This window comes from Miniopterus schreibersii (assembly GCF_964146895.1).
Source record: "Miniopterus schreibersii genome assembly, chromosome: 19".
NCBI lineage: Eukaryota > Metazoa > Chordata > Mammalia > Chiroptera > Miniopteridae > Miniopterus > Miniopterus schreibersii.
In genome coordinates, this window is record NC_138119.1 from 36,859,426 (window position 1) to 36,968,068 (window position 108,643).

The 108,643-nt window shown below is 53.3% G+C and overlaps 2 protein-coding genes across 4 annotated transcripts; both read left to right on the forward strand.

Moving 5' to 3' along the window:
* Nucleotides 1–18,785: 18,785 nt before the first annotated feature.
* Nucleotides 18,786–28,389, forward strand: CREG1 (cellular repressor of E1A stimulated genes 1; the record flags this gene model as incomplete). Of its 3 annotated transcripts, XM_081120930.1 has the most annotated exons (5): nt 18,799–19,166; nt 23,391–23,510; nt 24,906–25,090; nt 25,319–25,411; nt 27,907–28,389. In XM_081120930.1, the coding sequence occupies exons 1-4, from the start codon at nt 18,816–18,818 to the stop codon at nt 25,404–25,406; spliced, it is 744 nt and encodes a 247-aa protein (XP_080977056.1). In that variant the 5' UTR covers nt 18,799–18,815. The 3 variants fall into 3 exon arrangements, with proteins under 3 accessions (XP_080977057.1, XP_080977056.1, XP_080977058.1); XM_081120931.1 differs by lacking the exon at nt 25,319–25,411 and having other exon boundaries at nt 18,786–19,166; XM_081120932.1 differs by lacking the exons at nt 25,319–25,411; nt 27,907–28,389 and having other exon boundaries at nt 24,906–25,094.
* Nucleotides 28,390–31,524: 3,135 nt separating this feature from the next.
* On the forward strand, nt 31,525–97,892 carry CD247 (CD247 molecule). The gene is made up of 8 exons (XM_081121018.1): nt 31,525–31,687; nt 89,459–89,562; nt 90,473–90,529; nt 90,881–90,961; nt 94,373–94,405; nt 95,108–95,164; nt 95,891–95,932; nt 96,878–97,892. The coding sequence occupies exons 1-8, from the start codon at nt 31,630–31,632 to the stop codon at nt 96,941–96,943; spliced, it is 498 nt and encodes a 165-aa protein (XP_080977144.1). The 5' UTR covers nt 31,525–31,629; the 3' UTR covers nt 96,944–97,892.
* Nucleotides 97,893–108,643: the final 10,751 nt, after the last annotated feature.

The window sequence follows — 108,643 nt, forward strand, 5'->3', positions numbered from 1 at the left end:
CCTACAGCAGTAAATCTTGACTGATGCAGTCGATTTTGAGGGCATTTCAGCTCCCACAAGCTGCTGGCTAAAGGGCCTCTTCTCTGGTCCTGTTACACAGGGGAAAGGGTAGCCAAGAGGCTGGGGAGCAAGACTGCAGGCGAGGGAGGGACTCCAGGCCTGGAATCTGGAACAGCTTCTTCCTCTGCTACCAGTTCCTAGACCGTCCACCTGCCCTCAGGCAGAGAGGAGCTGGGAACTGCCTCTGAGACCTGTGTGGAAGCGGGTGGCTGGCAGGGAAGTCTCCGTGTGGTCCCGCGTAACTTGGTGACCTCCCCCATCCCTAAGTCCTGCCCCCCCCCCCCAAAAGGGAGATCCATCCCAGAGGGTTGGTCCCGCTGCCGAGAACTGCTGGACTTTCTCCTCATGCCAACGTTCAGGCACTGACTGCTGCTCTGAGTACCAGTCTCAGACACATGGCCTCCCTCCTGTCACACAGCCTTCCAAGACCTGAATTTCTAAAACACTGGCAGCACTAATGCCAAAGTGCTTCCCAAGTTCGCTGGACTCAGCTGAACATGGGGCAAGACCCTGGGTTTCAGAAACAGATTGAGAGTTGAATTCTAGCTCTGTTACTTTTAGCTATGTTTCCTTAGACAAGTCGCTTAACCTCTCTGATCTCCATTTTCCTCACCTGTACAGTTTAGTAGGCACCCTGGAAAAAAATCACTTTTTATGTTTAGCCCCATGCACAAGCTCAAATGAAGAGCGGCCCAGTATTTCTTTCATTTAGAGCCGGGCATTCTGGGGCCCTCACCCCCAGGAACTAATGGCGAGTCCCCTCTCATTCCAGCCCCACGGCTCTGGGAGTGAGGACAACAGGGCAGAGTTGGCAGCAGGAAGGGAATGTTCCTGGGCCCTGCAGTGTGCGCTGGTGCTTGTGATCGCGTTTCCTCTCTTCTTCATAGAGGCGTAGGACTGGCCTCTCACCCGTCGCCCAGCCGGGACTCCTGGGGCCCTTCCCTCTCTGCCCCTGTGCTCAGGTCGGGGCTGCCCCTGCACAGGCTTCTGGCTTCATCAACAGGAGGGCGGAAGTGCCTACCCAGGGGAAACCGTTAGGCCCAGATAACATCACTGTCACCCAAGGTGACTGCAGCTGCGCTCCACTCCCTGCTCGGGCCCGCCTGTGGCCAGCGAGAACCCACGACCCACAGTGCCAGCGAGCTCGGTCTCTGCCATGCTCCTGTCTGCTCTGGAGCTGTTTGGGCCCTGGGCAGATGCCTTCTTGGGAGGAAGAAGAGGAAATGGGGAGAGAGGGCTGGGGCTCACAGCTGTTTCAGCAGCCACGAGTAGGTGTGGGAGCCATGCTCCCCTTTTGTCCCCTCCACGAGATCCCAAAAGCCAGAATGGAGATAACACAGCTGATAAACACCCCATTTTTGCTGGGTCACCTGGGATTGTGCCTCCCAGCTCTGTGGGCAGGGGGAGCTGACAACCCCAGTGGAAGGGAAAGTGCCTCTAGGGAGTGATTCCCCTCCTCCTTGGGGGGGCTGGTTGGCTCACCAGGACCCATTTCCTTCACTACCCCCTTCACACACCCTGGTAGTCAGAACCAGCCAAGCAGCAAATGGAGACCAGTGCAGAGCGCCAGGAAGGGAATACCTCCCGAGCAGGAGAGACCATGTGCCCCAGACAGCCCCAGACACACGGGAGCCTTCAACAAATGTTTGGTGAATGGATGAGTGCGTGAATGAATGAATAAACGAATGAAGCAAATTGGTAGGATTCGTGCTTTTAAGTCAAAGGCAGAGGCTTTCCACAGATGGTCTCCAATGGGAGAAAAGGCACCCCCCCCCATCAGTTAGGCAGTAACTTGATTAGTTTTTGAGCAGAATTGCCAAGAGCCCCAATCAGCCCTTAGTAAGTGTTCACACTGTGCTGACTGTCCATTATTAAAATTAAGAACAAATACTCTTTCATGACTTCAGATACTAACTTTAAAATATATGTAGTATTGCAGTCCTAAACCCTGGGAATGCGGCAGAAACAAAACAAAACAAGGCCTTCTGCCAAAAGTGACGGTCGTTGAGGCCTGAGTTGAAGACACGGAAAGGGAGCACCCAGGCTGAGGGTTGTTTTGTGTGTGTGTAAGAAAAGGGAGTGAACCCTAGCCGGTTGCTCAGTGGTTAGAGAATCACCCCACGACTGAAGGGTCCAGGGTTCGATTCCAGCCAAGGGCATGTACCTCGGTTGCAGGCTCCCCACCATGCGGTTCGGTCCGGGCGCATGCAAGACGCAACCACTCGGTGTGCCTCTCTCACGTGGATGTTTCCCTCTCTCTCTCTTTCTCTCTCTCTCTCCCCCCTTCCACTCTCTCTGAAAAAAGCAATGGAAAAAAAGATCCTCAGATGAGAATTAAAAACAAAAAAAGAACTGGGAGTGAAAGATGCTTCTGTGATATCCTGGCCAAAAGTGCGCAACCTGAACCTGATCATGAGGAAACACGGAGCAAGCCACGTAGGAAGCCATTCCTCAGAGTGACTGGTCTGTAATCTCCAAAAGCGACGATGTCAGAAAGGTTAAGACAGGCTGGGGAAGGGTTGTAGGTTAGCGGCCAGAGCCACGTGATGACTGGGTTCCATGCGTGGTCTGGGCTGGTTCTTCAACTCTAAGTTATACCAAAGGAATTATTATATAGGCATCTATCAAACCCTCACAGTGTGCATTGTATCTTACAAGTTTGTCAGCTACACCTCAATAAACCTGGAAAAAAGAGAAATCGTTGCCGTAATTGGCAAAACTAAGGAATCCTGGGTGAAGGGCACGTGGGACTTCCTCGTACAAATCTTACAACTTTTCTCAAAGTTTAAAATTATTCCAAACTAAAAAGTTTAAAAAAAATAAAAAAGGTGCTGGAGTAAGAATTAAGCTCTCCATTTCTTTGATTCCAAACTGACCCTCCCCCACCCAGCCCCTTTATCACCTGTTCCTCTCACCCCCACCCCACCCCTAGGGACCCACAGGATGGACCAGGGCCTGATGACGCTGGTGACCAATAGAGACAGCAGGCAGAGAGAGCCCAGTCTTCTGGGACCATGGAGAATGGAGACAGGAAGGAAAGATTATTCAAATCTTTCTTTGTACAAATACCTTTGTGTTGTTTCAGTGGTTGGAAAATTATGAATATATTTTCATAATTTCAGAGAAGAGTTTTAATAAGAAAGAAAAAGAAAGAAGAAAGAAAGAAAGAAAGAAAGAAAGAAAGAAAGAAAGAAAGAAAGAAAGAAAGAAAGAGAAAGAAAGAAAGGGGAGACTGTACTCAGCTAGGTACCGTGCGGAAGGGGCTGGTGTCTTCAGCTGAGAGATGGGCCAGCCAGGGGTTTCCTAAGATGGGCTGGAGGTGGGGAGGGCCTGAAGAAGAATACTGGTCAGTCGCCAGAATAAGGAATAGTGTTGATGAAAACACCAAAGGGGATGGCCCAGAGACATCCTTCTGCTTCTGAGGCATATCCCAGGTTCAGGAGTGAAATTAGGCATAGCTACAAGAAAATTCAAACCTTTTCCAGCCCAAAAAGTGTATTGCGCAGAGCACCTGAGCATGTCTCAATTCTGCTGTGAATTAGAATGACCCAGGGATCGATGCCTGGGTCCCACCCCCAATGGGGAGTGACAACCAGACCCTGGTGTCAGGGTTTTCTTTAGCCTCAGTAAAGAGGCAAATCCAGACTAGTCTAAGCCGATTGTAGAGATACCATTCCCCTTCCCAAAAACTGGTTTAGGGAAGGATAAGTGAGGAAATTCTGGCCCACGGGTCCAGAGAGGAAATCTTTCTCCCCTCTGACAAGGAAACACACAGGAAGACGTGCTCTGTGGATGTGGAGTGTTGTCCTGCCTGAGGCCACCCGGGAGAGACTCACATCCCACATGCACCTCGTGCCTGTGCTGTCCCTGTCATTGTGAACATTACGTTATAACTGCCCCTTTACTTTCTTAAGCCTCCCACAAAACATTAAACTTAATGAGACCACATTCCATTCTGTCTTGGTCAATGTTCTATGCTCCATGCCTGGTTCAAGTTCAGTAAATATGTGGACGAATGGATGGACCCTGGCTCCCTCCAAAACACATAGGTAATCCCCATTGCGATCCAGTTCTCAAATGTCCACCGCAATGCAGCAAAAACGCAGACTAGTAAGGCAGAGGATAGCAGAGGCTTAATGATCAGCGCTGAAACCAACTCCCTGGGTCCAGCTGTGACCTTGGTCAGCGTACTTGACCAATTTGCTCCTCAGTGTCTCCATCTGTAAGAGGGGGATAAGAATTTGCCCCGTAGCGTTGTAAGGATTAAATGAGTTAAAACATAGGAAATGCTTAGAATCATGCTAAGGACTAGTCAGTGCGATAACTGCCAGGTCACTGTCTCAGCAGCGCACTTTGTCACAAAGATGTGATTGTAACAAGGGCAGGTCGAGGTGGCTGACGTGGCTTTCTGCACGACACCGGTCCATGTTCACCCCTCACTTCCGAGCCGCCTGCTGTGAATCCCACCCACTTTTTCCGCATCTCTGCTTGGCTGCAGCCTCGCCTTGGAGCACAGGCTCATCTCTCTTATTTGTCTCATCTGTACGTTATCCGGCAGTTCTTGGATACTCGGAGTTCAGGTTTGGTTCTGCAATTTTTTCTTACACACGCCAAAAAGAAAAGGGGGTGCTTTTCATATCTCAATTCTGAATAAATTTCACTTTCTTGAAGTTGTTTTTTTTTTTATCTTGGAAACCAGATTTCAGTTGCTCTGATTTAAATAATGCATCGATTTAATGTATAGACACTATGGGGTTTTCCTGGCATTGTCAAGGGTTTGACCTCCTTTCCTAAATGTCACCACTTACCAGCAGTTTCCTAGCCCTTGCCCCACTGGATAACCTCCCCGCTCCTGCTGCCCAAGTCTATTCCACGGTTGTGCAGTTTTGGAGTCATTATTAATTTCCACACATATATCTTTAGTCCCCTTTTCTGCTTTCTGACCTATGATTGTATTTGAGACTTTTTTAGATGTTCCTCTTCTTGGAGACCCTTCCTGGACCCACAAAGAAAGGGGTCTCTATCTCATAGTGTTGTTTATCTGAGAAGGCAATAGATCAATTATTGAAAGTTTGAATCATAATGTGAACTAAATGCTCCATGTCCTGAGCGTGTAAGACTGGGTGCTGCAGGATCCTGACCCTACTGGAGGGTTCAAGGCCGGACTGGGGACAAGGGGAGAGGAAGCTGGCCCTGGCGTGCTTGGTGGAGATGGGCTGGTGGGGCTCTGGCTGGAAGAACCACGCGAGCAAAGGGCTCTGGAAGCCTGAGGAGAGGGACACAAGGGTTTGTCAGAGGCCAGCTCTGACTGTCCTCAGGGTGGCAGTGCCCCTCCAACAGGAAACACGTTAGTCTGTGGACTGGGCATTGAGTTTGGAATCCATCCTGGCCTCCTTACTCCTTGAGTATTGTTCTGGGAATGTTTTATGCTTGGAATTCACCTCTGTAAAAATAGATGATATTTGCATTTTGCAGGTTGTTGAACTGGAACAGAGTGGCTATGGTTTGTATTTTCTGTTTCTGTTTCCTTCATCACAGATGGTGGGGCTTTTAAGCAGCAATGAAGAGAAAGAAGCGGTGGGAATGAACAGGGAAGAGACAGGACAACCACTCACCTGCGGAGACCCTGCAGGCAAAGGGGCCCCTGAAGCCTGGGGACTCCAGGATCCACATGGGTGCTCTCTAAAGGGCAAAGCCACTCCTGCATTCTGTTTCCGCCTTTGGTGCTAACTCTCTTCAGTCACTCAGGGATGTGGTAAGGAAGTCCTAATCAAAATGAACATAAATCTAGAACCATCGTGAAATGGGTTAAGCCCTAAATCTGACCTTGCACAGCCCAGTTGGCAATGAAGCAAAGGACGCCACCGCCACCACGGGCGAGATGGAGGTCAGACAGGGAGATGACTGCATCTCTGCTGGGGACGGGAGCCTCGTGGGTGGCAGTGGTGGGGGCGGGCCGGGGCGGGTGGGGAAGGGATTTGCATCTCATGGCTGAGCCAGATTTGAAAGCTAACATCCTGTTTTTCTGTAGGTTGGGCACATCAGTAACAGAAAGCTGACCATGGCCAGCCTCGGGAAGTGTCAACAGCCTTGCAAATGGGAACCCAGCTCCTGAGTGGCTGAGCCTGCAAAGGCAGCCAGCCCCACCCCCCAGGCGCCCTGCCCTCCCTCTACCCCAGTTCTAGAACTCCAGCCCCCCCCCCCACCCGAGACTTATCAACAGGAAGTTGTAGCTGAACACTCTGTCCCCTCCACACTCTTGTTTTAATTCTGCAGCTGTGCTTCCGGCTCCGTGAATGATCTCTCCGGCTCTGTGTCTTGGGTCTGTCTGTCTGCCTGGCGCTTTCTCTCACACCCAGCACCAGGTCGTGGTCACCACGAGGCCAGTGGACGGGAAGGAGATCCCGGTTGGTAAGAAGCACGTGGGTGGTAAGAAAGCACTCTAGGGCTGTCAGACCAGCTCTTGTTGAGCTAAGGGGGTGCAGTTTGTCACTGAGGAGAAGGCTGTGGACAATTCCTGAATCATGGCCCCTGTGCATTCTCTCTGCCATCCCTCCTTGCCCTTCCCGGTGCCTATCTCCACCTCATATCACAGCGACATGTGGGCTGATGTGCCCCGGCATTGCATGGTGCCCGCTTCGCAGGTGCCCCATTCTCACGTCTTCTCGCTCTGGAAGCAGGAGGTGAATGAATGAATGAAGCTCCTCTCCTTCCTTTCATCCCAAGTCAGCTTATCACTTAAAAAGCTAGTTCTGGCTCCCAAAGGCAGCTTGGCCCCACTCAAGGAGCCCGTCTTGGTCTCTGCAGCTGCAATTTGCAGCTGCTTACTTGCTGCAGGTCTGGTTCTCGTTGACAGCACATTGTTCTGTCTTAGTTGCTTTTCCTTCCACTGCCTCTCATTCAAGTCTGGAAGGAAAAGACCTCCAAATTTAGAGACCCCCAAGGCTCGCGAGCCACCAAGTGGCTAGAAGGAAAGTGGCGGTCATTCTCTCTCCAGGTTCTCCTACCTCAACAGAAGCGTGCCCTTCTTTTGCGATAGCAGCTGGTCCATGGCAATCACACATGTGAGTTGCCAGGGTGGATTTTAAAGGACCAGCTTGGGCAAGTGACTGATAGTCACACAGGTTGGATGTGCTTTTCAATCGCCTTCAAAGCTAGCATAGCTCTCCAGACAGGCGCGGTCCCCTATGTCTCCACGAAGCCACATCTAGACAATCTGCATGTTAATCATCCTGGGCTATTATTCCAAATGCCTGCTAGTGTCTGCCCAAATTTTATATTTCACAATTAGTCCAAGAATCCTATATTTTAAAAGGTAAGCTACATAAAGCCCACGGTGGGCAGCATACTCAACAAGGAAAACCTTAAAGTTCTAAAGTTCATATGAAATCTCATGGGATCCAAAATTGCAAAAAAAAAAAAAAAAAAAAAATCTTGAAAAAGAAGAACAAAGTTGGAGACCTCACACTTCCTGGATTCAAAACACATTACAACACTACAGTGGTCAAAACAGTGAGGCTCTGGCATAAAGACAGGCACATGGACAGACCAATGGGACAGAACAGAGAGCCCAGAGATAAACCTTTATGTACATGGCCAAATGGTCTTCAGCAGTGTCCCAAGACCGCACAGTGGGGAAAGGACATTCTCTTCACCAGTGATTAGAAACTGGATCGTACGTACAAAAGATTGAAGTTTGACCTTAACCTTACACCCTATACAAAAACTTACCCAAAATGGATTAAAGACCTAAGCACAGGACTTAAAACTATAAAACTCCCAGAATAAAGCAACCCCAATGTCCATGGACAAATGAACGATGAAGCAATATGGTGCATGCCGACAGCATGTCTATTGTGGAATATTACTGTGCCTTAAACAAGAGGAAACCCTGACACATGCTACACGAATGAACCCTGAGGGCATTGTGCGGGGCCGACGCACAAACATCCGCATTCTCGGGGTGAACCGCTTGACTTTCAAGGTCGGGTCCAACGTGCAGGTTCTCAGATAATAAACCGCAAAATGGGGCTGAGTGGTGGCAATAGGAGAGGCAGAGGCCCTTTATCTCACTCTCTGTGATTAGGTCACGAGATTAGCCGGGGAAGCCGAGACTAAAGCCCTGTTTGAGTGGGTAAGGGGTGTGATTGGCTTTTACAAGGTGTCTCTGGTGGGGGTGGGTCAAGGGTGGGGGTTCTAAGTACTCAGGGTAGAGGGAGGGGCGGGAACAGAGCTGGAAGCACAAGAGCCCTGGGGAAGCCAAGAGGAAAGCGAATTGTCACTCTCAGCATCTTTCAAAGTGGGCAGCGAGGCATCTTCACCTCTGGATAGGACGCAATGAGGAGCACTCAGGGCCTCCTAGGCTGTGATCTCTGCAACAGTCAAAAAGTAGGTGCATTGAAGCAGAGTCTAATCAAAGCTCCAGTTCCAACTCCCAGGTTACAGGAAACGACACACGGCCCCTGTATGACCCATGAGGATTTAATCAGCACAGCCTGGAATGTGGAAAATTTCTATAGATCAAACGAGCTGGTTTCTTCAACAAAAATGACATTAAAAAATAAAGAGAAAGAAGGAAGCAGTATAAATTTAAAGAGACTTAAGAGACCTATTAACTGAAATCAACGTGCAGACCTCCCTTGGGTCCTCGTGCAAACACCGATGTTTTTGAGACAACTGGGAAAATGAATGCAGAGGATACTAAGAGACCCACGTTCCTTTTCTGACGTGGGGGAGTGATGCTGTGGTTATGTTAAACATGAAAGTTCTTATCTGTCAGAGATACATCCTGAAGCATTCATGGTTAAAATTATGTGTCGTCTGGGATTTGCTTAAATATATTCCAAGAAGAAAAATTGGCTGGAGGGATAGATGAGGCAAGAAACTGAGTGTGGGCCGGTGGGAAGTCACAGCACTGGTCTCCCTGGGTCTGAATTCTTACAAATCTCCTTAATAATGGAGAAACAGGGAAAAGACTCAGGGTGATTGGGCACCCAGGACAGGGGTGCCAAGAACTTTGAATCAATAAATATATCTTTATCTCCTTCGCAGGTTTGCTTAACGGCTGCCCCCTTCACGGGGTGGTTGGGAGACCTACTTCATTAATTTCTTTAGAACTCAGCTCGGGCCCAGCCACCCCGCGCCGACATACGCTCCCTAGAGGAATGAATGGATATAACCACTCAAAGGACGTGTACATGGATGTTCACCTCAGCTTTATTCCTAAGAGTACAGAGCTAGAAAAGACCCAAATACCAAAGAACAGACTATTAAAGTGTGGCTTATTCATACAAAAAGATGTCACTCAGCAATAAATAGAAACAAACCAACAACACTCCCAACGGCATAGATGGATTTCAAAGCCAGAATGCTGAGCGGAAGCCAGACCCATGCTCTGACATTCGAGAGCAGGCACAACTAACTGAGGGTGACAGTTGTCCTCGGCTGTGGTTGGTGGGGAAGGGGCAAGGGGGCTGGAGCTCGGCCTCTGGGAGTCCAGCAGGGCCCAGAGGAGCAGAGGCCATGTGTGGTTGGGCCTCACTGCCCGAAGAGGAGTTGCATGGGGACGGTGGGGGTCAAGAATTTGGCTGGAGGTTGGGTTGAGGTGTTTGCATCCCAGGGGCACAACATCCCTCCCCAGGGGCTGTAAGCTGATACCCAAGAATGTCTGTTGTGGGGTTTGGACCTGGACTGTTATCTCCGTGCCGGACAATGTCTAATTGTTCCTGATTTGCTAAGAAGGCTTCTCCTGATACTTGGTCATGGTTCAGATCAATGTCAGCCCCTGGGCTGTCCAACAGAAAGCTTTCCCCAGGGTTCTTGGTAGAGACTGGAGCCCCGCGGTGGGGGTGCCCTGAACTCAAACCACCCAACCATTCTTGCCCAGGCACCACTGGCCACAAAGATCATGCTGAGAGCCCAGAGGCTCTGGTCGTGATTTCAGCACTTCAGCCCCGTACTGGCCCCACAGTTGTGTTTCCCAAATGCCACAAGGCCCTGCTCCCTGCAGGTTTCATGGGGACACCCTGTTTGTAAAAAGACCCCTGAACTATGACAGCTTTACTCTGGGCCCTCTCTCTGCTCTTGTCAAATTTCAGGACCCTTGCAACGGGCAGATGGATTCTAATTTCCTTTGGAGGGCAGGTGAGACAGACAGTAGGGATGGGCAGACACCGTCCAATGTTCAAGCGTCACAAGGCTGTTCTGGGAGGGGCTTGGCAGGAGGCAGTACTGAAAATCTGTTACGTGCCAAGTGTTGTGCTAAGCCAAGCCTCACATTGATCCTGGAGGCTGGTCCCATCCTCTTTGTTTTTATAGAAGAGAAAATTTAGACTCAGAGAGATTAAGGAACTTACGTAAGGCAGAAAAAGCAGAGCTAGATTTAGACCCCAGGCCTTCTGACCTCAATTCTGGTGCTTTTCAAGTGGTGCTTCTTGAAATCCTTTTGAGGGTTGGGGGGACCACTGTCTCAATTCCATTGCAAATTGGGGCACCTCTGTGTGCCGAAGGGTGAGGTCTCACCTAGTGAATTTAGCTCAGGTGGCCTGTGTCAGACAAAACCCACTGGTAACATGTCTAAGAATGGTCTGCTTTAACATCCATCTGTTCTTTTTTATCTTTTTTTTTTTTTTTTTTGTCATAGCTATTATCAGATACATATACTCACATTAGTTAGAGTAAATGTTAGGCTGCTGTAACAAAGAGACCCAAAATACAATAGCTTAAACTCAAGTTTATTTCTCTCTCACATAAAATTCCAAGTGAGTAGTTCAGAGGTGGTACACCTCAAAATGGCTCCCTGAGCTCCTGCCATCATATTCTGCATCCCTGGTGTCACGGAGGAGAATATACGCCTTTGTTTTAACTGACCTGGAAAAATGCACATGTCAATTCTTATATCTCATGTTGGCCCAGACATAATTGCATGAACAACTAGAGCTGTAAGGCAAGTTGGGAAACAATTTTTAGCTGAGTTGCCACATGTGCAGTAAAAACTTCTATTGCTATAGAAAAAGAGAATCGCTATTAAAGAGAACAGATAGCCCTAGCCGGTTTGGCTTAGTGGTTAGAGAGTTGGCCTGTGGACTGAAGGGTCTCGGGTTCCGTGTGAGGCTCGGTTGCACTGCAGCTCGATCCCTGGCCCTGGTCAGGGCATGTCTCTGTGCCCCCCCTTCTATTCTCTTTCTAAAAAAAAGTCAATGGGAAAAAATATCCTCTGTGAGGGTTAACAAAAACAAACAAACAGAAAAGAACAGATAGCCACTACCAAAATAATTTTGGGAAGCTCTGAATGAATTGAAAGGCCACATATGTTTTTTTCAAGAAGTCTGGATTTAGAGTCAGATTACCTGGCTTCAAGTCACAGCGGTGCCCCTCAGGTGTGATTTTAGCAAGTTGTGTAACTTCTCTGAATCTCCATTTTCCCCCCTGTGCAATTAAATAATGATACTTAGTCTGCCTGTGTCGCTGGGATGTTGGGGGGCCCAAACTTTGTCTGTGAAAGCCTAGGGGAGGCAAGCTCAGTAGGAGTGGGTTTTGTGTTTTGAATTTTTAAAATTGTGAGCGCTTGGTTCTGGCTCCCTAGCTTGGATTAGGGTGAAAACCACATTCCTGAGATTCCTCTGTATTGTATTTCCACTCCCAGGGGAGTCCTTTGGGTGAGTCCCACCTCTTCCCCTGGTCAGCCTGCCTGCTGTGACCAAACACCTGTCCCCAGGCTCCTTGAGGGTGTGGGGGAGGTCACTGGCAACCTGCCCACTGGATCCTTCTGAGTTCTAATCGCTGTGGCCGATGAAGGCCCTGAAACCTACTTGTCAAAAACTTGTCAAAAAGGGGGTTGGGTGGAGCCCAGGAAGGACCGGCAGGAAGGAGACTGGCCAGCAGCCCCCGGTGATGCCAAAGAGTTCCGCCCCACTTGTGTGCAACAAACTACAGAGGGTGACCTTGGCACACCTTCCACCCCTGGTTGAGTGTAGGGCGGTCTTCAGCAAGTGTTAGTTATTGAAGAGTCTGCTCTTATCTGCCAGCCTCCAAGCTCCTTAAGAGAGAAAGGAAGGAAGGAAGGAAGGAAATCTCTTCTCAGCATCTATTAAGTCACATAAACAACCCGCCAGCACTATCCCTCACCCCGACTGGCCGGCAGGTGTTATTGCTTCCTTATTGATAGATGAGGAGTGGGAAGTGCCACAGCCAGCGGGGGGGAGGGGAGATCGGAACCCCAGACCTCTGACGCCGCGCTGGCTCTCCACGGTACCACGGGTACCTTCCCTATCGTTGAGCGTGGAAGGGTAGAAACCACATGCTCAGTCACTGGATCCTCCTCTGAGCATGGCATAACTTCATGCCCACAGTAGGGACTCAGAAGCATGAAAGTGAATGGCATTTTTTTTATCATTTTATCTCTGGCAGAACACAGCACAGTCCCTGATGTGTCATTACCATATTTACTGAATCTATTTAGGTTGTTGGATAGATATTTTTAAAAGGCTCATATTTTAAAAAACTCATACGAGTTGGAGTTGGAGCACCTTGCAAAGCCTTCTTGGAATAGGGTCTCCATGGACATAACAGCCAGTAGAATCAAAGAAGGAAGTTTCCTGTTTGTGCCAGGCTCCCTGGCAGAACCTGAGCAGGAGCTAACCGATGACCTGTGGTTGGTGTCTGAGCCACGGTCACAGCTTGAATCTGTGGCAAATGCAGGTGGCACCTTCGGCAGACATCCCCCAGGGGAGAGAGTTTCCCAGGAGGTACATTCCTGGCAGCCTCCCATCCTGGCGTGGCCCAGCTTCATGCCTTTTGTCCGAAAGTCCTCAGAAAGGCACGTGTCCTGGTTAGGTAATGAGTTCCAGCAGGCACGTGGGCAGTGCCTTTTATTGCTTCCTGCTGGTGTTCAGCAGAGGGGGGCGGGGGGGTGGCCCAGGACAGCCTGTGCTGCCCAGGGAAAGGGAGGGTCTTCGGGCTCAGGAGCTCAGGTCAGGAAGCCGGGGAGCTGCTGACACAGTGGGCCAACCGGGTGGAGCAGGGCTGCGTCCTGGGAATCGGTCCCGGAAAAGACAACCCAAGTGGGGACAGGAAAGAGAGGGGGCAGAGGCAGAAACTGAGCTTTGCTCTCGTTGCACAAAAGAAGGAGGTGACCCAAGGCTCCTTGTGACACCGGAAGAGGCATATTTGGGGAAGTGAGACCTCTCCCTGCAGATCAGTTCAGCTTCGAGGCCAACCACGGTGGCCCCAGAGCAAGCCAAGAGGATCTTTTGTGGTTCTGGCTCTTTCCACACCTGGGTGGGGTCACTGATGAGTAAGGGTGCCCCTCACAAGCACTGTCAAACCAGGCCAAGAGCCTATTTGGTTCTAGGGTCCGTCCCCTAAGGTCCCCCCCTTTCAGCTCCAGCTCCTCAGGTGGGTTCTGAAGGGCCCAGCTTTGCACCAGCACGCCTGAGATCTGGGGCTCGCCCTGACTCACGGGTCTGAAATCTTGGCCACAGCTCTTTTCCCTCTGACCCTGGCTTCCTCACCAGTCAAATGAAGAGCAGAAAAGGCAGACAGACCTATAGAGCGCTAGCTACAGACAGACGGATACTCTGTCCCCAAGTTACTCAGGTAGCCGGCTCCACACAAAAATCTTAGTTCTCAGTCCAGCATAGCCTTGTCTATCCCACACACCCTCTCACCCCTCACTCCTCACTCACGGGTACTGGGCACCACTACAGGTCAGCACTGCTAAGTCACAAATAGTGCTAGTGCCTATTGGTTGAGTCTCTACTATGTGTCACATGTTGCTAGATTTTAGATGGAGCCTCCCCTTTACTCCTCCCGGCAGTCCTGTGAGACGATACTTGTATTTTAGACCACGTTTAAGAACTTGCTCCCGGTCATGGCTCTGATTTGAGGTCAGACTCCAAAGCTGGTGTTTCCATCTGCTGATTCTGTCCTGATCTCAAAGGGGTTCCAACCAGCACCCTTATCACTGTTCCTTCGGTACATTAGAACGTGTCCCCTCCGTTCCAGAAAACCTGGGGACACAGGATAAACCCTCTCGTGCTCCCAGCCATGAGTTCCACAGACCTGGTTTCCACAGCATTTTTGAGCCGTGAGCACCACGAACTGCAGGCACAGTGCCCCCTTGTGTCTGAGTACAACACACATCTGAACCCGGGGAAAGGCACGTTTTAAACAAACTCCGACTGCAAAACATTTTAGTTTTTTGCTTCCTGTGTCTCTGAAACATGCCGGGGGGCCTCCTCTCTCCCAGCCCCACCTTAGTCACATGGCCTGTGGCTCAGACTCTGGCCGGCCATCGGCATAGCCCATTCCCTCCTTGCGACAGGGCACCGACCTGAGCTGGTGTCAGGAGGACTCCAAGACCCCTGAGAACTACCTGAAGGGAGGCTCTTGGTCTGCACCGGACGTTGTGAGGTTCTGGCGGTTTGTCCCCACCTGGACCTGAGAATGAAGCTGCACAGGGAAGCCAGCAGAGCAAAGGGAGGGAGGGCGCCCAGCCCAGGGACCTCGCTGGAGCCAGGCGCAGCCGGGCAGGCAGGCAGGGCCTCCCCGGGACCCTCAGTAACAGCCACGCTCACAGCCCCCTTACTGGGCCGCGTCCTCAGCGTGTGAGTTTGCTCACCCTGGGTCCAATGCTCTCACCGGCCACCATCTCAAAGAATGTGACACAAAGAGGGCCCCGGTGTCACAGAAGAGGGCAGAAGCCCCCAGCCAGGAGTGGGGGGTCTGCCACAGTGGCCCCACAGATGCATCAGAAGGGTCAGCAGAGGGCAGCGGAATCTGGGGGACATCCCTGCAGAGAGGCTCCAGCGGGAGAAGGGGGAGGGGAAGACGGTGATCAGTGGGTGCAGGAGTTACACCAGGTCGAGTGGATGCGCCTGCCCCCACCTGCCCTGCTCCCCTTCTCTCTCTCACCCCCTGCCTCTAGCAGTGGCTAAAGGAAAACTTTCTTCTACTCACAACACTTCCGACACCAAATGTGTGGGGTTTTTCCCACATCCCCCAATCTCTAGCACCAACGGGGTGTCCACAGTTCAATTCTGACTCCAACAACTGGAGTTAGCCCAGACTCTCCAGGTTAAGGGCTCAGTCCCACAAGACAGCCCCCATTTCAGGAGCCAATCAAAAGAATGGGTCCCTGGGTTACCCACCCTCTGTCCAATTTGGCTACAAATCAGGGTTCCCATGACCCCAACTCAAGTTTGATGATTTGCTACAGAACTCAGGGAAACACTTCTGTTGACCTGTTTGTTATAAAGGCTGTAATCAAAGAGAGAGACGAACAGGGAAGAGGTACATACGGCGAGGGCCAGGAGGCAGAAGGTTCTGTCCCCATGGGGTTTGGGACGTGTCACTGAGCCTGTCGGGTTTGCTTCACGGCCCTTCGTTTTTACTCCCAGTGTGAAAGCCCGGCTTTTAGCGCACATTCAAATTAAATCATGTCTTCTGACCCACAGATAGCTCCCCTTTCCTGTTTAATATTCCCGAGTCTTTGAAATATTAGGAAAACTGCTCTTGTAAAGCTTCACGGATATGTTTCTGTTGACAAGTATTTAATCCAAAAGATATTTGTCAAAATTTCCTTTTATGTACCGAGGACTATCCAGAAATGTGGACAATGTGTCCCCTGGATTACGAGGGGTCAAGGTTGCTCCCCAAACATCTGGACAGTAGTTATTAGTCAAATGTCAGTGGAGGAAAATACGAAACCCAAGGTCATCAATGAAAGGGCAGGTTTCCATGACTACTTTTTAGAGTCCAGGAGCATTTGATTGCTTGAGGGTTGATGATAAATTCGGGGAAGGGCATTTGCTGACTGAAAAATACACACACAGGCATTTCTCTCCTGAGCAGGGTGGGCTGTGACCTCTTCCTCGGTAACTGCTTGGGGAATCCCATTTTGTAATTTTTTTCAGGAGGTTTTTTGTTTTGGCTTTGTTTTTACAGAGGTCACAGTGGAAAGCATTAAATCTCAAAAATTCTCCCGCGAGGAGGGCTTGCTAATTAAGAGCCGAAGCACCCCCACTGTTATGCTGGAGTGTCTCCATTCCGTCGTTAGTGCCTACTGTTGATTTTATAAGAATTTCAGATATCTGTGAAGTCAGGCAGCCATTCAATAAATATTTATTGAGTGCCTACTCTGTGCCTTGGGGATATAGAACGGAGGTGGACAGGACAGACAACATTCCTGCTCTCCTGGAGCTTACATCCTAGCCTGGGACACAATTAACAGGTCACTAAGTAAATACATACGGTGATTACTCTGTGTGACAGAAACAGGCAGGGTTGTGCACGAGAGGAAGGCCTCTTAGAAAGTGGGGATGGAAAGGGGCCACATGCTAAACCTGACAAGCTCAGGGAAGGCCTGCATGGTGGCCTTGCAAACTCAGAGGCCTACACTAACCACAAGGGATGGTCTGAAATTAAAACTTTTTAAACATAATCAGTTTACAGTTGGTAGCTATGTCCTAAGGTAGTATGATTCACAAAGATTAATCGTCACCTTAGCTAAGCCTGTCGGTTGTCCTTTGCCTCTGAGATAACACACCTGATTAACAGCCTTTGCAAAACAAAGTACTTTCCTCTTTTTCTGGGCCCTCAGTGCACCAGGGCAGAGACCAGGAATCTTCTCATTGTTACTGTTACCTTGTTGTAACTGTTGACTGTTAACTGTCCTGTACCCACCTATATAAAAGTAGTATACGTCTATCATTTTACTTTTTATCCATCCCAGAGGTCCCCCCCTTTTGCTTTCTCCCACCTCCCTAATCTATCACCTATGGATTTCAGGTAACTCACTTAAGTCTCCCCTTTTGACTGTAATGTATAAAATAAGGTGCGAAACTGCCATTCTCCAGAGTAATTTGAGGTTTTGGCTTCCCGACGGTTTGGCTCAAATAAACTCACAAAAATTCTTCACAGGTTTGAATGATTTCTTATGTTAACAAAAGAGTGGCCAAGGAGGCAACTCCAAAGAGTGACATCTGAGTGGAGGTCCGGGTAGGCATGAGGCGGCCATGTCCATAGCTGAGGGAACAGCATTTTGGGCATGGGGAACAGGCAGTGCAAAGACAGACCCTGAGGGGAGGTGCTTCACGCTGGGGGTTTGTAGACTGAATTGTCCTGCTCCGATGCAGGAGACCAAGCCCCAGGCACTTTTTGTGATGCAGCTATAACAGGCCTGCTGTGATTTTGTACACCAGCACTAAGTGGTACAGCAAAAATAATTTCTTATATTCTTGCAAAAAAATTATTCACAGGATGAAACTTACAAAAGTCATGCTGATAGAAAAATAGAACCTAGAGCCGGAAGAGGTGTCAGATCATCAAACCCAACGCTTCATTTTAGATGAGAAAACTGAGGCCCAAAAAGATGAGCCGCAAGTCCCATGGCCACATGGCTCGAGGGTGGCAGAGCTGAGGTTCGAACTCCAATCTTGAAATTACGGACACACTCTTTCCTCAACAGGCTCAGGAGGAACTATTTGCCATTGGCAGGCACTGGCACTATTTGGATGAAGTATTTGTTCTGAAAATGATACACCTGATTTTCCTCCTCTGAAATCTCTCACACATAGCTTTCCATCTAGCTTGAAGCTCTTCCAAATCCAGTCGTTAAAAAGGAAACCAACTTTGAGTACGGGCTGTTCACACCCCCATTACCTGAGTGTGAAAGCCTTGGTCGGGGTACCATCCAGTCCCCGGAGTAAAGTCCTGTTTCCACACCCACGTCCTGAGGTGCCTGGGGACCTCGGCTGCCAGGGGGGCCGCGTCAGAAACGGGGCGCGGCCTCGGCTCACCGCCTGGGCCCGCACCTGCTCCCGCACCTGCTCCCGCGACCGGCCGGCTGCCGAGGGAACCGACGTCACCTCTGCTGAGCAGCCTCGGCCCCGTGGCGGCAGGGCCGGGACGCGAGCTGGCAAGCTCCCGCGTGGGCGCAGCAGGCAAGCTCCCGCGTGGGCGCAGCAGGCGGCGCGCACAAGGAAGGTGGCGACTTGAGGCCAGGCCCGAAGGTCGGGGCTCGCTCCGGGGCCAGAGGGCCGAGCTCAGTCATCAGGGCTGCAGGTCAGGCGGCGCGAGCGCACTGACCGCGCCCCAGGACATCGCAACCACCGGCCCCGAACGGGGGGAACCCTGTTGGGAGGAGTGAACGGAAATGCTATGTACCCGGGATGAGGAGAGTCAGCAAAACCACTGACCCCACGCCTGCTGACTTAACAGGCCCCCAAGCGGTTCCAGTGAGTTCAAATTCGGGCACAGAACCTGCCGAGAGCCCTGGGCCAGCAGCGGTGCAGGCCCCGAGCTTCGGGCTGCGGTCCCGCATCCCGGGCCCTGGCCGCGTTTGGCGGGGCGGGGCAGCGAGCAGAAGAGGAAACCCGCGCGCGGCGCCGCATTTCCCCGCCGCCGCCAGCCGCGCAGACCCGGAGCGCGCAGCGCGGGGCCGTGTCGCCGCCCGCGCGTCCGTGGCCCTGCCCAGGAGGCGACTCACGCAAGTCGCGTGTTTCTCTGTCTCCGTCTCTCCCCGCGTCCAACAAAACCGCCTCCCGCTTGGGGTCGTTTCGCAACCCGCGCAGCTGGGCGGCCGGCGCTGCGGGAAGACTGACGGCCAAGCCCGCAGGTTGCTGGGCGACCAGGGACCCGCCCCCGCCCCCGATTGGCTCCTCTCGGGGGGGCGGGCCCTGCCTCGGGGGCGGGGCCCCGACGGGCTGCCTCGGGCCGCGGGAGGCGCGGGCCGGGACTGCGCCGGAGCCGCCGCCATGGTCGGGCCCGCCCGCGCCCCGCTCGCCGCCCTGCTGGCGCCCGCGCTGCTGGCCCTGCTGGCGCTGCTGGCGGCACCCGCGCGGGGCCGGGGCGGCCGCGACCACGGGGACTGGGACGCAGCCTCGCGCTTGCCGCCGCTGCCGCCCCGCGAGGACGCGGCGCGCGTGGCCCGCTTCGTGACGCACGTCTGCGACTGGGGCGCGCTGGGCACCATCTCCACGCAGCAGGCGGTGCGCGGCTGGCCCTTCGCCGACGTCCTGTCGCTGAGCGACGGGCCCCCGGGCGCGGGCAGCGGCGTGCCCTACTTCTACCTGAGCCCCATGCAGCAGCTGGTGGGCAACCTGCAGGTGAGCGCGGCGCCGGGCGCGGCCCTGACTGCGCCCGCGGGAGGGCTCGCGGGGCGTCGGGGTGGCCGGGAAGTGGAGGACCTCGGGGTTCCCTTGCTCCCCGCTCCTTCTGAGACGGGGGTTTTCCCTCCTGCACCAAGAAGCTGGCGTCCAGCATCGGGACGGCCACAGTGGCCACTGCGACCTCCAGGCCTCCGGAGCGCGCCGCTGCCTCGGTGGGAGGCGGAGCTGATGGGAAACCGTCTCCCCCACCCTGGGTCCGCCGTGGGGGCAGGGCCAGGCGTAAGCCGGGGTGCGCCCCCGCTGCCCAGCCACTCACACCCCCGCGGGGCGCCCCGCTGCCCACCCACTCACACCCCCGCGGGGCGCCCCGCTGCCCACCCAGTCACACCCCCGCGGGGCGCCCCGCTGCCCAGCCACTCACACCCCCGCGGGGCGCCCCCGCTGCCCAGCCACTCACACCCCCGCGGGGCGCCCCGCTGCCCAGCCACTCACACCCCCGCGGGGCGCCCCCGCTGCCCAGCCACTCACACCCCCGCGGGGCGCCCCCGCTGCCCAGCCACTCACACCCCCGCGGGGCGCCCCCGCTGCCCACCCAGTCACACCCCCGCGGGGCGCCCCGCTGCCCACCCACTCACACCCCCGCGGGGCGCCCCGCTGCCCACCCACTCACACCCCCGCGGGGCGCCCCGCTGCCCACCCAGTCACACCCCCGCGGGGCGCCCCGCTGCCCACCCAGTCACACCCCCGCGGGGCGCCCCGCTGCCCACCCAGTCACACCCCCGCGGGGCGCCCCCGCTGCCCACCCACTCACAGCCCCGCGGGGCGCCCCGCTGCCCACCCACTCACAGCCCCGCGGGACGCCCCGGTGCCCACCCACTCACAGCCCCGCGGGGCGCCCCCGGTGCCCACCCACTCACACCCCCGCGGGGCGCCCCCGCTGCCCACCCAGTCACACCCCCGCGGGGCGCCCCCGGTGCCCACCCACTCACACCCCCGCGGGGCGCCCCGCTGCCCACCCACTCACAGCCCCGCGGGGCGCCCCCGGTGCCCACCCACTCACACCCCCGCGGGGCGCCCCGCTGCCCACCCACTCACACCCCCGCGGGGCGCCCCCGCTGCCCAGCCACTCACACCCCCGCGGGGCGCCCCGCTGCCCACCCAGTCACACCCCCGCGGGGCGCCCCCGGTGCCCACCCACTCACACCCCCGCGGGGCGCCCCGCTGCCCACCCACTCACAGCCCCGCGGGGCGCCCCCGGTGCCCACCCACTCACACCGCCGGGGTGCGCCCCCGCTGCCCACCCACTCACAGCCCCGCGGGGCGCCCCCGCTGCCCACCCACTCACAGCCCCGCGGGGCGCCCCGCTGCCCACCCACTCACACCGCCGGGGTGCGCCCCCGCTGCCCACCCACTCACACCGCCGGGGTGCGCCCCCGCTGCCCACCCACTCACAGCCCCGCGGGGCGCCCCCGGTGCCCACCCACTCACAGCCCCGCGGGGCGCCCCGCGGCCCACCCGGCGTCGGGGAGGCTGGAGCCGCAGTGTGGGCTTGAGGCCGGATCTGGTGGAGGGTGTTTTGACCGGGATCCCAGACCTGAGGTTAACTGGGACAGGACACCGCTGTTGGGAAAGATAAGATGAAAGCAAGCGGTGTTTGATTCAGCAGGCACCATTGCCAGGGGCCCATCGCTTTCCAGCCCTCGCCTCCTTCCATAGGCCTCTGAGGAGGTTTTACTCCCTCACGCCGAGGCTTAGGTGGGTGAAGGAACTTTCCCAAAGCCGGCGGCCAGACAGGAATCTCCCCCCAGGTCCATCTGCCTTCACAGCACAGGCCACGGACCCGTGGTTCATGAACTGAGTATGTCCACCAACCAGCTTGCTTTGGCCCACACAGAACTCTGTTTTGTTTTTTAAATAAATTTTAGCTAGTTGCCATTTCAGTTAAAAATCTAAACTTGTAACTTCTTGAAAAATTGGAAGATCTGGTGACAGCGGGGGCCTGCCCTGTCTGAGCAAAAAACGGAAGCAGCTGCCTCGGTGGCCCAGGCACCGCCACCCCACCCGGTTCACGGTCTTCTCACCCCGGCCCGCTCCACTCCCGGAGCGTGTGCTCGGAGCAGGCTCATTCCACTCCGTCTGTGGGCTCAGCCTTGGCTGCAAATATAGTTACCTGGGAAGACTTTAAAAAACTCGATGCCAAGGCATTTTATTGAAATATATTTCACTATTCCCCCTCCCCTCGCTTGATGCTTCTGATTGGGGGAGGTGATTGAGAACCATTGCTATACATGATACGTTTAAACTTGTGACAATGACACACTCAGAGGGGCAGGGACTCAGCTGTGACCAGCCTGCTAGTGGCTGTCAGGTAGGACTCCAACCCAGGTTTGACTAATCTGGGAAGAGAGTGGTGAGGACCCTGCCCAGGGTTGCAGGTTTCCACGGGGAGCGAAAAGGTGAGGCCACATCAGAATTAACCTGACTCGGATTCCACCCATTACCAGTCAGGGTTGCTTTACGGTTTCTGCTTCTGCTTCCGACCCCCTGCCTCTGCCCACCAGACTGACGTGGACCACTCAGTATTGCCTTCTGTTCGGAAACCTTTGACATCCGAAGCGTAAGATCCACCTGGGTGTTTGTTTAAAATGCTTAAAATGCATGTACCCACCCTGGCCGGGTGGCTCAGCTGGTGGAAGAGCCATCTCGTACACCAAAAGGTTGTGGGTTTGATTCCTGGTCAGGGCACATACCTAGGTTGTAGGTTCAGTCCCCACTTGGGGCACATACAAGATGTTTCTCTCACATTGATGTTTTTCCTCTCTCTTCCTCTTTCTAGAATCAATAAACATATCCTCGGGTAAGGGTTAAAAAAAACCCACCACTATTAAAATAAATAAATAAATAAATAAATAAATAAATAAACAAATAAAATTAATTAAAATAATAAATAATAATTAAAATAAAATAAAATGCATATGTACCCAGGTTGATAAGGGAGCCCAGAAATCAGCATTTTTAAATTCTTGCCCGATGCCAGCCAGGAAATACCTTCCAGACTCCTGAGTTTGGTTTTGAGCCACCCTCCCCTCAGAAAGCCCCTCCTTCAAGCAAACTGGGTCTCTCACTACCCCATCATGCCTCACACTTCTTGCTCTGTGTTTTTGCAGGCCCAAGGTCCCTTGGCCTTGAGCACCCTCGCTGCGACTATCTTGCAAGGCTCCCTGCAAGACTCCCTACGGCTTCTGTGTCACTCCAGGCCATGCTGAAGGCTCTTTACACTGAACTTGAAAACCACTTACTATGTCAGCCACTTGGCAATTAGTTAGCTGCTGTCTTTTGATGTCTTCCATATCTTTGTTTTGCATTATTTAAGTTTTGTTTATGTCTGACTTTCAGCCAGACTATAAACTCACAGAAAAGGGAGGCCTGGTCCCAGTCCCCCGCCCCCTCATTTCTGCCTCTCCTGGGCACCCTGCCTAATACTGTACAGACAGCAAATATTTCACTAAATGGTTTCAAGGAGATCTCTTCAGACGCAGTGTTTTGATGGGTCACCATGAGATGGCAGAATTCCCTACACAGGACCTTTGAGTTGAAAGAGCCAAGCAGTCTAAAACGCCTGTGCCACTCTTGCTGTCAGCAGTGCCTTTGGGAAGCTGACTTCTGCAAAAGAGAGAACTAGTCCTGGCCTCACTTTCCACATCCAAGCTTTCTTCTTTTGTCAGGGCAAGAGTGAACTTCTCCCATTTGAAATCCCGTGACCATTTCTGCCAGCACAAGATAACCAAGAAGCATGACTCAGCCACTTTCTTGCTGAAACTGTAGAATCAACTAGTTGAGCAACTGGCATTTTCTCGCCCTAGTTTCACTAGTGTCTAACCCTCGAGATCTGTCGGTGAAAGATCAGCCTTGCACTTGGGTCGTACTGTAATGATGAATCCTTAGGGGAATATGGGACAAGTTAGGAGTTTAAGAAGTGTTAAAATAATTCTGAGTCAGTTAATTTAAAATATAGATGCCCCCTCCCCCCTTTGGAGAGAGGGTCAAGATCACTCTCTCTCCAAATTGTCACTGTCCTGAGTGGAAGGTGGTGTTTTACAAATCATTGCTTTATGGAAGAATAGCTGCCAAGCTCTGGGGATGGTGTGTATGTGACTTGTGAAATTTATTACCTCTCCAGGGACAGTATTTCACGGGAAGGTCTTCATTTTCTCTCTCCAGGAGAATCCATATGCTACGCTGACCATGTCTTTGGCACAGACTAACTTCTGCAGGAAACAAGGGTTTGATCCCCAAAGCCCCCTGTGTGCCCACATCATCCTGGCAGGGACAGTAACCAAGGTACGTAGTTACCTGCAGAAACAGAGACTGGCTTTAGAAGAGTGTCATCTTGTTAACAGTGAAGGAAGAGACAGTTTGAGAATAAAATGAAGCTGATTTGCGATTGAGATGCAGAGTTAGAATATGTTCTACTGTATCGTTTCATAAGCAGTAAAGGTTTCAGCCAGTTGCTTTCACATAGGCCTTCAGTGAGACACTCAGAAGCAAAAGGAACTATTTTTTGAGGCCAAACAGATCTAATAGCTGTAAAGCCCCTAAACGAGGACCGTCCGCTCAACCCCAGCTCCCTCTCCTGGCCATGATGTGCACCAGACAACAGTCCCGTGTTGGGGTTCCCGTCTCTGTACCGGCACAGTGGCGCAGAGCAGGGAGCACCCTGAGTAGGTCAGGAGGGGAGAATCCATTCCTGAGTCCTGTGTGCGTCCAGGCAGTTGGGGCGAGTGCTGGAGGGAGGAGGCTCGGTAAAACTGCGGGAAGGGCCGAGGGCGAGGAGCCCCGATTGATGATCACGGCACCTCGGGCACGTTCTCTTTATGGTCTCGAAGTTCTGTGTGGAGGCATCTGCGTGTCCTTCACGGGCAGGAGCAAGGGGTGCGCAGCAAGTGCTCCTGACTTCACTGTGTGTCTCCTGAAGACCGTCTCCCTTTGTGTGCCGGTAGCTTGTGTTGCACACACGCTCGTCCTGGGATAAACGAGCTACTGGCACACGTCAGAGGCACCAGGCCTCTGTTCTAGTGCCTTGTGCCAGTTACTCTGACAGCTCAAAATCGCCATTTAGCAATGAAAGCTGGGACTCCGGCTGGTCTCCCACATGACCACACACACCCGTTCTCACCAACGTGCGAACTCTGCGTTGCTGAGCTTCCTTCATTCTCTCTTGATTCCTTAAGTTTATGATCAGAGTTTAGAGTAGATCTTAAAGGGTCTCACCGCACCCAGCTGGTGTGGCTCAGCGGTTGAGCATCTTCCTAGGATCCAGGAGATTGTGGTTTGATTCCGAGTCAGGGCACCAGGCAGCCGATCAATGACTCTCTCATCATTGATGTTTCCATCTCTCTCTCCTCTGAAATCAATAAAGATATTTTTTTAAGAAAAGTCTCATCACAAGAAAAAAGAGAAAAAGAAGAGGAGAGCATTTTTGTAGGTGTGTGTGGCGATGCTGTTAACCAAACTTGCTGTGGTGATCGTTTCACAGTTTATACAGGTGACAAAGTTGTACACCCTGTTACGTTGTACGCGGAAAACAAATACAATGTTGTATGTCAATTATATCTTAATTTTAAAAAATCAGGATCTCTAACTAAAACGCTGTCGGATTTGTAGAACACTGGAAGCACATGTTGCTAACAGACGAGAGAACAAAACGAGAGCCTTCATTTCACGTGTGCCTTTTAGGTGAACGAGACAGAGAGGGACGTTGCAAAGCAGTCGCTGTTCATTCGCCACCCTGAGATGAAAGACTGGCCTTCCAGCCACGACTGGTTCTTTGCCAAGTTGAACATAACCAACATCTGGCTCGTGGACTACTTCGGTGGACCCAAAATAGTGACGCCCGAGGAATATTTCAATGTCACATTTCAGTAAGTGTTCATTTATACATCATTCGCCGTATTTCGCAGCCCTCATCAGTGGTCCTTAAGCCAGGGGGGTGGTAACCACTTCGTGTACCATGGACTCTTGGCAAACTGGTAAGGCCTATGACCACCCTCACAATAGTATTTTTTTAATGCACAAAATACCTAGGATTACAAAGGAAACGATATTGAAGTACTTTTTTTTTTTTTTAAATATATCTTTATTGATTTCAGAGAGAGGAATGGAGAGGAGAGAGAGAGAAACATCAATGACGAGAGACTCAACATTGATCGGCTGCCTCATGCACGCCCCCAACTGTAATTGAGGTATAGTAACATGTTGGCTTTTAAATGAGCACATTAAATAATGTATTTCACAGTAGTGAGGACTGAAAACTATTTTAAGACACCTGTACCAGCTCGGCCATGATAAGAAAGTGTCTGCGATTCTGTGTTTCTGTTGGCCAGAGTCAGATACACTGTAACCACGCGGTTTGCTGCCTGCATTCCTCACGGAAGGAAATGATTAATTTCAGTTAGAGCTTAATGAAAGTGAAAACTTTTCTTCCACCCAAGTTCACAGACCCCCTGATTCTACCCACAGGCCAGACCACAGGCTGAGACCTGGTGGGGCTGTGCTGTGGGCTCTGGGTGGAGCCCCGTTCTGACCCGTGATGGCATTTTCTCAGGAGCATCAGACTCGGCTGCCTCTGGACTGCATGACCCCCACTCGAGTCTGAGCTCGCGACCCTGTCCCCAGCAGCCCCCAGCCCTGGGAGTGCCTGTGGGGCTGAGTGGATTCCCCACCAGGACGTGGGCACAGGAGGGGAGGAGGGAGAACGACCTGAAGAGGAGGTGTAGTCGGATGATTTGCAATGAGGTCGGGTGAAATGAAGGAATGCAAGACCTGATGCCCTTCCCGGGTGACACAGGCAGCCCTGACACACCTGACATCCTCACGGCCTGATGGACAGTGATGCCAACCACAACAGTAACACAACGCCTGGGCACCCCAGCTCCGGAGCCCTCCGGCCTCCCAGCCAGGCTGCCGTGCTGCCCCTCAGGTTGCCCCCCCCCCCCGGTGGCTGGCCGGGCTCCCGCTCCAGTGCCACTCAGTGCAGGGTCTCCTTGTGATGACCGGCTGCTGTTGGCAGAGGTGAGGTGAGGCTGCAAAGCTGGACTGTAGGTTGTAGCTCACGTTTGGGCTTCTGCTCTCAGCCCTTACATATCCTGCATGTTACTACACTGTAGATCAGTCCACGCTGAACTGTCGACTTCCCTCCACGATTGTAAATTTCTTCACAGCAAAACTCAGCTTTTATTTTGATTTTTAAAAATCCTAAACACGGCCTGGGACAATGCATGGCACAGAGCAGGTGTCTTGTAAATACCGGCGACCTGCAGCTTGATCAGTGAGACAGATTCTTGGCTTCTTGTTTGACTAGAGCCCACGCGCGTGCGGGAGAGGGGGCGCGGGCCAGCGGTGGTCCTCTGGGCTGGCAAAGCCACTTACTTTATAGGAACCCAGAGGTGGCCATTGCAGCTTGATGGCCAGTGACTAGTTACCCAGGAGGTCAGCCAGTAGCCCAGCCCGCCCCTCAGGGCTGGCGTGGACTTTCACAGGATGACTGTCTCTGACTTCAGCTGTCTTTGCATAAATGACGTGCCCACGGGCAGTGCTCGCTCTAACAGCAAACGAGCAAGTGTCTTCTCTAAGTCTCCATGCTGAGTGGGGAGGGTGAACGTGAGGCTCTCACTGTCCTGCAGCACAGAGGTGAGGGGGCACGTTCCAGTCCTTGAGGGGATGCCCAAGACAGCACCGGGCGTGACCCCGTCTGAGGCAGGACGTCAGAGTCTGGGGATGGGCGGTGCCTCCAAGCTGATCTTTCTGGACAGGCCTGACTATTAATAGCCCATTTCAGGGCCCGGGAGTGGCCCTGCCACCATGCCGCCCACTCGGATTGCCATCAGCACTGTCCCATAGTCCAGGGAGTGGGCAGTAATATCCGTCAGGGTGGAGGGCCTGACATTCTTGGGGAACCCCTCCCACGGGCCTCACAGGCCTGCCGGAGCTTCCCCCGCCCCTGCGGCCGGCTTGCCACAGGATGTTACTTCTACAAACACCCTGAGCCTTCTGCACCTCGGGATCTGCCTCACTCAGAGGCATCTTTTGAGATCATTTCAGCACAAATGCCTCACCCTTGAGTAAGCAGTTCTCATACAATCAGCAGTTGCTTCTGCTCACGGTTAAGTCTGAGCACCAGGCCTCCTCCCAACTCCTCTGGTGTGCCCGCCTGGTCCCTGGTAAGGACACAGGTCAGGAGAGGTCATGGATCAGAAGCTCGCCTGTTCTCTCGTGCCCGGGGAGGGAGTTTCTGATAGCCGTGGTCAAAGCTGCAACAGGAAAGTGGGTCAAGGTCACCTCCCCAGCTGGATTCAACACCGTTGGGCACTGGCTGACTAACACCCTTTTCCCTAATATTTGGGACCCCTTCTGTTCTCAACTGTTTTTGTCTTTTAAACGTTTAGATATTCTTGAGTGGAGAACCACACAGCCTGAATAACGCTGTGTCCAGCGCATGTGTCAGCATCCTCCTTGGACAGGGGTGATGGTGGCTACCATGGAAATTTCTAGGCACATTGACAGCAGAGCTTGGGAATCTCAGGCGATGCCTCAGTGCACCGGAGTGGCTGGAGTTAGCTCAGAATTTTAAACCATCACATCAGGAGTTTCTCTAGTCCTTCCCTAGAATGAATTAACTTTTAAGATTTGTCAACCCTGTTTAATGAAATAATCCTTCTTTCTCTCCTCCTCTGTTTAGGTGAAGCAGAATTTGCCCAACTTAACCACATGGGTGAAGTTTTTAGGACGTTTCGTACAGACCTGAAGGACCCCAGGTTCCTCTCTGGAAAGCGTCCTGAAGCTCAGCCCATTTGCTTTTATGCGTGGCTGGTTTTCTTGCTTATTAACAGATCAATTTGGAGTGTTACTGGATTTCTTGGAAGATGTGGTTGCTAAATTTTATAAATTTAAATTTATAGTTTCATTACCTTTATACATGGTTTCAGAAGAGATAAGACCCCTCGTAAAGAGGAGTGTCAGGAGTCAAGCATGGACCCTTCGATGGCTCCGAGAAAGGAGTGGTTCCCAGCATCATGTTTGAAAACAAAATGAACTTACCCAAGATCCAGCCAACAGCGTCTGGTTTAAAAAAGAAAAAAGAAAAGAAAAATGACTTACATTAAACTTGGTAAAATAGTTTCTTATGCAAAGCATTAATAATTAAAAGCATTATGTTAATGTATGAGTTGGATTTTTTTTCTTACACACATGTTCATATTCATTACACTCTTACTGGACACTGTCGAGACCCTTTGTGTCTTTATTTTAGCGTGCTGTCGAATCAAACACTGGCTGTTACGAAGCTTCAAGGGACTCTTTCCCTTTGGCAAACATCTCATCACTTCCTAAAATTTGGGGCCTGGCCAGAATGCAGCCCTGGTCCAGGGTCTGCCCTCGGGGCCTTAGTGCCTCCCTGCAGTGCCTGTGACGGAATTAGGTTGAGGACACCTATCTGCTTTTCTTTCTGTACCCACTCAGTGTGGATTTTGTGCGTGTCACCATTCGGTGCCATATAATGGTACCTGTATTCAGGTCGGATCCAGGTATCTCAGGAAGGACAGCCACGGTCACAGCAGGTGGTACAGGGTGACGGACAGAGCACGTTCCTGCTGTGTTCCGGTTGACCACCAGAGGGCACTGCACACCACTCTTGGGGCAGATGTCGGTTCCTTTTAAGGCGCCTGAGTGACACCACCGGCTGGGTTTGGGGGTGGTGGCCTCGATGATGACAATGGGGCAAAGGCAGCTCCGCAGGGACACGAGGAGACACAGAGCCTGGTCTCATGCTCACTCCCTCCATGTCACGTGCTTCAGGTCCCCCTGCACCCCACCTCCTGCAGAAGCGGGACAGAGACCTGGCCTCAGCCGGCGAGGGCGAGTGTCTCGGACGGGACAGGGTGGCTCTGACCAAGAGGAAAAGTGAAAAGTGGAAAGAGGGCGTGACCGAGGCCCCGGAAGCCCCTTGGATCTGTGCTGCCAGCCGATGATCACAGCGTATTCCGCCTTCCAGTCGTTGGAGCTCCCCGCACCTCCTGGTGGGGCGGAGAAAACCCTCGGTGAACGGAGGCGGGGCCCGGGGGAATCTGCGGAAACACCGCTCCCCCTTTGGTGTCTCGCTGCCCTTCTTAGGAACATGCCGACTGAAGGCGCCTGGCGATGGAAGAGGAGATTCTGTTTCTTACAGTGGGCGTGCTTTCAGTTTTACTACCGAAAACAAAACCACTTTACTTTGTGTCAAGCTGGTAGGCCAATATTTTTTAGGGAAATTCCAAACTACCACTTCAGAACCAGGTGCTCTGTACATTTTCATCCGAGAAGGCAATTCTAACTTAAATCCTTTCGGGAGTTAAGGGACTATAAATCAGCCAGTAAAACTCCATCTTTTTCTTAGTTTTTCTTAGTATTTATTGTAAGATGTGTGAAAAATCTGGAAAATTTTAAAAGTTTAAAAATGTATCATCTCACCAGCCAGCATGGCTGCTAACATTTGGATGTGTTTTCTTCCAATCTCTGCTTCCGAGAAGTGTTTAAATATAACATTGACTAGTAGGATCACTGATTGCGTATCATGCTTCTTTCACTTGGTCATAAGCTTATGTTACTAGAAACCTGCAGAATACTTCATCAGACCAACAACGGCCTGTATTGGCACCCTGTGCTGGTGACAGAAACCCCAGTCAGAGTCCCTGAAGCAAAGAGGCATTCATCGACCTGAAAGTACTCCCTCAAAACTTGCCTCTTTCTACCGTGTTGGTCTTAATGGCAGTCAGCAATCTTAGAGCCAGAGGAGGCCTCCTTCCCAGCCAGGGGGCCATTCCTGGGTGGTCCCTGTGTCTGGGAGTGGGGCGCCCTCACTGGCCCAGCCCAGGTCCCAGGTCCTTCCCTGCAGCTGGGGGTTCAGCTCAGCACCCATCAGAACCACAAGGGCTGCGGGAATTGGAGGAGCTACATTAGTTAACGGGAGGGACATGGCCAGGCCGAGCTCAGGACTGTCACCGCTCTCTCCCGCGTTTGAACATGTAAGTCACTTCCAATGTCTCCCTGTTTTAAGAGACAGACCTTTTTATACATGAACTGTTTTCTACAACTATATTTATTTCCTTAGAGAAAAAAGCTGTTGGTACATGTTGCAAACTACTCTTAAGAATTTCTATCACTTAGTCCTGCAAGCAGGGTGTGATGTGCTCACGCAGTGCCCGGATTTGATGGGTAAGAATGGTATTGTCTTTAGGTTACTGATAACTTTGGACATCTAAAAGCCCAATAAAGCCCTGGCCAGTGTGGCTCAGTTGGTTGGGAGTCGTCCTGTGCACCGGAAGTTCTCTGGTACGATTCCTAGTCAGGGCACATGCCAGGGTTGCAGGCTCAGTCCCCAGAAGGGGTCGTGCAGGAGGCAGCCAATTGATGTTTCCCTCTCACATCAATGTTTCTCTCTCTTTCTCTCCATCTCTCTAAAAAGCAATTTAAAATATTTAAAAAATAAAAATGATAAAAACCCAATAAATACTAGTTGTTTTTCTTTCCTTTGCTTTAAATAGCAGTTAGTAACCTATAGGTTGAGTTTTCTCAAAAATGGGCATACCATTGCCTGTTTATCCATACATCTGCTGATGAATATTTGGTGGTTCCAGTTTGGGGCTGTTACAAATAAAGCTACTGTGACTGTTTATGCTAAGTCTTCCTGTGGACATATACTTCCTCATGTCTTGGGTAGATACCTAGGAGTGGGATGCCTGGATCATATGGTGAGTGTATGTTTAACTTTTTAAGAACCTGCCAAACTATTCCCCAAGACGGCTGTGTCCTTACATTCCATTCCCCCTATCAGGTATGAAAGTTCCAAATCCAGGCCAAGTTCAGAACTGCAGGCTCAGACCTCCTCCGACCCTCTCCTTTACAGATAAGGACACTGGGGTCTAGAGATGCCGGGTGACCTCCTTGAGGCCACGCAGCACACAGGTAGCAGGGACGGTGTGAGCCTGGCTGCGTTAGCCTGCCCCCGACCCAGAGTAGTCACCCGAGTCTGGGAAAGTGGCGAGTGCTCCTCCACGCACCGGGAACTCATATCTGCTTAGGGACTGACGTCACCAATCAAAGTAGGACTTAGATTAAAATGAGACCAAAATTAGGGGGGAGGGGAAGAAAAATGAAACAGTGGTTAAATGAGAGAAAGAACAAAATTCAGGCAGGCAGGCAGACAACACACACCCCAAACCCTCAAACCTCCAGAGCTTCCTGCCCGTGAACCGAGGGGGGGGCGAGGGCCTTGCTGCTGGCAGGTGCCTTCCTCTCAAAGCCCGAGTCCTCCACTTCCTGAGGAGGCCGCACCGAGCGCAGCCAGCACACACTCCCTTTGTCTTCTTTGTCCCACCACGGCTGCGACGGCACCGGCATCCCAGCACCATCCCAGGGACAGGACAGCATGAAGTGGGAGGTGCTTGTCATCGCTGCCATCCTGCAGGCCCAGTTCCCAATTGCAGGTAAGACCGACACATCGACGGCAAGGAACTTTGAGGAACTTTGTGCACGTGTGGGGGGGACTGTCGGGGACTGGTGAGGACCTGGTGTCTCCTCGAACCCTGTCCTTCCAAAATCCGTGGGCAGCCGAGCAGGGTGGGGCGCGGCTCGGTGCTGCCGGCAGTGGCTTCACAGCAAGCGAGCCTCAGGTCAGAGGCAGTGGCTTCGAATCACACCTGCCCAAGGTATGGATTTTTCCAGTGATCAGAGGGTCGGGAAAGACAAGGAGGCAGGAAGCGGGGGAGCACCTGAGGCAGGCCCCGCGTTTAGCAGAAGCTGGTGGGGTCAGAGGACGTGAGGCAGGCCAGGTTCCAAGCTGCCACTTGGCTCTAGTTTCTGCGTCTTCTTTTACCCCCTGGCTCCGTTGCTCGGCCCCTCCTTCCTTCATCAACAGAACGTTTCCCGCGCTGGGCAGGCAGGGTCACAGCTGTGGCCTGGCTGACTTGAGGCACCTCGGTGGTCCAGGGACTAAGTGGGGTTAACGGACGAGGGACACGGCCTTCCGTGGGGTCCACATCTAGGCTCAGCTCTGCGCCCAGGGCCAGCTCTGCCCTGTCACACACCCATCACAGGCTCCGGGGGCTCACCCACCCTCACGTAGGCAGATCTCTGAGGCCAAAAACGCCACACAGAACGTAAGGGACAGAGGAGAGGAGGCGATTTGTTCAGTCGCTGCCATGGGTGACAAACACCCAACAAGAGAACTTACTCTTCACCTCCTTTCAGTTCCCAGAGTGAAGCGTTTCTAGACTCTTCACCCCCACGGTGTTTCTCAGGGGACGAGCTTCACATCTCTTTATAAGGAACAGGACAAGCTGTGTTTGCACCTAAAGAAACAGGGAAGGTTGTCCCAAGCGTCTCTGCTCACCTCAGCACGGGACAGTGGCGGGAGGCAGGAGAGGCCACGGGCACTTCTGCCCCTGCCTGGGGACGTGGCACAGCCCCGGCCAGCGCCGGGGGTTTTGAGGTCTGAGTGACGGTGGCTTTTCTGTAAGATCACAGCTCTCTTCTCAGAAAGGCCTGCCTGGGTGTGATTCACAAAGTGCTGTGGGGACAGCGGAGCGTGCCCAGAGCAGCCTGTCCCGGCACCCAGGGCACCAGGGGACCCGCAGCCACAGCAGCCCGGGAGTCCAGTGCCCAGCTGAAAGCAGGAGGCTCGGACCCTGGGCCTTGGGCATGGGAGACAGAACTTGGGAGGTCAGTCACCATGTGGACTTTCCTCGTGGGCCCACTGAGATTGGGGCAAAGTGGGTTTAGAAAGGACAAGAAAAGCTGCTTGGGTGCTGGTGGCCTCCAAGAGCAGAAATTAAAACCCTGCCCAGCAGATAGGAGGGTTTCTGGCCCATTTCCAAACCCACAGAGCAGGCCTGGCCGGGGTTGATGTGGAAATTTAATGTAAGGAAAATTCCTTATAGATGTGGCTCCTGAACAAAAGTGTTTCAAAGTGACCTAGGCCCACTGTGGTGAGGGACGGGGGACTCAGAGAGGCCATTAACACTCTCTGCGATTGCCCCAGAGCATAGGCTACTTGCAGAACTTGACCTCTGGTCTTCTCTCTTTTCTTGCTCAATGAAGTTACAGACCTTTTTAAAACATCCACTTTTCACTAAGACTATTCCATTGGCATTTCCTTGGACATGCCCTGATCATCTGGATCAAAGCGAGTAATGAACCTTGCCCGTCTACGCGAGGTCTCCCTGGGCGAAAGTCCCCCGAGGCCGTCCCCGTCAGCAGCGTCTGAGGCTGGCAGAGGCTGAGATGACCTGCCTGACGCCAGGTGCACACACTGGCCTGCAGAGCCCTCAGCTCCTCGGTGCCTCTAACTCCCCATCTCGCAGTGGCCCGGAGAGTGCTCGGTGGTCTGTGTGGCCTCTGTCCTTTTGTCTGTGAGGCCATGCAGCTATGACACAAGCCTCAAAGAGGGAGCTGGACATGGTGTGAAGAGTCAGGGCAATCACAGCGGCTGTGCAACCTTAGGCAAGTTACTTAACCTCTCTGGGCCTCAGTTTCCCCCCCTAGAGTAAGTTGAACCTTCATTGCAGAGCAGTGACATGAGAAGTGACTGTAGGGTCCCCGAAACATAACCGACAGCCAGTTCGTGGAAGTTGTACTAATTATCACTGTTACCACCTCTTGGTGCCCAGGAACAGGAAACGGAAGCCCAGGGTCAGGATGGTTAGTTCGCTGCGAGGCAGCCCTGGGCATTGTGTCCGGCTCCTTGGGCTTCCGAGCTCGCTCACAGCAGCACAGGGCGTGGCAGGGCCCGTCGGCCCGACGGGGGCCCCGGAGCAGAGCGTCGGTGGGTCTCAGGACAACCTCCCATTTTTATTTTTTAAGACACTTACTCAGTAGGGGATATTCCCCCAAAGTGAAAACATGCCTGAAAAACAGACTCTACCGAGTTAGGGGGGTCGTGCTCCCACCGGCCATTGTTGGTCAGGGCAGCCGCCCAGACTCTGAAGCGGGTGAACAGCACCCGGGTGCTCGGGGGAAACATCTCGAACGGCAGACCTCTGCCTAAACTGCTTGGAGCTGGGCTCGAGGGGAGCTTTTAAGCGATGCCTGGACAAGTTTTTCACCAGTGGTTTAATTCAACCTCTAGTCACCCGGCTCTGTTCATCCGGATGAGTCGCGTAATTTTCTGACCAAATTCTCAGACCTGCTGGCCTGCGGACGGCCTCCGCGGCCTCGAAAAGCCCCAGAAGCAGTCCTGGGATGCTCCTGTTCAGTGACTGACCACTGGTGTATTCATTTAACAGCTTCTCATCTTTGCCTTTGCCTTTAAAAATAGATTTAATTTTAATGGGTGCCCACTTTTACGTTCGAGAGTCCCCAGGCACTGCGCCTCGTGTTTCACTGGAAGGTCCGGGCACTCTGGGGACTGCCTGGCATGAGACTTGTCCAGACGCAGCCCCGGGCTCCTGGGCCGCCCGTCTGCTCGCCTGGGCTTGGCTGACGGGCTGCATGGACGGCAAGGAGGGTTCATACTGAGGGTCTTCTCTGCTTGGGCCACGGCTGCTTCTCATCGACACGAACGTGATGCTGACTTAATCCATCTGAGCAAACGTTCGGTCGGTTTGGTAAAGAAATGATCAAACCGGTCATTTGATCTGTTAGTTGAAACAAAAGGGTCGCTGAGTCCCTGCATGTGCACAGCCACTTCTTCCGGCCTAAAAAGCTGAGGTTATGCTTCCAGACGCCTGGGTCCTTCCCCTCCGGTGTCCCAGCCCTTCGCTCAGCGCCGGGAGCAGGGTCCCCAAGCACTAAAGAGCGTGGGGTGAATTACGAGCTGGGTGAATGAGGGAATCTAGACGTTTCTCCGTGATTAAATTAAAGGCTTATTTAGACCTTTCCTATAGAGAATGTAATATTAAAGGTGTTTTGTGTTTTTTTTTAAGAAAATTAAACTGGTGGAGGAGACAGCAGTTTGAGTGACTAGACCGATTTGAAATAGCTGTAAGGATGGTTTAAGGTAAAATCCTGCCGTTGTTAAAATTTTCTGGTTGGATCATATGAAATTTCAGATATTTATCTATTTATTCTGGACCTATGAAAATTGTAATTTCATCTGATTCAACTAATATGTCTCAAAAATAAATAAATGAGGAAAGACTCTCATTTTTCTGACTTGGCTTTAACATGGAGCGAAGCGGAAAGTGACAAAGGCCACCACCGCTGGGGATGGTTAGCTAATGAACTAACACGCTAAAGAAAGGAACCAAGGACAAAAACAAGAGTTTGTGGATTGTAGCATAAATCACATTATTCAGTTTTATCCAACTGCCCAGTTGCTCAGAATATGGAAAGAAAAGACAAAACACGGCATCTGACCACCGCATTCAGCTTGGCCTGGGTGACTGAATAATGTTCCGTGTAGCTGTCCCCTTTGGTTCTTGTCTTAATTTCAGGCCTTTTAACAAAAATACCATAAACATCATTAGAAGAAGTTATCAATTTTTTAAAGTCCATAATCTTACCAAGCTAACCCAGTAACTTTTCATTTCACTTCTTCATGTTCCATTCCAATATTTTCACAAGCGCGTACATATCTTTATATAGTTGCTGTTATAGGAATGGTTTCATGCGTTTTCTCCTTTATTTTACAGCTTTTTTCCATGCTTGGCCTTCACAATAGCTTTTAATTGCTCTGTAAACTACCATGATTCGTCCTCCTGTTTCTCCACTATTTCCTTCTTGTTGGACATTTGGGCTGTTTCTAATTTTTGTTATTATAGCTAACCCTGCAAGAAAATCTTTACGTATGCAGCTGTTAAAATTTCTTTTGAAATACGTCCTTGGGCTAATTTCTGCAGGGCTGACAATGAAAAGGTTGAATTCAAAGGACATTTCACAGGGCTTTAGACTTCTGTGCAAAACAATCTCGTCGGGGGAAGAGAGTTTTGTTTCTAACTCTGTGCATCTGCGCGGTTTCTGTCTTCTCGGGAGCAGGCAGCACAGTGCGGGGAGAGGAGGCCACGGAACCAGGACGGTCTGGGTCCGAGTCCTGGCTCGTCCCCGGCCTGTCACTGCCGCGAGTTGCCCCCCTTCAGAGCCGGGACTTCCTCTGCCAGGCGGTGGTCACACTGTGCAGCTCAGGAGAGCGCTGTGGGCTGGAGGTATTCTTGGATGTACCTCCACACGGTGCTCAAAAAACAGCAGCCATTCCCGGGTGTGCCTCAGTTTCCCAACCTGCAAAGAGCAAGACTATCACTTTCCCATGCAGTGCAGAGGCGACCCAGGTCCTAACCGGCTTTCCTTTCCTTCCTTCGCTGCTAAATTGCAGCGTGAATGTGAGTGTGAATGTGTGAATGTGAGTGTGAATGTGAGTGTGAGTGTGAATGTGAGTGTGAGTGTGAGTGTGAGTGTGAATGTGAGTGTGAATGTGAGTGTGAGTGTGAGTGTGAATGTGAGTGTGAATGTGAGTGTGTGAATGTGAGTGTGAGTGTGAATGTGAGTGTGAATGTGAATGTGAGTGTGAGTGTGAGTGTGAGTGTGAATGTGAGTGTGAGTGTGAGTGTGAATGTGAGTGTGAGTGTGAATGTGAGTGTGAGTGTGAGTGTTGGCAGGACCTCCCCCGGGCTGTAGCTTCCCGGCTGAGAGGGTTGACCGTCCCTTTCGGCTGCTGAATGACGGCCTGTGGTCTGGAATCACACGGTTGTAAAGGACACTTAGCTCCCCTGCCCCCGCCCCAGGGTCCAGGCGCAGGACGCGAGGAACCTTGACCTCACCCCGTCCCCCAGCCCAGGGCCCTTTGTCTGGACCCCGCTTCACGGTGGCTTTGGCTCCTTGGCTGCGGGAGCCCAGCGGGAGGCTCTGCTGGGAAAAAGGCGACAGCGGCTCTGGCTTCTTCCTGACGTGGTGCCTGGGCTGTGGGTTTACTGAGCGGCAGGGCTTTCTTGGTGAGCTCCCTCGGGGAGGAAGCGAGCTGTGGCCCGCAGCAGCCATCCTGCAGTGGTGGGGACGCCAGTCGCGTCCACCGTCCACTTCCTTAGCCTCTTACGGTTTGTGCTGCTCAGCAACTGATTTTCAGGCTCAAGGGGAACAAATAAATAGAAAGCGTTGGACCCGGCCCGGGCAGGGCCCCGGCCCCCGCCCCGCCCCATCCTCTGTTTGCAAAGTGCTACGGACACCCCTCTGGGCTTGGTCCCTGTCGCCGTCCTGGGGCAAGCAGCAGAAAAGCCGGGACTCCCTTTTTATAAAGGAAGAAAATGGGGCTCTGAGGCTTGGCGAGGAGCCTGAGAGTGGAGCTGCACCCAGGCAGTGTCTCCAGCCCTCGCTGGCGCCCATGCCCCTGCGTCGCCTGCCCCCGCCCACCCGCTCCGTCGGTTTGCAGAAGCATCTGCCCGCCACTGAGTTCTGAGCCCACCTTTGAAAGCGTCCCCTCAGGAAGCACTTATTACTGTTTCCCCTCCATTTTAAAGTAAAAAAATCATTATTTTGATGCTGAATATCTTCATTTAATATAATTTTTCTGCTGAGTATGAAACATTTGGTTGTTCACATAGAGTTGTTTTTTCTCTGTGGCATTTTGTTATAGTTCTGAACTCACATTTTCCCTAAACCTGGTAAAAACCCACATTTTCTCTTTTGCTCTTAATAAGTATATCTATTTTGGAGCTTTTTGGGGGGGAGGAACGAGCCTCAGTTTGCAATTCAACCTGTTTCCATGAGCAGGTGCCCCCATCCCACCACCTTAGGCATGAGTGGAAATCAAATGTGTAAATCAACACATTAAGTCCTATTTCAGAGGCTTTGATTCTAAATAAGAGTCTGCAATTGGTCTGTTTCATAGGAATGTCTCTTCGTGCGACGTGCAGGGTTTTGCTTGTGTGAGGTTTTCTGAGAGAACAGCAGAGAAACACGCAGGCTCTGAGCTGGGATCTGCTTTTGAACGAAAGCCTCAAGGAGCGGAGAACTGCTCTTGGGGGACCAGTGTCTGTAATCCTTCTCCAGTCGCCGTGTTGAATTTCAGCCTTGCGTCCACGTGGGTCTGCCCGGGCCGAGCTCGGGGAGTACAGACCTTATGCTGCCGACTGGAGCAAAGCAAACCAAGATGAGAAATCTGAAGCTGAGCGAATACACGAAGCATTCAAGAGCTAAATACAGGGCGGGGCAGGAGGAGGTTTACAGTTGTTTGTGTGGAAAATAATCCAATGATTAATAAGTAATAATACAAGAATAAACTGTTCCGCGTACTCACAGCTATGACCTGCTTTTGCCCGCCCTGTCTGTGGACATCTGTGGCAGTGGGCCTCTCAGAGCGGCTGGGGGAGGCTTGGGGAAAGGAGAATGCCAGGAACTTTAGCGGCCATAGGTAGGGGTGCTGGCCTGTGTATAGGTGCATCGCCTTTGGGAACCTCGGGACCAGAGAGAATGACCAGAACATAAACTGACACCCCCACTGAGGGTTAAACAAACCCCTGCCTCTCCATTGCTGTGCACACTAGCAGGTCACTGTGTGTCCTGCCCATCGATACCGGGCTGGCTCCGGGGCATGACCTGAATGGCTGTCCTGAGGCGGCTCGGCCCTTCATGCCGTGGGCTGAGAGTAATGGTGGAGGGCTGGGGACGCGACGCGTTCCGGGGGAATAACAGAAAAGACGGCGTGTTGCTACCGGGGGCAGACTGGCCACAGGGACCCACTCCGGGAGGAAGGCCGCAAGCCAGGTGATCCTGCCTTGGAAGAGCCTGCGCTCAGCCTGTCCTGTGGGTTCCAGCTCAAGTGGGGGCTGGCACACAGGCGTGTCAGTGTGCGTCACTTGTGCCCCAGCGAGGGTGTAGGTGTCCAGGCCCCAGTGTGCAGTTCTGGTGTGTTCCGCGTGTGCATGCACTGTTGCGCCTGGTACAGGCATGTGCTCGACTGCAGATAGATGTTTCTGTGCACCGGTGAGTGGTCTGCGGGTCTCACAGGAGGCTAGTGGCAGCAGCCGGCTAGAAGGAAGGGCAAACGCGGCTTCAACTCAGATCTGGCAGTCCGGGTAGGTGCGTAACGGGGCCCAGACGTCACTGAGCGCATTCCAGGGATTCTGTGTGAAAGGAAGACAAGAAAACCTCTGTCCAAACTAGAACCTCCCGGGTCCAGACGGGTGAGAGGGTCTTCTTTATAGATGCAGAGACTTCTGACGTTGGGGAGGCCCGGCCCCCCTCAGGACTCCCCCACATCCCAAGTGAGCGGCTGTTCTCCCCTCTTTGCATCTTTCTTCCTCTCAGGTCCCTCTACTGAGGATCAGACTCTGTCCCCACCCCCACCTGTGGAAACCCTGACTACCCTTTAAATTCAAGCCAAATGCATGGGGCTCTCCCTGACCCACTGTTGACATTGTTACCAGAGTTAAGGCGACAAAAGACGGTGGAAAATTATTGTTCTCAGAATTCAGGGCTAAAAACCCAATGCAAATAGTTCCCTATGGTGAGGCCCTCTCATGGTGGAGAGGCCCAGCATTCATGTCGATTCAGCAGAAAATATTATCAGCCCCCCAAGTTCTCACCAGTTCTTCCCACAGCGGCCACCCTGTGAGCTTTGGCTATCAGTCAAAATGCGTTGGGTGCTCTCCTTTCTCTCTGCCCTCGGAATAGCCTGGCAATCCAGTAGCATGGCCCCCAGTGAGCTGCTTTGGCCATGGAGAGTTGACATTGCCAGACCGAGAGCTATTTTTAATATCTGACTATTCAAAGCACCTGCTCAGCCACTCGCTTATCAGTGAGTAAATACTGATCAAGGCCCTGTCATGTGCCCCATGAAGCACACAGTTCTTCTGAAGGTTGGTCAACCAGCCCGTGGACCAGACCAGTGTCTGGGAGATCGACGTCACCTGATAAAGCCCATAGTCAAGGAGAGCCTCCCTGGTCTTGCAGGTCACGTTCTTGGGTTTTATGAAAAAGTCTTCATTTGCTAGAGGCTTACTTCTTTATGGTCCAGTCTAATTTCCATCATTTTTGAGCCTGTGCTAATTTCCATGCTGACTTTAGTCGCAAAGATACCAGAGATACCCCCCAGGGCTATTTGGCTTTAGGCTAGAGAGCTTCAGAAATCGCCCCTTTGATTTCCTCAGATTAGAGAGAAATTTCTGTCTTTTCTCCCACTTAACTACCAATGCTTCAAAGCCCAGACCTACATAAATACACAAACGCTTTCTGGACACAATGGATCTTGTCCGTTTTTCTTTGGATTTCGAAGGGAACAATAAAGATTGAGCTACAAAAGGTTGTCAAAGAAGATTATTCTTTTTCTTTCTGTTACGTGTAGAGGCTTCAAAAGAACAGCTCAGAAAGTCAAATAATTGTACCCACCGCGGCTCACCCATCCGTCTCTCTGCTGACCCGGCCCATGGAATCCTCTTTAGAAACGAGGCAGCTCCCGCCTGCCCATCGCAAATGCTGTATTGTTAACTGTCCCCATCCACAATTCCAAGAGGGAGGCTGTTCTAAAGCAAATTCCTTCCATTTCAGCAGAGCCCTCATCAGGAGTAGCTCTTCAGGGCAACTGGAGGGACACATCTGATTTTCAAAGCTTTGTAATCTCATCTTGGAGAGGGAGCTACTTGGGAACCAGAAATGGATCGTAAATAAAGTTATAATCATGAGATCTTGCAGCCCCAAGGGACCGGCTGGAGGTCGCAGAAGGGACCGTGTAGAGAGCGGTGTTTGATGTTTAGAGCAATGTCTTGATTTGGTTGGTTTGGAAAAATCTGCTAGTTTCTAGCTGTGCCTCTAAACACAGAGCCCCAGACTTGAAGCTGATGGGATTCCTGGTTTGGTTTCAGGCCACAGATTCCCAAGAAAATTCCCACCAGCTATTTTGATGAGGGATAGAGAGGATTTGGCTCTTTAGGCATTTTTAAATTGGGGGTTGAACATTTTCTAGCAGCTTTCAATCCTGGAGTGATTTCAGGAAGGAAAGAGGGGAAGGAAGGAAGGAAGGAAGGAAGGAAGGAAGGAAGGAAGGAAGGAAGGAAGGAAGGAAAGAGGGAAGGAAGGAAGGAAGGAAGGAAGGAAGGAAGGAAGGAAGGAAGGAAGGAAGGGAGGAAGGAAAGAGGGAAGGAAGGAAGGAAGGAAGGAAGGAAGGAAGGAAGGAAGGAAGGAAGGAAGGAAGGAAGGGGGGAGAGAGAGAGAGAGAGAGAGAGAGAGAGAGGGAGAGGGAGAGGGAGAGGGAGAGGGAGAAAGATGAAGAAAGAAAGAAAGAAAGAAAGAAAGAAAGAAAGAAAGAAAGAAAGAAAGAAAGAAAGAAAGAAAGAAAGAAAGAAAGAGAAAGAAAGAAAGAAAGAAAGAAAGAAAGAAAGAAAGAAAGAAAGAAAGAAAGAAAGAAAGAAAGAAAGAAAGAAAGAAAGAAAGAGAAAGAAAGAAAGAGAAATCTAACTTCGAAATTGGCAATCATCTCAAATTCAGTGCAGAATGATTGCCCAAGGGAGACGGTACCGTGCTGCTGGGTCCTTCCTCCGTGGTCCTGGGTGCTCCCCCTGGAGAGGTCCTTCAGCCTGTGGTCTTTCTCCATCAACTCTGACCCTGTGTCATCACTTCTCTTTCCTGTCACTTCCATTCCTTCTCTTTGAAAGTTTAAAAAACCCTTTCAGAGGGAATATACAAGTCACATTTAATGAGCTTTTAGGTTATGCAAGTTCAAAACAATGCAATATGAAAAATTAATACGGTCTCAATTTATGTGCACTATTCAAAATCCTGCGACTCTTGTTTCACACTTATCCCTATGAGAAAGTAACTTGAATTTTGCCAAGTCGTCAGGAATGCACCTCTCAGGTCCTGTAACTGACTTGCCATCACAGGTGGCTGTGGTCACATCCTGATTAGGTCAGGTGGAGGCTGGGGTGCTGCCATTGAATTCCTCCTTCAGTGACAAGAGCAGCTGATGAAGCCTCTCTGGGGGGATTTTCTCTGACTGAGTGGGGCTGGCCCAGTGCGACAGAATCAGACTATTAGAGCTGGAAGGACAGATAACTCTAAGTTCCACTTGCAGATCTAACTGGGGGCAAAGTGGTGGCCCAGGAAATTACTCGGCCGGCCAAACGTCAGAGCAGGCCAAGGGCAGAGTCGGCACTTGAACTCAGCACTTCCGGTTCTTGCTGCTGCCATCTGTCCTCTGGGCCACCAGGTCACCTGCTGTAAGCGATGCTCCTTGAGCTGACCACTGGGTCTCAGGTGCCTATGAAGAGGCATTACACTGGAATGGCCACCACAGATGACTCGGGTGGCTGGACGGTGTTAGCTCAGCCCACCCATGAGGCCTTGATGGTGACAGACCAGCCACGTCCACGAGCAAAAAATATACTTAGGAGAATGTTAAATCATTTAGTAATGCATGCATTCATGTGCTCGCTGAGCAATTTTCATGAGTGAATTTTCAGTGATTTGATTTCCATAGAACAGACAGGCACAGTTAATTTTCTGAAAGAGAGGCCTGCCCAGGTTGTCCTATCAGTTGTTCACAGGAGGTTATCTCCCGAGGCTGAGCAGGAGTGACTCTTAGGGTTTGGAAGGGTTTCCTTTTAGTGACACAGTTCTGAGTGGGGTCCCACTCCCCCGCCTGGCATCTCGTCCGTGACTAGGAGGAACAGATAAATCAACAGCATCTCTGACATGTCTGCTGAGACCTTCCGGGTCCATGGTGACCACAAGGACAGGGACCTGCTGATCCAAACTTGCCTCTAACAATGACAGGGCATCTCTTAGGTTAATCTAGTTGGGGAGAGAAGACTAAACCCAATGAGAGAGAAACCAGGAATTTTCCTATCGGTGAGGAGGGTATGTTTAGACAGTACATGTCATTGTCAGAAATGTTACCGGAGATGGGGATAAAATTCAGAGTGTGGCCCCGCGTTCGTGCGCCCTCCACGTGTGTTCTGAAGCAGCTCTCCGACAGGGCAGGGCCTGCCCTGTGGCAGCCCAGGTGCCGCGCTCAGAGAAGTCACCCTTTGGGGGCTGATGGACATGTCGGTCTGGCCAAGTGCATCAAGCTGCAGTGACAGTTGCCACTTGTTGAGGGGCCCTTGTTCTGTGTGTTGTTTACCTGTATTAAGGCAACTCATCCTGTGGCACTTTGGTGTCGCACTTTAAGGTGAGGAACTGAGGCCCAGGGGTATGTGCCAGCAGGAAGTAGAGCTGGGCTATGACCCAGGCAGCCTGGCCCCCACCATGCACCACATGCCTTCTGGGTGGGGACAGGGGCCTGACACTGGTCATACACTTTGGGAAAGGGGCTGAAGTTTGCTTACCACGTGGAGAAGGGGGCTGGCAAAAGGCAGATCTGGTGGAGGGAACAGGATGTCTTGCCTCAGAAAACCAGGAAGCATCAGTGAGGGCTCCTGAGAGCCCCCACCCTATCCTTGGAATCTCACTCCCCACAATCAGGGGGGTCTGGGATGAGAGCCTGGGGGCACCTCCCACCCATGGCCCTCGGTGCCCGGTGCCCGACATGGAGCCCTCTCCTGCTCCAGGCCTGGTCTGGCCCTGCCTCCGTGGGCCAGCCGCTCATCTGAGCCTCCCTTCCCTGTCTAAAGGGGCTGACTCCCAAAGGACTTGTTGGCTGCTATTGGCGACAAAGGCACCAGTCCCACACTTCTGCAAGCTGGGATCACAGTACCACAAAAAGGGGACAGACATTTTGGAAACACTGAGTTAAGGAAGATTTTGTTTGTGGTTTTGCTGCAGGACTTATCAGAACCTTCTCTCTATTGTAATGCTTTGCCATTTGATTCCTTCCTGTTCAGCACTTGTTTTTGTTTGCTTGTTTGTTTTGTTTTTAGAAAACACGTACAAATGACCTGCTGAATACAGTTTGAGAAAGAGGCTCCATCCAGAACTATACTGAGGGGGTCAAATGGAAAAGCTCTAAGAGAGGGGTCCTGAGAAGGCAGCTGGAGGGGTGACAGGCGCGTCCTGGGGAAAAGATGAGGAGTGGAATTTAAAGCAAAGAGGAGAGGAGGGCGTCCGGGAGGGGAAGCGCTGTGAGCGGAGCCGCAGCAGCCGCGAGTGCATGCAGGCCTCGCAGCGCTGTCTGCCCTGGGGCCGCGCCTTCTAAGCTGCGTGCCTGGAGCATCTCTCGTGTCCTGCTCAGGTCTCCATGGCAATCAGGACGGGCACAGGATTGGGGATCCTTTAGGGGCACGGGCAGGATTGTCCCTAAAATAGAGGAGTCAATGACATTCCACCCTTCTCAGACAACCCGCGCGTTAAACTCTGCAACAGAGCCTCCCAGCCGCCTGGGGAGATTTAGCGGGTCCTCTCCAGCCCCAGCCCCGGGGCCTCCCTTCCAGCAGCAGCCCGCGGCCCCTCTCTGGCCTGCAGCCGGCTCTGCCCCGTGTACCTGCAGCCTGGGAGCGCAGGGGTGGGCGCCAGGGCAGAATCCGGAGTGGCCGTCCCCTCGCGGTGGAACCGCAGAGCCTGGTTCACCGTTTCCTAGATCTGCCAGCACGAAGCAGCTCCCGGGTAACTGGCTGGTGACTGATTCCCTTCCCTTTCTGCTGCTCTTGCTCATATTCACTGTCATCGGTTTCCTAGGGCAGCTGTGACAAAGTGCCACTGCCTGGAAGGCTTGAAAACAGGTCATTACTCGCTTACGGTTCTGAGGCTGGAAGTCCAAAGTCAAGGTGTCAGCAGGTGTGCTCCAGGCATTTTGCCAGCCGCTGGTGGCTGCTGGCAGTTTTCGGCACTCTTGACGGGTAGAAACATCACCCCAATTTCTGCCTTCCTCTTCACATGGCTTTCCCCATGTGCATTTGCCTCCAAACCCCCCCTTTACACAAGGACACAGGCATATTGGATAGGACCCATCCTAATGACCCCACCTTACCTGGATCATCTGCAAATACCCTATTCCAGAGAAAGTCACAGGTCCTGGGGCTTAGGACCTCAGCATCTTTTTCTGGGACACCAGTCCATCCAGAACACCTACCAATGCTTCCTGGGTCATCTCTCAAATAAACTTTCCTTTGCCTCAGGGTCCCCTTCTGAAAGAACCCAACCTGGACACCCTTTCAAAGATGGTCCCCAGAGGTACAGAGAGAACGATGGTGCAAGTGTCCTAGCACCGTGCAAAGGCTTCTTGCAGAAATCGTGATTTGACTTAACATTTTAATGTGTTATCTAAGAGCATACTTCTCCACTTTTCCTGATACCACCTGGCAAAGTGGCTTCTACTGCGGCTCAGTTTGTTTGTTTTGCACACTGCCAGTCCCCATGACGTGGCTCGGTGACAAAAGGCAAGAGATCTGTTAACATAAATGAATGCACAGGGGTCTTTGTCACTCGGCATCATTAAGGGAGGACACTTCCCCCTAAGGGAGGACACTTCCAGCTGAGGCAAAACATCTCAGGGGCAGACCGGGGACTTGCTGAGCCAGCCCAGACCCCTCCTGCCTGCGGAAGATGGAATAAGTATGTCAGAGGGAGGGGCCTCCCAGCTCGGGAGCACCAGGGTTGCCCTTTAGAAAAACATCGCCAGCACATTCTGCGATCTCGAAATGAATCTGAACTCTAATGCGAAAAGCAGGGCTGGTTCTGGGTTAGATGGTTCCCCTGCCTGTTCCAGACCCAAGCAAGGAGACCTGCAGAAGGCAGGAGGGGCCAGCAGGACTGCCTGGCAGAGGGACCATGAGGTGGGGGAGCAAGTGGCAGCTGCTGGCCCCTCCTCCTTCTACAGGCCTCCTGGGCTGGTGACAAAGAGCAAAGTCAATTTCCAGGTCACAGCTGCCAGGGGCCCCAGCTGTGGGGTGGGTGGCCCCAGTCTGGCTCTGGGTTGAATGCTTCAAACGTGTCCCCCTTGGGAAGAGACAAGAGGCCTTGGCCATCTCCCTCTGGAGCTTTCTGCAGTCAGTGAGTCTTTGAGAAACTGGACAGGTGTCCAGGGTGGACTTACTTGAGTTAAGTATAAAGTTGAATTCTAGTGGAACCTGCTTGTTTACAAAGCAGGTGTATACACCGGGACCAGGGAGGACCTTGATTTCTCTGCTGTTGCAAGTATGTGTGTGTGTGTGTGTGTGTGTGAGAGAGAGAGAGAGAGAGAGAGAGAGAGAGAGAGAGAGAGAGAGAGAGGGAGAGGGAGAGAGAAAGAATTAGGAGGCAGCGAAAGGACAGGAAGATGCACTAAGAGGATATTCCTGGGAAAGAACATAATTCCCATGATTCCTTTGCTCACTCAGGTGAGCTCTGGCCCTTGAGAGAGGGAGGTTGTGTTGACCACAAGGGACACTGCATTTGTCCCACTGCTAGAACGTGGCTCTTTCTGGGAGAAGGCCACCTGGTATTTCCACATACGGTCAGTATTTCCTGTTGTTTCCACATCTCAGCTCATTCAGTCTTATGCGAACCCAGTGAGGTCGGCATTAGAACCTCCCACTTTTTTTGGGTGGAAAAACCTAAGCTTTGAGCAACTAAGAGATTTGGCTCAGGACTTGTCACTAGTAAGCGGTATTGCCCAGGTTTGCCCCAGAGTCTCTGCTGCCCCTCCCTCCCGGGTCCTGGCTGTGCTGATCCCACCAATCAGATGGCTGCGAGAAGAGGGGCCACCAGAGGAGTAGCTGGCTCTAGATGCTGAGACAAGGTCTGGGTCTCTGCCCGGGGTGATCAGGGTGCTCCTGGCCACATGTCTCCCTTCAGGCTCTCAGACAGACCTGCCTCAGGCCCCCTCCTTGGGACACAGGGCCCCCCGCAGCCAGCACTGCCCGCCAGCCCCACTGATGTCCGAACTGGGGATGCTTTGAACTGGTCTGGGAGCAGTTCATCCTGGGAAAGACCTGACCTCGGGCCAAGGCGCCTCCCCAGGGCTAGCTGGTCATGATCCACGTGGGAGGATTGTTTCTCAGACTCTCCTCCACCCTTCTTGCCATTGCTCAGACCTCATTCTGCTTCAATGCCTTCACAATCCACCTCAGCCCACAACAGTCCCCACCTTCATTGAGCCTCTGAGCCATCCACCATCTGTCCCTCTCAACTGATGGGTTCTGGAGTCATACTCACTGGGTTCAAACCCTGCTGTGTGTGTCCTTCAGACAAACAAGGCTCTCTGGGCTTTTCATCTGTTTCATGGGGGTGATCACCTCCACCTGAAATGCACGACAGGGGGTGGGCTTGGTGCTCCGCCATCAGTGCCTGGTCAGCATGGCCTCCTGACATCACTGTGTCTACGGTCACTGATCATTGGCTCATATCACTCTTGTGTTATTAACCAACTTTTCAGGTCGTCACACTCTGCTTTTCCTATGGACAGATTCTTGAGGCAAGGACCCTGACATTTGTTTCCTGTGCTTTCTCTATACCTAAAGTATTCCCCACTGGGCTGCCTCCAACGAAACTCAGGGGGTAGCAGTGATCAGCAAATGCTTTCTCCAAAGGACCAGTTAGTAAACATCTTAGTCTTTACAGGCCACATGGTCTCGTTTGCAACTACTCAGCTCTGCTGATGAAGTTCAGAAACCGCTATGAAATACGTAACCAGTGACCATGGTGACGTTCCAATAAAACTTTATTCACAAAACAGGCAGCTGCCCAGATTGGGGCCACAGGCCACGCTTTGCCAACCCCTGGGTCAGAGCAACAGGGTCAGATGCTTGGGTCCAAATCCACCTCCACCCCTCTCATGCCCAGTTTCCCATCTCTGCATTTGAAAGGAGGCCCCGACCACACGGGTCTGTCCACCTGTGCCTGTTCCCACCCCTGGCCCTGGGGGACACCCAGCATGCCCTCCCAGGCAGCCGTGCGCTGGAGCAGGTGCGTGGACTCAGTGAGCAGAGAGCACAGATGCTGAGCCTAAAACAACAATGACTCGCTTGTTGGGGGAGCATCTGACAGGGTATAACCTTCTCACTGAAATGAGATGGAAAACCCAGTGAGCTGCCTGGCCGCGTGATAAGAGCATTTGCTATTACTCTCTGATTTGCTCTGTTCATGGAGAGTTTAGTCATAGAAGTTTCTGTTCTCAGGAACTCACAGCACATCTCAACACATGACTCTTTTGTCCTCATAATAGTAGCTCCCATAACAAGCTTTACAGGCAAGAGGTGGTGGTTACGAGAAATCGAGTGTCAGAATCACTGCAGGGCTTCAGATCAGCAAATAGAAGCGAATTAACAGCACACAGACATGGGCAGGCCACCTCCCTCATTCACGCCAGAAGCTCAGGTTGTAATGAGATGGTGGCATTTTCTTCTCTAAACCCTTGTTTAAAAATCGCCCTTGAAATTGTGTTGATTGTGAAAGTAAAAATCCAGCATCCTTTTAGTTAAGGAAAGACAAAAACAGATGAGCATTAAGGAGCCGTAAGTCTGCCTCAAGGTGGCAAGAAGTATCGTAGGACAGTAAGCATTGGGTGGTGTCACGATTTCATGACCTGTTAAAAGGAAGCTGTGTCACGAACATTGTCTGCTTAATCATTGTAACGGGAGGTATTGTTGCCCCGGAAGGAACCTCACCCTTTGGGTCATGAGTAAAATAAGGTGGACCCAGTGTTTCCCCTTCATGAGACAGAACATTTCTGCAGTGCAGCCTGAGAAACAGAGCAACACCCAGGAGAGGGAACAGGGGCAGGATGAGGTGGGACAGTCTAAGGCCAGGGATCCCGCACCCCAGGGGCAGAAGCCCTCTGCGTGTGTGACCGCCATTATGGGAGCAGCGAGACCACACCTTGTAGTCTTGCCAAGTGCTTTTATGTCAATCCCTTCTTGAAAATCCACAGCCCCTGGGGATGTGTAGATACAGCCCCCGTTTACTGGTGGACAAGGTAAAGCCCACAGGTCAGTGCTCCACTCAAGGTGAGCTCCGGTAGAGTTGGAACTCGATGCCATTCTGCTGGATCCCAAGCTAAGCAATGGCCTGGCTGTCACCCGCGGGCAGTTGCTTGCCTTCCCATGGCCGGGAGGGGTGCCACGCAGGGGGCCGAGCAGCCGTATGGAAAAGAATGCGCTCAGCTAAAGTCTGCACGAGAGCTTCCATTATTACACATACTCTTTCATTTTCTGTTTGGTTTCCACTTAGAGGTTCAAGTTTCCATACCTGATTTTAACCCGAAGAAAGGCTAAGTAAATTCATGGGCCACTCTCAAATAAGGTAAACTGGAAAAAATACTCAACATCCAGGGATCAGCCCAACGGGATGTGGACGGCTTTGGTCATAGCCAAGCCTGAAGGGTTTCACCAGAGAGCCAACTCCCCGGGAATAATGCTGCTCCTCCCGGTGTTCGGTTAGTCTCAGTCGCGTCAAATCTCTTTTGACTGAGTGCTGGGAGCTGTTCTGTGCATTGTTGGAAGTTTCGCAGCTTCCCTTTCCTCTACCCATTAGATGCTCATAGCACCTCTAGGTTGTAACCACCCAAAAATCCTAGGGGGCGAAATTCAGCCCTGGTTGAGAGCCAGGGGACTGAAGTCAGAATTGTGTTGGCCCGTCACTGAGTAATGGATGAGGCCATGACGGACTCCCCAGTCTGATGTCATTTCGTCATTTGGGTCACTGAGTTGCCCAGCACACAGCTGATCCATTGTTAATCACGTCCCCCGGCATCGTTTAAAATGACGGCCTCAGGGCTACCCGGTGAGCATGGCAGTGGGAACGGCTCTTGCCAAGGGGCGAAGCCCTAAGCCACGGGAAGCAGCCACTTGACACTGGGTGTCCACGGCTGCGCCACGTGCCTCCTTCTGTCTTCCATCTGCATTTCTGTCTAGAGGGTGGGATTGAGGCAGGCCGGTTTCCGCAGGAGACGGCAAGAGCGTAGATTTACGGGCGACCAGACCTGAAGTGAAATCCTGGCTTTATCACTACTAGCTATGTCACCGTGGGCAGGTGACTAGGCCTCCCTGCGACTCTCATCTCCTTTGTACAGTGAAGGTAAGTCTACCTACCTGGAAGAGTTGGGAGAATGAACTGTAATGTGTGTAAGACCAGGTGGGGCTGAGCACGGGGTAGCACTGTAACAAATGTTTTCTATTACTATTAATAAAAGAGGAATGGCGTGCCTGAGGCCTCTCCATGGGAGATGCCAGTGGCCATGTCCCTCTGCGGCTGGTTTCAAGGGTCTTCTGATGACTCTTGAAGCATGTGCTCATCTCCAGCTCCCTCGAGGCCCTCTCCACCTGACCTCACCCAAATCTCCACACTCCTCTAATTCTCAAGGGACCTGAGCCTTCCAGAACAGAAGGTTGCAAAGACAGATGGGTGTAGGAAGATGCCAAAGCACTGTCGGTTTAAGCAGCTGATCTGACCTCGGGTGTGAAAAAAAAACAGTCACTGAGCCACAGAATGATAGAAATATGAACCAATGGGAGGGTAGAAAGGCAGCCCTTGATCTGAGTGCCACGGAAGCCACTACCTTGGCAAGGGCTGGGCAGGGGCTGAAGGACAGGAGGGGTCGCAGGGTGCCACATCCCAGGACAACCAAGGCTAAGTCCTGGGCACCCATTGACCATCTGTACTGACACCCATTGCCTGTCTATACAGACACCCATCGCCCGTCCCAGGCACCAAGAAGAAAGGGCCAGACCCTCAGTAGACTATTTGCCCAGGACAGCCCTGGGTAAAACAATGAAGGAGGCATTTTTGGCAGCATGGGTCTGTGCGTGGTAAAGGACCTAGGAGATCCCTTTTGGCCCAATTCCTTTATTTCGCTCGTTCTGAGGAAGGAAGTGGCAGAACCATGAGGCTAGGGGCTGAGCCAGAAGATGCTGTCTGTGGGATTCAGGCTGTGGATGGGGTCGGGTGCCCCTTCAGTGGGGGGTTCTCCGTGTGCTGCTGTGGAGAGTTGGTGATTCCATCTGCACCCAGGACCAACTCCCAGCCGGGGCTCCTCCTGCTGGGCCAGCCAGAGCTCTCACTGTCTTATTTTAACTCTGAGTCCTGGGATAACAGGCATTCAGAGGTTAACAATGCTTCCAAACCAAATACCAGCAACCTGTACAATCCGTATGTCTTTATTTATTTAATGTGGCTTCTAAAAATCATAATTTACCACCGAGAACAGCTCTCCTGCCCCGAATACTAAAGAAAGTGAGAAATAAGCAAAAGACCTGAAGGCAGCAGTCCCGCTGCATCCTGCTCCGCGTTGGATGGGGTTTATCTTCTGCTTTTCTAACAGAAAACACACACACTTGAAAAGATACTGTTTTTCATATTTGAATGATCACAAGGTCAAAGCACGCATCTTGTGGACGACTTAGAACATATAAAAGACGACAAAGAGGAGACTAAAATTATTTTAAAAAATTTTGCCACCGAGACTCATCATGCGCCGGTGACTCCTGGGTCCGAAGGCGCGCACTCGCCCTGGGGCTGTCCTCTGAGCGGGCAAGGCGGCATCTCTCCCGCGCTAGGCGCGTCCGGCCGCGGTTTCCAGGCCCGCAGAGCGCTGTATGTCACTCTCCCGCGGCCTCAGGCCTCGCTTTTCCACACATTGTGAATCGCGTTGCTGTGGATGTCCCTGTGCATATCTGTGTCCACACTGGGGTTATTTCCTTGAACACATTCCTGCCAGGAGAATTGCTAGTCTCCCCTCACTGTCCCAGTCCCCGCTCCCTCGAGCCGACCTCTGGTAGCCGCCTGCCCGAACTTTGCACCCCCGCCTTCCTTGGGATTTCCTGGTCTGCTCCCTGGAGGGCAGAGCTGATGACCATCAGTAGCCGTGGTGGTCAAGACCGACCGAGCAGGGTCCTCATGTCGTTCCTCCCAGGGATGGATGATGGTGACGGGACTGCGGCGGACACAGTGTTCTCATCTCCTTCAGAACGGCCCCCCGAATGTCAACCTTCTGAGCGGCTCAGGCCCTGTTTAGACGCTTGTCCTGCCTCGTGGTGTCCGTTTCCTCCTCTCGCCCCCGCCTGCCTCTCGGCCCCGCCAGGACGCCCTGCTTGTCCACTGGCCTTGCTGCTGCCTCTTAGCCCAGCACCTCCCCGCCCTGGCCGGCTCCTCCCTCCCGCCCCCTCTCTGCTCTGCAGGGTCAGACCCGCCACAGGACGGAGCTTCGGGGCCAAAGGGGTGAAAACTCATCGCTTTAGGATTTGGCGGCAGGATTGCTTTTGAGCAGACCTGCAGCCAGACAGGCCCAAGTACTGACCAGGAGGATGGATGGACGGGTGGCTACGGGGCGCACAGGGCCCCCATGATCCCACCACAGCACATGCAGGCCCAGCCCAGGAGCGGCAGTCAGAGCTGGAGGTGATGTCAAGGTCAACCAGGCGGCTCTCACTCGGTAGCATCTTGGATGGGAGGAAAGCCAGGCTGCTGGGACACTTCTGCGATGAACAACTCACTGCCTACTTTCTGCTTTATGTCACAATTTTCGACATGTAAAAAACAACAAAACAAAACAAAACCCACCTCCAATGCTATTTATTAATTTATTTATTCACCAAATATTCGCTGAGTATCTATTATACGCCAGGAGCAGTTCTAGGACCAGTGTGACAATCCCACCACCTCCATCATTCACTGAGTACTTACCCAGGCTGAGCTCACCCTGCCCATTACTGCAGTTACTCCTCTCAAGGACCCCACAACCCCACAATGTCCCATTTTACAGATGAAGAAACTTAGGCTCCAAGAGGCCACACAGCTAGTAAGTAGCCAACCTGGATTTAAACCAGGGCTGTCCCACTGCAAAGCCTGCAGTCCTGACCACTGTGTTGTTGGAAAAATTTCCTCGGACAGTCCCTCTGAGTCAGCATGGGAAGCCTGCTGAAATCTTTCAGGTAGCCACGGGGGCCAGTCCTCTCTCCTCAGGGTCTGCCCTGAATGGCAGGTCCCCACCCTGCTCCGAGGACACAAGAACCCAGCAGGGAGGAACCGAGTTCCAGCCCCACCGGAAAAGCTGTTTGAACTCTCTGGACCCCAGACACCTTGGTCTCTAACCACCTTTTTACCTCCCAGCTCTGGAGGCCCATGAGCACGCGACCTGACGTGATAAGACCTTGCCGCTCATGCTTGGTTTCGACGAGACCTTCGCACTCAGCACTCATTGCTTGAGTGACTGTTTCTCTGCAGGCGACGCTCCTACCTTCCAAGGAACACACAGTTCATTCCTGATCTTACTGATCCTCAAACAGCCCAGTGACACAGGCAGGGCAAAGCCACAGCACAAAATAAAACCAGGACGGAGCAACAAGACCAGGTGCCCGTGAGCGGTGCTTCCCACCGGCACTCCCCCCCCTCATTTTCTCGCCGACCCTCACTGCAGCCCCGGGGATCGACAGGGTGAGGAAATCGCTCCGTGTCCTAGACGGGCCAAGTGCAGCCCAGCGACAAGCTCCTGCTCTCAGCTGTGCGGAAGCCACTGTATTCGCTGAACTCCAGATCCCCGAGCCAACCCAGTGGTGGTCTCTAGAATATTCCAGACACCTGGCCATGCCCCATGGAGCGGGAGAACACCTGAGCTTTTCGGAAGGATGAAACCAATCCCTAGTCAAGCACAGCTCTTGAGGTCTCCGAGCCTGTTTTCCTCTGGATGTCATGCGAGGTTTGGGCAGAGTGACCAGTGAGGCCCCTTCTCACGCAGCCTCGGCCATTCTGGGAATAAACCTATGTTCGCGTGACCGGAGCTTCGGTCCTCAGCCTTCCTCCCCCCCGTCAGTCAAGCGTCTCCCCTGTTCCCTATGACCCACTGTCGTCAGACCCTGCCTTAGGAAATGAGGGGAAGGGGAGCTGGGGAAGAGAAGTTGCAAAAAATACAGCGGCACAGTCTGGGCCTGGGCTCCGAAGGCCAACGGCCAAGGCTCAAATCGCTGCTCTGCTGTAGTCTAGCTGTGTGACCTTGGAGAAGTCACTTGACCCCTCCCTGCCTCGGCATCTCTCTCTGTAAAATGGGCGTAATGAGATCTATCTCGGGTGGCTGTTGGGAAGCTCCAAAGAGAAAACCCATGGTTGCCGACCACAGGAGGCCTGGGGAACGACCCAGCAGCAGCCGTTTCTAACATCAGATGCTTCCTCCGTGGGCAGAGGGGAGAGAGAGGAGGAAAGGGGAGAGGGAAAGGAAAGAGGAGACAAATGAAGAAGCTGGGTGGGGAGGAGCGGGAAGGGTTTGAGGGTGGCAGTGGGGTCATTTTCACCTGCCCAGAAGCAGAAGGACTTGTAATGGACTCACAAAGTACCCGCCCCGCCCCCATCGCCTCCCTCCCTGCCCCTCCCCCTGCAGACCCAGGCGCCCCAGGAAGGAAGCTTCTAGAACCGCGGGGCGGGCTCCTCAGGCTGACACCATCCTGGGTGTCCCTGGACAAGGCCACCAGCTCTGCCTCCGCCCCACACGCCCATCCCCCGAGGGGTCCCTCTGACATAGACCTGAGTGGTTTCCCACCTCCCACTGGGGATGAGCTGTCAGTTCACGAAGGAGGTTTGGGAGGGGGTGTCCCCCACCTGGGGCTCACCCTGGCCCGGGAGGTTGTTTACGATTTGAAGCTGAAGACAACAGCCCACGCCCCGGAGAGGAAAGTTCCCCTCCCTGCTTGACTGGAGGCTTCATAGACACCCACCAGCCTCTTGTTTTTGTTTTTCTTTCTTTGTGCACATCGGCTTCTGAATTTTACAAGCTTTGCCTACCTTTATCTCTGAAACCAGTGAAAAAATGTTGGACTCACAAAAATAAGTAAAGGGCAACTGAAGAATAGTAGAATAATAGATAGAGGCCAGGGCTCCTCCCTTCCCGAGCCCAAGTTCGCCTCTCTGCCGCTCCCAGGCCCCCGCCTCTACGCCCGCCTCCCCCCTCGCACATGCAAAAGGTGAGCGGGAGACGAGACAGTCCTAACGCCTGAGACAATTTTAATAGCATGTGCTTCTAAATTCCCCCTGATTTTTAACTGTGGTAGAGTACACATAAAATGGACCATCTCAAAGGTTTTCAAGTGGACGCCTAGTGGTGTAAGGACATTTGCTGCCATGTTACCATCACCAAAGTCCGTCTCCAGAAGTCTTCATCTTGCAAAACTGAGACCGTCCCCACTAAACACTAACTCCCCCCCCCCGCCCCCGCCTGTCTCTATGACCTGGACTCCTCCCGGCACCTCCTGTCAGTGGAATCGTACAGTATTGGTCTTTTGCACGCTTATTTCACTCAGCGAGGCCCGTCCTCCTGTAGTGTGTGTCGGGGTCCCTCCTTTGTCCTGGCTGAATAATACTCCGCTGTAGGGACAAACCGCGTTTCCTTGTCCATTCCTCTGCGGGGGACGTGCTGGCTTCCACTTTTGGCTACTGCGAATATGCTGCTGTGAGCAACTATTGCTTAAGACCCTGCTTTTAGTTTTGCTGGGTTGCACCTGGAGGAATCGCTGGCTCTCGTGGTGACTTAACGTTTGGAGGAGCTGCCAGACCCTCTGCCACAGCGGGGCCCATCTCACGTGCCCAGGGGTGTGCGGAGCTCCAGTCCCCGCACCGTCACCGGCGCTTACTTCCTGCTGTTTGGATAACAGCCATTTTAATGATATTATTTACATTTTTTAAAAGGAAGAAATGCCAAAAGTGGGATTTGGGGATTTATAAATATAGAATGAAACATACAATTTTAAGTGTGAAAAAATAATTTAACAAATGATTTTCACACACACGTAAAAATGTAACCGCTTATCTAAGTTCCTTCAGAGATGTCAGGAGGGGGAGAGGAGGAGAGGGGACAATAGAAAGAATAAGAGGAGAAAAAGTAAGAGAAATGGAGCAAGAGGAGGAAAACATGCGAAGAGCTTGGAGGGCACAAGGGAGTAACTGAAATTACTCGGCCTCTGGTCTCTGGCCTCTGCACCGCCTCCTCCTGCGCAGGTCCTGTGTGTGTGTATTTGCTTAAGGGACATGGATTGCTTCCTGCAGTGTGTCCCCCTCTGTGCTGGGGGACACAGAGATGAGAAGCCACCCTTCCTTACTTGGGCCAGAAGGTCGGAAAAAGGGGTGGAGACGGGGCATTTGGCAGCTAGACGGGCGGAAAGGCCACCTCCTCGCTGGGTCTGGCAGGTCTGAGGCAGGGCTGGGGAACATTCAACATTGTTTCATGCATTTTAAAGCCCCTTTTCAAAAAGAAAATGCATCTCAGGCTTTCTTTTCAGAGAAACCCTCCGTGAGAAAGGGAAGCCCAGGAGGGTCAGCCTGGGCTTCGGCCCAACAAAGCCCCCTCCTCAGCCGCCGGGCTCTTGCCCTGCAGCCCCTCGGCCCCCTCCTGCGGGCCAGTCACATCACATTTTACAGATCTCAGGGAGGGGGGCCTGAGTGATTGTCCTGTGTCACCCTGGGTTGCGTCGCGGCGTCTCCGACACAGTTTTCTGGGCACACAGCCTGTAGGTGAACAGCCGCAGTTTGCTCCTCTCCTCCCCGAATGGGGTGAGCCTGCAGGGGTCCCCCGACCAGACCGGCCAACGGGAAGACGGGGCAGTGCTGGCATCTCAATGTGAATGTCCCCTATTCACAAAGCAGCAGGAAATCTTTAATTAACCCCATTTCCAGGCACAAAGCCCGTGAGAACAGTCCATCCCCTGTGAGGACACATTTTCAAAGAGGGTGACGTGGGAGCACTTTTATTTTTGCTGCTGGAGTGTGAATCGAACACCCTGCATGTTTTAAACTGTCATTGAGAGCACAAAAGCTGTCCCTACAAACAGAGTGTGTGTGTGTGTGGGGGGGGATCCTTCTAGACACTTCCTTTTATCTCCTCGTTTTTGTTCTGAGGTGACACATGCGTCTTGGGAAAACCCTGCCCTGGATTTTGACGAGGCTTTTGTAGGCTGTCGGGTATTAAAACCTCACAAATCCACTCTGTGCTTCTTAGCGCCGCCTTTCAAGCTGCCTGAGGAGGCGCAGTCTGGGGAGGGGCTGGGGGAAGCTGCCGGGCCCATCCCCCAGGGGACCCTGTGGGCGTCCTCCCTGGGGCCACCCGCTGCCTGGCTTTTATTTGCAGCTTCCATACGTGGTACATGCAGAAAGGAAATACTTGTTTTGTTCCATCAGAAAGGGTCTCTTTTCTATTTACTTAAAAGACATTAGCCATAAAATCACTTTTAAATTCTGTTAGAACGTATGAGAGTGCCACCCACGGCCAGAGCCCGTTCCCCTTCACAGTGCTCGCTCAGAGCCCAGCCTTGTTTGGGCCTCGTCTCCAACCCTGTGAAAGTGACGGTCGTTCCCATCTGACAGGCAGGGACACTGAGGTTCTGAGGTGCTGGGAGGCTGAGTAAGATCCTAAGGGACCACCGCTAGAAAGTAATGTTGTGGGACCAGGACCACATCTAACTTCCAGTCCACGCTCCCTCCCTTTGGCCACGCTGCCCAGCACGAAAAGACCCGGAGAAAGAATTGGTCAGTGAGATTGGCAGCCACGTGGGCCAGCGCCCGGTGTGGTTACCGGGCTGAGCACCGGGCGGAGGAGCCAGGCCGAGGCCCCCTGCCCCTGGTGGTGGAGCCCAGGGCGCCCACCCGGAGGAGCACTTTCTCTGACTCCCACGGGGCCATCGGAGCGGCTCGCAGGGCCTGGTGTTAGCGGTCGGAGCTCTTCACAGGGTTTGAGGGGCGTTTCTCTGGCCCCACGAGCCAGATAGAAAGGAAGTGGTCGCCGAGCTGGCCTAGTTTTGTGGGAAACAGAGCTCATGCCTTGGGGCGTGCCTGTGCCAGCGATGCTCTGTCCCCAGCCCGAGTGGGTGCGGATGGGCCGGGGCCTGGGGAGGTCTGGGCTCCGGGCTCAGCTCTTCCTCTGACTCCCTTTTTATGTCTGTCTGCCGTGCACAATGTGTTTCCACAAGCACTCTCTGTGGGTCCCCAGCGTGACCCTCTGGGCTCAGCCCTGCCCTGATGCTCGGAGGTGAGGTGAGGGGACGTGCTGGGGTCCCAGCGCCTGTGCCTGTCTTTGGAACCACAGCAGCCTCTCAGTCCTGTTGTGATGCGGGCACATTTTCTTCCCACTCACTTTCCGTGATGCTAGTCTCCTCCGCCTGACGGTGCCACTTTCTTGCCAAGTCTGGGAGTCGCAGAGTAAGGTCACTGCCCTGGGAGCACTGGGGTGTCCTGGAGGGGTCTTCAGGCAGTGTGGGCCAGAGGGGAGGAAGCTCTGGTAGGTGGCTGACGAGTGTCCCTCCCTGGCCCGGGCCTCCAGTCAGTTTCTTTTTGGTTAGTGACCAGGTTGCTCGGCCTTGGGCCAGCCCCTTGGTTTTCCCCCCCAAGCCCACCCTCCGGGCACCCCCGTCCCCTCTGGGGCTCAGTGGAGGGAAGTGAGAGCAACACTCCTATTGCTCTTGGTGTCTCACCAAGAGGAGCCTCACCCACCCACAGGGTCTGCGGGGGTTTGGGCTGGAGGCAGGACTGAGTGGAGGGCTTGCTGCGCTGGGCTCCTCATGTGCCCGCCCCTGAGAGGGGGTCCTCCCATGGGAGCCTGGCCGGCACCTCGGGAGTGAGCCGGGCCCAATCACAGGGAGCGAACAGGGGCTCCGGGAGGCAGGTGTACAAACAGCTCATGTCTCTGAGTCCCCAACATTCCTCCCCCGGGCTGAGTCCCTCCTGCTGCGCTGGGGGGAGAGGCAGTGCCAGCAGCAGCACCTTGGGGCCCCTGACCCCACCTCTCTGTGCAGGGCCTCAGGCAAGGGCACCCTCCCTTCAGCACCCAGGTCTTTGCTTGCCTCTGTTTCCGTGATGTGGCGAAGATGGGGCCGAAAGCAGGACAGGCTTTCGGGATGCTCCAGATGGCACCTCCACCTCCAGGACGACTGCCCTGACCGCTGAGCCAGGGAGGGGGCTGGGAGAGGCTCAGGTGTCCTGCGGCTGAGGTGGAGCCTTAAGGTCCTTCATGAGCACAGGTGGGGAAGGGGACAGGACAGAGGGTGGGCAGGAGATCTGCTGACTGGAGGTAACAGAATTAGGCTCTGATAACTCCATTACTCCCAGAGAAACATGCAGAAAGCAAAGGGGCCAGTGTCTCTGTGCCAGCACACAAGCAGTGACGCTTGGGGACAACAGAGGCTGTGGCCTGCGTGCTGACCTCCAATGTCACGTCCTAAATTCTGCCTCCCAGTCCCACACTCAGGTCCTCCTGTGCCCAGCCCAACTCACATGGGGCCAGCGGGGGCAGGGCAGTGGGACTCGCTGTCTGTTTGGGCGGCCTCTGTGCTGGAAGCCTGCTGTTGCTGTGGCCAGCCCAGCGGGCAACGGTGTCTCCCTCCCTCAGGAAGGACCGAGGTGACTCTGTGCTGGGAGGGAAGGGGAACGGTGCCTCTTCTCAGACTCAGTTCATGCCCAGGAGCGTGGCTCTGCAGGGTCGTGCAAAGGTGAAATACTTCCACTGTGACCGCACGCTGTGCCCCCAGCCAGCCTCCAGAATCAGGCGCTACGCAGCAGGTCAGGTGGGCCTTGCCAGCTCACAAAACAGCTCCCTTACCTGCTGGCTGTGTGACCTTGGGCAAGTAACTTAACCTCTCTGAGCCTCTGCCTCCTACTTATAAGATGGGATAATGTGACCCATCTCCCAGAGTGGGCTCTGAGGACTAAACGAGATCAGCATTTCCAACCAGTGCCAGGGACACAGGGAACAGTAATAAATGCTAATAAATTCCAGCTCCCTGGTGGGGAGAAACCAGCACGAATGGTTTAAAGGGCATGAGGACATCCACAGCTGGAGGCAAAGCAGAGCAGGAGGGGAGGGGCTAATTTTAGGGTCTAGGCACCAAATCCCTCAGAAGGTCTCGATAGTCTCCCCTGGGCAGCGTTACCTGTGAGCTAAAGGTATTAGGATGTCGGGTGGCTGCTCTGCGGCACAGTAAAGGCATTAGGATGTCGGGTGGCTGCTCTGCGGCACAGCGTGGGGACACTAGATCAGATCAGGCAGCTCAGAAAGGGTCAAAGCCAGGAGGAGGGCAAGAGCTCTGTCCCCCGTCTTAGCTCCTCAGCACCCTTGGGCTCTGTCCTAATGAGCTGGGGTGGCATGAGCAGGATACACTGTCCCCTTCCCAGGGTGGGCAGCTCAAGGCTCTCTCCCAGGGCACGAGTACAGGGGAATCCTTAGTCACTACAGCCGTCGGCAGTGCTGGGGGACAGGGCCTGGGCCTTCGGGCTGCGTCCCTCTGCCTGGTCACACCTGCTTTCTCCCCGTCAAGAAAGCTTTTGAAAAGCAAATGAGTGAAAACGGTTTTACCTAGGGATAACGTTGACTCTACGTTCAATTTGGTAGTAGAAGTAAGCTACTTATTTCCCAGTTCTTGTAGTCTCACAGCCCCTAACAGGTCGGGGCCGAGACTTGGCCAGTACTATAGCCATGCTCTCTGCCAGCCTTACTGCTGTCTTAAATATTCCATAAACTTCATGTGCAAACAAGCTGGAGGTTAGAAGTCTTTCACACTACAAAAATTCCCAAAATGTCTGATAAAGGCCAAGAAATTATAGCCAACCTCGAATAAGTTATTCATAACTAAATACACTCAGAAGAAAAATTATAAAGATACTTTTGTATCTTTTATAGCAAAATAACAATATATTCATTATTTTAAATAACAATATATAGCAACGAAATAACAACATAATGTGGAAGGTGGGTGCATCTTCTAGTTTGATTTAAAGCTGGGTGGGCCGAAGACGTAAAAGGTTCACAAAGGTCCTGCTTACACCATCCTCTAAAATATGTCTCTATTTTCTGTAAGTCACCTGAGAAGGCCATTCCACCCCACCCTTGCTGACATGCTCCGAAGCCTACGGTCTGAGGTTTCAGAGGTTCTGAACTGACCTTTGGGAGATCTCATGTTGACTCAAAGGCCAGCTAAGCAGAAAGAGCCCTCTGGGGTGTCGGAGACAGGATTAGGGACAGGATTGGTCTCTGAACGGTGACATGGCGGCCACAGTCTTTATTTGTATATAAAAAACTAGTGTGGGCTCCTGACACCTCTTTTTATTCCACTTGCTAAGCTGTTTCCCGTTTTCATGACCCTAGTCCTGCCCAGTCCATCTCCAGCTGGCACATGTTGAGCAGCGGGACACCAACCACCGCATCTTCAGAGTGACAAAAGCGTGTTCCTCTCACCCCAGGGCAGAGTCACGTCTTCAGGGCAGGGCCACCTGGCGAGTTCCCTTCAGCTTGCAGGTCTGCTGTCTTCTCAGACCGCGGGCCGCCTGCCTCGTTGGGTCTTGGTCTCTGCTGGGCCTGGGGCCAGGCCACGGCAGTGACCATCAAGCAGCAGGGTCCCACGTGGAGTTTGGGCTCTGAGGACCCCGTGAGGGCGGACAGAGCTAGGCTGTCCGGTTTGGGGCAGGGCAGACAAAAGAGAAGCAGAAAAAGAGGCTCCACAGTGACGAAGCGCACCCCCAAGTGAGAGAGGCGGGCAGGGCCCCAGGGCAGCGGCGGAGCCGTCGTGTGAATCACGCAGGAAGAAGAGTGGCGTTTGCAGGGCCGCTCAGTGCGCCTGGCGTGGAAGCGGCGACCTTGGCCGTGGGTAGAATGTGGGTTGACGGGAGGGAGGTGGGCACCAGGGGAGGGTCGGTGGCCGTCCAGGCGGGGGAAGGGCAGGTGGCGGTGAGGCGGCATGGAGGCGCCCCTGGCGGGGCGAGGGGGACTTGGACAGGGGCCTGGGTGGAAAGCTGGGTGGCCAGGATATGAGACCCTGAAGCCACATGGCGGAGGACAGGTTTGCAATGTGACGCAAGACGTGCCGGGGCCTCTGGGTTGTCTTTGAAGATGGGGAGCGGGGGAGGCATGGCCACCACCAGGCTGCAGTGTGGCGCCTTGTGGTGGATGTGTCAGGTAATGTAATTGCCACCATCCTGTGGTCACAGCATCCTGGCCATGGAAGCTAGGCCAGCAAGGCCAGGGGGCCTTAGAGCCGACCCGGGCCCTAGACCCACCTTGTCCTTTGGTTTGTTTGGTTTAGTTTGAACTCCAGTTAATCCCGCTCCCCCCACTCTCAGAGTGATGCACATTTAATTGAGAAGATTTAAAAACTGCAGAGAAGAGCAAAGAAACCAAGCGAGGCTACCCACCGTCCATCTCTGGGAGTGGCCCCGTTGCCAGTGTTCCCGCTGCCTTCCACTCCGTGTTTATGTGCTGGCTCGGCTACGGGGATGGGGCTGAACAGTAAAAGGGGCTCGACTGTCCAGCCACCATATGAGTTGAATATTTTTAGTGGCAGAGCGGTGTAAGTCCTTGGAGTGACCAGGATCTCACTACATTTTTAAGCATACTATGAGTTTTAAAAAATAGATAGCACTGAAAATGTTTTTTTAAAAATGCGAAAAGACAAAAATATTTTTCCATTTATGAAATAATACACTTACCAAGAAAATATGCAATATTTTAAAATGCAAAAATGAAAACATTCTAAATCCTACTGTCCAGAAATCGTCTAATCTATTGTTGGTATTTTTTGTAATTTCTTCCAGTATTCTTTCAAAATAATGTGCATTTTAACAACTAAAGTATGATCACACCATGTCCAGTTTGGAGCTTGCTGTCTTGACTTACCCCAGCACAGAAGCTTCCATTTTCTGACAGTTGCGTACATTATGTTAACATTTTACATGTTAACTCATTTACTCGCCACGGTAGCCCTTGGACGTAAGCACTTCACAGGCAGGATAACTGAGGCACAGAGCTGGGACCTGAAGGTAGAATTTCTGACGCCAGAATCCGCACTCCTGTCCGCCACGCTGACTCTCCAGCCAGGGCTCAGTGAAGCTTCTGCTGTCTCAAGTACACACACACTCACACACACATGCACGCACGCACACACACACACAAGCTCACACTCACATGCACGCACACACACACACACACACTCGCACTCACATGCACACACACACACAAGCTCACACTCACATGCACGTACACACCCTCACACAAACATGTATACACACTCTCACACACACGCTCACACTCACACCCACCCATACGCATGCACATGCACGCGCACACACACACACCAACTCACGCACACACACACGCACACACACGTTCACTCTCACACACATACACACATGAACGCTCACACGCATGCATGCGCACACTCCCACATGCTCACACATTCACGCTCGTCCCAGCTCTCTTCCATGGGAGCCTTTCAAATGTTGAGGGCACCCCTGAGGCCCCCAAGTCTGGCCTTTTCCAGGCTGAGCGCGTCATCCGAGTCCCCGGCTCGAGGCCCTTCGCCCTGATGCCCTTCACGCAGCTCGTCTGCTTCTTCAGCTGAGCAGCTAGAAGCGGAAGAGGGGCTGTGGGCAGCTTGCCCGGGACGGGTCGGGACGGGACGGTCACAGCCAGCCTCTCCACCTGCGCCCCGGGCAGCAGGCACCAGCCAGCAGGGCCGGGGGTGCGGTGGCTCCTGGCAGAACCGCTCAGCTGCAGTGAACAAGCGCTTTTCCCAAGTCGCTCGGCCCCTCTCGGCCGCACGGCCTGGCCTGTCGCCTGGTCCTGCCGAGCACAGCCCTGGGAAGGGGGTTCAAGTTTCCATGGCCTTAGCGGGGCTGGGCTGAGAACTTCCACGACATCCTGGTGGGGACCCAAGTGACGAGGCAGGAGGGGGACCCATATCCGGCAGCAGGGCTGGCACTGCCCCAGCAGCACCCACAGGTGACTGCTGAGTTTTGCACAGAGAAGTCGTCAGCAGTCACAGGAGCGGGTGTGCAAGGATCTGAGTGGGTGGGAGGGCTCAGTGAGGAAAGGATCTTCTGGGTGCCTCCGGGAGGACCTCTCCCTTCCCTGGCCTTGTTTGACAATAGGAGAGGCAACTTGGTTGGCCTGTCGTCGGGCACTGACGTCTTGAGGTTGGGGGCAAGGCAGGCTCCAGGTAAAATTGCCGAGGTCACGGACTTTGTCCCTAATACCTTCCTCCCTTTGGGTGTCCTATCTTCTTTCCCTCAGGGCCCTGAGGTGGAGGGACAGTAATCTGAAAACTAATTTCATGCTCGGTGCATTACCCCCGTCTGAGTAATTTCCACGTAACCAAGGCCTCTTAGGGACCAGACTGCCTCCATCCAAAGGCATTTTCAACAGAGGGACTCCTGTCTCTCAAATTCCAACGGGGCGGCCAGGGGCCTCTTCATCTATGAGCAATAAGAACAAATACGACAAGCTTGGCGTTGGGCCCGAACCATCTCTGTGCCTCAACCTCCCCGTCTGTGAGATGAGGAGGGTTCATGAGACTTAAATGAGGTGATGCCTACAAAGCCCGTAGAATTAAGTCGGGGGCATAGCTCTCCTCCTATATGCGTTGTGTGAGCCCATAGTGTTTCCAGCCGTGTGAAGCCCCGTCAAGCCGGGAGCGCGGCCCGCCCTCCGCGTATGCCGTTTCAGCCCTGCTGTTGAGTTACAGCGAAGCCTAACTCCTAACAAGCTCTGTCTTCTGCAGGGGAAGCCGGGGAGTCTTTCTGTTCCAAACATATACGAGAAGAAAATCATATAAAAATAATATAATGACTCTACATTTATTATAAAATGAATTTTATAACAGAAAGATAGGGACTCTTTTTTGTAAAAATAACCACAGCACCACTATCCTACCTACACATTTTACAATAATTCCTTAATATCATCAAATACCTAGTCAGTGTTTAAATTTCTCCAATCGTCTCATTTTTTTAACGTTACAGTGTGTTTATTTGAATTAGGAGCCAACTGGCTTACATGTTCGTGAGTCTCTTATATCTGCAGTTTCCCTCTCCCGCCCCCGCCCTCCCCCCACGTCTCTCTGTTTCCTTGAACTGTGTTTGTGGAGGAAGCCAGGCTGTTTGTCCCCTAGAATTTCCCGTAGCCGGGACCTTGCCAGTCGCATCCCTGCGGCATCCTGTGGCGTGTTCCTTGCCTCCTGTATTTCCATGGACTGGCAGCTGGGCCTGGAGGCTGGCAGGGCTCAGGTTTGGCTGCAGCGAGAATAGTCTGAGGTGGTTCGGTGTGTTGGTCAGGAGGCTGATGCTGTACCGGGGCTTCCTTCTGTGACACTGGGCACCATCTCGACCGTGGCCAGCAGCTGCTCTGAGGCTGGAATGAGCTCTTCTTCCATTTAGTCACTGGAATATCTCTATGAAGAGAAACCTCCTTCCCAATGACTTGGTTCCCCTGATAAACACCCAGGACTTACTCTGACTTGCAGGGATTGGTTATTTTTTAGAGAAATGATGGCTGTGATGCCTGTGACTTGATTCACGCATCCTGGGGTGGGGGTGGGCTTGTGCTAGAGTCACCAGCTGATGGATGCTTAGGTCCAGTGACGGGTGCCCGAGGCTCATTCCCCTTTTGTGTGTGTGACATATTTTATAACAAAAAGCAGGGTTTTTTTCAGTAAACAAATTAAGCACTGATTTGTTCCCTAACATCTGAAGGACAGCGGGGAGCTGGTTGTTTTGGGCGTCGTGATGGACTTGACGGTGTTTTCATCCGCTGTGGTTATTTTCTTACCAATGCTTCAGTAGCTCTATTTGCTGACAGAGGCCCCACTTCAGGTTGGCTCCTGAGTTCTCTTTGACGGAGCCCAGTGGCCTTTGGTAGTGTCCTTGCTTCCAGTGACAAGAGTCCCATGTGGGTGCTGCCCAGCCCTGGGCTATTGCCCAGGGCAGGGCTGCTGTCTCAGGCTAGGGGTCTTTTTTGGGCCCGACCACTGTTACCTAAGACCATCTCTGAGGCTCCAGCCAGACTCTGCAGCAGGGAGCAGAATTGCCCTCCGCCACCACCCACCTTGCTAGCCCACCTCTGCCCCTCCACCCCCACCCCCAGGAACAGGTGTCTCCGCCGTTGAGGAGCTGGTGGGTGGTGGAGGGGAAGGAGATTAACATCTGACTTTAAAGGCTCCCGCAGTGCTCGCTGGTGGCTGGCTCCCCCCTCCCCTCCCAGCCCCAGACTCTGCGCTGGGCCCTGGCGGAGGAAAGGAGGGTAGATGGGTGATCAGCATCTCCAGCCCCTGTACTTGGGCAGCTTTATCTGGCAGAGGAAATCAGGGAAGCTCTGAGGGAGGAGGCAGGGGACCTCCGTTCACACGGCTTTATCTAGTCCCCGGGGTGAGGGTGGCGGGGTGCATGGAGCAGGCAGAGCCCTTCGGAGACAAGTAGAAGACAGTCAAAAAAGGCACAGAAGAGAAAGGGGAGCCGGCCCAGGAAGGCCCTCAGCTTTGCAAGGCCATAGGGAGAAGACAGAGCCTATCAGTTCACTTCCGAGGGCAGAGCTGGACTGGGTGAGTGTGACAAGGAGGCCTGTGGCCAGTGAGAACACCCAGCGGTGCAATGAGGGGCTGCCACACGCAGCAGGGGTCCCCTCACAGGGGGCTCCACAAAGTCTGGGTCATTTCAGGGGACAGAGGTGCCCAGGGGCCCAATAGTGAGTCTGACTGTGGAACTAGTGCTTTTCAAGGGTAGGTCTCAGAATAGATGCCTCTGCAAGACGTGTGTGTGGGTGAGTAAAATTCAGAGCAAACAAATGGTGGCAGACACCTGAGGTGTCAACACCTGGCATCCTTCCGGGCCTGCACATGGACTATTTATGGGGCCCAAAAATGAAGGGATCAGGCCAGAGGACCCGCAGGGAGGCCAGGGCCGGCTGAACATGACCCTGCATGCCTGGCTGCAGAGGACACAGACCAGGCACAGAGGTCACTAGGCCACAGGGCCACCCAGCCAGGGAGGCCTTCAGGCCGTGTGAGGGGGTGTGAACACACAGAAGGTGGGCCACCAGCTCACTCACGCTATATACACATTTAAAGCATTTCCCACCCATGCCTCTGCCCCTCGGATTTTCATTTTTTTAAAGACAGCTGTGATAAACTAAATATGCAAGCTGCAGGGAGACCTGATTTTAAAGGCAGCAAAACCCTAATAGACGTGTAATGACGTCGTCATAACCTGGCTACAAAACAGCACGTCACCATAACTGAAAAAATAAAAAACTATTTAGGAAAATAAAATACATAGAATTAAAAAAACAAGCAAAGTGATCTAGGCTGTGTTGTCAGGGCCCCCTTGAGAAAATCCACAATTTTGCTGCAATTCAATAGATGAAGTCGATTTTGCTAGACTTGCTCCCCCCCGTGCACACACTGTGTGCAAGTGTGTACACACACATTGAGCAATAGGTATAATTCTGCCAACCCTGGTTGCTACCTAAAACACTGCTTAATTTTTTATTGTGAATGTTTTTCCGGACATCACTAACTAGTACCTCCCAGAAGATATAAGTGAATATATATTTCATCTCTAAATGAGGAAATATTTTCTAAGTGTATGAGTAGAAACAAAAACTTGAGTAATTACGTTTCAATTTCTAAGTGTCGAAGACACCAAATGATAGCTGGATGACAAAGTTGGAGAATATTCACAAAATATAGGATGGGGAAAGGGTGACTATCCCAGGATGTAACATGCTCCTGGGCATCTCATATAACAGAAGGACGCCCAGACCAACTGACAAAAAGCCCAAGCTGTGGCCACCACCCTAAAGGCAGGCGACTTGAGAGAAATGAAAGAATGCTTACAATTGACATGCAGAGATGACCTCGGAAGTGTACACAGCATTTTCAAGATGATAGACTCTAATAAATGTTTTGTCTTTTTAATGTTAAAACAAGGTCATCACCACACAATTCATAAAGTAAGAAGCGCAGGCAGAGAGGCATGTGCAGAACAATGTTCAGTGTCACGAACCACCAAGAAATGCACATTCTAAAATTAGAATCTGGTTTTTGCTTACCCACTAGGTTGTCTGGGGGGAGGTGTTTGTTTGTTTAATGATAATACCCAGTGTTGGTGAGAGTACAATAATTAGAGTCCCTCAGAACCAATTGAGTGCGAATTGCCACCATCTTTCTGACAAGTAATTCAGCCCTAAGCTTAAAGAGGCTCAAAAATATTTATTTCCTTTGGATACGAATTTCCATGTGTCTTAATTTATTTCTTAAGAGAGAATCAGAGGACTAAAAATATCCATGTTTAAGGATGTTTATTGCAACATTATAATACTAAAAAATCAACAATTACCTGCATTTCTAACAAGGGGAGTGGGTAAATACTTATATAAAACAATATCTAAAAAAGAGTAAAAAATAGGTAATCCTAAGTAAAAAACAAATGAAAACATTAAGGATACAACCCCAATTTTGGAAAAAAAGCATTAGAATAAACATCGAAAGCAAATGTAGCAAAATGTTAGCAATGATTATGTTTGAGTGCTGGGGTTGTAATTTCTATTTTCTTTTTCATGCTTTTCTATATTTCCAATTGCTCAATTAATAACATTTTTACCCCTGTAATCAGAAGAGTTATATAGAATATAAAATCCCTCTCCCCCCTTTTTAAGATCAAATTCATCCTAACATTAGCCAACGGCCCCAGAAAGAGCGGGTTTGGTGCCGAGAAGCCAGGAGTTCTGTTCAGGACAAGTTAGAACTGAGGTAGGGGACCACTGACAGCCGAGTGGATGCTCCAGCCGGACTCCAGGGCACCTGGGCCTGTAGTATGAATGCCGGGTTCAGTGGCAGATGGACGGCATTTTAAAGCCCGAGATCACAAAAGGAGCGAGGTTAAGATTAGAGAAGAGCTCCAAGGCTGACGCTTGAGTCTCTCCAAGAGAGAGAGGCATCCGCAAAGGAGCCAGTGTCCTGGTGACTGCCCCGGAGCCCCGGAGACGGCCACAGTGCCCACAGCAGGCACTTAGAAAACACGTCTTCAAGGACGACAAAGGATCTCGCAGGACTGATTGATGCTAAAACCTCAGCTCGTCTGCCAGCACACTTTCCAGACCTCTCCCTCTCCTTTCTTAAACAAACAAACAAGGCTGGAGACATGCATCTTGCTTGAGAATAAAATCATGTTTGCATAACAAAAAAAGTCACATTAAAAAACGACGATTCAACGTTTGTGACCACCTTCCTAAGCCTGTAAGTCTGTCAGCAGCAACAGTACCCACCCGGCGAGCTGCGAGGCCCCCAGGCCTGGAGACAGGCAAGACCGGATCCCCCCCTCCAGTGAACCCCTGGTCTTACAGCTGAAATCGGCAGGTCTCTACCCTCCAATTCAATGGGCCAGGCCTGGGGGCCTTTGCTTCCGATCAGCACATTTGGACTATTGAAACGTGCAAATCTTACTTGCTGCATTGTTTTTAAAGGTTGGTTTCAAGCAGATGCCGTCTTTTTCATCAGGCACGCCTGGCTCTGAGCGCAGCTTGCTTTTCTCTGTTTGGGAGCGCACCCCGCTTGGGAGGAGAGAAGGTGTTTTACATTTTGACACCTTCTCTCGGGAGAGGAGCAGCGAGGTGGGGGAGAGACGGTCGACCAGGAAACGGAGGTGTCAGTGCTGTAGATTTGTTGGTTACAATTTAGCAGAAGGCAGGGCCGGGAAGACAAAAGTGAGGGCTCCGCAGCCTCGGTTTCCCCTTTCGGGGGGCAAGGCAGTGAGGGTGGAAACTCCAGCCCTTGCCCAGGGGAGAGCCCCAGTGTGGGGTCCCTGTGTAAGACCTTGGAGTAATGGAAGGAAAGGAGCTCTAAGCCCTGCTGGGTCTCCCGGAGGCTGACTGCCCCGGCCTCGTCTTCACATTCACCTGATTGATGGCCTTCCAGCGTCGGGAGAGCTGCTTTGGCTCTGTGTCTGAGCTCCTGTCGGACAGGCCAGTGCTGTGAGCGGTTTGAAAAATGGTTCGGATGAAAGAATGGATTCCGTTCAATAATAAATTATAATAATGCTTTGTATTTATAGGGCCTCCTTCAACCGAGGGAGCTCTAAGTTCTTTATGGATATTAACTCGCCTTTCTCACAACAGAGGAAAGAGATTGCTGTCAATTCAATGTTCGTGCCCCCTTTCCTTGTCCTGGGAGAGTAGGCCAGCAATCACAGGGGTGTTTTCCTACATTAATTTGGAGGCCATAAAGTTTCCTTTTATTTTTTTTCCACTGGACATCATATAAGAGATTAAAAATGAATAGTGGTGCCCAAACTGTGTGTGTGCGCACATTTATGTCTCTGTAGGTGTAGTATCTACATAAATATTTAATTTTTATGGTCGGCCTTCTCCCTTAGTTTTCAGGGGCTAGAATTTATTAGCTACTGAATAGTGGGACCATGGTTATTTGCTTTTGCACCTAAATGATTTAAAAGTCAATTATGAATTGCTAAGGGGATTGGAGAACTGGGGCTCCAGAGACTTCTATCTGTTATGGAATGTCTGGAGTGAGGAAATGCCCAGTGGAAACAGCCCGCAGACATACCACACAGATATTAAACCAGCCAGACGGCGGCCCAGGGTCACTACTGGGTTTCGCCTGGGTGGGCGGCGGGTGGACAGGCAGACACATTACTCTAAGAATGGAGCAGGACCCCAGGATTGGCCAAAACTATCACTGAAAACCAGACAAGGCCAAGGAGAGGCTGGTCATGCACTTGGTCTGTGCCCTGCAACCCGCAGTCATCAGCGTGAGCTCCAGCCCGCTCCAGGGCCCCCCAGGGTGTAAACATTGAGCACCGGTCCTGAGTCGCCGAGACAGAGAGGCAGGCGGGAAGGGGCGATGACCCGATGTGACAGGAGTATCTGTGGAATGGAAAACTCCCCGACTGAACTCCTGTCCTCTGGACATTGAAATGGGAGACGGGAGCTTTCCGGAGGTGAAGGCAGGTGGGGATGGCGCAGCACCATCCAGGAGCCGGGCCTCCGCTGGGCTCGAGGACGGTTTCACGCAGGTGAAATCAGATCATGTCCAGACAAAGTCAGCCCGGAGTCGATGGCAAGTCTCCGCTACCAAGCCAGTGGTCTGCAGCACATTTTAAAATCCCCCACAGTGAGCATCCGTAATAAATTTTCGGTTGCCTCTGGGTTCTAGCCAGGAAGCCAAAAAAGATGAAGTACCTTTGGAGCCAGAGCCGGGCCTGACGCCTGTGCCCTTAACTAGCAATCAAGGCGCCTGGCTGCCCGGCTGGCACTTACCTGACTTAGTCCCCACCCTGGAAAGTGGAAATTCCTGCACAGCATACATCTCACAGGCGTGTACATGTGTGTATGTGTATGCGTGTACATACCCATAGGTAGCTAGGTGTATATGTGTGTGTATGTACGTATCTATGTACACACACATTTTCCTTCATAAATAAACTAAATTAAACTTTATTTTCAGTAGTTGGGTGACTCTAAGGGGGAAAGTTGGGGTTTAGAAAGCAAGGCAGGGCCCTGGGCAGGTGGCTCAGTGGGTTGGAGCATCCTGGGGTACGCCAAGGGTTTCGGGTTTGAGTCCTGATCAGGGCACATAAGGGAGGCGCCCAATGGACGTCTCTCTCTCTCTCTTCCTTCCTCTCTCTAAAATATCAATAAGCATGTCCTCAGGCTAGGATAAAAAATAAAAAAGCAACCCAGGGAATAATTATTCTATAGGTTAGAGTGATGTGAACATTTCCCCAAAATCGTTAGTTCCAAATTCTAATGTAAAAAAATAGATCTGAAGCAGTCCAACCATAAAGATGGGCTTCCCTCTCACACCCAAAGCTGCACAGCACCTCGGGGTGGTCCAAAGACGAGCGCACTTCTTGTTCCAGAAGCGTCAGGGTGAGCCCGGCCAGGTCGGAGCGGCGGCGAGAGAGGGGAGACAGGCAGGAGAGAGGGGGGACAGGCGGGAGAGAGGGGGGACAGGCGGGAGAGAGGGGGGACAGGCGGGAGAGAGGGGGGCAGGCGGGAGAGAGGGGGGACAGGCGGGAGAGAGGGGGGACAGGCGGGAGAGAGGGCTCAGCACCTCGTCCAGGGCACAGGTTGAAGGTGTCACAGCCTTGGGCCTCCAGGCCCCTGAACCTGTGCTGCTATTATTCCTCCTCTTTGCTTCCTTTGCTTCAAATGTTTTGCGTCTACAACAGACAATTGAAGCTTTGGGTTACCGCGCCAGCCCCCGCCTCCAGGCGTTTCAGACCTAGGCCAGCTCGGGGCAAGGCTGTTCCTCATTCCCCATCTCTCTTCCCTCTCCCACATCCCCAGCTCCCGCGTCCAGGGCAGGGACACTGAGGCAGAGAGCAAGGGCTGCCTTTTAGGAGTCCCAGGGAGCGGACCTCTGGGCACCTCAGCAGCCGGCACCCTGCTGCAGGCCGGCAGCCCTGAGCCCGGAGGGGGTGCTCCTCCTGGGGCAGGCTAAGGGGGCTCTTTCTGAGCCATCCGTGCAGGAGGCCACCCCTGGAGGTGTTCAGACCAGGACTAAATTTCTCTTGACCTGGAGAGAGCCAGGGGGCCCACCACGCAGCAGGAGGCAGCTAAGTGGCTGTAAAAAGCCAGGCTGGGGTGAGAAAAGAGCTGCCTGGTGGGAAATTATAAATGTGTTATTTCCGTTTATGAATGAAGCTTCTCTTAGGAAGGGGACTTAAAAACAGTGTTATTATTGCCCAATGAACAGACAATTGCCACTGACCACAATTGCACATTATGGAGAAAAAACAACGCACAGACACATGCACACACATGCACACACACACACACACGCACGCACACACACACACGGTCAACCACAGGGGTTTCTTTCCAAGGCCCTTATTAATGTGTCTTACTGACCAGTGTCGGGATTTCTGGGTGTCTGTTGCCTCAGAGAATGAGGGGGTGTCTCTAGGCTGCGCTGCTGCTTAGGTCAGGGAACAAACCCTCAAACAGACACCAGCCTTCCCGCACCGTTTCCCTGGCTGCCCCTTTCAAATCTGCAGGGCACAGTATTCTCTGGAAAAGGGACTCCCGCTAGCCAAAATGAATCACTGGTTTTAAGTCACAGTATAGGCTGACATGCTCCTTAGTTTAATAATTTTAGGAAATAAATAAATGTAGATTCAGATCAAATTCCAGCCATTTGAAATAAATGGGTCTGTTTATTTTTTAAGCTTAAAAGTTTGATTTTGTTTCAAAAAGTAACGACTCTTTGGATGTGGCGTTCGACTAATAAACCAGCACAATTTAGTTCAAATTCCCACTAAATTGGAGGCTGAAACGCAAGATCGAGAGAAAGAGGCAAGTTACAAACCTAGGTTCTAAACATCCCAGGGACCAACGCCAGGACCCCACTCCTATTTTTTGTAAGGGTGGGGGTGCGCCCCCCACTCCCCTCCTTTAAAAAGAGCAGGGATGGCTTTTCCGGGCCTCCCTCCAGGTGCGGAGGCCCTGGGTGTTTGGAGTCAGGAGGGCGGCGGAGGAGCCTGCTGGTCGGTGCGCCTGGTGCGCACACGAAGAGCGGCCAGCGGGACACGGGTCTGTGTCCTGCCGTCTGCACCTGGCCCGCAGTTCCCCGGGGTTCCTGTGCTGGGGTGAACAGTGTGACGCTGTGCTAGACAGCCCAGAGCAGCTCCCACACGGTGGCCACGCGGAAAAGCCACCCACAGGCGTCGGGAAGGGTGGCAGGGGGTGGTGTCCGTCTGCCCATCCTCCAGAGAAGCTGCATCAGGCAGAAGGAGCAGTGTCCTTAGGATCAGGGCCAACAGGCAACATGTCACCCAAGGCCATTGAAATGATAGGCAATGGCGTTATCTTGGGGAAGGACCACGATATGTGCTCCCGTCTGCCTCCTGGGCCTGAAGAGAACCAGGCAGGGGGAGGGCCTGGGCTCCACGCGGGCTGGGCACTGCCCGGCCCACCACGGCGGTCAGGTGACTCACCCATGTCCAGACCCCCGCTGTGGGTTTTGCTATGTGGCGACTGGTCAGACCAATCTCAAACTCCAGCGTGCCACCAGTTACCCCGCCTTCTGCTGACTCCTGCCCAGAAAAAGCAGACTCGCTTGACACTCATTAACCAAAGTCAACTGGGTGGGGGGAGGGGGAGGGGAACACAAGCCATCAAAAATGTAATTTACTAATTTCTCTTAATTCAAAATATGCCCGGGCCAGTTTTGCTCAGTGGTTAGAGCATCAGTCCGTGGACTAAAGGGTCCCGGGTTTGATTCCAGCCAAGGGCACATACCTGGGTTGCAGGCTCTTCCCTGGCCCCTGCCAGTGCGAGTGCGGGTGCGAGTGCAGGAGGTGGCCGGACTCTCTCACATCAATGTTTCTCCCCCAGCACTTCCACTCTCTCTCTGAAAAGCAATGAAAAAAATATCCTCTGGTGAGGATTTTAAAAAAATGTTATGCTTTCATATAATTCATTGCAGGACTTGGAAAGTAGGGAAAGAACTGAATCACCCTTAGTTTCACACACCAGAGGTGAATCTGCTGTAAACTTCTGCTGCATGTTCTCCCAGTGGCTCTTCTAGAGTGACATTGGTGTCTCTGCCTGTCTCCGCTCAGAGATCTGTGTCTAGAATGGAATAGGAATGGCTGTGAGGCTTGCAGACCCCACTGATCCTTGGTGGGCCTAGCGAGTGTCTCCAGGACCCAAGTTAAGGGGTAACTGAGAGGGGAGGGGACATGTCCCACGCTCTCCCCACCCCTTCCTGAGAAGGGGCCAGGCCATGCTGGAAGCTGCAGGGTGAACTCCCTCCCATGGGAGCCAGCACGATTGGAGGTGGCAGCCCAGCGGCTGGCTCTCAGCCACCATCGCCCACGTCCTCAGCGTGTCCCCAGCACCGCAGCTGCAAGGGTGGGAGCTTGTGGGACCTTTGATCCAAGCGAACCAAGTACGTCACAGGCGAGTGCTGTGGGCGTGGGCTGGGCACACTGAGGGTTGCCAAACTGACAAACACGCCTCCAGGAAAGCCTCCAGCCAGCCTGGCGCCAACCCAGCTGGCAGCCCACAGTCCCACAAAAGACCTGCATGGGACACTTGGACGCGCTGGCCCTGCCCCAGCGCAGAGCTCAGAGGGGACCTGCTGGGGAAGCCTCGCTCCTGGGTTTCCTGTCCCCTCGGGCAGATTCTTCTGTGCTCACTTGTATTTCCCTTGAATATCCGAGACGTAAAGCTCCTAGTCTTCATATTTCTTCTTGTCAAACTTAGAGGGGGATTAGGGAGAGAGGGTTGAAAACACAGGAAGGAGGGGCGCAGCCCACTCCAGGCTCAGCCCTAGGGCAAGGGTTTGGGTGGACCCACCGCTTCCATCAAACCCTTTGTGCCTCCACTAGCGAGGGATTGCAGTCCAAGCAGAGTACGATGTATTCCAGACCTGGCGGGGCTTGGTTTTTAGTGAGGACAGACCTGTCATCAAAACATCAGTGAAAAACGGGTCAAGAAGGGCAGTGTCTGAAAAGTCTGAACTATTACCGTAAACTCGTCTTTATTGTTATTATCATTGATCCTCACCTGGGGATGTTTCGTCCATTGCTTTTCAGAGAGAGTGAAGGGGGGGAGAGAAACATCAGTGTGAGAGAGACACATGGATGGCTGCCTCCCGCCCGGCTGGCGAGCTGATTGGGGCTGGGGATGGAGCCTGAGACAGACGGAATCAAACCCGGGACCCTTCAGTCCACGGGCTGGTGCTCTGACCACTGAGCCGCCGGCCACAGCCATGAACTTGTCCTTAAGCAGAGTGTTAGCTACATTTTCAAGCAATGTGCTCAGTGTGGCTTGTTCCAACCTCCAGACACCTTACCAGGAAGTTTTTCGAAATTTAAAGCAATGAGTCCAATGGTTAGGATGTGAAAAAATATATAAGAAATCCACTACAGAGGGTCCCAAAGGCCTGGAAACACTATATTTCTTGAACCTTTTTTACCAAGTTAGCAACTGAATCCATTTCTTGAACTGAGAGGTACTTCACCCGAACAGCTATCTGAAGGTTGAAGGAAAACATATTTGAATGTGTGACTTGACGATGCACCTCGTATTCTGTTTCATAATAAATGTCCCCCTTGGTTTCTGACTGTTAGGGCACCTTATAGGGCAGGCACGGGTGCCCAGTGCAGGGAGATGAGTTGGGCCCAAGGAAGCTCAGAAGTTTACCCAGAGGAGGTCACATTTGTGCTGAGCCTTGAGAGAGGAGAGAAGTATTGTCAAGCTGAAGGTCCAACTGGCAACGGTGGGTGGGCCCTCGAGCAGCCTGGCAGTGGTGGGTGAGACCCTCGAGCAGCCTGGCAGTGGTGGGTGAGACCCTCGAGCAGCCTGGCAGTGGTGGGTGAGACCCTCAAGCAGCCTGGCAGTGGTGGGTGAGACCCTCGAGCAGCCTGGCAGTGGTGGGTGAGACCCTCGAGCAGCCTGGCAGTGGTGGGTAGGCCCTCGAGAAGGAAGGCAGCCCCAAGCATCCAGAAGATGCCGACTTGGGTGGCTGTCCTGCTACCTGGCCTGGGCCTGAGTCAAAGGCAGGACAGGAGTCTGCTTAGAGGATGGGTCCCCCACTCTTGTGAGCAAAGGCCCTGCCAGCCTCCTCCCAAGCAGGCTCGGGGTGGCAGTGTCCCCATGGCACTCACTCATGTCTGCGCCAGCACCATGCAGGTGAGGACAGCAGGGGAGCCGAGGGCACATTTGGGAGCCAGATGCTCTATCACCATTGCCCATTAGGAAATCTTGAGGCATTTCTCCACGAGGAGCAGCACAGCTGGAGAGGTGGGGCAGCCATTACATTTCCACCGCGCTTGTTTGGGAGGTGAGCACCTGTGAAGTCACTTCCCTAGGACAGACTCTGGGCATAGCATTGGCCAAGGCTCCCTAAGCAGAGCCCCTTCCAACTCGTAGGTTCTTTGAAATAAAAGGGGCAAGATCCACCCGTTGTACGCGTCGCACTAATGACATCTGATCAATCACTGCAGCCTCTCAGGAGGCCACCACTGGCTTCGACTGTGATAGAAACAAGGGAACTAGAAGCCGCCGTCTTCACCCTTGGGCCTCCTGCAGCCTAGTGGGCAGGAGAGAAGCCTTAGACACGAGGACCACAAAGTGCTCTTTGCACTGAAGGGGTTAAGTCTGTGGGGTCGGTGTTGCTGGAGGCCTGGGAAGGAGGCCTGGGAAGGAAGCCTGGGAAGGAAGCCTGGGGAAGCAAGAGCTGAGGAAGGCTGGGAGAGGGAAGGGAGGCAGGGTATGGGGGGAGTGCTGTGGGCCTCGTGGGAAACCCAGGGCACCACTTGCACAGGAGCAGGCGCTCGCTCCCGCGCCCACAGGGCTGCGGCTCTCATCACCCAGCCGTAGGTGTTTTTGCTCATCCGTCTAGGAGACACCGGGGAAAGGTGCACGGAACAGGATGCCCGCTTCACTGGCTGCAGTATTTCTCTGTACTCCGCTGGCCGCTCTGGTCTGTCTGGGAACTGGGCTCTTCCTCTCTCCCGAGTGCCCGGGCCCCATGCGTTTCCCTACGGGAGTCCCTGCACTGCCCAGAGCAGCTGTGACTCTGGGCCCTGGGAGACAGTGCTGAAGCCGCAGGTGACACCCACCCAGCTCAGGGCCCTACCCCGCTGGCACCTCACCCCCGCTGTTCAGAATCTCACAAGACATAGGTGTGAGGTCGCCTTTGTAGTCCCAGCCCCCAGCCCTCTGGTCCTGAGCAAAGGGCTGGATATGAAGAAAGCGAGGCTAGAGGAGGAAAGAAATCCAGGACTGTCCTCGCTAGTATATTTTAAACAGAATAGATCCTCAGGTGGCCACATTAGGCATGACACAATGTCCACGTGAGCTGACACGTTGACACGTGGCTATGAGCACAGGATGGACCTCATGCCAATGCCGGGCTCCCATGGGTGTTTCTCTGACAAAAGAGATAGAGTGTGGGTGCTGGTCCCTGGGACCTGTTGAAGCAGCTTTGGGGCTCCCCTCCTCCAAGGGGCATCTGGTCCTCAAATGCCCGGTGGGACTGGATCATTCACAGACTCCGGGTACCCAGCCAGCCGGGAAGGAGTGGTCCCCCAAGGCAGAGCGCATGGGAACAGGGAGTGTGTGGGAAGGAAGAACCGTGGGCCGCCCATGGGGACTAATTCAGCTGTTGGGGTGATGATGACACAGGCCCCAGGCCAAACCAGGAGGCACTTTCGGGGACACTGGCCCTGCTGGCCGCCAAGAGCAGCAGAGAGACCCTCTTCCCCCAAGAAGCAGCTCATCCAACTTTTTCTGTCCAAGTCAAAATTCTCTGCACCTGTCTTTTTCATAAACACCTGGTCACGGGACCAGTCAGAGCAAACCAGAAAAAGCCAGGGGTCACCTTCTCCTCAGCCACTGTCGTCCCCATGTGGCCCCTGGCCGCTGGGCTGGGCCGAGAGGACACAGCCCAGACCCAGGCAGTCCCTGGGGCGTCCCGGAGCTCCACACAGATGCGCCCCGTGGAGGGACACCGAGCCCTGTGCTTGGCCTGCTGCACCCAGAGAGCCTGAACTAGTGCTTGCGGTGACAGCAGATGTCAGTGCTGAGAGCAGCAGCTTTGATGACATTTGGGGTCCCCCTGTGTGTGAGCAGAGACCACCGTGCTTCCTCCCTGTTGCCTGTGGGGGGCAGAGGAGGGCTGGGGGTGATGACCCCCCTTTCAAGTTCCTGCTTCCTGGGCCTTCAGATGGGGAGGCAGAGACTGTCCTCAGGGCTGTCCGCCTGAGGACAGGTGCACATGTGCCTGGTGACCCAGAACCAGCAGTCTCCTGGTCACTGCCCCCTCCCTAGGCAGGCCCCAGGGCTTCTCAGAGGGACCCTTGGGGGAAAACCCCTCTGACCCTAAGCCCTCACCCTGGCCTTGGATTCACACACCCCCTGAGCTCTGGGCCCGAGACCTCCCGGAGCAGAGGGCCAGGCGTGCGGTTCGGGGGAGGGGACCGCAAGTGGGGGCGGGCGCCTGAGTGTGTGTGAGCAGTGCAGATGAGAGATCTCCGGGGACAGATAACCCAAGCCCTGGATGGCAGCGGGACAGGAAACCTAGAGCGAGGAGACAGCTGTGGGACAGAGGGAGGGGCTGTGCTCCCTGTAACCGCACCCAGAGGGCGGTGGGACAGTGGCAGCCTGGCGCCCACCCTGGCTGCGTGGGGAGGAAGGGCTCAAGTTCCCTTCTCTGCCCCACCCCCAGCCCCTCCTGGGGGGCTGTCCTTCCTGAATCTGCTCAGCGACTTGGGGGCTTTGGGTGTGACTGGCGGGCAGAGCGCAGCCCCTGAGTGCACCTCAGGGGCTTTGACAGGCTGGGTGGCGGGAGCCCAGGGGTGTCGTGAGCACCTCCACCTCTGGAGCCTTCCTCTCCCTCTCCCTTTTCCTTGAGGGAGGTGGGGAGCCCCATGGCCTCTGAAGACTCAGGCCGCCTCTTTAAAATCCCAGCGTGTTGTTTACCCTGCGAGGTATCTGTCTGATTTAACGTCAAAGCATTTCCTCCCCCGACCTCCGGGAAGCTGGTGCTGTGGGAAGGCCTCATCCTGTGCCTTGTCCTCGGTTCAGGTGTCTGCAGGGCGACAGGCCCCTACAGGGGCCCACAAAGGTGGGAGGCATGGCCCAAGGCTCGGGAGTCCCGGCAGAGGGGGCGTCAGGTGAGCAGATTGACACGCAGGCTTCTGCTGTGTGTGCTGAGGAGCCCCAAGGAGGTGCCCTCGACAGCCTGGGACCGGCCAGTGAGGGCTGCAGGTGGCCCCAGCTCCCTTCTGGCCCAAGGTGTCCCTCGGGTTGCCCAGGCAGCCTGACTGCCCCCGGGCTAGGCGAGGCGGGTCAGAGCCTGCTCTGCCACCCTCCTGCCCACAGCCCCTGCGCGCAGGTCCCCGGCAGGAGGGGCTCCCGTGAAACCATTCCTGACAGGTCTCCAGCATGGCGATGGCTTCTGCGTCCATACATAAAGGGAATCGTGTTTCCAAAATAGCATTCGAGTGAAATCTTCTGTATATTTGAGATACTTCCAAACCCCAACAAGTCATCCCAGAAATGTGCTGGGACACAACCAAGCTCAGGTGCCCTGCTAGCGGACGAGTCTGTCCCTGGGCTTCCTGCCACACCGGGGACTGTGGCGCACACCTTGCTTGATTGAAAGACTCATGCCGTTCATTTTAGTTTGGGTTGTTCAGGATAGTAAGTGCAATATACTATCACAGCGTTTCAAAGAGAGCAAAGCATGCAACGTGGAAATAAGTAAAATTCTCCCACCCTCCCTCTCTGGCTCCTCTCCAGAGGGGCAATGTCGTTTGTGTCTGTAGCCATCCAGGTATAATACACACACATGTATGCATTGTAGTGATAAAAACACACACCTAAAACATTTGCCACTTTAACCATTTTCACCGTGCAGTTCGGTGGCGTGAAGCACGTTCACATGATGATGCTGCGCAAACATCGCCACCGCCCGTCTCCAGAACTTTCTCATCACAAATAGAAACTCCGTGCAAACACGCTTTTCTGTCTGTACGAACTCACACAAGCAGCCCACATCCGATGTCTTTTCTTTTTACGCAGACGTTACACACACAATTCCCGAGCCTGCTTTCACTTGTGTCCTGAAGATCTTACCACAGCAGCACGCGCAGAACTAGCTGTTGTGTGCGCGTGTTAACCTGGTAAATATGAGCACACCAGGACTTACTTCTCAGGTGCCCGGTTGGTAGAAATTGTGTTGCTTTTCTCTCCTTTCTTTTTTTTTGCTCCTACAGATAATGATGCGATAAACATCCCTGTGCGTGTAGCTCTGCATACTGCAAGGGTTTGTCTGCAGAATAAATACAGTCTCAGAGAAACAGCAAAACCCTGCCTGGGGGGTTTTCACACGAAGGGGTCAGAGCTACAGTGGATTTCTTTTAGCTGGCGCCAGAGTCCAAGGGCACAGAGTAAGGGTGGCGCTGCGCTGTGCGGCGGAGGGCAAAGGCCTGGCCAGACCTGGCCTCTCATCCAGGCGCGCCTACAAATGCGCCTGGGACCTCAGGAGAGTCCCTTCCCCGCCCTGACCTTCCGTCTTTATCTGCAAAGTGGAGCAGGTGCAACGCGCCCAGCCCACTGCACTCCGCTGTTGTTGGAATCAATGAAATGAGGAACATAAAAGGGTTTTGTAAACTGAAAATGTGGAGCAAATGTTTGGGACGAGCAGGAGTTTCATGAGTCAGACCCTGGGGTCAACCATGAGAGCCACGTGTCTGAGCTGGCCGCCAAAGTGAGACTCGCCTGCTGGCCTCGAGGGGCTGCTGGGAACGTGGCGTGAGGGCAGGGGACTAAGACATGAGCTCTGCTCACCAAAGGACGTCACTTGCCCGGCATGTTTTACTCCCAACCGTGGCTGCAGGCGGGTCTTCTCCTCCCCTGGGGCTCTCGCCCGTGGGGTGGCCATTGACATGCCCCCTCCCTCCCCACTGTGAGGCTGGAGGAGTGTCTCCCCTGTGCTCCTCTCTGCCCAGCACAGTGCCTGGCACCCCCTGCTGGTATCGACAGCACCACGTGTTTTAGGTATGTGCTGTGTGCCAGGCACTGTGCCAGGTTCCTGCTTCCTCCCAATTCCCGGAATTTGAGGATTGTGGTGGCTGTTTTGGGAGAAGGAAACTATATCAGTGCTGGGGCTGCCATAACCAAGTGCCACAGACAGCATGGCTTCAATAGCAAACATTTATTTTCTCACAGTCTGGAGGCTGGAAGCCTGAGGTCCGGTGTCGGCAGGCCTGGTTTCTCCTGAGGCCTCTCTCTGTGGCTTGTAGACAGCCGTCTTCTATGTCCTCACATAGTTGTCATTTGGTGCATCTGTGTCCTAATTTCCCCTTCTTGTAAGGACAGCGATCATCTGGGATTAGGGCCCATCCTTATAACCTCATTTTAACTTAATTGCCCCTTTAAAGATCTTATCTCCAAATACAGTCACATTTTGAGGTCCTGGAGGTTAGAACTACAACATAAGAATTTGGGGAGGGACACAATTCAGCCCATAACAGAAACAAAGGCTTGGTGAGCAATTTTTGCAAATGAAAGAGCAAAAGAATGAATGGGTTTGCACCCCTTCAGTAGAAGTAAAACCACTTTCTGCATGGAAACCAAGTTTGGTTTAGGGGCGTGGGCAGGAAGAGATCAACGCTGCTACATCCACGTGAATGCGGACAAATTGTGGGGGCCTCTGGGGAGCTGCCTGGCACCCTGGCAGCATGGCCGACTTTAGGCCTGTCCTGCAGCTCACTGCACATCTCCAACCAACTCAGCGGCCCCAGGAAACCATGAACCAAATGTATTCCAATTGGCTTCAATTTTTCTTTTAAATTTTATGCACATTTTAAACATGACAAAAGTCACCTGTATTTGTTGTGAAAGGAGAAACTCTTACAATTGCTTTCCATCTTGTTCACCTCTGGGCACCCTCTCACCGTGTCCTCTAGCACTGTCCCTCACTCTGCCACCCACCTCCTCGCTGTTCACACACCAAGCCTGGCTCCACCACAGGCCCTTTGCACCTGCTGTTCCTCTGCCCTTTTCCCACTTATCCTCACAGTGGAGGCCTCTGACCACCCATGAAAAATGCGCGCATCTCCTTGTCATTTGTACTTTATTTCCCTGACCACTAGTGAGACAGAGTGTGTTTTTATATGCTTATAAGCAGTTCGTTTTCCCTCCTCTGAGAATCACCTATTTATGTCTTTTGCTGGTTTTTCTCTTAGACTAGTTGTCTTAGCTTTCATTTTTCACAGTGTCGTTGAGCGGACTCTTAACCTGTAAAAAACTTTAGGAACGAAGGTCTTCATCACAGAATTATTGGAACAAGGACCATCAATTGTTGAATGAATAGTAAAATGGTTATTCCAAACCATTAAGAGGGATTGTCGGTAAAACTGAAATAACTTGAAAATAGAATATTAAATTATAATATAATATTAACTAAAAATTTGATTTTTTAGGGAAAATTTTTATGTGGAATGATTACAATTTATAAACCAACACCTTGGAAGGTAGCTTGCCCCCCGCTTTAATGGTGGCTGTGTTTGAATGTAGCATTATGGGTGGTTTTGATTTTTTTCTACTTTCTTGCACTTTTATAATGAGTTGATTTACTTGAAAATAAAAAGTGGCCAAAGAAAGTTTTAAAAAATTATTGCACAAGCCATACAAGTTTAACGGAAATAAAAATACAAGAAGGGAAATATTCGCCCATAATCCTGTTCCCCTAAGAAATCAGACAGCTTCCCTTCTTGCCTGGGAACCCTCGTCTGTGGAATTTGTAGGTGGTTGGACCCGATGAGCAGCCCTGTAATGAGCCGCGAGTATCCGGAATCCACCACGGAGCGGGCGAGAGCGGTGCTCCCTGAGTAGCAGTGACTGTGTGGCCTCGCTCTGCGGGTTGGGGTGCTGCAGGGCTCAGCTGGGCCCGCCTCTGAGGGCCTTGGTCATGTGGGTCCAGCCTCACAGGTGGTGGCAGCCAGTTAGCAGAGCCCATGCCCCTCAAAGAAAGAAGGCCAGTGGCAGAGTCGGGATAGTGTCTGCCCTGCTTCGATCCTCGGAGAAGGAAGGACCTGCGGCCTGGTGAGAAACCCCTCCCCGGCCCTGCGGACAGGACCAAATGGTGGTTAGGACTCCATGGACTGCGCACCCAGACAGGCCTGGGCTCAGCCCCAGCTCTGACCCCCGGGCCTGTTATTAACCTCTGAGACTCAGTTTCCCCAGATGTGAGGTCACAGCCTCTGTAAGGGCTGACTGAGAAAAATCCCACGTGCTTCCTGGCACAAAGGAAATCTTTAGCAGGTGGTCAGCATCCTTGCCCTGTGCCTTTCTGCCTTTCCCTCTGCAAAGAAAGTTAGTTGCTCAGTGAACGGGATCAACCCCCAATGGGGAGGCCCGGCCCCTCTGCTTGGGGTCAGCGGGCCGGGCATCAGACCCAGCACAGGCACCTGCCGCTTTCCTGGGGACACGTGACTTCCTGTTTTCTAGTGTTGGGTGACAATGTCATCAGCAGTGTGTCTCAGCCTGAGGGTGGGGCTGGGCAGCAGCAGGACCCTGGTCTCAAGGTTGGGGGCCCAAGAGGAAGTGGGGGCTTGGGTGCTGGCCCATCTGAACTGAATGGTGGGCTTTATGACCCATATTGATGCCATGAGGGCCTGTGTGCTGAAAGCGTGCCAGGTAGCAAGCCCACCCCATGTCAGTGTCCCACTGGAGGCCCCTGTCCAACAGTCACACAGCAGGGCCAGGACTGGACTCAAGTTCTCTCCCTTCAAAGGATTTGTTCTTGCTTTGGTCCTAGAGTGCTTCCTAATAAGGGGGCAGGGCTGGACACGGGGGAGGGGGTGGTTGAAGGCTGCCTACGGAAGTGGGAGAAATGTGCTCTTTGTGCTTCTCGAGGCAGAATTAAGACCAAAGTTGTTTTTTAAAAACTGAAAAATGAGAGCTCTCCACCAGTGGTTGATGAGTGGTGAGCTCCCTGTCACCTGAGGTATTCAAGCAGAAGCTGGAGGTACCAGAAAAGAAATTCTTACAAAAGGTGGGGCGCTCTCTGAGTGAGAGCAATTCCAGAGCCTGGTCCCTGCCTGCTGCTGCTGGTACCCACAGAGCCCTACGGTGGCAAAGAGGGCCACTCGCGACCTGGTGGGCTCAGCACTGCCCCTGCGCAGGGCACTCTTCCACACTGTCACCTGGTGCCACTGCAGCACTGCCTGTGAGGTCAGTCTTATTACACCCCTTTTGTAGAAGGGAAACTGAAGCTCGGAGAGGTTAAGAAAGTTGTCCCAAGACATAAAGCCCGGGAGAGGCAGAGTCGGAATTTGAATCCCAGTCTTTCTGGCTCTCAGGCCTCTGCTCTTTTCTCGTCCCAGGTGGCCTGGGGGTGTGGTAGGTGAGGCGAGGAAGGAGCAAATGAAACCAAAATCCATCATCTGTGCTTTTCAGGCTTGTGGGGGAGGGGGGACACTCTAGTGAAAACTTCACAAGCGGCTGTGACTCAGTGTCAGTTGCTGTCTGTGAACTCAGAGGAGGGGAGAGCTCTGTGTCCTGTCCCCAAAGGTGAGGGCACCTGAGGCACCAAGGTAAAGGTCTGCCCTGAGTCAGGAGACCCCACAGTCCCATCCAGCTCCACCACCCACAGGCAGGTGGCCTGGGGGAGCAGCTTCATTCCCCCCACAAAGAAACCCTGCGGCCCAGTAATAAACCCCCGCCTACCTCATGGGCTTCATGAGAATCAAACTCCATCAGGCACAGGAAGCCATTTTAAAAGTACGACTTGGGGTTCGAATGGGAGGTACCCTTACGGGGCGGGCGAGAGGGAGTCCATCTGGGGCGATGGGCACGAGCTGTGCGCGGCTTTGGGCCCCGGCAGCACCAGGCTGACCGAGGCCTGCTCTCCCCTCCTGGCAGCTCCGTCTGGCTGGGAGACAGACACACACACGGCTCGCCGACACCCGGAGAACCGGACTCCACAGGCAGTGCCTCCCCCGGGCTCCCCGGGGCCCCAGAATCCGGCTGGGGTGGTCGGTGCCATGAAACTTTTAGGAATGGACCAAGGGTGGAGCGCGGAGGGCTCGGCTCGCTCTCCATAATAAGACGTAATGTTTTTACTTGCGACGAACCACGTGGAGAGACTCTGATCATCTCTGGTCGCCCCTGGGGTCTCCTCTGGGCGTCTCCCAGCTTCTTAGGCTGAAAGTAAAAACCAGGGTGACACCATGGGGGCTTCGGACCCAAAGGTTACACCCTGGGCTCGGGGCGGGAGGCAGAGGGGCTCAGGGAGGCCCGGGCCGGAAGGATGGGGTCTGGGGGCCTGGTCCCCGGGGACCGCGCCGCAGCAGCATGGAGAGGATGTGAGAGCCTCTGGAAGAGCGTGGGAGGGGGACCCCACAGGTCACCACGCAGCAGCGTCCCGCGCGGGCACACAGCGCAGTCTGTCGCCTCAGTGAGCAGCGCAGTCCCTTATGTGTGGGGCAGGAGGCCAAGCACAGCCCTGCTCTGCACCCCACTGGGAAGGTTTGCAAAGGCGGGGTGCTGCTGGGTTTCTTTGTCAGCTTAATCCCTCACCTCCTGGAAGACGAGGTTTCCTTGTGGGGCTGTAGCCGGCTGGCCCACGTCTCCGTGCCTACCAGGTGGATGGCGGTGTGAGTGACACTCCTGGGGGACTGGGAAATAACCAGAACTCAGATGCCCAGTTCAGCCGCGGCCATTGGAGCTCCCACAGATTTGTGAGGGGAATCGCAGTGAGCATGCTGGTTGGTGATCTCATGGCTGTGAACCACTGTGGGTAGAGGTGGGGCCCATTCCTCTCCAGGGTACAAATCCCGCTGCACGGTGGGAAGTGCCTGGGTGTGCAAATCCAGCTTCACTGTGGAAGGGCCTGAGTGTGCAAACCCCACTGCATGGTGGGAAGTGTCTGGGTGTGCAAACCCTGCTCCACTGCTGGAAGGGCCCGAGTGTGCAAATCCCGCTCCAGGGCTGGATGTGTCCAAGTGTGTAGGGCCAGCTCCTTGGTGGCTGCAGCCTGCTTTTTGGGGGTGACATCAGGGACCTGCTTTGCCCTGGACTAACCTGAGTCACCTGCAGACACTCAGTCTCAGCCTGGTGTCCTCCCCATGCGTGAGGCCTGGCTGTCCTGGGCACCTACACGAAGACGTCAGACCAGCAACACTGGGATGCACTCCAGCCCAGCGAGGCTTCAGCGTCCGTATTTGCTGTGTCTGTCCAGATGTGGGGGTTCCCTTGCGGGGTGAGGCTGCACCCAGGAGATGGGTTACACATTAGACCTGGGAAGGTGGGGTGGAGGTGGGAAATCAGGCCGAATCCTCTTACTTCTCTGGTTTGCTGAGTCTGCCTTGTGCAGGAGCCACAGAATGGCCGTGGAGGCCCAAGTTGGATGGAAAAAGGCTCCTGGGGTCAGATCTCATTTTGCAACTGAGCTGGGAGCATGGCTTTCCTGCATAAACCGCCATCTCACTGATTCTTGCCACAACCCTTAGGGTAGATAGGATTACCCTCCGTTTTACAGATGGAGAAACAGGCCCAGAGATGTGAGATGATTTGCCCAAGGCCACACAGCTACCTAGTGGAAGGGGAAGAAGTAGAACTCAGCTGACGCCCAACCCGGGCTCCTTCTAATTCAGTATCATAGCCCCCCGAAATAGAGTGCATGCTCAGTAAATACTTAATCAGTTACGTAATTGAGCTTGGCCCTGGGCCCTTCATGGAACTTTCTGGGCTATCCCTGCCTTCCTCGGGCCCATCCCTCCCAGCACAAGCACAGCTGGACCAGGCAGATGGAGGGTCCCTACTCCCCACCCTGGGCCAAACCACGCAAAGCACACTTGTCATTGGTCATAAAATCAAGCTGCTCTTTAAAAAGAAAAAAGAAAACCTGCCCCTATTACTTATCTCCAGGGAGGCACGCAGTTCCCCTCCCCCGCTTCATCGGCTCTGCACAACACAAAGAAATATCTTTTTATTTGTTCTAAATTTACTGCCCAGTAAGTTTTCTGTTCTCATTTTATGTGACAGGCAACCAAGTGATTTTCTCTCAACCTTTTTCTGAATCTCAACCAGCCCCATAAATTGCTACTGACACCTCCTCTCCAGTCCTAAAAGGAAAAGTCACCCCAGCTTTGGTGACCTTGGCCATGGGGGGAAACTAGGGGGGCTGGTTTGTCCCCTGGAGCCCTTCAGACCCCCACCTTGGGTCAGCAGGGGTGCTGCCGGAGGCCAGAGGACAGCCTGACCTTGGGCAGGAGCCGGCTTCTCCCCAGCGATTCCACCGCACCTGGCGAATGTCTGCCAGTGCCCTGGCTCTGAGGTTGGGGTGGAGGTCAAGGCACAGGAAGATGCAGCCATGGGTCTGCAGCACTTACAGCCCAGAGGGAGGGAAGCTCCCAGCCCCCACCTGTGATGTCTGTGGAGCTCTGGGGGGCCAGGCTCTTGCGCTGAATGTTCCCCGCGTGTTCCTGGAGGCCATGGTGGGGCCCGGCCTGGGCTGGTAAGTCAGGGCCCTGGTGTGGCCTTGAGAGGATGTTGGGCTTTGCTCACAGTAAGGGATGGTCAGCGGTTTCTGAGCAGGGGCGCGAGAGGTTTACAAGGCTCTCAGCTGCGGGCCAGGAGGGGCCGAATTAGGGAGGGAGCCAACGGTTTGAGGACAGAGTGATTTGGGGGGTAGGGTGGGGACTGTGGGTTGGCCTGGAACCTCCTGCTCTCATGGCTCATGGGAGAAGCCAAAGCATAGCTCCTGCCAAGGGTGGGCAGGGCTGGGCCCAGCGGAGGAGGAAGGGGGTGGGGAGGCGCACTGGGGGGGCATGGGGCAGCCCCCCACGCTGTGTGTGCCTGGGTAAACCTGAAGTTCTCAGTGCCTCAGTGCCCATGGGGTGCTGTTGTGAGGAGCTGGCCAGTTACTACATTAAAGCGAGTCTGGCACAGAATAAACACTAAAATATTACCGTTTTCACTGTCTAACCAAAGAGGCAGCTGAAGGGGGGGGGTAAATAACTTGCCCCAAGTCACAGTCAATAGGGGTAAGAGGGCGCTCAAGAGCACATTAGCTACTCCGTCAGCGGCCACCAGAGGGCGGCCTGGCCTCGGGAGCGACAGTGGGCCGGGAGCACCGGGCACCTGGGCTCCTGTAACGCCAGGCAGGTGGCTTGAGACAGACAGGTGGCGGTGCAGGGCGAGTCGCCACACGCAGACCCAGTAGGAAGGACAGTCTAGGCTACAGCCCGCGCCTCCCCACACACAGCTGAGTGAGCTTTCAAACAAAATCCAACTTTTATTTAACCAGAATATTCACTGTATCTCCTTTCCCAGCCCCACTGGACTCCAGTGCCAGTGCCAACTACATCTGCATCCCAAAACTTGGGCAAAGTTAAGGTGGGATAGAGGTCCCCCGGTAATTTGCGGTGAAAGAGGCTTAAACAGCAGGACCCTGAGCTGAATTGTGTGGCTGCCTCTGATTGTCACCAGATGGCAGGGGTGTTACAGGGACAGAAAAGGAGAGGATGTATAGAGGGAACAGCGCGTGAAAAGGCACAGAGAGAGGCAAACAGTGCGCAAGAGCAAGGCGTGTGTTGGGAATGGTACATGCAGGGGCAGGGGCTGAGGCTGTGAGCAGAAGGCTGCCAGGCTCAGGTGGGGGGGGCGTCACCAAGGGTTCCTCTGGCTGCTGCTCATGAGACCCCTGGGGCCCAGGGCAGGGAAGCCAGCACCAGACCCCACTGTCTCAAAGTTCTAATTAAGTGAGAGGCTGGAATGACCTCATTCGACCATCAGTCCTGTTCTGTCCCTGTGGTGAGGCCTCAGGGAGCCACACACCCGAATTCAGATGGTGCTATTCACCCAGACATGGGCATATAGAGGCTTCTAGAGTGCAAGGTTCCCAGGGGGCTCGCACACAGCTGGGCACGGCCCCCGAGGCAGCTGTCCTGAGTGCAGTGGACAGACAGCTTCACCTGCTTCTCATTTCTGTCCAGGCTCTGTGGCCCCACCAGGTGTCACACCCACTATTGGGTGGGCTAGGTTTCCCCAGGTCCTGGTCCAAGGGGGGAGGGAGGTTGGGGTGAGACGGGGGATGGGGAGTGGATCCAACCCCCCCTTGTCATGATTTCCTTGTACAATCATGGGGCCACCCTGGGTGGTGAGTACATGTCGGTCACCCACGGTCTGGCTGACCAGTCTCATCTCTTGGCAGAGGCCCAGAGCTTCGGCTTGCTGGATCCCAGACTCTGCTACCTGCTGGATGGGATCCTCTTCATCTATGGCGTCATTATCACTGCCCTGTTCCTGAGAGCCAAGGTGGGTACCGCTGGTCTCTGGGGAAGGGCATGCACTCCCCCATTCCGGGGATGTTCAGAGCGGCCTTGGTCTTGGAAAGTCGCCAGGGTGGGTGGTACCTACACCTTGGTGCCCATGGCAAAGCAGGCGCCAGCCCAGTGTGCATTTGTTAGGCCGGGGAGGTGGGCCGAGATCCCGGTGCTGGGCACCTTAGTGAGGAGCTCGGACCCGACACCAGGGGGTGGGGTGGGGTGGGGACTGCTGGCAGGAAATGGCCTATGCTGCGGGCAGTTAGGAGCGAGGAGGTGGGGCCGAGGTCTCTCCAGATCCGCCGCCGCAGTCCCGCGCCTGGTGCGGTCCCGGGACGTGGGAGGGTGGCCCAGAGCAGGGTTTCCCTGGCACCGCGCAAGGCCTGGTTTTCTCGGGGGGGGGCTGGGGCGGGGGCCGGAGGCTCCAGCCCAGTTCTCATCTCAGCACCCACCCCACCCCGTGGCTGCTTTGGAATGGAGACTTCGGCAAAAGATTGTATGTGAAAAGCAGGGGCGCTGACGCTCCTTTTCGTCTGAATAACGCCGCCTGGCCTCCCTCCCGCGTGGTGCCCGTGCTCGGCCCTGCGAGGCCCGGCGGACCCCCTGGCGGAGGCGGGGAGGCGGGGTCGCGGGGGGGGAGGGGGGACGGGGCGCGGGGAGGCGGGGGGCGCGGGGAGGGGGGGTCGCGGGGGGGGAGGGGGGGACGGGGCGCGGGGAGGCGGGGGGCGCGGGGAGGCGGGGGGCGCGGGGAGGCGGGGGGCGCGGGGAGGCGGGGGGCGCGGGGAGGAGGCGGGGGGGCGCGGCTCCGACGCGGGGTGCCCCTCCGCTGCCCGCGAGGCCGGCCCGGGCAGGGCGCCGCGGCGGGCCCCCCTGGGCGCTCACGCCCTGTGCCCCTCTTTCAGTTCAGCCGGAGCGCGGAGGCCACGGAGCACCCGCAGGGCCCCAGCCAGGTCTACAACGTGAGTCAGCGGAGCGCGGAGCCCGTCGGGGACCCGGGACAATTGCACCAGCCTCTGGGGGCGCCCTGAGCCCCGCGCTCTCAGCATGGGGCCTGGAGAGCGCCTGTTCCCGGGCCTCGAGCCACTGGCTGGTGCAGAGGACACAGGCCCGGGGTGGGGGTGGGACCCCCTGGCCAGCTTCAGTCACATTGACCACCGCCCCCCGCCCGTGGTGCCGCGCGGAGATGTGCCCCAGAGGCTGGCGTCCCTCCCACGGACCAGTTTCCAGCCCGCCCTCCCCGCTCCTTTCCCTGGGAGCCCCCAGCCCAGCCGCCTTCCTCCGGGGTCACTCTGCCGCCTCCCCCGTTTCAGGAGCTCAACCTCGGAAGGAGGGAGGAATATGACCTTCTGGATAAGAGGCGTGGGCGTGACCCTGAGATGGGAGGAAAACAGGTAGGACATTCCTCTATCTGCCTGTGTGTCAGTGTGTGTGTGAATGTCACTGTGTGTGAGATTGAGCTGTGTGTGAATGTGTCAGTGTGTGTGTAAGACTGTGAACCAAGTGTGTGTGTGTCAGTGTGTGTGTGATTGTGAGCTGAGTGTGAGTGTCGGTGTGTGTGATTGTGAGCTGTGTGTGTGTGTGTCAGTGTGTCAGTGTGATTGTGAGCTGAGTGTGAGTGTCGGTGTGTGTGATTGTGAGCTCTGTGTGTGTCAGTGTGTCAGTGTGATTGTGAGCTGAGTGTGAGTGTCGGTGTGTGTGATTGTGAGCTCTGTGTGTGTCAGTGTGTCAGTGTGATTGTGAGCTGAGTGTGAGTGTCGGTGTGTGATTGTGAGCTCTGTGTGTGTGTGTCAGTGTGTCAGTGTGATTGTGAGCTGTGTGTGTGTCGGTGTGTGTGATTGTGAGCTGTGTGTGTGTGTGTCAGTGTGTCAGTGTGATTGTGAGCTGAGTGTGAGTGTCGGTGTGTGATTGTGAGCTGTGTGTGTGTGTGTCAGTGTGTCAGTGTGATTGTGAGCTGTGTGTGTGTCGGTGTGTGTGATTGTGAGCTCTGTGTGTGTGTGTCAGTGTGTCAGTGATTGTGAGCTGTGTGTGTGTGTCGGTGTGTGTGTGATTGTGAGCTGTGTGTGTCAGTGTGTCAGTGTGATTGTGAGCTGTGTGTGTCAGTGTGTCAGTGTGATTGTGAGCTGTGTGTGTGTCAGTGTGTCAGTGTGATTGTGAGCTGTGTGTGTCGGTGTGTGTGATTGTGAGCTGTGTGTGTGTCAGTGTGTCAGTGTGATTGTGAGCTGAGTGTGAGTGTCGGTGTGTGATTGTGAGCTCTGTGTGTGTGTGTCAGAGTGTCAGTGTGATTGTGAGCTGTGTGTGTGTGTCGGTGTGTGTGATTGTGAGCTGTGTGTGTGTGTGTCAGTGTGTCAGTGTGATTGTGAGCTGAGTGTGAGTGTCGGTGTGTGATTGTGAGCTGTGTGTGTGTCAGTGTGTCAGTGTGATTGTGAGCTGAGTGTGAGTGTCGGTGTGTGATTGTGAGCTGTGTGTGTGTGTCGGTGTGTGTGATTGTGAGCTGTGTGTGTGTGTGTCAGTGTGTCAGTGATTGTGAGCTGTGTGTGTGTGTCGGTGTGTGTGTGATTGTGAGCTGTGTGTGTCAGTGTGTCAGTGTGATTGTGAGCTGTGTGTGTCAGTGTGTCAGTGTGATTGTGAGCTGTGTGTGTGTCAGTGTGTCAGTGTGATTGTGAGCTGTGTGTGTCGGTGTGTGTGATTGTGAGCTGTGTGTGTGTCAGTGTGTCAGTGTGATTGTGAGCTGAGTGTGAGTGTCGGTGTGTGATTGTGAGCTCTGTGTGTGTGTGTCAGAGTGTCAGTGTGATTGTGAGCTGTGTGTGTGTGTCGGTGTGTGTGATTGTGAGCTGTGTGTGTGTGTGTCAGTGTGTCAGTGTGATTGTGAGCTGAGTGTGAGTGTCGGTGTGTGATTGTGAGCTGTGTGTGTGTCAGTGTGTCAGTGTGATTGTGAGCTGAGTGTGAGTGTCGGTGTGTGATTGTGAGCTGTGTGTGTGTGTCGGTGTGTGTGATTGTGAGCTGAGTGTGAGTGTCGGTGTGTGATTGTGAGCTGTGTGTGTGTCAGTGTGTCAGTGTGATTGTGAGCTGAGTGTGAGTGTCGGTGTGTGATTGTGAGCTGTGTGTGTGTGTGTCAGTGTGTCAGTGTGATTGTGAGCTGTGTGTGTGTGTCGGTGTGTGTGATTGTGAGCTCTGTGTGTGTGTGTCAGTGTGTCAGTGATTGTGAGCTGTGTGTGTGTGTCGGTGTGTGTGATTGTGAGCTCTGTGTGTGTCGGTGTGTGTGATTGTGAGCTGTGTGTGTGTGTCGGTGTGTGTGATTGTGAGCTGTGTGTGTGTCGGTGTGTGTGATTGTGAGCTGTGTGTGTGTGTGTCAGTGTGTCAGTGTGATTGTGAGCTGTGTGTGTGTGTCGGTGTGTGTGATTGTGAGCTCTGTGTGTGTCGGTGTGTGTGATTGTGAGCTGTGTGTGTCGGTGTGTGTGTGATTGTGAGCTGTGTGTGTGTCAGTGTGTGTGATTGTGAGCTGTGTGTGTGTCGGTGTGTGTGTGATTGTGAGCTGTGTGTGTCGGTGTGTGTGATTGTGAGCTGTGTGTGTGTGTCGGTGTGTGTGATTGTGAGCTGTGTGTGTGTCGGTGTGTGTGATTGTGAGCTGTGTGTGTGTGTCGGTGTGTGTGATTGTGAGCTGTGTGTGTGTCGGTGTGTGAGTGTGAGCTGAGTGTGAGTGTGGGGGCCAGGTGGGTGGGGCGAGGCGTGGAGAGGGCCTTTCAGAGCCAGCGCGCTCTGCCCCTGCACTGGGCCTTACCCACCCAAAGTGTGAGGGGCCTGGCGGAGGACATGGAGGCCCACTTCCTGCTGCCTGCTCCCTTCCTTCCCCTGGGCCCGCATCACAAGGGGCCTCTAGCACGAGTGCAGCAGAGCCTCCTGTGCAAGCTCCCTCCCCCTCAGGCTGCCCCATGGCTGCCCTAAGAGGCACTCACTGTGGCACCATTTGCCCCAGGAGGACAGACCTGGTGAGGCACACACAGGAAGGGCCCAGGGCCACTGGACTCGGGATTCTGGGCCCCAGGTACGCCTGTGAGCATGGTCGCCAGGTGTCACTGTCCCCTGGCTGTAGACACAGCACCCTGTGCCAGGGGAGAAGCTGGATGAGGTCAGGGCAGTCCTGCCTGTCACCACCAGTGGCCCTTGACCTTTTCAGTCACATCCGTCTATGTAGCAAACCTCCCCCCACTCACCCAGGCCCTCTGAGCTCCATGTAGGGCAAGGGTGGGGAATCTTTTTTCTGCCAAGGGCCATTTGGATATGTATAACATCATTCTCGGGCCATACAAAGTTATCAACTTAAAAATTAAGTTGCTCCTACATTTATTGAATTTCAAGTCCAGCCTGCAATTGCTTTGGCAGGGCCAGATCAAATGATTTCACGGGCCATATACGTTCCCCACCCCTGGTGTAGGAGGTGCTATTGTTAGAGTGAGTGGTAGCTGGGGGGTGGGGGGAGACCATTGGTTTTCTTCACTCCCCCCAACCCTCCAACCTCAGCCTTTCTCTCCTCCCTTTACCTGAACTAGGAAGGGTGGGAAGGATGGGCCAGTAGGACCTGCTGAGCAGTGGCTGGCCATGCTCCAAATGACCTTTCATCTTCAGCAAAAATCCCACTTGTAAGCTTGTGACACGGGGCTGGTGCATCTGCCAGGGGACAGACAGGCCACTGGCAGACACATCCCTCAGCTGTGAAGGCCCCACATGCCCAGGCAATGCTGCGGAGCCCACAGAAGGTGATGGGGTGCTTCTCTACCTCTGACCCCTCCTCTCTCTCCCTACAGAGAAGGAAGAACCAGCAGGAAGGCCTGTACAATGTGAGTAGAGGGGCATGTCCCTCAGAAAGTGGGTGGGAAGGAGAAAGCTGGAGGAGGGTCCTCAAGGCTTCACTCCACACCCCTGGTCCTGTCCCCTGTCCGGAAGTCACTCCCTGGGACCTGTGATGCCTGCAGCTGTTTGTAGGAAGCTGCTCTCGGGCCTCCAGTCCCTCAGCCCAAGCTGCTGCTGTGGATCCTGGTGGGGCTGGGCGCCTCCAGGTCAGGCTGGGCCAGCCCCCTAGGAGGGGCTCCTGTTCCCAGGGGCTGGAGTCTCCTCCTGACTGTCTCCTCTCACGGACTGGTCAACCTTACCATTGCGGGTGCAGGCCTGACATTGGTCTGGGTCTGCTGTGAAGGGGACCCTTGCCAGACTAACCTCCTGGAAAGAGTTGCCTTTCCTTCCCTCTGTGGTTGGTTGACAACTTGCTCAACTACGTGATTCCAGGGCCCCTGGTGAGCCCTGCATCGTCCAGTATTCGTGGCCTTTGGCTAGAAGGCCACCTCTTACTTTTCTGAGCCTCACGGAGCTTCCCAGCTCAGGGCCAAGGGCTGGCAGCTCAGAGGAGTGAGTCCTAAGGGCTGAGGAGGAGGTTGGGCTGGAGTTGGCTGGTGGCCTGGGCCACCTCCACCCCCCCACACACCAACTCGGGAGGGAGCCGCAATCTGCCTTAGTTGGTGAGCCGTATCCCCTGTGCCCCCCAGCCGCTGCAGAGAGAGAAGATGGCAGAGGCCTACAGCGAGATCGCGGTGAAGGGTGAGGTGAGTGCTGCTCTTCCTTAACTGCCGAGATTGAGGGGGTGCTCCCAAGAAGATCCTCATGTCTTCTGCACACGCTTGCCTGGGCTTCCATCCCATCCCCTCATAGCACCTGCAAAAGCCATGTGGTGACCACAGAGGCGAAGGTTAGCCCAGCTCCTACCCATCAGGCTGCATAGAAGGGACCGAGGGCTGATGCTCTTTGGGATTTAAAACCAAGCCCGGATTTTAGGACAGCCTAAGCTTTGCCAGAGCAGCTCAAATCTGTTACCTTGTGTGACAATGATAACAAGTGCTATGCGTGCCGACGGGTCCGGTGCTCGGGACTGCGGCCCCTTGTCATAGATGACTAAGAACTTGAACAGACTCTGCAGCCAGAGCTCGTGACCACATGGAGCTGCTGTTCCCAGCAGCTCTACCACCAGCCAGGAATGACGTGGGTTTCAGGGAGGCCCGTTCATCCAGCAGCAGGCAATGCTGCAGCTCCGTGTGTGCAGCCTGGACCCAGGAATCTGCATGGATCTGAGCAGAGCAAACCCGGGCCTGCCAGAGCCAGGCCTCACCTCACGCTGCAGAGGCTGAGGTCTGACCGCTGCCTGCAGCCCCTTATCTCCCAGGGGCAGGGGTGCTGGCCAGGAGACAGCCACCTCTGACTCTGGGGCCCCTTGAGTGAGCAGGAAGACCACTGTGGGCTGCCTGACCTGGACCCCTCTCTCGTCTCTTCCACAGAACCAGCGCCGGAGGGGCAAGGGGCAGGACGGCCTTTACCAGGTAAGAGGGGTGCCTGTGCTCTGCCCATGCTGCTGGCCCCCCTCCCCAGTGGCGCTGCCTAACCAGAGGGGTCAGCTCCCACGTGCTCTTGCCAACAACCAGGCAGGGCGAGCGGGGGCCATCTTCAGGCTAGTCAGTCCCACCATGGGGCTGGGGTTCAGTTATTCAGGCACATGACTGGGTTCCAAGGGGGGGTAGTGGGGGATCCCCAGGCACTGGCCCCTGAGCTGAGCAGCCACTGCCTAGGGCTGTGCCATCTGGCCCACAGGACCCCACACAGCTCGTGGGCCTCTCCCTCCACTGCTGTGGGCCCTGCAGGAGCCTGGCTCTGCCTTATAGCTTCAGACCTAGTAAGATGGCAGGAAGAGCAGGAAGACTGAAGGGGAAAAAAATCAAGGAAAGTCACAAGTGTGAAAAGGAAATGTTGTGGCCTGTGGCCTGGCTTATGCGAATCGTGGGGCAAGGACGCCAGCGAGCAGAGCCTGCCCAGGGCCTCCCTGGCCTCTTCCTGGCTGTTCCCTCCACTGACTCCAACCTGCAGTCCACTCACTTGCCTGAGTTCAGAGTGATATCACCAGGCCCCGAGCATGGCCATGTGGCTGCTGCTGTCTGCTGGAGCGAGGGCTGTAGTGGGGTGGCCTGGGGAGAGCCAATCTTCCTGTGACAGTCTCTGGTTGACAGGAGGCTGGCTGGGTACAAGTGCTGTAGGACCCAGCACCTGGGAACCAGTGAGAGTTTACAGGAAAGGAACTGCCCCAGGCCATGCCCAGTGGGGACAGAACCTGTCTCCTGGTGGGTGACAGGGGTTGTTCCTGGGCCCCTGGAAGTGGGGGGGGGGAGCGGAGGTTGGTCACAGGCCATACTGAGGACACCTATTGGCTTCCGGTAGGCTCGTGCCCAGGTGGGGCTTCTGACCCACTGTCCTTTCCAATCTCCTGTCACCAGGGGCTCAGCATGGCCACCAAGGACACCTACGACGCCCTCCACATGCAGACGCTGCCCCCTCGCTAGCAGCTCGGGAACCAGTGCCCACAGGGAGACCTGCAGATGTCCAGATTGTACAAGGCCCAGGAAAAAGCATTTACAGCCCAGTTCACTCCTATTTCTCACCACTAAAGTCCTCCTCTATTGGAAGAGGGTGCTTAACATTGTCCCATTTGGTCCCATCTAGTCCCAAACAGTCACTCACAGAATGTCCCCCTTGCACACTGTGAGAGAATGCATCCCCGGACCGGGGCCTGTCCCCCCAGGAGCCTGTCTGGGGCTCTTACCTGGGGCAGCACACCCCTCACGGCCGAGCTGTTAAGTTTGCTTTGTAAGGTCCCGGAGGAACCCCAGACGTCAGTACCGTCCATCAGTCTACTCTGATGTCAGTACCCCAGTGGCTTTCTCCTGCTGTAAATTTGGCTTCTGTGTCAACAGTCCCCTCACTGCTCGGTAGCTTACCATTGGGCCGAAGGAGGTCTGGGCGAGGGACACGCATGGCAGAGCCCCTGCGTCTGCAGCAGCCAGAGGTGGCAGACATGTAGCGGGGAGGGGGGCATGTGGAGGTTCCAGAACCCGGCAGCACAGGCCTCCCTCAGGGGAGTCCCTTCCACATGGTTGTCTGGGTGCCAGACACTGTGGGGCCTGAGAGGTGAACACACTCGCACTTGTCTTGGAGGAGCTCACGTTCTCACGGGAGACGGGCCATAAAGCAAGCTGGTGTGAAGTGCAGTGGACCAAGCAGGGAGCCTGAGCAGGTCAAGGCTGCCTGCTTCCCGGGCACTTGTTCACGTCACACCAAGTTCAGGACAAACCCACCACCGTGAAGGCCTTGCGGGAAGACCTCACAGCACCTGGGCCTGTAAGCCCCAGAGGACGGCTGGAAGGAACCCCTCTGCTCCGCTGGGTTAGCTGATGCTGGTCTGTCTGCTACAGCCTCGCCCTCTGCATAATAAATGCTTCTGTGAAACCACTGCTTCCGCTGAGTTCATTCAGTGGCTGAGGCTAGGATGGGCATTCAGACCCCCCGAGATCAGCCTGCTGCCCTCACAGTGGCTGTGAAACTGCCCATTGTCAGAGCAGGGTGGTTCCCACAGATGCCCCAGAAGGCGGCCAGGGGTGGGACCAGGATGAGGGTGCAGTGCTCAGTGACACGCAGTGTGGTAGGTGGCGTGGGGACAGAGGGTAAAGGGACAGGGGCTGTGGGGTGTGGGAGAGGAGCGGCCGCCTGGCCCTCAGGCGTCAGGGACCTGCAGCACCATGGGCAGAGTCGGGGGTGCAGGTTTGTGCTGACAAGGGGTTTGGGGAGGGCGGGGGACACAGAGGCCTTGAGGTCCGTCTCCCTCACAAAAGGTGGCCGGTCCCCAGCAGTCTTTCCTCTCCTGGCAGTGACTAAATCAGGCCTCACTCGTTAATCCACCAATTAATATTGGGCAAAGGCTCTGGAATCAATACCGTCACTTATTCAAAAAAGAAGTCCCTGGTCATGGCTTAAAAGCCCTGAGAGTCTGGGACTCCAACAGGAATGACAGGCCCCTCTGCAGGCACATCCATCACTCGGTGTCCCACCTGTACCCTTACCTCGGGGGAAGTCAACTCCCTGCAACCAATATGCCCAAAGCAGCCATGCTGTGCCCAGCACCTGGCAGGCCAGCGGGGAGAGGGCAGCATTGCGGACCATTGCAGTTAGGGACTTCCCATTCTGTCCGGTCTCAGCCACATCACCTGAAAGTACGTAGTACACTCTGCAGTGTCAGGACACACAGGGACGGGCAGGTGCCAGCGAGGACAAAGGAGCCAGAAGGTCCGTGGAAGGACCTGAGGGCCCGACTGTCCACCCTACTGCTGGAACCTGGCTGAGGAGACAGGAAGACCAGACTTCGCTTGGCTGCCTGGACACCCACTCGAGCTAAGATGATGGTAGCCTCCTCCAGGCTGCTGCTTCAGCTTTGCTCACGCAGCTTTTCAAAAGCTGAAGCTGGGTTCATCCACTGGTCAAAGTGAGCAAGCCTCACACTTCACGCTTAGTTTCAAGGTCGGCTGAGTTATGTGACCTGTGGCTGGCTTGACATAAGAGGGCTTGACCTACTGTGTCAAGAATTTGTGTGGAGGCCAGGAGCAAGCTGGCAGTGAGCTCTGGTGCTGAGCTCCAGGGCGGGGTGCAGGGTGGGGGGCGGTTCTGTGGGCAGGATGACCACATGGGCTGCACACTGGGAGAGGGCTGAGCATGTGCGACAGAGACCCAGGGCTAAGGAGAGAGCAGCCCTCGTCTTTGGAGAAAAAAGGCGGCAAAGAGAGGATTTACCTCTCACTGGCGATTCACTTGGTCCACGCCGCTGGAGGTGGCTTAGAACATACCCACCTTCTATTTATTTTTGTTACGTCTCACCCGAGGATATTTTTTCCATTGATTTTTAGAGAGAGTGGGAGAGAGGGAGGGGGAGACAGACACACATTGATTGGTTGCCCTCCGCATGCACCCCGACCAGGGCTGGGGATCAAACCTGCAACCCAGGTATGTGCCCTTGACGGGGAATTGTACCTGAGGCCCTTTGGCGCATTGGCCGAGGCTCTAACCACAGAGCCACACTGGCAGGTGCACCCCCACCTTTTAAGGAGGACAACAGGGTAGCAATCAAATTGGCCCTTCAACCTCACTCCTTAGGCCTTACCAGTGGGTTTTGCCTTCCATGGTCTTTCTCATGCTGGCGAGCACACCACTGTCTCTGCCAAACGGGGTTCCTGTTAAGTTGAAATTGTTTTAGGAAATAACTTCACCAACTTCACCTCCTGCAAACTATAAATGCAGGAGGGGGAGGGGGAAGAATGAGCAGCTCTTCCCAGAAACAGGGCAGAGCCCCCCTTCCCTCTGGGGCCTTTAAAGGACAGCAGGCTTGTGGGAGGCAGCAGCTCTCCCTCTGCCTCCTAACTTGAGGGCAGCACATGTCACATCCAGTCACACACGTGGGAGGCGGGAGACAGTAGCCCTCCCAGAGCTCCTCAGCAAGCTGGTTTCCCCTGGGAGAAATCCATGCTCAGGTTCAAGTTCTTTCTACTCAGATCCACTCACTGCTGGGGGGGGCGAAGCCGTGTGCCCTCAGGCAGAAGAGCCAGGGCTGAGCCAGGATCCGCTTCCTCCCGAGGAGCCCCAGGGAACAAGTGGTGCAGGGTAGTTGAAAGGATACACCTGGGAAAGTCAAGTTCATTGTCAGCTCTGGAGTCGAGTGCACAGCGAAACAGGATTTTTGAAGAGCCCTCTCGTGGATCAACCTAGGGCCTCCACGTTTGATCACAGTAAGCCCTGAGGTCTGAAGAGTCCACTGCTGCTGACTCCTGTCCCCTGACCCTCAGGGCCAGGGATGGAGGAGGGGTAGGCAGAACCCTGTGCCTGGCACCTGCTGGAGAGATGACTGGCAGGACTGCTGTGAGCAGTCAGTGGGCATGTGTGTAAAGCATCCAGACACCAACACAATACCATCAGAGAAACTCAAACAATGCAAAAACACTCGGAAAAATGGTTTAATGATGTTTTACAACAGAAATGAACTGTACAGTTACAGTTAAGTTTAATATATATAAAAAATTACAGCAGACAAATGCATCTACACAAAACCTAGCATTTCCTTCTGATTCACTGTCACCCACACAGCCTCTCCCAAGCCCACAGCCCTGCAGGTAGCCCAGGAGGGGTCACAGGAAGGGCACTTTTAAGGAGATAGCACCGCTCATATCCCCCCAATTCCTCAGGTCTCAGGAGGCATCAGGGAATCCCCCCCAAGGTGAAGCTGCTGTGTTTCCCGGGGACCCGGATAACACAGTCCCAGATGTCACGTGATCAGCTGATTCTTATGGAATATTCCTCTGGGGGGGCAATGGCTACCCAGGCAACTAGGGCAGTGAGGCTACACAATAGCCAACCAGAGCACGAAGTCACCCAGGAGAAATGTGGAAGGACTCCCAACCGCCTACCCAGGAGTCCTCACTGCCTCGCTAGAGCTGGGGACAATGCTGGAAAGAATCACGTACACCACATCTTAAGTTTCCACAAAAGAGAACTCAAACTCACATTTTAAAGTTAGATACATAAAACAAAAATTTCTGGGAGGTCAAGGGGCCAATTCCCCCTTGTGTCCCTCCCTTGACAACAGTGGAAAAACACCCCTGAATCAATAGTTTAAAATAAAGAAAAAAGTGGGGGGAGTTATGTAAAGACAGAGAGAAAGAAACCTTTTTGGAAAAACACGATCACTGTCTCTCTAAAGAAACGAAGCCCCAGCGGGGCACAGCAACCAGCGGTAAGCACTCCAAACCGAACCGGTGAAGTTTATCACTGAACAGCATGTACGCAGAACGCTTTCATTTCTTTTTTATTATGAACACCTAGGCAGTGAAAACTGTTATGTTAATACATACATAGACACACCCAACATACAAAAATACTATTATTTCAAACTACTAAGAATAGGACAGTTCAGTTATTTTCATGCTATGACTTTACACGGAAACAAACGAGAAGTTAAACAACATTTTTTTAATATCCCAGAAATATACCAAAATATACATCTAAGCTTTGGAACTGCTGAGGTTAGACTAATGCAAGTGCTGGGTACACGTACTCCATACACAGTCTATGGTGCAGGACAGAATTATCTTTGGTATCTGCGTCAGGCTAAGATTATTAACATTTGGATTTTGCTTTGGGATAGAGCTTGTATGACCCTAGAACCAAACCCCCCTCCCCCGATCAGCTGAGATTAAAAAGATCCGTGTAAAAAGTTCCTTCATTTGCAACCCCCCGCCCCCCCAAGTTAAAAAGTCACAGGCATCTACCTAGCACAGGTGTGGGATACGATGCATAGTTGCACAGTGCGCTGCAGAAAGGAGACCAGCCACAGTGGGAACTGAAAGCTCGATAGTCGCTCTGCACGTTTGCAAGGGGACGGCTGCTTCCAAGCAGCCCCAGTAAAGGAAAAGAGAAAGAAGGCTCCGAAGGGCCCCTGGGCGAGCTCAGCGCCAGCGCCCAGAGGTTAGCACCCAGCAGAGCAGCCAGTCCTGCACCAGTGTCTTCAGCCTCCCCCACTCTGTGGAGTCCTGGGGCCAGCTGCACCCACCCTCCTTGCCCCGAGCTCAGCCCTGCTGTGGCCGTGGTGGTTGTGGGTGGATTATCGTGGCGATGGGGTTTTGTCTGCTGTTGTGAAAAATCTGAAACGCCACTGTGTTCCACAGCATGTTCACAAGTCAGCAAGAGTCAGAGCTCCAGGGTCGAGTGCGCGCCCCCGAAACCCATGTGGAAGGCTCCCGCCTGCCCTTTCCGTGACCAGAGCCCCACCTACCTGGCTTGCCCCCCGCTGGCCAGGACACCACAGACTGGATTGGCGCTGAAGACTGCCCTTTTCTTTGGTTTTTTTTGTTTGTTTTGAGTTTATACAATCATTAAGAAATCTTTGGTTTTGGCTGGAAATCTAAAAAACAAAACAAAACCAAACAAAGAAACCACCCTCCCTGGCATATAGCAGGGGTATGTAGACCTGGCGAAGCTTGTGACACAGAGTAGGGACTGAGGCTGGAACTACATTCAAAGAAAAGGTAAACAGGCTGGGGGTGCAGCATCTGAGAGCCCACGGGACATAAGATTGTCAACTAATAATAATAATAACTTAAGTATTCGGATTTTTTGGTTATGTCAAAGGAACAAAAGTGAAATGTGTGTGCAGCAGTTAGCATAAAGGGGCCTCTTTGGTGTCTTCCCTTCCACCCAAAGTCCTGAAAATCAGTGGAACCCGGAGGCCTTGGAGGGAAGGGGTGGCCTCCCCTGAGGAGGGAAAGGCAAGGACAGGAGTTGGTGTGTGGCTGTGGTCAGAAAGGTGGGGAAGAGGGGATGGCATGGGGGGATTGGACGGGACGCGCACAGTTGGCTAGCCCATAAAGGCAGGTGGGGGAAGGAGACGCGAGACCTGTGAAGACCTCTTGCAACAAAAAGCAGCAGAAGATTGCAATTTGCCCTCAGCTCGCAGTAGCTTTCAAGCAGCGACATTCAGAGGCGCTAGGCGGGCCCACCCCAGGCTGCAAGGCCCCATGATGCTATAGGCCGGAGCTCGGCATGACTCACAGGAGGGAGGGCAGACTTGGCAACTCTGCGGGGTTTAGAGGAAGTTAAAGCAAGTTACTCAGTCAAGAGTTAGAATGAGGTATACGACGGCCCTGGGCTGCAGTGGGGAGAGGCCCATGCTTACTTGCCTCACCTCTGCTGTCACCACAGAGGAAGGGTCACAGACTACAGCCTACCGTGGGAGGAGGCGTCCCCACCGAGAGCGGGCCTCCTCGCAGGAGTGGTGCACAGAGGCCCGCTCCGCAGAGGTAAGAAGCTGGAAGCCTGTCCGCCTCCCCTGATCTGGCCTGGGACAGGCGGTGTATATTGCAAAAAGGCCATGTTCCAATACGGCCACAGGTCTCATGCTCACACAACAGGCGGGCACAGTGCACCCACTGGGCCTGTGCAGGTCAGAATCAAGACGGGGCACCTGGCTGTCCGTGAGTCCGGCCTTCCTCACAGAACTATCACGGAGCTTCTGAAAGTGCACTGACTTCCTGCCGTGTGGTTCCCAGTGAGACAGGTGGGAGCACAGGAGCATCTCTACCAGCCTCTGTCCTTCCCAGAGGAGGTCCCGACTATACAGAAGCAACTGGAAGTTTCATTGAACAGCACTGTGTGCGGCTGGCTGCCTGCAGGCTTTGGGACGTCCTGTCAGAACTCAGGGTCTGAAAGCAGCTTTGTGGGCCTGAGCACAGTGATGAGCAAGAAACTTAGAAAGCCCAGGGGACTGCAGCAGACCTGTGTCCCACAGGATATCAGGTTTGGGGTCTGACCTGTCTGAAGGTGGCACAGGGTGGGGAGGTACAGGGACCATCCCCCGCTGCAGGCAGTCTTATTCTGCACTCGAATTGGTGTCCATCACGCTTCTCTTGTTTCCCACAACCTTTGTTTCAAGTGCTTCTCTCTTCAACATCCCAGGCCCTACTTCTGGTGCCTTGAGAAGTCCCCAGTGTCAGAGCAGTATGATTAATAGTAAAGCTCTCATGAAGTTCGGCACCCTGACAGTTTTTGATGAGAGAGCAATACATTTCTTGTCCCTCCCTTCCTTTCTGGGTCTCATCAATACTACCCCAAACCAGCTCCTCAACCCCCGGGAGCCCACGTGTACGGTGCAGCTCCGTGGGCACATCTCACTGTCCCCTCAACTCAGCTGTACTGGCTGGCTCTCCAAGTATTAGAGGAAGGGAAATAAAGAATTCTACTCCCTTCACCCCCTAAATTCCCCAGCAATTCCAAGAACGTCGCCACTACACTGAGTAACCTCATCTGTCCTCACAGACCAGCAGGGTGAAAGTGAAGGACCAACACCACTTCCTTTAGAATATGGGGGGGAGTAGGGGACAGAGGGAAAGCTGCTCCAAAGTCCTGCGTTTCGCTCCTATTCCCGCTGCCTGTTTAGAAACAAGGACAAACAAGGACGAAGAAGAGTCTTTGGCAGCCAAACCAGATCCCACTAAAGTTCTGTAAGACGGGTCGTTCATTTAAAAACAGCCTTTCTGGAGATAGTCTATTCTGAGCTCGGGGGCCAAGTCTGTCCGTCCTCCGGTCTGGGAAGAAAGGGCTCGTCATTTTCCCAGAATGTGCCCCCAAGAACAACACCCTCCTCGATCTCACCAGACAACCAATCCCCAGAGGTCACCCGTCCCCGTGGTGTGTGAGGCGAGCAGGACAGCTGGCAGCTTCTTGGTTTGGTTTTCCTCCTTTTGCATTTTTGGTCTGGACAGAATTTTTCTTGGTACAAGAAAAGGAAGCCCGGTTCAGAGTGCTGTGCTACCTGCGCAACGTCCAACATGACACGGGCAACAAGAGGACCTGTTCGCCTCTCATCTCCCAGGTTAGGACACCCCACGCACTCAGCTCTGCTTCCCTCTCCCCATTAAATGGCACTGCTGCCCAACTCTCAACCACCCCCAAGCACTCACACAGCCATCCTTTGCCCAGGCGCCTGCTATGACAGAGGTAAGAGTCCTTGGGCTGGCAGGGTCAGTCTGGGGGCACAGGCAGCCTTAGCAAGGGGATGTCAATGCTGGAGGGGACCCTGAACCCATGTGTCACCTGCGTGACACCACAAACTGCCCTGCAGGTCAGATCACAGGCCAACAAAACCCAAACCCAATCACAGGGACAATCAAGTTTCCTTTGGCAAGACAGATATAAGGAAAAACAAACACACGAGCAACGACTTCCTTCTAACATAATCATCTTCTCGTCCCCCAACCCTCCCCACCCTTCCCGAGCCCTATAAACTGTAACCTATAAACAGGATCCCAATACATACAGCATCAATCATGTTTATCAATCATAATAAACATCAGTTAACTAAATGCTACAGCTAGAATTATTTCCACTATTTATAAAGATTTTCTTTTTATTTATTTGGTTTTTAGTTTAAACCAGTTCTGCAACAATGCTAAGCTGTGCTGAGGTATTTCATGAAGGTGCCAGAAGCGCACTGCTACCCTCCAGCATCATCCTCACGGACTAAGGTGTCGCCATTGAGAGAGAGGGAAGGGAAGAAAGGAGATCCAGGTTTCAGACTAGCACAGCTGTACTCATGTTTCCTGCATTTGGCCAAGGCCGAGAGCGGCAAAGTCAGGATGGTGCTGCTCACGAATGGGGTGGTTAGAAGCAGCAGCAGCTCACGAACTACATGGAAAGCTGGGCAAGGACAACTCAGAAACACCCCTGCCCTCCTGAGAGCCCTTTCCCATCCCTGTGGGTCTCAGGGGTGTCCCATCTAACCTCTTTGGATTATGAAAGGAGGCAGAATAGGATCCGCATCAGCCTTAATGACGGCCACAACTCCTTCATCCTGCCCCGTGCAAGCCCGTGTGTGCGCGGGCGCCACCTCTGTAAAGCTGGTCTCAGCTCTTCCTGATGGCCAAGGAGTATTTTTTTCCTTCTCCAAAGTAAAAGTGAATGCTAAGAAAGATTTACCATTTCATAAAGTGTTGTCCTCTAAATGTCTTAAGACTAAAAAGGGCTTCAAAATGGCTGGGGCCAGCATCACATGAACAGTGCCACACACGGCATGCTTGTCGCACACGCACAGAAGCAAACTCACAACGGCTCTGATAAGATTAACCCATCAATTCTCCACATTGGGATAATTTTAAATTTCAGATCTTTGGTCTTTTAACGTTTTCAGCTCTAATAAACATGGTTTGAAAAACAGAACTTTAAATTCACCAATTTTCAATGCTGATTTAATGAGAAAGCATTTGACTGAACTCTTACAATGAGCTGCTGAGGCTGTTCTGTGACTGAAGGTTCAGAAGTACAGGCCTGACCTGGGGGGGGGGGGGTCCTGAGGCCAAGAGCACCCCCTGCTGGAGGTCAGCACTGGGTGTCTCAAACCACTGCTTCTCATGCCCAGCCCGACGCCCAGGGCCTGCTGACTTCTTCCTGTCAACATTTCTCCCTTTTCTTCCTATCTCAACAATTTTACTTTTCTTCCAGTAAAGGAAGTTTTGTGAGATGAAACCAACTTGGGACCAACTTTAGACTCTGAGCTACAGTGGGTGTCTTCTGTGAGCCACACACTAAATGCATGTTTATATTAGGATTTATAACTTTAAAAGTTGACATTAATTTCCCGTATTTGCAAATGTAGCAATTTAAATAGAAAACTTAATGTTAAAGACTGGGCTGAACTTAAATATCTGTGCTTCTGGACAACGCAGACAAGGCTTCCCCTACCTTTCAAATAGATGAAAGATGATAGGACAGAATAACATGCTAAGAAAAGAGGTGTAATTGTGCTTTCCCCCAGCAAGGAATGAATTATGTGGAACAAATGGTAAGATAATCCCACTGGAAGTCTTTTAATTAATCTTATTTTCCCTTAAAAAAAAAGGACTGTTATTTCTAACAATGCAGCCATGAAGTAGAAACAGGTGTGGTCCTTCACAGAGCAGCTGGGTTCCTTTGGTGCCATCTCTCTATAGCAACAAGCTGAGGAAACAGGGATGGTATTGATCTTACCAAATAAACAAAGGAAGTGTGATGCTATCACATAATGGATTGAACAATTTACATCATTCTAAAGAGCCACCTCCATAACTTCAGAAACATTTAAACTAATACAGCACTCAACCCATTTCTTAAATCAGGAATAAGAGAGTTCCTGTGAGAGCCTTTTCCAGGTCTTCCTGCTCTGTCCCTCAGATTTATACAGGGCACAAAGCAAGTTCACGACCAAACTGCACTGCTTGCAATAAGCAGGATTCACATGGTTACATTCACCACTCCCTGGGGAGGGCCCATTACCATGGGCAAATATAGTATCACTACAAATGCATTAGAATTAGTCTTTGGTTTAATGTGTTAACCAAATTAAGGGATGAAATTAACTTGCATAAATATTAAGGGGGAAAAAGAAGACTGACACAATGAGCTGTGATGGTCTGTCTGGTCCTTCCTCTTAGAAATGCAGGAACTTGACCCAACACCTCTTTTTGGTCAAATGCCCCCTTAATTTCCAGACTCCCATACATAGCTATGTCTAATAGCTATGTCTGAGTATCCAGTTTCAGAGATTCACTCAATTCAAAAAGCATTTCTGGAGATGATGAAGATGACATAAAATGAAAAAGGACTACAGGTGAGTCATGAAGCAACGCGGTCAGCAGATTATCTAGGGGTGGTGATGGGGGTCTATTTAAGCTACCCACCTGGCAACAAGCTGTTTTAGTGTTTCACATGTACATGTGTAAATGAACCTTTCATTTCACAACTTTTTAAATAATAGAAAAAAATTTTTAAGTTACCCTTGTCTAAGGATTTCTTTTAAATACAGGTTTTTATGCTGGTCTAATATCTTAAAGTGATTCCCAGGAAAGATCCCCTTGTCCCAAACCGACCAGAGACTATAGACAGGGCTGGGCAAAGACCATCACACTGACTTTTAAAGCATACTATCCTTTTACATATTAAAGTCCATTGATGAATCTTAAAGAGGGAGTATCTTCTGAGCCACAGAGGAAACAAACACACACAGCCTGTCCTTGCCCTTCCCCTTATTCACTGGGCTTGAGTCCTTTGGGACTTGACACTTCCTTTGGTAGTAATTATGGGAAATTAATGCTATAACCTGTAACCCACTATGGTGGGTATCAGCATTCCCCTCCCTGAATCCTGCCTGGAACCTGCCACTCCTAAGGGCAGGACCCATCACCACGGCAGCTGTAGTATTATTGATAGTCCTACAACCATTAGCACAGACTAAAGTTAGAGATGTCATGTCAGGATAAAAGACTAAATTTAACTACATCAGGAAAATCGAGGGGTGGAGAGAGAAAAGTTAGTCACCGACACTGCCGTTCTATTTACACACCAAACTAAATAAACTAGGTAAAAAATCAAGTTCATGTCTGCCCAGAGGATAGTACAATTTACCAACATAAAAGATTAAAAGAAGCAGCAACTTTTATATAAAATTAATTAAGACAATGAAAAAGAAATTGTCAGTAGCATCTAACTCCTCAATGTGTCTGAACCGCACAAGATAAACTAGTCCATTAGTACAGCAGCTTGCTAAAAATTGACTTTGGTTCAAGCTTAGTTAAAAAAAACAACATAAAAAAACACACCACACATAAAAACTGTGGATGGACATTTGTTAGTTTCCCTGC

Coding starts and splice junctions, on each gene's coding strand:
- CD247 (XM_081121018.1), top strand. CDS start 31,630: ATGAAGTGGGAGGTGCTTGTCATCGCTGCCATCCTGCAGGCCCAGTTC. Junction 94,406..95,107: donor AGCAGGAAGGCCTGTACAAT/GTGAGTAGAGGG, acceptor TGTGCCCCCCAG/CCGCTGCAGAGAGAGAAGAT. Junction 95,933..96,877: donor GGCAGGACGGCCTTTACCAG/GTAAGAGGGGTG, acceptor TCCTGTCACCAG/GGGCTCAGCATGGCCACCAA.